At 38.9% G+C, this 119,630-nt stretch overlaps 3 protein-coding genes across 23 annotated transcripts; 1 reads left to right on the forward strand and 2 right to left on the reverse strand.

Annotated features, from left to right (window-relative positions):
• Window positions 1-20,994: 20,994 nt before the first annotated feature.
• ZNF45 (zinc finger protein 45) lies at window positions 20,995-43,257 on the reverse strand. 11 transcript variants are annotated; one of them, XM_057493334.1, is made up of 9 exons: window positions 43,149-43,257; window positions 42,395-42,556; window positions 40,785-40,866; window positions 38,069-38,203; window positions 32,242-32,314; window positions 30,733-30,776; window positions 28,456-28,582; window positions 27,047-27,142; window positions 20,995-24,343 (listed from the first exon to the last, which is right to left on the reverse strand). In XM_057493334.1, exons 6-9 carry the CDS (start codon window positions 30,745-30,747, stop codon window positions 22,515-22,517), a joined length of 2,067 nt encoding a protein of 688 aa, XP_057349317.1. In that variant the 5' UTR covers window positions 30,748-30,776; window positions 32,242-32,314; window positions 38,069-38,203; window positions 40,785-40,866; window positions 42,395-42,556; window positions 43,149-43,257; the 3' UTR covers window positions 20,995-22,514. The 11 variants fall into 11 exon arrangements, with proteins under 11 accessions (XP_057349317.1, XP_036774128.2, XP_036774133.2 ...); XM_036918233.2 differs by having other exon boundaries at window positions 38,069-38,248; XM_036918238.2 differs by having other exon boundaries at window positions 32,188-32,314; window positions 38,069-38,248.
• Window positions 43,258-43,323: 66 nt separating this feature from the next.
• On the forward strand, window positions 43,324-79,629 carry ZNF404 (zinc finger protein 404). Of its 8 annotated transcripts, none has more exons than XM_057493341.1 (6): window positions 43,324-43,512; window positions 51,541-51,618; window positions 54,605-54,865; window positions 65,505-65,580; window positions 69,784-69,910; window positions 76,661-79,629. In XM_057493341.1, the coding sequence occupies exons 4-6, from the start codon at window positions 65,569-65,571 to the stop codon at window positions 78,184-78,186; spliced, it is 1,665 nt and encodes a 554-aa protein (XP_057349324.1). In that variant the 5' UTR covers window positions 43,324-43,512; window positions 51,541-51,618; window positions 54,605-54,865; window positions 65,505-65,568; the 3' UTR covers window positions 78,187-79,629. The 8 variants fall into 8 exon arrangements, with proteins under 8 accessions (XP_057349324.1, XP_057349326.1, XP_057349328.1 ...); XM_057493343.1 differs by having other exon boundaries at window positions 51,545-51,618; XM_057493345.1 differs by lacking the exon at window positions 69,784-69,910.
• Window positions 79,630-91,855: 12,226 nt separating this feature from the next.
• On the reverse strand, window positions 91,856-114,047 carry ZNF283 (zinc finger protein 283). 4 transcript variants are annotated; one of them, XM_057493339.1, is made up of 5 exons: window positions 113,814-114,041; window positions 109,913-109,984; window positions 105,927-106,014; window positions 104,031-104,157; window positions 91,856-96,916 (listed from the first exon to the last, which is right to left on the reverse strand). In XM_057493339.1, exons 2-5 carry the CDS (start codon window positions 109,924-109,926, stop codon window positions 95,295-95,297), a joined length of 1,851 nt encoding a protein of 616 aa, XP_057349322.1. In that variant the 5' UTR covers window positions 109,927-109,984; window positions 113,814-114,041; the 3' UTR covers window positions 91,856-95,294. The 4 variants fall into 4 exon arrangements, with proteins under 4 accessions (XP_057349322.1, XP_057349321.1, XP_057349323.1 ...); XM_057493338.1 differs by having other exon boundaries at window positions 113,707-114,041; XM_057493340.1 differs by lacking the exon at window positions 109,913-109,984 and having other exon boundaries at window positions 113,917-114,047.
• Window positions 114,048-119,630: the final 5,583 nt, after the last annotated feature.

Below are 119,630 nucleotides of genomic sequence, written 5' to 3' on the forward strand. Positions count from 1 at the left end.
TACCTCAACATAATAAAGGCCATCTATGATAAACCCACAGCCAACATTATATTGAACAGCGAGAAGCTGAAAGCATTTCCTCTGAGATCGGGAACTAGACAGGGATGCCCACTCTCTCCACTGTTATTTAACATAGTACTGGAGGTCCTAGCCACGGCGATCAGACAAAACAAAGAAATACAAGGAATCCAGATTGGTAAAGAAGAAGTTAAACTGTCACTATTTGCAGATGACATGATACTGTACATAAAAAACCCTAAAGACTCCACCCCAAAACTGCTAGAACTGATATCGGAATACAGCAAAGTTGCAGGATACAAAATCAACACACAGAAATCTGTGGCTTTCCTGTATACTAACAATGAACCAACAGAAAGAGAAATCAGGAAAACAACTCCATTCACAATTGCATCAAAAAAAATAAAATACCTAGGAATAAACCTAACCAAAGAAGTGAAAGACTTATACTCTGAAAACTACAAGTCACTCTTAAGAGAAATTAAAGGGGACACTAACAGATGGAAACTCATCCCATGCTCGTGGCTAGGAAGAATTAATATCGTCAAAATGGCCATCCTGCCCAAAGCAATATACAGATTTGATGCAATCCCTATGAAACTACCAGCAACACTCTTCAATGAACTGGAACAAATAATTCAAAAATTCATTTGGAAACAAAAAAGACCCCGAATAGCCAAAGCAATCCTGAGAAAGAAGAATAAAGTAGGGGGGATCTCACTCCCCAACTTCAAGCTTTACTATAAAGCCATAGTAATCAAGACAATTTGGTACTGGCACAAGAGCAGAGCTACAGACCAATGGAACAGACTAGACAATCCAGACATTAACCCAGACATATATGGTCAATTAATATTTGATAAAGGAGCCATGGACATACAATGGCAAAATGACAGTCTCTTCAACAGGTGGTGCTGGCAAAATTGGACAGCTACATGTAGGAGAATGAAACTGGACCATTGTCTAACCCCATATACAAAAGTAAACTCAAAATGGATCAGAGACCTAAATGTAAGTCATGAAACCATTAAACTCCTGGAAAAAAACATAGGCAAAAACCTCTTAGACATAAACATGAGTGACCTCTTCTTGAACATATCTCCCCGGGCAAGGAAAACAACAGCAAAAATGAGTAAGTGGGACAATATTAAGCTGAAAAGCTTCTGTACAGCAAAAGACACCATCAATAGAACAAGAAGGATCCCTACAGTATGGGAGAATATATTTGAAAATGACACATCTGATAAAGGCTTGACGTCCAGAATATATAAGGAGCTCACACGCCTCAACAAACAAAAAACAAATAACCCAATTAAAAAATGGGCAGAGGAACTGAACAGACAGTTCTCCAAAAAAGAAATACAGATGGCCAACAGACACATGAAATATGCTCCACATCGCTAATTATCAGAGGAATGCAAATTAAGACTACAATGAGGTATCACCTCACACCAGTAAGGATGGCTGCCATCCAAAAGACAAACAACAACAAATGTTGGCGAGGCTGTGGAGAAAGGGGAACCCTCCTACACTGCTGGTGGGAATGTAAGTTAGTTCAACCATTGTGGAAAGCAGTATGGAGGTACATCAAAATGCTCAAAACAGACTTACCATTTGACCCAGGAATTCCACGCCTAGGAATTTACCCTAAGAACGCAGCAATCAAGTTTGAGAAAGACAGATGCACCCCTATGTTTATTGCAGCTCTATTTACAATAGCCAAGAATTGGAAGCAATATAAATGTCCATCAATAGATGAATGGATAAAGAAGAAGTGGTACATATACACAATGGAATACTACTCAGCCATGAGAAAAGGGCAAATCCAATCATTTGCAGCAACATGGATGGAGCTGGAGGGTATTATGCTCAGTGAAACAAGCCAAGCGGAGAAAGAGAAATACCAAATGATTTCACTTATCTGTGGAATATGAGAACAAAGGAAAAACTGAAGGAATAAAACAGCAGCAGAATCACAGAACTCAAGAATGGACTAACAGGTACCAAAGGGAAAGGGACTGGGGAGGATGGGTGGGTAGGGAGGGATAAGGGGGGGAGAAATAGGGGGGTATTAAGATTAACATGCATGGGGGGGTAGGAGAAAAGGGAGGGCTGTACAACACAGAGAAGGCAAGTATTGATTCTACAACATTTTGCTATGCTGATGGACAGTGACTGTAAAGGGGTTTATAGGGGAGACCTGGTATAGGGGAGAGCCTAGTAAACATAATATTTGTCATGTAAGTGTAGATTAGTGATACCAAAAACAAAGGAAAAAAAAAAAAGGGCAGTTCCTGTGTGGTAACCTCCAACGAGTTCTACACAAGGGTATAAAGGGCATATAAAAGTGTAGGCAAAGGGTCTGTTTGTGTTTATACAGAGGATCAAAGCCTAATTGGGCTACCCCGAAAATGAACTAAGATACGATATGAAAAAGAACTTCCAATATCAGCACTCTCTGGAAGACTCATGCCAGAAGATGATCATCAAAAAATCCCAACAAAGATCCACGCACTGCTACAGGTGTAGATGCACTCATCCCACCAGTTCCTGGACTTGCCATGGGGATGAGGAAGGAGATATCTAAGCTGGCCTGTCCATACAGTAAAACAACAAATTGGACTGGATCTATACTGCTGGAACTCAACCAAGAATTTGGAGAAGTGCAAATTGTAGCACTCCAAAGTCTTACAACTACAGACTATTTACTGTTAAAAGAACATATGGCATGTGAACAGTCCCCAGGAATGGGTTGTTTTAATTTGTCTGATTTCTCTCAGACTGTTCAAGTCCAGTTGGACAATATCCACCATGTCATAGATAAGTTTTCACAAATGCCTAAGGTGCCTAACTGGTTTTCTTAGTTTCACTGGAGATGGCTGGTAATTACAGATATGCTTTGGTTATGTAACTATACTCCTATTATGTTAATGTGTGTGCGCAATTTAAGTAGTAGCTTAAAACCTATTCATGCTGAAGTACTCTACAAGAAGATATGCCAAAGAAATAATCAATCTTCCCATGTTCTCTTCCGCCTACTACTTCTATAGCTTTTCTTCTTCCTTCCTAATTACAACCCTTAAATAGAATTCGTGCCTCGTATCAAATTTACCGAGTATCATAATTCTTCCAAGTGGTAAAGATACCTCAAGACAAATGCTGGGCATTGTAGCCACAGGGCATAAATATGCAAAGAAGTAAAAAGCTAACCTTTTCAAACAATAAGGCTTCCCTCTCACTTACCAACTTCACATTTCCCTGTATGGCCCCAGAAGATGACTGGTTAGCCAGAGACGGGTAAGATTCCTCAAGGGAGGAACAACCTAAGACAGGCACAGTCGCAGGGGGGCCATCAGGTGAGAAATTGGGGATCAACAGAGGTGAGGCTTAGAACCTCACCCCCCCTGTTCTGAGAGAAATCTTCTGCATACGTGGATGTTTTATTGCCCATGTCTAGGTTGGATTAACACATAGTCTACAGGCACACACCTGATCATCTACATTTGCTCTCTTACAACACTAAACTATGTTTTCTACCTTTATCTTGTATCTACCTACCACTTCAGCATTTTATTAAAAATAATAATAATAAAGAGAGAAATGTGGTATCCACATATAAATCAAGTATAAAAACCAAATGAGTATTCATATTTGAACTGACTGTTTAGAGTTCATAATGCATGAGCAAAACCGAAAGTTTCTGTGATGACTGCCCTTGTACTGTTCACTATGTAACTTATTCATTATGTAAGAATTTGTTCTCCATGTAAGAACTTGTTTGTTATGCCTCAGAAGATTGGAGACTGACGAAAATTAGGCTTGGGGTGGATTAATGATTGTGCATTTAGCATTGACTCCCCTATACAGAATTTTATTGTCGTTAACAACCATTTGATCAATAAATATGAGAGATAAAAAAAAATACATCAAAAGGATCATTCACCATGACCAAGTGGGATTCATCCCAGGGATGCAAGGATGGTACAACATTCGAAAATCCATCAACATCATCCACATCAACAAAAAGAAGGACGAAAACCACATGATCATCTCCACAGATGCTGAAAAAGCATTCAACAAAATTCAACATCCATTCATGATAAAAACTCTCAATAAAATGGGCATAGGAGAAATGGACAACTTCCTCAACATAATAAAGACCATATATGATAAACCCACAGCCAACATCATACTGAACAGTGAGAGGCTGAAACCTCTTCCTCTGAGATCAGGAACAAGACAGGGATGCCCACTCTCCCCACTTTATTCAACACAGTACTGGAGGTCCTAGCCACAGCAATCAGACAAAACAAAGAAATGCAAGGAATCCAGATTGGTAAAGAAGAAGTCAAACTGTCACTATTTGCAGATGACATGATATTGTACATAAAAAACCCTAAAGACTCCACTGCAAAACTACTAGAACTAATATCTGAATTCAGCGAAGTTGCAGGATACAAAATTAACACGCAGAAATCTGTGGCTTTCCTATACACTAACAATGAATTAATAGAAAAACAAATCAGGAAAACAATTCCATTTACAACTGCATCAAAAAGAATAAAATACCTAGGGATAAACCTAAGCAAGGAAGTGAAAGACCTATATCCTGAAAACTACAAGACACTCTTAAGAGAAATTAAAGAGGTCACTAACAAATGGGAACTCATCCCATGCTCGTGGCTAGGAAGAATTAATATCGTCAAAATGGCCATCCCACCCAAAGCAATATACAGATTCGATGCAATCCCTATCAAATTACCAACAGCATTCTTCAATGAACTGGAACAAATAGTTCAAATATTCATATGGAAACACCAAAGACCCCTAATAGCCAAAGCAATCCTGAGAAGGAAGAATAAAGTGGGGGGGATCTTGCTCCCCAACTTCAAGTTCTACTACAAAGCCACAGTAATCAAGACAATTTGGTACTGGCACAAGAATAGAGCCACAGACCAGTGGAGCAGAATAGAGACTCCAGACATTAACCCAAACATATATGGCCAATTAATATACGATAAAGGAGCCATGGACATATAATGGGGAAATGACAGTCTCTTCAACAGATGGTGCTGGCAAAACTGGACAGCTACATGTAAGAGAATGAAACTGGATCACTGTCTAACCCCATACACAAAAGTAAATTTGAAATGGATCAAAGACCTGAATGTAAGTAATGAAACCATAAAACTCTTTGAAAAAAACATAGGCAACAATCTCATGGACATAAACATCAGTGACTTCTTCATGAACATATCTCCCTGGGCAAGGGAAACAAAGGCAAAAATGAACAAGTGGGACTATATCAAGCTAAAAAGCTTCTGTACAGCAAAGGACACCATCAATAGAACAAAAAGGTATCCTACAGTATGGGAGAATATATTCATAAATGACAGATCCAATAAAGGACTGACATCCAAAATATATAAAGAGCTCACATGCCTCAACAAAGAAAAAACAAATAATCCAATTAAAAAATGGGCAGAGCTGAATAAACAGTTCTCTAAAGAAGAAATCCAGATGGCCAACAGGCACATGAAAAGATGCTCCACATCGCTAATCATCAGAGAAATGCAAATTAAAACCACAATGCGATATCACCTCACACCAGTAAGGATCGCCATCATCGAAAAGACAAACAACAAATGTTGGCGAGGTTGTGGAGAAAGGGGAATCCTCCTATACTGCCGGTGCGAATGTAAATTAGTTCAACCATTGTGGAAAGCAGTATGGAGGTTCCTCAGAATGCTCAAAATAGAAATACCATTTGACCCAGGAATTCCACTTCTAGGAGTTAATCCTAAGAATGCAGCACTCCAGTTTGAAAAAGACAGATGCACCCCTATGTTTATCATAGCACTATTTACAATAGCCAAGAAATGGAAGCAACCTAAATGTCCATCAGTAGATGAATGGATAAAGAAGATGTGGTACATATACACAATGGAATATTATTCAGCCATAAGAAAAAACAGATCCTACCATTTGCAACAACATGGATGGAGCTAGAGGGTATTATGCTCAGTGAAATAAGCCAGGTGGAGAGAGACAAGTACCACATGATTTCACTCATATGTGGAATGTAAGAACAAAGGAAAACTGAAGGAACAAAACAGCAGCAGAATCACAGAAACCAAGAATGGACTAACAGTTACCAAAGGGAAAGGGACTGGGGAGGACGGGTGGGAAGGGAGGGATAAGGGCAGGAAGAAAAGAAAGGGGGCGTTACAATTAGCATGTATAGTGGGGGGGGGCACGGGGAGGGCTGTGCAACACAGAGAAGACAAGTAGAGATTTTACAGCATCTTACTACGCAGATGGACAGTGACTGTGAAGGGGTTTGTGGGGGGGGGGACTTGGTGAAGCGGGGAGCCTAGTAAACATAATGTTATTCATGTAATTGTAGATTAATGATACCGAATAATTTTTTAAAAGCCTAGAAAAAAAGAATTATGGAATTCATTGTATGTTTGGATTGCCACCTCAGGGTCATATTTGTACCTAAGATTCTGGTACCCGGTGTGACTTGCCTCTGTGTAGGTATAGAAGCAAAGAGGTGTGTCAGGGTTTGGTCCTGAGGAGAATTAGCAATGTCTTTCAAGGTATGTGTCTCAGAAGAGGCCATTACACATTCTCCAGGCATGGAAGGGTCAACTCCTTCAGGCAGGAGTGCAAGAAGGGCTGCTACTCATGTTAAGACTTCACAATTTTCAGGGGTTTGATAACCCCAACTTCCCGTGGGATGTGCCCATACATTCCTATACCATCTTTCAGGATTGTATTCCTTCCCAATAGAAACCCTCACTTCAACAGAAGACAATTTGTGAGGTTGGGGATTCAATTCGCATTGTAATTTCACTACTCACAGGGTTTATTTTCAGTAATGTTACCTTGCTGCTATAGGAGGAAGGGTTTCTTTCAGGGCAGTGTCAGAAAGTTTCAGATTATTCTTGAACTGGGAATTTCAGCCCCTCAGATTAGATATCCCGCCCCCACCCTATCTCAAAAAGTTGGAGCAATCTGAAAACTCCATTATGCTTGTTAGTTTGACTGTGTTTTAAGTTGGCAAATACATGGTTCACCTAGAAGTATTTGATTAGGTGTATACAACTGTACTATTTTATGTACCTCTACTGTAACATAATCCCATGGACTACCTGTACCGTATTATGAAACTGTATTTATGGAAGTCCACAGTGGCTTTAAATATAAGAAGTTAGACATCCAATTCCAGAAAACTCAGAACCAATTAGAAAATTCATCCTTAAGATTCTGCCCCTCTAGAAACACTCTTTGTACCAAAATCCATTATCAGTTGAGATTCAACCATAGAACTAGAACTGGTGGGATATATACGTAAGGGATTTATTGTAGTTTTTTTCAAGGAGGATATCAGCCAGAGGGCAGAACAGGAGTTTTCTACTGTAATCTCTCCACCCACCTCCCCAGAACATAAATTCTGACAATCAGTCCTGGATGAGAGTACATCTGTAGTTCAGGATTCTGACAGAGAAGTTCCAGTGTACTGATGGAGAGTGAATCTGAGAATAGACACAGTGAAGATGGCAAGAACAGTTCCACTTAACCCGTGTCACCCCTCCTCCAAGAAGCAGAGCTCTCTGCCAGGAGAGCCCACTAGCCTGCCTTATTTTACACTGTACACAAAAATCAACTCAGAATGGATTAAAGACAAATCTAGCAGTCCGTGGTGCTCTGAGCAACTGCTGGAAATACATCCTGATATACTTCATTGGTGGTATGTTAGTCCCCATAAAATGCTCAATTTTATTAAAAATTTTATTGATACATGATACCAAGCCACCTTGGTGCCTGATGACCCTTAGATATTTAACAAGGGAAAACTGTCCAGTCTTGTAAATGCCACTGGCCACGAAGTCCATGGAATCCAAATACCTCTCATCATTGGCACTAAAAATCTGTTGTGGTCCCAGTGAAAACGCCCTGTTTCCACCTTAGGTTAGATGCTGTAACTAATGGACATTTATATTAGTTTACGTCCTGTGATACTGTGAGATAAATACATATTTGTTCTTCATCCCCAGGTCCTGGCAGAGTTCCTATATCCCGTGGGATTTCCTGTAAATAGGAATATTTTTTATTTTAATGAGGCAACTCTCAAGAGTTGGGCCCCTAAATAGCTTCAGGATGGGGGCTGATCACCAGGAAGGCCAAGGTCTGATTAGAGCTTTGGAACTTCAGTCCCATACCCACCAACCGTTGGGTAGAGGTTGAATTCAATCACTGATGACTAATGATTTAATCACTCAACTAATTAATTTAACCATACAATGAAACTTGCATAAAACCCCCTAAACATGGGGTTTGGAGAGCCCCGAGTTGGTGAACACATCTAAGAGCTGGCAGGGTGGCATGCCTGGGGAAGGCACAGAAGCTCTAAGCCCTTCACCCACACCTTGCTTTATGCATCGCTTCCATTTGGTTGTTCCTGAGCTGTATCCTTTACATCATATAATACTAAGTAAACTGTTTTTCTTGAGTTCTGAGTTGTTCTAGCAAATTATTCCAAGAGGTTGTGAGAATCCCCAATTTATACCTAGCCTGTTAGAAGTATAGGAGTCCCCGGGCTTGAAATAGGAGTCTGAAGGGGGGCAGTCTTGTGGGACCGAGCCTTTATCCAGTGGGGTTGGAAGCTAACTCTGGGTAGTTAGTGTCAGAATTGATTTATATCACTGGACATCCAGGTGGTTTCAGAGTTAAAGTGGTATGGAAAACCCCACACGTGGTGTCAGACATGTTGTGAGTAAAAACTGTTCAGAAGTCCAATCCAGGATCTTACAATTGGCCATTATAAATGGACCTCTGGGAATCTGCCATTCCCTATTACACTTGTAAACATCCCCACAATGTCTCGTTAAAGATTTTAAGCAATCGTTTTTAATTTTAAGGAATTTTAAGACCTATATTTTAATAACTGGTGGCAAAAGAAATCCTCATTCCCATGTCTCCCTTCAACAGCACTATTTGGCCCATCCTTAAACCCAATGAAAATGAATGACACTTTAGGCAGACTACCACAATTTCAATACAGTGCTACATCCAATTAAGGCCCTACACCAAATATTACTGAAATTACTTTACAGCTATTGGTCTAGCTAGGATGTTTTATTCTGTTCCCATTTCTTCAGTATCACAGGCACAATTTGCATTTACCTTTGAAGGATCCCAATATACATTCACCCATTTACCTACAGGCAATTTTCAGTATTTACTCACTAATAACTGGAGGCAAAAAGGGCAGAAGACAAGATGTGTATGTAGACAGATAATGCTCTTAGGACTAGGTAAATTCTATATGTGTTGCATATGCGGTCACCTAACATATAGCCAAATGTGCCCCCCAAAGCATCTCTTGGCCTTCAGTCACTTTTGCAATAATTTTTCAAACATAGCACTCTGCCTTGAGGTTTTGGAGTTAGCCCAGGATTCATATTAGGAGTCTCCATAATCTACTACACAAAGGTCCTTACACTAGTCAACCACAGATGACAGCACAGATAACAACCATCAGCTCAGGGATGAGTATCTCACTCCAGGAGACCAAAGCATCCCAAATGATTATTTCAGCACAACTGACAGTTCCAGTCTTGGTGGTGACACCTTAAATTATTCTATCACAATTTAATGCCAGAGCCCATCAAATAGAGATTCTGATGCCTTCTCTGCTCCAAGCCCACCATACAGCTCTTCTGACAAAGTTTCAATCTATGCAGCCTTGCTTACACTTTTTTCCCAACCTAGCCAATGCCAAAGATTACTGTAGACTACGTAACTGAAGCTCCCACTTTGTCTGCTTGTCTCTGCAACCTCCATTCTCCTCTCTTACATCGTGTAAGCACTCTCTACAAGAACCTGAAGTTCACTGGCAGGACCTTACTTACCTAAAACATGCCCAGTCCTTGCATGAGGATCTACCATTGTCTATTATCTACTCCAATGCACCAAAGAACACCCAGGAAGATTATTTAGTTTTGTGCTTGATGCATTCTATTCCTTCTTCATGTGTTGCCCTTTTGGTGCAAGCTAGTTACCATGCAAATTAGCCAATTTATATGCACTGGTGCCCCACCACTGAATTTCACCTTTGGGTGAAATTATCCCCACACAAAGGTCTAAAATTCCACCTCCTTCCACGCTTAAGAGTTTGGATCTGGACATGGCAAACCACTCCCACACCGCTTTCCACTATGACCCCCACAGCCACATCCCCTCCAATCCCTTTGTCCAACAATTCATGCTTCACTTGCCACTATTCCCTCATCACACCACTTCCTACTTGCCTCCACTGGCTGGACACTACTTATAAAACAGTAATAAAACATGCTATCCAAAAGATAACACTCCCAATAATGCTGGGCACCAGGCACCCCAGTCTGGGTTACCGCTTACCCAACTAAATCCCACACCCTTGGGGGTCTGCTCTCCATATTAACTACTCACCATTCCCATTGGCTACCCTCTACCTCCTTTACTTCCCCAGATACCTTCTAATCTCACCAGGTTCTTCCTCAGTAACTATACCTTAGCAAATTCCATGCCTTTCCTGGCCTCTACCAACAATCAATACTATATACAGCTACTGAAATTATATGGTCCCCACATGTATACACTGATGTATGCCCTTCCCACAAAATGGTATACACAGGCCATTTATCTTAACCTATTACAAATTGAGCCTTGTCACAATCTTTGGTATAATAGGTACAAGTCTAGGTCTTTTCAGTTCTGTAGCCAAGCTTAGCACTTAGAGGCCAGCCAAACAATGTCACAATTCCTGGTAAACCACATATGCCAAATAGCTCAAGATTTAGAAACCCTCTATGAAAGAGAAAGTTTTGTAGCTGCTATGGGAGTTAGTAATCTTGCATTAGACTATGTGTTGGCATCTCAAGGTGGACCTTTGAAATAAACCTCTGGTTACATTTAGGTCAATAATGCAGGAAAGGTCTCTAGCTCAACAGATAAAACAATAAAAGTCAATGATTTTACTAAATTCCTAAAATGCTCCACAATTTATTGGGCTCCCATTGACTTTACCTCTTGACTCTTTCCTATATTAACATTATCTGGTCCCGCATTATCTTTCAGGGAGTTATAATAAGTATGGGCCTAATTATTTTGAGTCAACTTTGCAAATGTTGCCTCTCAAGCAAAAGTTTATTTACACAAATACTTGGGAGGTTGCCAAGCTAGCCCAGATGTCAGGAGCAAATTGTGAAGACCACAGGAATGAAATTTTAACGTTGTGTTTAGTGTCAGCCATTTATAAGCCTTATCTCATGCCTATGTCCACTTCCTCTTCACATTTCTGACAAGTTTCACCCACCACTTCCAAAGTGAACGCACCCTCTCATCACGTCTTTTATACCTTGTGCAGGCAGGACTTCCCCTCTATAAAATGACTGAATATTGACTGTTCTCTCTCTCTGTTCTGGACCTTCTCCTTGGACAGCCATCCCCTCTACCTTTGGTCATACCAATGGAATACTGTCATGAGTTTTGAGATCCAAATTTAACCTTGAGGGTGGAGGTGGGGGGGTAGAGTGTTTTCATATTTGAGAAGAGTTGCTATAACATGCATATTAATTGGCAGGGAAAAATAAACTTTTTGCAGATGATATGATTGTCTACACGGAAAATCCCAAGGAACTTACAGAACTACCTTAATTAATGTGCAAGTTTGGCAAGATAGTAGGATACAAGGTTAACATAAAACAATCAACTCTATTTCTACATGCTATCAATGAACTGGAAACTGAAATTTGAAAAACAGTACCATTTACTTTACCACCAAAAAACAGAGTACTTAGGTATAAAACTAATAAAATATATGTACAATCTATATGCTTAAAATTATAGATTACTGATTAAAGAAATCAAGAGTCCTAAACAAATAGGCAGATATACCATTTCTATGGTTTAGAATATTCAATATTGCTAAGATGTCCCAAGACGAATTTCCCAAATTCAACTATAGTCAGTGCAATCCCAGTAAAATTCCCAGCAAGAGTTTATTTTTAAAAATCACAAAGGTGATTCTAAAAATTATAGAAAAGCAATCAAGTTAGAATAACCAAAATATTTTGGAAAAGAAGAATAGAGTTGGAAGACTCAGACTGACTTCACGATGTACTATATAAAGCTACGTATTGGCAAAATAACGCATAGATTAATGGAACCAGAGGCCAGAAAAAGACCCAGATATATATGATTAATAGATTTTTTCACATAGGTGCAAGAGCAATCTGATGTTGAAAGAATTAGATGATCAAATGCAAAAAAACAGACCTTGACCTCACACTTTATAAAGATTAGCATGGACCATAAACCTAAATGTAATAGTTGAAATTATAAAACTTCTGGATTAAAAATAAAAGGAAAAAATTATTTGTGACCTTGGATTAGACAGTATTTATATCTGAAACCAAAAGCACAATCTATGGAAGACAAAACTGAACTTCATCAAAAATGAAATTTCTTTGTGAAAAATGTTAATAAAAACATAAACCGAGGGGCGGAAGATGGCGGCGTGAGTAGAGCAGCGGAAATCTCCTCCCAAAACCCCATATATCTATGAAAATATAACAAAGACAACCCTTCCTAGAATAAAGACCAGAGGACACAGGACAATATCCAGACCACATCCGCACCTGAGAGAACCCAGCGCCTCGCGAAGGGAATAAGATACAAGCCCCGGCCCCGCGGGAGCCGAGCGCCCCTCCCCCCAGCTCCCGGCGGGAGAAGAGCAGGCAGAGCGGGAGGGAGACGGAGCACAGGACTGCCGAGCACCCAGCCCCAGCCATTCGGGCCAGAGTGCAGGGCGATCGATACTAGGAAAACAGGGCAGCAAGAACAGTGAGCGGGCACTGGAGGCTGGGCGACGGAGGACATAAGAAAAGTGCGCGACCATTTTATTTTTTTGGTTTTTTGCTGTTTTGTTTTGGCGAGCGCTTTTTGGAAGTCTTAAAAGGATAGTGACCCCAATACTAGGGAAACAGGGCAGAAAGACCTGTGAGCAGAGGCCTGAGGCTGGCACCAGAGAATAAAGAAAAACGAACGACCACCTTTTTTTTTTTTTTTAATTAAAAACTTTTTTTTTTTTTTTAATTTAAAAAATTTTTTTTCTTTTTTTTTTTTGATGGTCGTTGTTTTGTTTTGGCAGGTGCTTTTTGGAAGTCTTAAAGGGGCAGGGCAGGTCACTTAATCCAGAGGTAGGGAATCCGGGATCTCTGGGCACCCTAACCCCTGGGCTGCAGGGAGCAGGGAGGCCCCTTACGGAGATAAATAGCCTCCCAGCAGCTCCTGCTCCAACGCGACTCCACCATTTTGGAGTAGCTGCCCGAGCTAGGCCACGCCCAGAGCAACAGCGGAGATTAACTCCATAGCAGCCGGGCAGGAAGCAGAAATCCTGTCTGCGCGCAGCTGCGCAGCACAAGCCACTAGAGGTCGCTGTTCTCCCAGGAGAGGAGGGCCACAAACCAACAATAAAGGAAGTCCTTCCAGCCATCACTCGTCCCAGTTCTGCAGACTATTCCTATCACCATGAAAAGGCAAAGCTACAGGCAGACAAAGATCACAGAGACAACACCAGAGAAGGAGACAGACCTAACCAGTCTCCCTGAAAAAGAATTCAAAATAAGAATCATAAACATGCTGACAGAGATGCAGAGAAATACGCAAGAGAAATGGGATGAAGTCCGGAAGGAGATCACAGATGCCAGAAAGGAGATCGCAGAAATGAAACAAACTCTGGAAGGGTTTATAAGCAGAATGGATAGAATGCAAGAGGCCATTGATGGAATTGAAATCAGAGAACAGGAACGCATAGAAGCTGACATAGAGAGAGACAAAAGGATCTCCAGGAATGAAACAATATTAAGAGAACTGTGTGACCAATCCAAAAGGAACAATATCCGTATTATAGGGGTCCCAGAAGAAGAAGAGAGAGGAAAAGAGATGGAAATTATCTTAGAAGAAATAATTGCTGAAAACTTCCCCACACTGGGGGAGGAAGTAATCGAACAGACCACGGAAATACACAGAAACCCCAACAGAAAGGATCCAAGAAGGGCAACACCAAGACACATAATAATTAAAATGGCAAAGATCAAGGACAAGGAAAGATTGTTAAAGGCAGCTAGAGAGAAAAAGGTCACCTATAAAGGGAAACCCATCAGGCTAATGTCAGATTTCTCAACAGAAACCCTACAGGCCAGAAGAGAATGGCATGATATATTTAATACAATGAAACAGAAGGGCCTTGAACCAAGAATACTGTATCCAGCACGACTATCATTCAAATATGACAGTGGGATTAAACAATTCCCAGACAAACAAAAGCTGAGGGAATTTGCTTTCCACAAACCACCTCTACAGAACATCTTACAGGGACTGCTCTAGATGGGAGCACTCCTAGAAAGAGCACAAAACACCCAACATATGAAGAATCGAGGAGGAACAAGAAGGGAGAGAAGAAAAGAATCTCCAGACAGTGTATATAACAGCTCAATAAGCGAGCTAAGTTAGGCAGTAAGATACTAAAGAGGCTAACCTTGAACCTTTGGTAACCACGAATTTAAAGCCTGCAATGGCAATAAGTACATATCTTTCAATAGTCACCCTAAATGTTAATGGGTTGAATGCACCAATCAAAAGACACAGAGTAACAGAATGGATAAAAAAGCAAGACCCATCTATACGCTGCTTACAAGAAACTCACCTCAAACCCAAAGACATGTACAGACTAAAAGTCAAGGGATGGAAAAACATATTTCAAGCAAACAACAGTGAGAAGAAAGCAGGGGTTGCAGTACTAATATCAGACAAAATAGACTTCAAAACAAAGAAAGTAACAAGAGATAAAGAAGGACACTACATAATGATAAAGGGCTCAGTCAAACAAGAAGATATAACCAATCTAAATATATATGCACCCAACACAGGAGCACCAGCATATGTGAAACAAATACTAACAGAACTAAAGGGGGATATAGACTGCAATGCATTCATTCTAGGAGACTTCAACACACCACTCACCCCAAAGGATAGATCCACTGGGCAGAAAATAAGTAAGGACACGGAAGCACTGAACAACACAGTAGAGCAGATGGACCTAATAGACATCTATAGAACTCTACATCCAAAAGCAGCGGGATATACATTCTTCTCAAGTGCACATGGAACATTCTCCAGAATAGACCACATACTAGGCCACAAAAAGAGCCTCAGAAAATTCCAAAAGATTGAAATCCTACCAACCAACTTTTCAGACCACAAAGGCATAAAACTAGAAATAAACTGTACAAAGAGAGCAAAGAGGCTCACAAACACATGGAGGCTTAACAACACGCTCCTAAATAATCAATGGATCAATGACCAAATCAAAATGGAGATCCAGCAATATATGGAAACAAATGACAACAACAACACTAAGACCCAACTTCTGTGGGACACAGCAAAAGCAGTCTTAAGAGGAAAGTATATAGCAATCCAAGCATATTTAAAAAAGGAAGAGCAATCCCAAATGAATGGTCTAATGTCACAATTATCGAAATTGGAAAAAGAAGAACAGATGAGGCCTAAGGTCAGCAGAAGGAGGGACATAATAAAGATCAGAGAAGAAATAAATAAAATTGAGAATAAAACAATAGCAAAAATCAATGAAACCAAGAGCTGGTTCTTTGAGAAAATAAACAAAATAGATAAGCCTCTAGCCAGACTTATTAAGAAGAAAAGAGAGTCAACACAAATCAACAGTATCAGAAACGAGAAAGGAAAAATCACGACGGACCCCACGGAAATGCAAAGAATTATTGGAGAATACTATGAAAACCTATATGCTAACAAGCTGGGAAACCTAGGAGAAATGGACAACTTCCTAGAAAAATATAACCTTCCAAGATTGACCCAGGAAGAAACAGAAAATCTAAACAGACCAATTACCAGCAACGAAATTGAAGCGGTAATCAAAAAACTACCAAAGAACAAAACCCCCGGGCCAGATGGATTTACCTCGGAATTTTATCAGACATACAGGGAAGACATAATACCCATTCTCCTTAGAGTTTTCTAAAAAATAGAGGAGGAGGGGATACTCCCAAACTCATTCTATGAAGCTAACATCACCCTAATACCAAAACCAGGCAAAGACCCCACCAAAAAAGAAAACTACAGACCAATATCCCTGATGAACGTAGATGCAAAAATACTCAACAAAATATTAGCAAACCGAATTCAAAAATACATCAAAAGGATCATACACCATGACCAAGTGGGATTCATCCCAGGGATGCAAGGATGGTACAACATTCGAAAGTCCATCAACATCATCCACCACATTAACAAAAAGAAAGACAAAAACCACATGATCATCTCCATAGATACTGAAAAAGCATTTGACAAAGGTCAACATCCATTCATGTTAAAAACTCTCAGCAAAATGGGAATAGAGGGCAAGTACCTCAACATAATAAAGGCCATCTATGATAAACCCACAGCCAACATTATATTGAACAGCGAGAAGCTGAAAGCATTTCCTCTGAGATCGGGAACTAGACAGGGATGCCCACTCTCTCCACTGTTATTTAACATAGTACTGGAGGTCCTAGCCACGGCGATCAGACAAAACAAAGAAATACAAGGAATCCAGATTGGTAAAGAAGAAGTTAAACTGTCACTATTTGCAGATGACATGATACTGTACATAAAAAACCCTAAAGACTCCACCCCAAAACTGCTAGAACTGATATCGGAATACAGCAAAGTTGCAGGATACAAAATCAACACACAGAAATCTGTGGCTTTCCTGTATACTAACAATGAACCAACAGAAAGAGAAATCAGGAAAACAACTCCATTCACAATTGCATCAAAAAAAATAAAATACCTAGGAATAAACCTAACCAAAGAAGTGAAAGACTTATACTCTGAAAACTACAAGTCACTCTTAAGAGAAATTAAAGGGGACACTAACAGATGGAAACTCATCCCATGCTCGTGGCTAGGAAGAATTAATATCGTTAAAATGGCCATCCTGCCCAAAGCAATATAAAGATTTGATGCAATCCCTATGAAACTACCAGCAACATTCTTCAATGAACTGGAACAAATAATTCAAAAATTCATATGGAAACACCAAAGACCCCGAATAGCCAAAGCAATCCTGAGAAAGAAGAATAAAGTAGGGGGGATCTCACTCCCCAACTTCAAGCTCTACTATAAAGCCATAGTAATCAAGACAATTTGGTACTGGCACAAGAGCAGAGCCACAGACCAATGGAACAGACTAGAGAATCCAGACATTAACCCAGACATATATGGTCAATTAATATTTGATAAAGGAGCCATGGACATACAATGGCGAAATGACAGTCTCTTCAACAGGTGGTGCTGGCAAAACTGGACAGCTACATGTAGGAGAATGAAACTGGACCATTGTCTAACCCCATATACAAAAGTAAACTCAAAATGGATCAAAGACCTGAATGTAAGTCATGAAACCATTAAACGCTTGGAAGAAAACATAGGCAAAAACCTCTTAGACATAAACATGAGTGACCTCTTCTTGAACATATCTCCCCGGGCAAGGAAAACAACAGCAAAAATGAGTAAGTGGGACTATATTAAGCTGAAAAGCTTCTGTACAGCAAAAGACACCATCAATAGAACAAGAAGGATCCCTACAGTATGGGAGAATATATTTGAAAATGACACATCCGATAAAGGCTTGACGTCCAGAATATATAAGGAGCTCACACGCCTCAACAAACAAAAAACAAATAACCCAATTAAAAAATGGGCAGAGGAACTGAACAGAGTTCTCCAAAAAAGAAATACAGATGGCCAACAGACACATGAAAAGATGCTCCACATCGCTAATTATCAGAGAAATGCAAATTAAAACTACAATGAGGTATCACCTCACACCAGTAAGGATGGCTGCCATCCAAAAGACAAACAACAACAAATGTTGGCGAGGCTGTGGAGAAAGGGGAACCCTCCTACACTGCTGGTGGGAATGTAAGTTAGTTCAACCATTGTGGAAAGCAGTATGGAGGTACATCAAAATGCTCAAAACAGACTTACCATTTGACCCAGGAATTCCACTTCTAGGAATTTACCCTAAGAACGCAGCAATCAAGTTTGAGAAAGACAGATGCACCCCTATGTTTATTGCAGCACTATTTACAATAGCCAAGAATTGGAAGCAACCTAAATGTCCATCAATAGATGAATGGATAAAGAAGATGTGGTACATATACACAATGGAATACTACTCAGCCATAAGAAAAGGGCAAATCCAATCATTTGCAGCAACATGGATGGAGCTGGAGGGTATTATGCTCAGTGAAACAAGCCAAGCGGAGAAAGAGAAATACCAAATGATTTCACTTATCTGTGGAATATAAGAACAAAGGAAAAACTGAAGGAACAAAACAGCAGCAGAATCACAGAACTCAAGAATGGACTAACAGGTACCAAAGGGAAAGGGACTGGGGAGGATGGGTGGGTAGGGAGGGATAAGCGGGGGGCAGAAGTAGGGGGGTATTTAGATTAACATGCATGGGGGGGTAGGAGAAAAGGGAGGGCTGTACAACACAGAGAAGGCAAGAAGTGATTCTACAACATTTTGCTATGCTGATGGACAGTGACTGTAAAGGGGTTTATAGGGGAGACCTGGTATAGGGGAGAGCCTAGTAAACATAATATTCGTAATGTAAGTGTAGATTAGTGATACCAAAAACAAAGCAAAAAAAAAAAAAAGGGCAGTTCCTGTGTGGTAACCTCCAATGAGTTCTACACAAGGGTATAAAGGGCATATAAAAGTGTAGGCAAAGGGTCTGTTTGCGTCTATACAGAAGATCAAAGCCTAATTGGGCTATCCCGAAAATGAACTAAGATATGATATGAAAGAGAACTTCCAACATCTGCACTCTCTGGAAGACTCATGCCAGAAGATGACCATCAAAAAACCCCAACAAAGATCCACGCACTGCTACAGCTGTAGATGCACTCATCCCACCAGCTCCTGGACTTGCCATGGGAATGAGGAAGGAGATATCTAAGCTGGCCTGTGCATACAGTAAAACAACAAATTTGACTGGATCTATACTGTTGGAACTCAACCAAGAATTTGGAGAAGTGCAAATTGTAGCGCTCCAAAGTCTTACAACTACAGACTATTTACTGTTAAAAGAACATATGGCATGTGAACAGTCCCCAGGAATGGGTTGTTTTAATTTGTCTGATTTCTCTCAGACTGTTCAAGTCCAGTTGGACAATATCCACCATGTCATAGATAAGTTTTCACAAATGCCTAAGGTGCCTAACTGGTTTTCTTGGTTTCACTGGAGATGGCTGGTAATTACAGATATGCTTTGGTTATGTAACTATACTATTATGTTAATGTGTGTGCGCAATTTAAGTAGTAGCTTAAAACCTGTACATGCTGAAGTTACTCTACAAGAAGATATGTCAAAGAAATAATCAATCTTCCCATGTTTTCTTCCGCCTGCTACTTCTATAGCTTTTCTTCTTCCTTCCTAAATCAAATTTACTGAGTATCATAATTCTTCCAAGTGGTAAAGATACCTCAAGACAAATGCTGGGCATAGAAGCCACAGGGCATAAATATGCAAAGAAGTAAAAAGCTAACCTTTTCAAACAATAAGGCTTCCCTCTCACTTACCAACTTCACATTTCCCTGTATGGCTCCGGAAGATGACTGGTTAGCCAGAGACGGGTAAGATTCCTCAAGGGAGGAACAACCTAAGACAGGCACAGTTGCAGGGGGGCCATCAGGTGAGAAATTGGGGATCAACAGAGGTGAGGCTTAGAACCTCACCCCCCCTGTTCTGAGAGAAATCTTCTGCATACGTGGATGTTTTATTGCCCTGGTCTAGCTTGGATTAACACATAGTCTACAGGCACACACCTGATCATCTACATTTGCTCTCTTACAACACTAAACTATGTTTTCTACCTTTATCTTGTATCTACCTACCACTTCAGCATTTTATTAAAAATCATAATAATAAAGAGAAATGTGGTATCCACATATAAATCAAGTATAAAAACCAAATGAGTATTCATATTTGAACCGACTATTCAGAGTTCATAATGCATGAGCAAAACCGAAAGTTTCTGTGATGACTGCCCTTGTACTGTTCACTATGTAACTTATTCATTATGTAAGAATTTGTTCTCCATGTAAGAACTTGTTTGTTATGCCTCAGAAGATTGGAGACTGACGAAAATTAGGCTTGGGGTGGATTAATGATTGTGCATTGAGCATTGACTCCCCTATACAGAATTTTATTGTCGTTAACAACCATTTGATCAATAAATATGAGAGATGCCCTCACAAAAAAAAAAAAAAAAAAAAAGGACAGACTTCCAATGGTAAAATAAATAAGTAACCGGGATGTAATGTATAGCATAAGGAATATAGTCAAGATATTGTAACAGCTTGGTAGGGTGATAGCTGGAACCTAGAATTATGTATATAAATGTTCTACCATTGTGTTGTACACTTGAAACTAATGTAATGTAATACTGTGCGTCAACTACCCTTCAATAAAAAATAATTATTTAAAAAAAAAAAAAACATAAACCACCCATAGGGATAAAATATCTGCAAAACACATAACTAAGGACATTCATCCAGAACATATAAACTCTCAAAAGCCAAAAACAAGAAAACAGTTCACTAAAGAAAATATATATGGATAGCAAGCATTCCTATATAAGGATGCTCCCACAATCATTAGGGAAACGTAAATTAAAACCAAAGCGAGATACCACTAAAAACCTACTGAAATGCCAAAATAATAATAATAAAACCTGATGTGCATTGACAGTCAGAATGCAAAATAGCATACCCAATTTAGAAACATTTTTCAGCTTTTCACAAAGTTAAGCATATTTTTACTATACAACGCAGCAATCCCACTCATATTTATTAAAATTTGTGTTGACACACAAACTTGTATGGAAATATTTATAGCTGCTTTCTCCATATTCATGAAAAACTGGGAGCCCAAATATCCTTCAAGTCATAAAAGGATAAATAACATGGCCCATCCATACAATCAGCAACAAATGGAACAACTACCGATACACATATCATTTGATGAATCTCAGAGCATTAATTTAAGTGAAAGAAATTAATTTTAGAGGCATTAAGTGAAAGAAGCTGGACCCTAAAGTTTACATTATTGTATGATTCCATTTATAGGACATTCCGAAAAAGGTAAACTGTACAGACAGAAAACAGGTCAGTGGTTGTCAGAGGTGAGGGGTGATAGGGAGAAGGGCTGACTACAGAGTACCAAGGAAATTCAGGGCAAGGGGTGCTGGATTCCGAAATGCTTTCATTGTGATGGTGCTAATATAATAGTGAGCATTTGCCACAACACTGACACACTAGAGTCGATTTTACTGTATGTAAATTCCTTAATAATAATATAAGAATGTTAGAATTGTAGAATTTCCATAGACCTTTTATTTCACTGAGAAATTATCATGAATGGATATTGAATTCTGTCAAGTGCCCTCTGAATCTACTCATGATCACATATTTGATCCAAAGGATCCAGACATGAGTACATACTGAACCCATACAAGGCTCAAGAACAAACCTCTGATATGTGGTATAGACATCTAATACTTTTTGCCCCTGGAGGTGGGAATGACTGGAAATGTACACAAGGAAACATTCTGGTTTAACAGAAATACTGTATACATTCATCTTGCTGATAATTACACAAGCGTATACATTTGTCAAAATTCATGAAGCTGTAAACTTGATCTTTAGCCATGTTATTGCATATAAATTATACCTCAATAAAGTATTGTTAGCATACAACAGTTTATGGGAGTGCTGGTCACAACCCACTGAATTGATTTCTGGACCCACTAAGGGTTGATAAGTAGTAGTTCACAGGACCTTCAGGGTTGGGAAAATGAGCTCGTGTGTCTAATTTAAATGTCCTCTGAGCCTGGCAGAATTCCTCTTCTAAATACATTTTATAGAAATTTGAGATAAACTGAATACAAATATCAAATGATCTTCTCCCATTTACTCATTTACCATTACTGAACACCTACAAGGTGTTAGGCACCGAACGGAGTAGATTTGGCAGTCAGCAAAATCCCTACCCTCTTGGAGCTTATCTTCTAATGGAACAGATTCTGACATTTCCATCTTAGTATTTCTGGTTAACTCCAGATCGCACCCGTCCTTCCTAAGCCTCTCTTCTGTGTGTCTGCTAAACATCAAGGTTCTGAATCAAATCCTTATGTGTCCACTCACAAGGTTTCTCTGCTGTGTGGCCACCCAACCATGTCAAATGCCAAGCTTTCACTTACTCTTTTATGAAACAAGTATTTTGTCTTCTATAACAGGTCCGATAATTGGACTATTTCAGCACCCATTTTAAGTATTAGAACATAAAATTTTATAGAGCTTCTTTCCTATATGAATTCTCTGAGGAGGGAAAGTCCTTATCACCCTCATCATCAGCATGGACTCGCTGATGAATTACAAGACTTGAGCTCCAACTGAAGCCCTTCCCACACTCCTCACATTTGTATGGCTTTTCTCCAGTGTGGACTCTCTGATGAGCTTGAAGGTATGAGCTCCAACTGAAGACCTTACCACATTCCTCACATTTATATGGTTTCTCTCCAGTGTGGACCCTCTGGTGGGCTTGAAGGTACGATCTCTGTCTGAAGCGCTTACCACACACATCACATCGGTATGGTTTCTCGCCTGTGTGGACTCCTCGATGAGCCAGAAAATTTGAGGCCCGACAGAATCCCTTTCCACACTCCTCACATTGGTAAGGTTTCTCCCCAGTGTGGCACCTCTGATGGGCTTGAAGTTGTGAACCCACACTGAAGCCCTTCCCACACTCCACACACTGATATGGTTTCTCTCCAGTGTGGACTCTTTGATGGACTTGAAGGCTTGAAAACTGGCTGAAGGCCTTACCACACTTCTCACATTTATAGGGTTTCTCTCCGGTGTGGATTCTACAATGAACATTAAGATCTGAACTCCGGCTGAAGCCCTTCCCACAAGTACTGCATTTGTATGGCTTTTCCCCAGTGTGGCCTCTCTGATGGGCCAGAAGATTTGAGGCCTGACTGAAGCCCTTCCCACACTCCTCACATTTATAGGGCTTCTCTCCTGTATGGACTCTGAAATGAATGTTAAAATCTGAGCTACGACTGAAGCCTTTCCCACATGCATCACACTGATATGGTTTCTCACCAGTATGACCTCTCTGATGGTCCAGAAGATTTGAGGCCCTGCAGAAGCCCTTCCCGCACTCCTCACATTTGTATGGTTTCTCTCCAGTGTGGCTTATCTGATGGGCTTGAAGGTGTGAGCCCACACTGAAGCCTTTCCCACACTCCTCACATTTATAAGGTTTTTCTCCTGTGTGGATTCTACAATGAATGTTAAGGTGTGAGCTATAACTAAAGCCCTTGCCACATGCATCACATTTGTATGGTTTCTCTCCAGTGTGGATTCGCTGATGAGCCTGTAGTCGTGAACGCCAACTGAAGCCCTTCCCACACTCTTCACATTTGTAACGTTTCTTTCCCATGTGGACTCTCTGATGGACTTGAAGATATGCGCTCTGACTGAAGCTCAGTCCACACTCCCCACATTTATACGGTTTCTCTAATGTGTGGACTATCAGAGGAGCTTGACAATGTGAGCTTTTCCCAATATTCCTTCCACACTCCTCATATCTGTGTGGATTCTCTCCAGTGGGGAGTCTCTGAGGATGATGAAGAAATGACCTTTGATTGAAACCTTTACATGATGTAGTATATTTGTGAGATTTCTCTCTACTGTGGATTCTCTGATGGGCTTGAAGACTTGAAAGCCGACGGAAGGTGTTTTTACATTTTTCACATTTATAGGGCTTCTCTCCTACATGGGCTGTCTGCTTAATTTGAAGATGAAAGCCCCGAATGAAAACTTTCTCATAATCTTCCCCTTTGTAGGGTTTTTCTCCACTGTGGTTTCTGTGGTGAACTTGAAGATGTGAACTCTGGTTAAAGCCTTTATCAAACTCCTCATCTTTATAGAAGGCATCACCTTGTTTTTCCCACTGAGATCCAGTCCCTTGAGTATTTACCATGGAATCTTGACACCTGGTTAACTCCTTTGTAACCTGTTGCCAGATTTGTGAGCAGAAAAGCTCTTCATGTGGCAGGTACCTTAATGGAACTTCTTGAAGAGTCTCCATGTCATTTAGATTCTTGTCTCCTAAAAAGATAAAGAGAATTTAGAGAAGGAGTATGTGGACACTTTATTCAGAGATGTCAGTTACAAACTTAGGCCCACACCCTAAGACTTTATTGAACAAGGAGAAGGTTCTATTTTTATCATCATGTATCATGTACTCTGATTTATATGTCTACAGAAACCAGGCAGTGGTCCACCAGGCTCCCATTAACTACTTGTTAACAAGATCCATTTAAGTTTCATAAGTGAGACACAAGTTAGAAATCTGGTGGCAGCAGAGCAAGAAAAATAATTCCTAGGAAATGTTTACAAAGCTGCACCTTACTAAAAGCCTTGTCTTCTTTGCTGCAACTGGTGTCTGATAAATAGCTGCCACATAATTCTGCCTACTGCATGTACATCAGATCAAAATACTCAAAATGTCTTATGGACAGATTATCAAAGATGTTCCCAGGCAATGTTGAAAACCTTTGTTTTATTTTACTGGAAGTTTACTCCCTGTTTGGAGCCTTTGAGGCACTGGATTGATTGTAAGACACATTTGGGAGGAAATATCTTATCATCTAAGTGCTTGAAGTTTAGACTATAAGCATAGAGTGGTCCTTCACCTCCTGCTGGGAAATATCCTTCAGGGGGAAGGAGGCTTACAGCCCTAACATACACTATTCTAGAACCTCATAGCAATAAAGTTTCTGTAACCCTAGGGGAAAGAAGAATGAAAAAATTAGAGGCTGGTCTTTCACAACAGAGCAAGAACTTGTGAGGAGGAAATAAACAGGGCACAGTACAGATTCTCAAAGTCAATGTTGTATAGGAAGAGTTAGGTCCTTCTAGAACTCTGTTCCACCAATTAGCCATATAGCTTCTACTCACTTCTTTTCAGGTCTCTAAAACCTTATCGGTAAGGCCTTTTTTACTGTTCAATTTCAAACAGTAAATTCTCCCCATCCACTCTACATTCCTGAAAACTCCACCCTCCCTACTCCGTTTTGTTTTTGCACAGCACATATTACTGACATACCGTATATGTCCTGTATCTTTTTTGTTTGATATCTTCTCCCACTTGAATGCAAGATCCGTGAGCATGAGCATTTTATATTGTTATTTCACCACTCCCAAAGCACTGTCTGATACAGTGTTCAATAAATATATGTTGAATGGATAAATAAATCCCAGTTTGAGTTCTCTTGTGAGAGTTTGAGCCATGCTATAAGGGTAAAAGATTCAAGTTAAGTTACACATAATAGGAAAGGGATTAGTAACAGCATTTGCTGGGAAGTTTAAAGGCTTCACCAGAGCAGGGCTAAATTATGTGGATGTCGCTGATGGGAAAATCATGCTGATCACAAAATCACGGCATGAATCACTTGACAAGGATAAAAAAGCTTAATGTAGAAAAATGGTCATGGGACCTACAGATCGATTGCTTCTAAAGTTTTTGCACTCTCTTCCTATGTGTGTAAAATTCTTCCTTTCCCAAGTGGGAGTCAATATTTAGAGCCTCAGGAATAATGTCTCTGACTGATGTGATCAGAGTTTCTATATCTGTATCTGTATGTGGATACAAATATTTTCCTCTATGAACCACATCATTGTTTTTTAGCTTAAGGCTAAAGACTCAGTGAGTCTGAAGTAAATTTAGAAGCCTATGACAAGCTTTAACAGAAAAGAAAAATAGTGGTGCTTTGTACACAAAGGTTTCTCTGTATAAAATGCTTGTTAAAACTACACACACACTCACATATACACATACAGAAACACATACATGCATAACTTAAAAAACAGGTAACATGCTTTTCTATACACTGAAGATGAGGCTATAAAGAAAATAGAATTTCTCCTAACCTGAAGATTGTATTCCAGAGGGAATAAAGATTAAAATGTGTGTTAATATGGTAAGTGGTAATCAATGCTTAGACATAGCAGAAGACAAGACAAGGGCAAGGAGAGTGGAGGAGGAAGGTCTTAGGGACAGTGGGTACAGGAAGCCTTTCTGATGATGCTATGGTTTGAGGAGAGGCTTATGTGAAGTAAGGAAGGGGCCAGGGGGGTGACAGAGTGCAAGGGCACTTATGAGAAAGAACAGAGGAGGGTGACAAGGCAGGGGTGTGCTTGGCATAGCTGAGAGGCTAAATTGGATGGAACAGACCAACATGGGGAGGGTGACAGGTTACGTTTACAGAGGGATGGGGGAAGAGGAAAAGATGGTGGGACTTGATAAGCCATTTTAAGTACTTGCATTTTACAGAATATGGGGTAATACTGCGATATTTCCAGAACCTCTTGCCTGGCCTTAGTGCCTTTACATATCAATAGGTGTTTCTTTCCAAAGCCTCTGGGGACAAGGGGTGGAGAGAGGCTGTTCTCTCCTCCCCTCTGTTGCATAATTGGTCTGGTGCCTGTCAGTCACCAGAGATCTGTCAACAGAGTTCCTCCCAGAAGAGGCGGGCAAGGAGTTGAGCATGCACAGGGACAGGAGAGACGGTGAGGGAGGGTGGTGGCCAGGGGGGAAGAACGGAGCTGGGCCTCATCATGAGCAATAAATAGGCTTCTCCCAATCTCGCCTTTCCTTAGACAAACTTCGGTCACACTTTTATTCGCCCTGGGCCAGGAACACCACTTTCCCCAGGAGCTACATGGAATCTGAAGTAAATTTAGAAGCTTCTCGTCAGAGCTGCTGAGGTAACAGGAAGCAGCACAGACTCAGAGGCACACCACTCTCACCTGAGAACCTACGGCTCCGGGTTGCTGTCTTTATCATCCTAAGCTTTTCTTCTCTCTCCAGCTGGGGTATGACATCCAGTGTGAAGGACTGCTGCCCTGTGAAAAAGCAAGGACCAGCATTTAAAATAAATACATCAGAGGCCAGCATTACTGAAAACCGTGGTTCTCACTGTATCATCTTCAGGACATCAAAATTTGTGTTTTCAAAACTTTCTGTTATGACACATTGAAAGAAATACATTTTATGCAAAAACTCAGGGTATGAAGCTGTGTATAATGAGTCATAAGAAATATATATTTGGTCAATCATATGATGAGATATATTATTTCCCAGGTATATTTGATCTTCACCCACTGTTCCCAAAAACACTGCAGTCTTAAAGGTAAAACTGTCATGTTAATGAGACTTTTGGACCTCCACCCAAGGGTGGGGGCTGGAGGCTGAATCAGCCAATCGCCAATAGTTTAATCAAGCATGACTGCAATGAAGCCCTCACAAAAACCCCAGAGAAGAGCTCCTACACTTGGGGAACCAGAACACCTCCACGTGTCACCAAGCCAGGCCCCAAGCTCCATGACAACAGAAGTTCCTTTACGTGGGACCTTGCCCTATGTCTCTCTTCATCTGGCTGTGAACTTACATCCCTTATGGTATCTTTTATTAAACTGGTAAATGTGTTTTCCTGAGTTCTGTGAGCCGCCCTAGCAAATTAATTGAACCAAAGAGGGTGGTTGTTAGACCCCCAATCTGCAGCTGGTAGGTCAGAAGCACAGGTAACTGCCTGGGGCTTGCAGTCTTGTAGGACGGGGCCCTTAACCTGGGGAATCTGGTGCTGTCTCCGGGCAGATAGCATCAGAATTGAGTTCTCAGACACCCTGCTGGTGTTCCCGAATTGCTTGGTGATGTGTGTGGGGCAAGAGCCTCCCCTGCCACCCCCAAACACTGGGAACCTGAAAGGAGTTAAGCACAGCCATTGCAGTAGACATAAGTATAAATTACTGGGAAAAAAGGTCTATTTTCATCACACCCTCTCCACCTCTCCAACATTTCTCACTCTATTCTTGGCCACAGGCCTTAGTTTTTCCTACAATGTGCAGTTATTACCAAAGTCACTGATATTTTCTACCTTATTTCATTTCATTAAAAAATGCTGGTACAAGTTCCTAAAGTGTGTCATGACCCACTAATTGGAGACAACCAATTTGAGAAAGACCAAAAATGTAGAGCATCATGCTCTACATTTACATAACACACACTTTAGCTGGGGGAGAAAGACCAGAAACATGCCATCTCTGTGTCTTATGCTGATGAGAAAATGGGAAGCCAGTACAAGAATTCTGAAAGCCCATACATCCAGGGACATACAAACACCACAGAAGGCTCAGTCAGAGATGGTGCCTGTCCTCACCCACAGAGACCACGTTCCTGAAGTTCTCCAGCATCACGTCTCGGTATAGCTGCCTCTGGGCGGAGCCCAGCAGCCCCAGCTCCTCCTCGCTGAAGACCACAGCCACGTCCTTGAACGTCACTGCCTCCTGTTAACACCAAACACACTCCACCGAAATCTTGCAACAAAGGTTCATTGGAAGAAAGATAGCAGAGAAAACTAGAAAGGATGTGTAGGAAGTGGTTCCAGACTCTAAGAGACCACAGTTAAACTTACTATAATACAGTTAGATATTCCAAATAATATTTAATGTATTTGGGAACTCTAAGTTGAAGAGGCACATTTGATATACAGTACCTCAGATATCATGTTTTAGATTTTTTATTTTCAGAATAAATGCCAAACAGAACTTTTTACATGACATTAGCCTCCATCTAATTATTTTCTTAGGATAAGTGAAAATTGCAATGTCAAGGAATATGCAATTTCAAGATTATTATGTACAACTGGCAGGTTTTCTTTTTCACCTTCTCCTATTTGTCCTTCCCCCACAAGAAGGGCAGTATTCCCGGATTCTCCACACCATACACGACATGAATATGACTGATGTTTTTAAATCTGAGGCAATCTGATCAGTCAAAAAAACAACTTATTTTGGTTTTTGTACTTCTTTAGTAATGAGTGAGCTGTCCTAATTTCATATATTTGCTGGCTATCTTTATTCTCAATTTGGTGTCTTACCTGTTAATGCTCTTTGTTCACACTCAGTTGAGGTTTTTATCTTATAACTTTAAATTTTTTAAGCACTTTTTTAAGCATACATATTACAAATATTTTCACCCACATTTTGCTCTGTTCTTGCACAGCTTTGTGAACAGCTATGCACAGTTCGACACTACTGAAATTTTAAGCCAGATGACTGCTTGTCATGCGGGGAGGGGGCGCTGTCTTGTGCATTAGAAGACGTTTAGCAGCTTCCTTGGCTTCCACGCCCTAGACACCAGTAACATCCTTCAAGCTGTGATGCCAAAACGTGTTCCAGATGTTGCCTGGGGGCAAAATAGCCCATGACTGAGAATCACTGTTGTACGGCACGGTCTTAACTTTACAATGAAGGCTGTTTATCACAGCCTATTTACAGCAGTATTACCTGCGGTGTCTTCCACCCACCAGGACAAGGCACCTCGCAGAAGGGCCCACGCCCTGACTGGAGAATTCTTTTCCCTTGCCTCTCTCTCTCTTTATCCGAGTAAAAATCCTGGGACTATCTTTGGGTCAGCTGGACCTCTGGTTTCCTGTGTGAGCTTAGGCAGCTTTCTAAAATTCTATAATCCCGTTTCTTTGTACTTAAAATGCTGATGAGACCAAGTACTTCCTCATAATGTTGATCTGAGACTAAATGCAGTAAGAAAAGCACCTGACAAGTCCTCTTGGACTTTAAAATTAAGTACATTATTACTATGATAAAATAAATTAATATATAAATAAAAATACAAATCAGTAAATAAAATATGCACATCATATGGCTCAGATACAGGTAAGAAAGAATCCAGCTTATTTATGTGAAAATAGCTGATAATATTGTCTCGGTGTGAAGCGTCAGTTATATCCTGTTACACTGTGCCATATTTGAAAATTCTACATGCAAAATACCTGAGGTACTGCATATCAAATATGCCTTTTCAATTTAGAGTTCCTAAAACATTAAAAAGAAACTGTCAAACTCTTCCAAATTCCTTTTTGAGGAAATGGTTATATTAGGAAAACAGCTTCCATTGTTCTTTAAAATAGTAAAAATCCTCAACTACCTAACTGTCCATGAATGGAGAAAAGTTATGAGAGAGACAGACACACACACACACACAGTACTCAATTCAAGGGAATATGATGTAGCCATTAAAAATGTAGGGAGGTATACAATATTAATTAGAAAAGGCATAATTTGAGAATTTTAACTATACAATGATAACAACTACACAGTCATGAATGCATATGAGGCAAAGTTCATGGGAAAACAAAAACTGCTGTTTTGTAAGGAAAACAGGAAAACAGCAGTTTCTTTTTTTAACTGCTATTGACTTTTCTGCTCTATTCTTAATCATGAAACTATAAAAGGTGATGAAATAAAATGACGAAAACTAAACTCCACTAAAACGCAGTGATCCTCTGGTTCATATGACTCTTTTAAATGCCTCCTGTTCTCTTTAATCCTTTTGAAGAAAGAAAAACAGGATGTGTCTGAATAATGCTGATATATAAAATTACGATTTAAAATCTAGAAAGGCAAGCCTGACTCACCTTGAACTTGGTCATTTTGTCCTCCTTCTAGGGAAGAGCCACGTCTTGGGAAGGCAAAAAGGAAGGAGAAAAGCCATCAAATTCAGGCCAAGGCTGTCGCTAACCCATATTCTGCTTTACATGAAATAGCAAGAGTACCCCGTCCTCGGGGTGCTTTGATGAGCAAGGCGTGCGCGGGACTCCAGATACAATTCACCAGTGCAGCTGCACAGTGAGCAACCGACCCAACCACACACCGCGGCCTGAGGACAAGTTCTCCTTGTAGCTCTCAGGATTACGACTCTGATTCTAGGAAGGGTGGAAACTGAGTGAAATACCCAGGTTAAGAGTGACTTCTGGCACCAAATGTCTAGGTTCATAACACTGCTATTTGTTGGCTGTGAAATCTTGGACAAATTATTCATCTCTCTGTGCCTCAATTCTGCCATCTGTAAAACGGAGGGGTTACCAACGCCTATCTCATAGGATTGTTGTAAGAATTCAATGAGAAGGCAGAAAGCACATAAAACACCTTCAGGGTACCTTATTAGTAGCTGCAGAAAAGCAGGCAATATGCAGTAACATAAAGCCTATCCTCATAAATAGTTTCTATCAATGGAGCCTTTACAGGCTGTTGTTCTGCCTTGCCAAAATCACCTTTAACCTCTGAAATATCTGTTGCTCTTTCTTCATTTGTCATAGTTAATATGATGTCTTTGCAATATTTAAGACTACATGGACTTTTTTTCTGTAATATACATAATATTTACCATTTAAAAATTTTAAGTGTACAGTTCCTTAAGAGCATTCATACTGTTGTACAACCATCCCCACCATCCACCTCCAGAGCTTTCCCACCATCCCAAACTGCAACTCTGTACTCTTAAACAGTAACTCCTGTTACCCCTCCCTTCAGGCCTTGGTAACCACTGATCTGCTTTTCTCTCTCTATGAATTTGACTACATGGATGAGTTTTTTTTTTAAAAGATGTAAGGACTTATGATGCGTGATCAAAACCGAAAGTTTCTGTGATATGACTGCCCTTGCACTGTTCACCATGTAAGAACTTATTCACTATGTAAGGACTTGCTCACCATGTAAGAACTTGTTCGTTATGCTTCAGAAGATTGGAGACTGTTGAGAATTAGGCTTGGGGTGGATTAATGATTGTGCATTGAGTCCCCTATACAGCATTTTATTGTTGTTAACAACCATTTGATCAATAAATATGAGAGATGCCCTCACACACACACACACAAAAAGATGTTAGGACTTGCCAGATTTACTTTGTTACCAGTAGGGGCTTAAAAGATTCTAACATGAAGATGAAGAAAAATTAGTAAAATTTTGTGATTCTGCAAGTCACAAGATTTAACTGTAAGCAAATATTACTTGAATTAACAAGCTATAGTAATGACAGTAACGATCAAGACAACAAAAATGGCAATGTTTAGCATTAACTAAGGTCTAAGTACCCGTTAGGGACCGTGCCAAGGGCTTGGCACGCATTGTTTCATTCCTCCACGTACCTGTGAAGAAGCTGCTGCTGTCCTGGTCGTGTGACTCTGGTCCAGGCACCTACACCTCTGTGCCTGTCTTCAACTGCAATGAGGACATAAGAACAGAATGCTACTCACTGAATTACTGTGGAGCATAAATGAGCTAATTTATTCCTGCCCTTGGCACTGTAACCTGGCATTTTAGGACTCTCTCAATAAATGACAATGTTAACTGTTGCCCCCATTTAACAGATGAGGAAGCCGAGGCTTGGTGAGGTTAAGAGGCAGGGGTAGAACCGGAAGCCAGGTCTCCCACCATAGCCAGTATTCTAGATCTCGTCTCTCTGTTGCTTCCAAAGACAAAAATAAGCAGAAGGGAATTTCAGGTCTCACAGAAAGAGAAATGAGAGCTGGAGAGCTAGGGGTAAGACACAGAAACAGGGAGAGGACTCTGAAGCCAAAGGATCTAGTTGTGGGAGAAAAGAACAGAGTTGTAAAGGGTGTAGGCTCTGGAATGAGGATTTCACAGGATTTGAATGCTGCCATCTCCAACTTGTAAATACTTTGTGTCTCAATGTCTAATCTATAAATTGGGACTAATAATAATAATACCAACTCATAGGTAGTCAGTCTAAGTGACTATACATAAAACATTTGGAACAGCATCTGGCAGCTTAAACATTCAAGGGATGTTACCCATGTTGGCATGAAATAGTCAAGGAACCCTTTCTTTAGGTGGCTATAGCTGCACACAGCTGGATGAGCAGAGCGTGGGCTGGATTCCAGACACCACTCCCCGCTTCAGCCGAGAGCCCCTGCACAGTGAACAACCTGCCCAACCGCACCCACAGCCTGAATGCAAGTTCCCCTTGTAGTTCCCAGGGTATGGTTCAGATTCTGGGGAGGGTGGAAATTAAGAGTAAAATGCCCAGATTAAGAGACAATTATTCATTAATTACTGGCTAATTTCTTACTTATTAGTTAATTATTATTAGTTATTCCTCCTACTTCAGATAGACGAACCCTAGTGTGGAACAGGGTAATGTACAACTTTCCAGCCTTGGAAGAAATACCCTTTTAGAATTTGTAATTCATTTTGTTCAGACTCTTTATTTGCCCAAGGATGACTTCTCAGGAAGAGTGTTTTGCAAGGAGATCTTTCCATCACTTCTGGGGCACAGTGCATAATTGGTAAACCAATCTTGTGATGAATACCCGCTCAGCTTTGTATGTCAAGCACCTGAAACAATGCCTACAACAGAAAAATTGCTCAGGAGACACTCTGCAGTGAGTGTCAGTGTCCTGATGAATGACCATCCCACAGGTGACAGGCCCAGGCACATGGAAAGACCAGCCTAGTTGGTCTCAGGTCTGAGTTGTGAAATTCTAAAGCTGAGTTGAGCCCAGTTGAATTTGGAGACTGGGGGTTTTATTTCTAAGCTTTTCCTCTAGGTCTTTCATGGTATTTTCAAGATCAAGGTCAGCTTTGGAAGGAAAAGAGCCTCTGGATTAAAAAACAAAAAACATCTCAGAGAGGTGCTTTCTGCTGTTCAAAGACCGTGCCTGCCTACAGGGACTCCTGTTAACAAAATCCACAGCATGTGTCCATCAAAATATTTAGAACAACTATCTCGTTGCCTACATAATTAGCAATGGGCAGGCTTTTGTTAATTCTTCACTAAATAAATGATTTCATTAATTCAATAAACACTCATGGAAACCTTACTATAAAAGAGTTACAATTACCCAGCCTCCACTTGTTCACAGTCTAGTGATTAGGAAACCAGCACTTACACTGCACATTGCTAAGTGACCAAGCAGGGAACAGGGTCCTCTGGAAGCACAAGGTATGGTCCCCGAGGCCCAGACTCGATTGGAGAGGGTTCTACATAAACGTGGCTTATCTGAGTCCTGCAGGATGACTGAGTTAGCCAAAGAGAAGCAGAATCCCTGAAAAACCACAGGTATGGTCCCCGAGGCCCAGACTCGATTGGAGAGGGTTCTACATAAACGTGGCTTATCTGAGTCCTGCAGGATGACTGAGTTAGCCAAAGAGAAGCAGAATCCCTGAAAAACCACAAGAGAACAAATGTCATGATATGAGTGGATACAAACAAGAGGCAGTAAAAGATGGGCAGAAGGCAGGATTCAAACCACGATGATGTGAGTCCCAGTTTTACCTGCCAGTCAGCAGAGAAGCAGCCAAGGACTTGAGGAAGGGAGAATATAAGGAGATTCTTTTTGTGGTGGAAACAGATTACTCTCCCAGCTAATAGGAGGAGAGGAGAAAGGCTGGGGCCAGAGAGACTGTTCATGGGGGGCTACGCCAAGAATCACTTCTTTCTTTATTCGTGTCCCTCCTTAGTTCGTCCCTGGGCAGGAGAGAATTTCTATCTGCCAATCACACACCAACACTTCTTATTCCCAATCCCTGCTTGATTCTTTTCTCTTTAGCATGAATCACTCTCTAACATTCTGCTTGGTATTTTGCCTATTTATATTCATCACATCTGTCCTGCACGGACTTTTGTTTCCTGCTGCGTCCCCAACACCTGGTATGTTGTGACAAGCACCCAGGGGTGGGGTGAACTCAACAAAGATCTGCAGAATCAACAGCATCATACAGGTCAGGGCCCCATTGTTTATCACCTGCATCATTGATTCAACATAAAATTACTGAGGGCCTATGCTGTGCCGGCCAAGGGTCCTAGATGTGAAAGACACAGCGGTGAACGAAGCAGGCAAAGACCTTGATGTCACAGAGCTAATGGGGTCATGAGGGCAATAACCAATAGTATAGTGAGAGATACTTTCTAAAAATAAGCAGAGTAAACAGGATAAGAAGAGATGGAAGGAGGGGCTGTTACAGATTGCTATATAGGCGTCTCTTACATTAGAGCAGAGACGTAAACCACAGGAGAGACAGCCATCCAGATAGCTAATATCTGAAGGATGTGTAACTTAGCCGGGAAAAGAAAATATTTTTTGTTAAAAAACCACCATAAGCCAGAGACGGGTAAGATTCCTCAAGGGAGGAACAACCTAAGACAGGCACAGTCGCAGGGGGGCCATCAGGTGAGAAATTGGGGATCAACAGAGGTGAGGCTTAGAACCTCACCCCCCCTGTTCTGAGAGAAATCTTCTGCATACGTGGATGTTTTATTGCCCTGGTCTAGCTTGGATTAACACATAGTCTACAGGCACACACCTGATCATCTACATTTGCTCTCTTACAACACTAAACTATGTTTTCTACCTTTATCTTGTATCTACCTACCACTTCAGCATTTTATTAAAAATAATAATAATAAAGAGAGAAATGTGGTATCCACATATAAATCAAGTATAAAAACCAAATGAGTATTCATATTTGAACCGACTGTTCAGAGTTCATAATGCATGAGCAAAACTGAAAGTTTCTGTGATGGCTGCCCTTGTACTGTTCACTATGTAACTTATTCATTATGTAAGAATTTGTTCTACATGTAAGAACTTGTTTGTTATGCCTCAGAAGATGGGAGACTGACGAAAATTAGGCTTGGGGTGGATTAATGATTGTGCATTGAGCATTGACTCCCCTATAAGAATTTTATTGTCGTTAACAACCATTTGATCAATAAATATGAGAGATGCCCTCACAAAAAAAAAAAAAAAAAAAAAGGACAGACTTCCAATAGTAAAATAAATAAGTAACCGGGATGTAATGTATAGCATAAGGAATATAGTCAAGATATTGTAACAGCTTGGTAGGGTGATAGCTGGAACCTAGAATTATGTATATAAATGTTCTACCACTGTGTTGTACACTTGAAACTAATGTAATGTAATACTGTGCGTCAACTACCCTTCAATAAAAAATAATAATTAAAAAAAAAAAAAAAAAAAAACCACCATAAGTCTGTTCTCTCCACCAGTGCTTCTCAAATTTTAATGTTCCACGAAGCAACTAAGGGGCGCTGTGAAGGTGCAAGTGCTTACGTCTCACTCACAGACATTCTCTATCAGAAGAACAATTATGGGGACTAAGAATCTACGTTTCTAACAATATCCCAGGGGATGCTGAGGATGTTGGTCCCTGGATCACAATTTGAGTAGCATCAATCAAAAACAGCCCTCTGGATATTTTCAGACTAAGGACTTGAGTTCTTCACCTTCAGCTTTTCTACTAATCCCAAACTTATGTACACTTATGGCCTAAGGGCAAAAAAATTAAGGATGGTTATCACAAATTGCAAGCTTCTCTCTGATCCTAATGAATAGGATTAGAATCAAAGTTAGGATCTGAAGGTATACCAAGATCAACTTTAAACAGCCAATTTTACCCACAAGGGAAACCTGGGCTATTCGTAAAATACTCCCAATAATCATCACGGTAGCTGACATAGCAGCTGGCTTACCACCTACTAACGCAGCATTTACAGGAACGCTTTACATGCAGCAGCTCACTTGATTGTCCTAACAACTCTAGAGATTGAGATAATAATTATCCCCATTTTACAAATGAGGACAATTGAGGCACAGAGAAGTAATTTGGTTCATGATTAACCAGTGGCCAGTAAGAGTCAAGATTTTCACCCAGAGCCTTATCTACTAGGACAGTGGTTCTTAACTCTAGCAGAACATTATCAATTCACAGGGAAACTTAAAAAAAAAGAAAGGTCAGGCCTTATCCATAACTAATCAAATCAGGTCGGTGGAGGTGGGTTGTTAAACATCTTCATTTTTGCATCCCTACCACCATGCCACGCTATGATTTCATTGCCCAGTCAGGTCACTTCAACAGATAGTACGAACCCTCCTATTACTATAAAGCTCACCTACCACAGCCCCTGCTGGTTCATTCTATTCCAAGTGCAATCCCTTATGGACCTGCATGGTGTGTAGCATCCTCCTGCCCCAGGCCGTTAGTATGTAACTAATAAACTGCTGCCCATCTCACCGGCCCGGTTATCAGGTGTCATGGTTTGAGCCATCTCATACTATTTAAGGCAGGGACTTCTTCCTAAACATGGTGAATAGATGACCAGGACAGGATCAGAATCACCCAGAAGCTAATAAAGAACACAGAAGCCTAGACCCATTGATACAGTAAGAGTCCTGGGTCTTTATGGCCTTTATATTTTTTACCAAGTTCCCCAGGTCATTCTGAGATGACCAAAGTTTCAGAACCACTATGTTATACCATTATGCCTCTCAAGGGGTTAACTGAACTGCCCAAGGACACCCATGAAGCCAAGGGCAGGGCCAGGCCTGGCACTCAGGCCTCTTGATTGCCAACTCCCTGCTTCTCTCCATTGTAAGGTGTCCTTGGAGGTCTAAAAAGCAAGAATAACTTGTAAATGCCTCTGAAGACAAATTCTCAGAGCGAAAAGGGAGGCTTCCATTTAGACCAGTGCTGTCCAACAGAAACATAATGCAAGCTACATGTGTAATTTGAATGTTTCTAGTAGCCACATCAAACAATGTAAAAAGGAACAAGTGAGCTTAATATTGTGGATAAAATGAGAGTTCCTGTGGCCAGGATTCTCACCTGGCCCTGGGTGGCTAGCTCACTATACACATGTGGGCAATGTGTCGTTACTGACTCTATATAGGGAGCCCTGCCCAGTGCTCTGGGCAACACGGTGGCATGGCTGCAAGGCTGCAGAACAGAGGCTGGAGTGGTGGTGGTGCCAAGAAAAGAGGCCCAGAGGAAGGCTGTGTGGGTAGAGAGGCCCAGAGGCAGAAACCAGCTTGCTGCATGCAGGATTTTAGTAATTGACCTGCCACCATGGAAATAAAGTTGGGTATAACCCTTTCACCCCAAGAACATTCTACTGTCATTTCTTTGATCACGCTGAATCCATAGTGAACTTACCTGGGGCTGAAATCCATTGGCAAGACAATTGGCGTAGTTGGCAGGATTCACTGGTGACCAGAGAACAGGCTGCCATCATGGAAGGAGTGTTTCAGCAGGCTGCATCCATGGATGGGGAGACATTCGAGGGTCCCCCTGTGGACATGTGGTACTGTGAAGGGGTGGAGGACTGGGGTCCACCTCAAGAGAAAGAAAATTTGTTGCTGACTGAAATGGCGTCACTACAAAGTGCTATGGAAATAGTAAAGGATGTCAAGGTAGACCAAGTGGAAACAGCACGAGAAGGAGCAGCGGCCCAAGAAGGAGCAGTCCAAGAAAAAGCAGTGTGGGAGTGCAGGCTGCCAGGTGCTGTGGGGCAGGGGCAGGAAGAGGCCCGAGAAGGAACACACGAGAAGCAGCAGCACACAGGCTGCCAGGTGCCACGGGGCAAGAGAAGGATGTAGTGGAGCCGTCAGTCCCAGAAATGGAGGGGCGGCGGTTTGACGAACAGGTGGGGGTGGAGGCCCTGCCTGTGTCAGAGGCATCAGCTCCTCCTCGGTTAAGACCACCCCTGGTTGAAAGCTAGTGGAAAGCCAGAGGGGACTTGGCAACCACAGGTTCTTCCAGGAGAGGTGCACCCCCTCCTCAGGTTGTGGAGCGCTCCATGCTCTGCTTCTATCCTCAGGCTCAAGCACAAAAGGACATACACTCTGCTTATTGAAGGAAAAGGCAGAAGCAGACAGAAGGAAATTGGACGACTGAAGCTGTGGCAACAATTGAGACAGGAGCAGCAGCTCTGGCTGCTGAGGACAAAGCAGAAGGCAGAGATAAAGCAACAAGATCGGCCTGTGTGTCTGCAAGACTTTTAGCTGGAGAGGCTGAAGGTGGGTATTGTAGGGCCCACCCATGGTCCTTTTGGTTAACTCATTTGAGTAGAACTGGTTTGAATACAGCCAGGATGACCACTTGGTGGCAATGGATCTCCGCAGGCTCGAGAGTAATTATTGTAATTTTTGTTATTTGTATATTGTCATAGCCTCTGTTGTTGTTATGGAATTTGGTTATAATGTTCCAGCTTTCTGGCACAGGGACCACTGCAGAGGATTGAAGGCACACAGACTGAGAGGAGAGAATCCTGGAGGAGTGGAGTGTGGACAAAATGAACATTCCTGTGGGCAGATTCTCACCTGGCCCTGGTTGGCTAGCTCACTACACACGTGGGGGCAATGCATCGTTACTGACTCTATATAGAGAGCCCTGCCCAGTGCTCTGGGCTACAGGGCGGCACGGCTGCAAGGCTGCAGGAGAGCAGAGCAGAGGCTGGAGTGGTGGCAGCGCCAAGGACAGAGGCCCAGAGGATGGCTGTGAGGACAGAGGGGCCCAGAGGAGGGCTGTGCAGGTAGAGAGGCCCAGAGGCAGAGACCGGCTTGCTACACGCAGACTCGCTCTGAGTAAACGGGATTTTAGTGATTGACCTGCCACCGTGGAAATAAAGTTGGGTGTAATCCTTTCACCCCAAGAACATTTTACTTGTCATTTCTTTGGTCACACTGAATCCATAGTGAACTTATCCAGGGCTGAAATCCACTGGCAAGACAATATTAATATATTTTACTTAACCCATATATCCAAATTCCTTCAATTTGCAAGCGAAATTAAAATTATTGAGCTATTTTACATTTTTTTAATACTATGTCTTTAAAATCCATTGTGTGTCTTAAACTTATGGCACATCTCAATTAGCATTACCCACATTTCGAGTGCTCAACAGTCACACTGGGTAATGGCTACCACATCGGATAGTGCAAACTTAGACCTTTTTAAAGCAAAAGACCATATCATAATCTCCCCCTCCCTGCACTCCCCCACCCCGCATGAACTCTTTAGGGTCAAAAGACAGCAAATTAGTGTTATACGTTTAAACAATGGTTATTATAGGAACTAGTCATTTTTGTCCAACTGTATGACGGAATTGAAGTATCAAAAGCAGAAGGTAGGGACGAAAAGAGTATCTTAAAATAGCCTTTTGCCCTTTTAATAATTTGTTGCACTTTCATGTTGCATATGCATCTGTAACAGACAAAGACAACTCTAGTCTGTAATAGACAAGAGGATTTATTATGTGCCTGGCACTATTTCAAGCACTTTACATATCCTGTCTCTTTTAACTGTCACAAAAGCTTCTGGAAGTAGATATTGATACTGCCTCTACTAGACGGGTAAGATATTGGGGCACGAGAAGTTAAAGAGCTTGCCCAAGGTTATCCAGTCACAGGGTGCTAGAGCTAGGTTTCACAACTAGCTGCTGAGGTTTGATCCTGGCTCTGCCCCTTACTGTCATTTATTCAATTGTCTGTGCCTGTTTCTTCATTTTTAAGTAACAATAATAGCATCGTAGTGACGAATAAATGAGTTAGTACATGTAAAGCACTGGTAGTTCTCGGAGTCATTAGAAGTGCCCAGTGTAAGCTATTCTCATCCCCTTTACGAATCCCATGCAATAAACAAAAAATTGAACATTCACGATTGATTTGTTTCTAAGGAAATTTGTTATAGATCATGACAATATTATGCATAATTGTACATCAACTTCTGCATACTCTGAAAAAGTTGGTGTATTCCACGGCCCACCAAAAGTAAGGGAAGAGAGGAGGAATATGGACTATCTTTCTATTTTGTTCTCTAGTTCCAGGCTGTAGCACCCTTTTGAACAGCTACATGAATCATACATACTCACTGAATTACTCCTCTCTGCTGACCTTGTGCTGGGCACTCTGAGAAGAATATGACAAGGTCCATGAAACAGAGGTCCGTGCGGCCTTAGAGGAGAGAAGAAACCAAGAATTATACGCCGGTGGCAAGAGCGACTCCAAAGGAGCAAAGAAAATCCAACATTATCTTTCTCTAACTGCAACTCCTCCTAACTTTCTCATGTAAGTAACATCTCCTAATTGCCAAGAGTGAAAACCTTAGCGTATCTGTCAATATTTCCATTATGGGCTGAACTGTATGTAACCCACTAAAACTCACATGTTGAAGTCCTAAACCCCAGGACCTCAGAACGTGATTGTATTCAGAGATATGGAATTTAGAGAGGTGACTAGCTTACAATGAAGATATTAGGGGGGACCCTTAAATCAATCTGACTGGTGTCCTTGTTGGAAGTATTTGGGACACACAAAGGGACAGCAGAAGCATGCACACAGAGGAAGATGACTGAGAACACAGCCATCTGTAAGACAAATAGGGCTCAGAAGACACCAAACGTGCCAACACCTAGATCTCAGGAGCTCCAGCTCCAGAACTGTGGGAAAATAAATGTCTGTGGTGTAAGCCACCCAGTGTGTGGTATTTTGTTATGGTAGTCCTAGCAAACTTACAATCTCCCCTCCATTGGTCTTCACATATAAACAATGTGTGATAATTTTTAAGTCCTACTGATGCAACATTTGGGTTCGCTTTAAAATACTCAAGGAGAAAAAAACGTGTGCAGCGGGAGAGGAGAAGCCACAAAATTGTAGCAAGGATTGAAGTAGAGTGATTGTTACATAGAAGTTCATTATATTGCACTTTGGCGATGTGTGGAAATTTCTACACTAAAGCATTAAGGGGTAACTGAATAGTGCAATGATTTTGTAAAACATAGATCGATACACATTTTAAAACTGCTAAACAGAAATGCATTAAAATGTTAAAAACTGTTTCTACTCTAGTATCATGGGTAATTCCAAATGTTTTCCTTTATATATTTCCTGAATGCTCTACAAAGTGTGTACATTTTTTCTATAATCAGAATATGAACTACTCATAGTTTGAAAAAATTGAGAATGCATCCAAAATTTTTTAAGTAAGTCCAAACTCACTAACCCTGCTTTCAAAATCCTCTATAAAACTTAATCCTAAATGACTCCTCTGCATCCAGTTTCCTACGGTTGAACATTTATATACATTATTTTTGTATTTTGTTTCCTAAATTGCAATTTCAGGATTTTTAAATTGTGGGACCAAGGATATCCAAAATTATAAGGAACATGAGGCCTGGACTTAAATACCACTGCTCCTACTAGAAGTATGATGTAAAATAAGTAACATATGCTCTTTCTGTCTCCACCGTCTCATCTGTACAATGGAGATAATAGCACTATTCTTTTCATAAGGCCTTGTGAAGATTAGATGTAATTTTTACAAAGCCCTTAAAATGACACTAAGCACTCAATGTTTAACTGTTATCACCAGTACTCACACCCTGTATAGGTTCTACACAATTATTTAAACAAGTTCCCAATTATTTAACAATAACTGGACATCTTTGTAGCAGAAACATTTGCTAACGAATAAAATACCTACTACCACTTGAAGCAGAAAAGGTAGACGAATGCTAAGTCCGGTCAGGGTGGGGCTCTGCTGCCAGGAGGCCCGGACTGCGGCCACCGTTCCGCAGCCCTCTTTCAGAAGTCAGGGCAAGGGAAGCAGAGGAGGCTGGGAGATACCACGGTCTTGTCTGTGGTCCTAGAAACAAAACACAAAAAACAAAAAAAAAAACAACACGGTATCTGCGGGTGATGCACTCCTTTAAAAACGGATCAAAAGCAGTCGCAGAGCCTCTTTCCTGCAGGGATCAGAAAAAACCGGTGGCACTTCGAGGAGCTTCCAGAGTACGGGGGATTTACTATAGCAGCATTAACATTACAGTTAATACCTTGCCGCACGCCTGAAGACTTCTCAAAACAAATGTATCAGTACTCGTAATATTCCTTTACAGAAAAGGAAACTGGGGCACAGAAAGATTTAAGTTCTCACCCAGTGTTTTGCCGCCAGAAAGTGACAGAGAGTGTAGAAGGTGTGGGGGTAAGGCGGGCTGGGCTGCGGAGAGCACGGACCCTCCAGCCGTGGATACCGCTCTGCCTCCAAGCCTGCGACTCGCGAACCGCCCGAGGCAGAGGCTCCTGCGGGGGGAAAGCAAGCGGCCGCCCCCGCCCCTCAACCCCGCCCTCGGCGGCTGACCGAGGCTTTTCTTCCCTGCGACAGAGGGCCGGGCCTGCTACGCCCACGCCCAGGTCAAAAAGTTAAAAGAGGTCGCGGGATTCCGGGGAACACTCACCTTCCAGAGCTAAACGAAGGCCGCGATCTTAACCTCTTGCAGCGGAAGAGCCTCCGACAGCCCGCAGCTCCGACTACATTTCCCAGCATCCCCGAGGGGAACAGGAGCCGCTGCCCCGCCCCAGCACCGACGGCCTGGACCGAATTTCCCAGAATCCCTGCAAGGGGCGGTCTTCTTCTTGCCCTCCCGCAGCGAAAATGCATCCAACACTGGATCATACTCTCCTAGTTCTCCAGCGAGGCAACTAACACGACAGTGCTTTCCCGGAGCCGAAAGCGCCTCTACTACACGTTCCAGAATCCTCCTAGGCCTGAGATTCCTGCCTGCCTGTAATTTTTCTTTTGAATTAGCAGACGGAGTCCAGGTAAGCCATGGTGTCGCTGTACAATTCGGCTTGCGTTTTCTTTTTCTCACTGTTTCCTTTTACACACAACAGAAGTTGGAAACATTAAAAATAAATGGAAAATAATCTCTCACATAATCATGTGTGAAATAACATCCTTTTATGGATTATAAAAGGGACTGGCTGAGCGGTGCTGAACAAGCCGCCTTTATTACATGGGCCTGGATTCACGTATGACCAAGGTCCCATGAAAAGGAGATGGCAGCCATCTAGCAGGACATGAAACAGAAGCAGAAAAGGTAGACGCTTTAGTTAGTTCCTTCGCTTTAGTTTCTGTTAGGAAAGAGCATAAAACCTAAATGTGATTTATTCCCACCAGGATGTTTAAACATTTTAACAAGTATTAACAAAGGGCCACATGGTGGAAGATACTCAGGCTGGGGGTGCGGGTGGGGGTGGAGGAACTGGTAAGGGCCTGGCTATACCTGTTTGATTGAAGTTTTTTAAACCTACCAATAAAATTAAGACAAATGTAAGGTAAAGATATAACTGGCTTAGGTGACGTCCGGGAAAGAATGTGAACCCTGCAGTACTCAGCCAGTGAGGAACCAGGGAAGGGACTCGCGCACTAGGAGATAAATTACTGGCGCCAGTCTCCCCATGTGTACCTGCTCACCTGACACCCGATCTTGCAAACCCGTCATTACAGCCTCGCTCCACTGTTCTCTTTGTCTCCATGTCCACTTATTGAATTTGGACCAGTGAGTGTGTTTCTCACAGTTTCTTGCAGTGGCAGGGAATTGAAGAAAATATTACGGCATAGAATAGATCCACCCTGTAAAAACTCTTTGAGTTCAAATTAAGGACCAATGCGTAATTCTTGACCTTTTTAGTTGAAATATAATTGACATATAGTGTTGTGTAAGTTTAAGGTGTACTCACCACCTTAGCTTTAGCTAACACTTCTATCACCTTGTCTAATTTTCATTTCTTTTTCATGGTGGGAACAATTAAGATCTAGTACCTTAGTGTAAGTCCGGGGAGAGGAAATCCTGGAGCAAAATACCTCTAAAAACTGAAATTAGTCAAAGGGAGAAATAAAGTTTAAAACCCGTTTATTGCTTAAAATACTGCAGTCCAGCCCATCTCTCGCTCCTGCTCCAGCAGAAGCAAAACTGGCCCTCCCGCTCACCTCTCAGGTACAGATAAGCCCTCCTTGCCCAGGTAATCACCCATTGATATGGAGATGAACTTCTCTCCACCCCTGAGGAATGATGCAAATGCACTAAAGCTATACTTCTTTCCACCTCTGAACACCTGTTGATATGCAAATATACTAAAGCCAGGTGAGATAATCTGGAAATGTTACAGTTTTACCCACAGGCCACCCCTCCAGAAATCTCGCCTTACAATTTACTCATTCCCCCTCTTCCAACCTATCTAATAACATACAATAGCAACAGCAATAAAATCTTGATAATCCTCAAGCCAGAGGATTCAGCTATGCAGATTCAGTAAATGTACTTTACAGCAAAATCTCTCACTAAGCACAAAATATATTTCTACACTTGTTTAGTCATTCCTAACAACTATGCTAGATTGCTCACAAAACTTTTACCAAACATTAGACAAAGTCAAGCTTCTCTTTAAGTACTTTTTTCTTGACAATAGCAACACAATCATGATAATTCTCAAGCAGAGGATTCAGCTAGGTTCAAAGTCCCATGCAGATTAAATGCAAAGCTCATCCATTCCAGCCATCAGGTGGCAGCTACAGCCAGGGGGCTCATCCAGGACACAAGGACTGTGGAAGCAAATAACTGTGATTGTGGGGGGCCACTTTGCTGTTATTCTGGGAATACAGAGGAAGCCAGCTTCCAGGCCTTTTTCCCAAGTGCCAGAAGAGCCAGCCATCGCCGGTCCATGTGTTGAAATGTCCAAGGTCACATCCATTTTACTCCTAATTGCTGCACCCATCCTTGCAACACATGTCCGATAAAGTGGCTGCCTTGATCACTCTCAATCACCAACAGCCAGCCATAGGCACAAAGAAACTCTCAAGTTCCCTATTGGTGGTTTGCTGATCTGCACAACGTGCAGGGCACTCCTTCCAGGATTGGCTGACTTCTTAAAAAGTCAATGGCAAGCCTCACCGACGGGCTACAGCCCACATTGTCTTTTGCCCCATGTTCAACAAACACTTGTGTAGCTATTGGGCCACATCAGAGGCAGACTTTCCTTCTAGTCAGCACACCTGGGCCAATGCATCGGCTTCATTATTCCCTGGGGATGCCAAAGGCAAATGGCCAGTCACATGATACACAATAGGTGTCTGTGCCACAGCACTCCATGGCCTTTGGGTCTAGTCTCACCCACCCCATGATGGGATAGTATTACCTTGGTTGGAGCTGTTCTGGCGGTGGGCTCTGTAGCCAGCAAGGTGTGGTACACAGCAGCCAGTTGCATCTCTATCAGGGTGACCCGGACCTCTGCTCCTTTCCATAGTTGTGACCAGGCTCCGGCCGACAGCAGGAGCAGCAGCAGTAGTCTTAGGCTTGTGCCCCAGGCTGGGGTTGGCACGGCCAGCAGCGGTGGTGGTGCCTCCATGACCACATGATGGTAGACATGTGTCCTTTGGCGCAAGCGCCAGTTCTCCCCATCATTTCTAGGGGCGGCCCGCTGAAAGGTCGCACCCATTATAACAGATTTTTGGTTCAGAGGACTCTTGCTCGCTGTGCCAGATGTAAGTCTGGGGAGAGGAAATCCTGGGGCAAAGTATCTGTAAAAACTGAAATCAGTCAAAGGGAGAAATAAAGTTTAAAATCCATTTATTGCTTACAAAACTGCAGTCTGGCCCCTCTCTCTCTCCTGCTCCAGCAGCAGTGAAACCGGCCCTCCCCTCACCTCTCAGGTACAGATAAGCAGCCCTCCTTGCCCAGGTAATTACCCATTGATATGGAGATGAACTCTCTATCCGTGAGGAATGATGCAAATGCACTAAAGCCATACTTCTTTCCACCTCTGAACGCCTACTGATATGCAGATATACTAAAGCTAGGTAAGATATTCTGGAAATGTTACAGTTTTACCCACACTTAGCAACTTTGAAGTTTAATATAGTATTGCTGACTATAATCACTATGCTGTGCATTTGCTCTCCAGGACTTACTTCTGGTTTCTAATTTGTAACCTTAACATATGCCCAACTCCCCTACTACCAGCTTCTGGTAACCATCATTTTACTCTTTTTTGCTAGTTCAACTTTTTAGATTCCACATGTAAGTGATACCATACAAGATTTGTCTTTCTCTGACTTCTCACTTAGCATAATGCCCTCAAGATCCATCCATTATTGTCACAAATGGCAGCATTTCCTTCTTTCTCATGGCTGAATAATATTCCATTGTCTATATGCCACAACTTCTTTATCCGTTCATCCACTGACAGGCACTTAGGTTGTTTCTATATCTTGGCTATTGTGAACAGTATTGCAGTAAACATGGGAATGCACATATCTTCAAACTGCTCTTTTCGGTTCCTTTGGATATATACTCAGAAGTAGAGTTGTTATATACCATGTTCTATTTTTAATTTTTTTTGAGGAAACTCTGTAGTAAGCCAATTTACATTCCCACCAGCAGTGTGCAAGTGTTCCCTTATCTTAACATCTTCACCAATGTGTGTCTTTTTGATGATAGCCATTCTCACAGGTGTGAAGTGGCATCTCATTGTGGTTTTCATTTGCATTTCCCTGATGATTACTGATATGGAGCATCTTTTCATGTACATGTTGGCTATTTGCATGTCTTTGGAAATATGTCTACTTCCTCTGCCCATTTTTAAAAATTGAACTCTTGTTATTGAGTTTTATGAGATCTTAATTTTTTTGGATATTAACCCTTTATCTAATACATGGTTTGTGAATATTTTCTCCCATTCCATAGGTTGTCTTTTCATTATTAAAAAAATTATTTCCTTTACAGTGTAGGAGCTTTTTAGTTTGATGTAGTCTCACTTATTTTTTGCTTTTGCTGCTTGTACTTTTGGTGTCATATCCAAAAACTCATTGCCCAGTTCAGGGTCAAGGAGTTTCTTCCCTATGTTTTCTTGTAGGATTTTTAGGGTATCAAGTTTTATGTTTAAGTCTTTAATCCATTTTGAGTTAATTTTTGTGAGTGGTGTAAGTAGAGGTCCAATTTCACTTTTCTGCATGTGGTTATCCAGTTTTCCCAACACCATTTTTTGAAGAGACCATCCTTTCCCTATTGAGTGTCCTTGACCCAACTGTCATATATTAATTGATCATATATGATCTTAGCTCTTGATTCTGTTCCATTGGTCTGTGTGTCTAATTTTATGTCAGTGCCATACTATTTTAATTACTATGGCTTTGAATTTAATTACTATAGCTTGAAATTAGACAATGTGATGCCTCTGGCTTGTTCTTTCTCCTGCCTGCCTTAGCTATTAGGGGTCTTCTGTGGTTCCATACAACTTCTAAGGATCATTTTTTTCTATTTCTGAGGAAAAGAAATACTCCATTGGGATTTCAATAGGGATTGCATTGAATCTATAGATGGCTTTGGGTAGTAGGAACATTTTAACAATATTAATTATTCTTATCCATGCACACAGGATATCTTCCCATTTACTTGTGTCTACTTCAATTTCTTTCACCAAAGTATTATAGTTTTCAGTATACAAGTCTTGCCTCATTTAAATTTACTGTTATTGATGCTCTAATGAATGGAACTTTTTTTGTTTTTTAGATATTTTGTTAATGTATAGAAATGCAACTGATTTCTGTATGTTGATTTTGTACAGTGCAAGTTTACTGAATTCATTAATTAGTTCTAACAGTTTTTTTGTGGAGTCTAGGATTTCCTATATATGAGATCATAGCATTTGCCAACAAAAACAATGTTTCTTCTTCCTCTATAATTCTGATGCTTTATTTCTTTATATTGCCTGATTGCTCTGCTAGAGGACTCCCAGTATTATGTTGAATAGTAGTGGTCAGAGTTGGCTCTTGTTTTATTCCTGATCTTATAGGAAAAGCTTTCAACCTTTTACTGTTGAGTATTATGTTAGCTATAGGTTTGGTGCACATGGCCTCTACTGTGTTGAGGTATGTTCCATCTATAACCAGATTTGTTGAGAGGTTTTAATTATGATAGGATGTTGTATTTTGTCAAATGCATTTTGACTATCTATTGAGATGATCATATGATTTCTATCTTTCATTCTATTAATGTAGTTTATCACATTTATTGATTTGCAAGTGTTGAACCATTCCAGAGATAAATCCTACTTGCTCATGGTGTATGATCCTTTTAATTCAGTTTAATTCAGCTGTTGAACTCAGTTTGCTAATATTTTGTTGATAATTTTTCCATCTACATTCAGCAGGGATATTGATCTGCCATTTTCTTTTTCTTGTAATGTCTTTTTCTGACTTTACTATTAGGGTAATGCTAGTGCCATAAAATGGGGTTTTGGAGTGATCCCTCCTTTTCAGTTTTTGGAAGAGTTTGAGGATTGGTATTAATTCTTCATTAAAGGTTTAGTAGAATTCACTGGTGAATCCTGGTCCTGACCTTTCTGTGTTTGGAGATTTTTGATTACTGATTCAATCTCATTATTATTGTTCTGTTCAGGTTTCTACTCTTTCTGATTGAGTCCTGGTAGGTTGTGTGCTTTAGAAATTTATCCTTTACTTTTAGGCTGTCCAACTTGTTGGCATATAATTGTTCATACTAGTCACTTATGATTCTGTGTATTTTTGTGGAGCCATTTGTAGTGTCTCCTCTTTCATTTCTGATTTTATTTATGTAAGTAGGACTTGTCAAGTTTCTCCACTGTAAGGTTTCTCTTTTTCCCCTCTTTCCATATTTTGTTCTTTGAGAGCAAGTCACTGTGTGTAGCCCACACCGAGGAAATGGGGACTTGTAGCTACATAAATTATTTAGGATTAGTTCATAATTTTAATGGTAGTATAAGTAGCATTTTTACTTTTAATTTCTCATTGCATATTTCTCTCTCAATTTTGATCAGTTTTTGATTCATGTATATTGGAGCTCTGTTAGGAGCTTACACATTTAGGATTGTATGTCTTCTTAGTAAATTGAACCCCTATAATGGTGTAATATGCCACTTTATCCCTAGTAATTTTCTTTTTTCTAAAGCCTAGATTGTCTGACATTAACATAACCACATCAGTTGTATTTCTTCTTATTGTGATAAAAACATACATAACAACTTTTACCATTTATCCATTTTAAGTGTACAATTCAGTAGTGATAAGTATATTCATAGTTGTGCAAACACCACCATTATCCATCTCCAGCCCATTCATTATTCCATACTGAAACTCTGTACCCATTAAACAATAACTTTACATTTTTCTTCCTCCAAGCCCTTGGTAACTGCTGTTCTACATTCCATATCCATGTATTTGACTACTCTAAGTACCTCATGTAAGTGGCACCACACAATATTTGTCCTTTTGTGTCTGGCTTATTTCATTTAGCATGTCTTAAAAGTTGATCCATGTTGTAGCATATGTCAGAATTTCATTCTTTTTTAAGGCTGAATAATATTCCATTGTATATATTTACCACAATTTGTTTATTCATTCATGCACTGATGGACATATCTCAACCTTTTGGCTACTGTGAATAATGCTACTATGAACATTGGTATACAAATATCTGGGTCCCTGCTTTCAATTCTTTTGTTTATATATCCATTAACTGGAATTGATTAATCAAATGGTAATTCTAATTTTTTGAGGAATTAGCATACTCTTTCCAAAAGCGGTAGTACCATTTTAAACAGCTCCTTGTTAGTATAGTGGTTAGTATCCCCGCCTGTCAGTGCTTTATTTTTATTACTATTTTATTATCATTTGTTTTTATTACTAAATAATATTCCATTTATGGATATACCACATTTTATTTATTCATCAGTTGATGGACATTTTGAGTTGGTTCTACTTCTTAGATGTCTCGAATAATGCTGCTGTAAACATTTGCGTACAAGCTTCTGTAGAGACATAGGTTTTCATTTCTCTTACGTATATACTTAGGAGTGGAATTGCTAGGTTGTATGGTAACTCTGATGAGGAATTGTCATATTGTTTTCCAAAACGTCTGCACAATTTTATATTCCCACAAGCTGTGCATGAGGTGGCGGGAATTTCTCCACATTCTTACCAACACCTGTTATTGTTTTTTTTATTATAGCCATTCTAGTTGGCATGACATGAGCCTTGCGGTTTCGATTTGGCTTTTGATACCGAGCATCTGGTCATGTGCTTATTGGCATTTGTGTATCTTCTTTAGAGAAATGCCTATTCCAATTCTTTGCCCACTTTTTGAGTTAAACATTTGTAACCTAATTTTATTCCTGACATTATATTTTGAACTTTTTCGTTCCCTTAACAGTTTCTCAAACTTAGCATTTAAGGACTGCTTAATATTTCATTAGATGGATGTTCTGTTACCCATTTAACCAGTCAGCTGTTCGTGAGCTCGTGATGCTGACCAAGCCTGCTTCTATGTGCTGTCCTACTTCCATATCTTGATCAACTTGATTTCTTCCAACTTCTCAGGACCAAATGGAACCTGTGGTCTTTGTAATTTCAGAGGTAGTGACATTTAGGAATGGGGCAATGACCTCTCTTGGGTGCACTACTGATGACTATACCATCTCTGAAAAACTCATATGCAGATGTGATACTGAAAAATCACAGGGGCAGAGCCTTTATCATCAAACCATCATATTCAAAATATGACCCCTGGAGCTGTTTGATTCCCATAATGTGCCCCTCTTGGGAGTGTTTGAATTTGTGAGGAATTTGAGATCCATTGATTGTTCTACTCTGTTTTCCTTACAATGTCCTCCTTGCCCCTTGATTGGCTTTCTTTTGTCTCTACGTTGGCTGGACCTCTCTGCTTCTGTAACCACAGGACTGTATCTGAATTTGTTGATAGTCACAGCATGCCATAAGTTCCATTTCTTTTATACGCCTTTTTTTTCCTTTCCAAGCCAGGTATAGTTCCTGAATTGGAACCAGGGGTCCAGGCCTACTCGATGGAGAGTATAGTGATGAGAGGATTTGACCAGGTGAGTTGGGAGACCAGTAAAGGAAAATCTATTGTGTAGCAAAGCTCATTACGCAAGACTCAGAACCTTGATATTCTAATTTGAGACAATGATTTCAAAAACTTGAAGCCTTTGGAGAAAATAAAGCCAAACCATCATACCCCAAATATCACCATATTCATATCTCCTTTTATTTCACCTTCTAATTTCAAAGAGGATGATTACCTCTAGTACAGTTTTATTATGAATGTGATACATACTTATGCAGTAATTAAGAAAATACAGAGGAGCCTGTTGTAAAGAGTCAAACACTATAAACATTTTACTGTAAATCTTTTCTTTCACTCTGAAGGCACATGGATCTATTCATGTATGTTAGTTTACCTGCCGTAACAGGATCACATCTTTGTAATATAATGTTTTTATCCATTATCATCAAATAAAGGCCTGCATCATTGTTTTTTCATTGAAATATATACTACATAAAATAAAGTACACATACCTTGGCTGTGTATATACCTCAATGCATTTTTACATTTGAAAACACCACCCAGATCAAGACAAAGCATTTCTGTCCCCCTTGGAGGAGTGTCTTATGTCCTGTCCCTTAGAACTACATCTCTCCGACAGGAAGTAAACACTAATCTGACTTCTGTCACTCAAGATAAGATTTGCGTATTCTTGAACTTCATATAAATAGAATCCCTTGTACCGTCTGTCTTTTGTCCAAAATTATACTTTGGAGATTCATTCATGTTATTTGTGGATTGGTAGGTTTTCTACCTGAGCTGTTGTGTAGTGGTCCATTGCATGACCATCCCACATGTTGTTTATTCATTTTCATGATGCATTTTCACTATCATGCATAAACCTTCCATGAACATTCTTGTACAGGTCTTTTTGTGGACATGTTTTTGTTTTTCCTGGGTATATACCTGGGGTAGAAGTGGATGACCTAATTTACACTCCTACAGCAAGAAGTGGTATCTAGTTACTTCTCAAACTGGCTAACACTTGATATTGTCAGTCATTTGAATTTTAGTCATTCTGATGCATGTGTAATAAGTAGCACCTTACTGTGATTTTAATTTGCATTTTCCTGATAAATAATGATGGGAGCATCTTTTCATATGATATTACACATTTTGATATACTTTTATGAAGTGTCTACTCAAATCTTTTATCCATTTATTTTTTGTCGTTTTCCTGTTGATCTGTAGGAATTTTGTATGTCTTGAATATACATCTGTGTGTGTACATAAACATAAATGTGTGCATGTGTGTGTGTGTGTGTAGAGCAGGAGACAGAGAAAAATAATATCTTTTGTTAGCCTCTAGCTTCTTATTACTTTCTTTGTGAGGTCTTACAATGAAAAAGCAGCCTTAATTTTAACAGAGCTAATTTATCAATCTTTTTCTGTTATGGTTATAGCATTTTTATTCTGTTCAAAATATCTTTTCCTGGGGAAGAAGGGACAGCTCTTCCTTACAGTAGAATTCCAGTTTAAATGTAGAAGGAAAGAGGAATACAGAAAATGGCCATTAGGCAAACGAACACCATGGTAATAGTTATTTCAGACAAGATCCTGATAGTTGATAAAATGAGTGGGTTGAAAAGTTAAGGAGTAAAAGTATTTGCATGATGCCAAAGTATTTCCCACTACTGAGATACTTATTAACCACAAAAGGGAAGGTTAGTAACTTTCTGGTGGGGAAACCCACCAGAAAGCAATTTAACCAAGTGATCAAGGTTAACATTACCAGTAATGAAGCACTGGCATCATGAGCTCTTTCAGATGTTGAATGAGGACACAGCATCGCTGTGGTACTCCCCAAAAATGAATAACCTCACTCCAATTACAAAAATATCAAGCAAACTAAGTGGAGGAACATTTGCCAAAGGAAATGATTGGTACTCTTCCAAAGTGGAAAGGTCATGAAGATAGATGTGTTGGACAGACTTTAGGGAGACCCCATAAATCCTGCCTGCTGGTGTCTGTGCCAGTGTGTGATTCCCTCCCCTGGAGTCCACGTGGGACCTGTGACCTGCTTCCAAACAACAGAAAACAGCAAAGGTGAGGGTTTGTCACTCCTGTGACTAGGTTGCTTTATATAGCAAAATAATAGGATGTCACTACTGTGATTATGTTATGTCATATAAGACTCCACCATAGCAGACTGAACTTAAAGACTCTGCATCTGGGTTGATGAAGTAAGTGGCAATTGGACAAGCCCATATTGTAAAAAAACTGCAGGTGGCCTAAGGGACCTGAGAGCGTCCTCCAGTTGACATTAAACAAAAATTGGGGCCTCAGTCATAAAGCCACAGGAAATGGATTCTGCCAACAATCTGAATTAACTTGAAAGCAGATTCTTCCCCAGTTGAGCCCATGAATGACAACACAGCCAGCGCAGCTGACACCTTGTTTGAAGCTTTATGAGACCAGCCTGAGAAGAGCACCCAGCCAGACCGTGGACTCTGGGTCCACAGAAACTGAGATAATAAATGTGTTTCATCTTAAGCTAAATTTGTGATCTTGTGTTATGGCAGCATTTGAACACCATTACTATATGAAAGTCTGTGGAGATTGGAAGAGACTAAGGAGAAATAATAGCTAAGGGCAATATGGGGTCATGTCCTGGAAAAGAAAAAGTACATTAGTGAAGAAAAACTGGTGATACTTGAATAAGATACACTATTTTGTAGTATTGTACCAATGTTAATTTCCTAGTTTTGATAATTATCCTATGTAAAATGTTAACACTGGAGTGAGAGGTGTACAGAAGCTCTCTGTATTATTCTTGTAGGTTTTTTCAAGTCTAAAATAAATGGAAATTAAACCAGAAAGAAAAAGAAAATTGCCTACCCAAGATCTTGAAGATATTTTCCTGTTTCTTCTTCCAAAAGTTTTCTTGTTTTAGTTTTCACCTTTAGGCCTGTGATCCATCTTGAATTTCTATCTGTATATACAGTGGAATCAAATCAAAATCATTTTTTTCCATACAGATACCTAGTGGCTTGGGCACCACTTGTTGAAAAGACTATCTTTTCTACTTTAAGTTGCCATCAGGCTTATTGTGAAAAATGTGACTATAGAGGCAGAGCCAAGATGGAGGTGTGAGTAGAGCAGTGGAAATCTCCTCCCAAAACCATATATATTTTTGAAAATACAACAAATACAACTCTTCTTAAAAGAGAGACCAGAAGACACAGGACAACAGCCAGACTACATCCACACCTGCGAGAACCCAGCGCCTCATGAAGGGGGTAAGATACAAGCTGCAGCCTGGCGGGACCCGAGCGCCCCACACCCCAGCTCCGGGCGGGAGAAGAGGAGTCAGAGTGGGGAGGGAGACAGAGCCCAGGACCACTAAACACCCAGCCCTAGCCATCCACACCAGAGTGCAGACACAGTGCGTGCGTGGGGTGCTGGAAACTAGGGAAACAGGACAATAAGACCTGTGAGCAAGTCCCCGCAGTCAGCGCCCCTGGGACAAAGAAAAGTGAGTGCTTTTTGAAAGTCTTCAAGGGACAGTGACCCCACAGCTGGACGGAAGTGTACTGGGACACTTAGTCCAGCAGCTGGGAATCCAGGGGAACTCCGGGCACCCTAACCCCCTGGGCAGCAGTGTAGCTCAGAGGCCTCTCATGGAGATAAATAGCCTTCTGGCCATTTCACCTCCAAAGTGGCTCTGCCGTGTTGGAGCAGTAGCCTGAGGCAGGCCATGCCCACAGCAACTGCGGATCTAAACTCCACAGTGGCCAGCAAGAATCAGAGCCCCATCTGCGCGCGGCTGCCCAGCACAAGCTGCTAGAGGTTGCTGTTCTCCCAGGAGAGGAGGGCCACAAACCAGCAAGAAGGGACGTTCTCCCAGCCATCACATGCGCCAGCTCTGCACAACTATCTCTATCACCATGAAAAAGCAGAAGAATTTGATACAGACCAAAATCACAGAGTTAACCCCTGAGGAGATAGACCTAACCAATCTTCCTGAAAAAGAATTCAAAATAAAGCTCATAACCATGCTGATGGAGCTGCAGAGAAATATGCAAGAGCTAAGGGATGACGTCTGGAGAGAGATTACAGAAGTGAAACAATCTCTGGAAGGATTTATAAGCAGAATGGATAAGATGCACGAGGCCATTCATGGAATAGAAACCAGAGAACAGGAACACACAGAAGCTGATGCAGAGAGAGATAAAAGGATCTCAAGGAATGAAACAATATTAAGAGTGTGACCAATCCAAAAGGAACAATATCTGTATTATAGGGGTACCAGAAGAATAAGAGAGAAAAAGGGATAGAAAGTGTCTTTGAAGAAATAATTGCTGAAAACTTCCCCAAACCGGGGGAGAAAATAATCGATCAGACCACAGAAGTACACAGAACTCCCAACAGAAGGGACCCAAGGAGGACAACACTGACACATAATAATTAAAATGGCAAAGATCAAGGACAAGGAGAGAGTTTTAAAGGCAGCTATAGAGAAGAAAAAGGTCACCTACAAAGGAAAACCCATCAGGCTATCATCAGACTTCTCAACAGAAACCTTACAGGCCAGAAGAGAATGGCATGATATATTTAACACAATGAAACAGAAGGGCCTTGAACCAAGAATACTGTATCCAGCACGATTATCATTTAAATATGAAGGAGGGATTAAACAATTCCCAGACAAGCAAAAGTTGAGGGAATTTGCCTCCCACAAACTGGCTCTAGAGGGTATTTTAGAGGGACTGCTCTAGATGGGAGCACTCATAAGACTAAATAGATGTCACCAGAGAAAATAAAATCACAGCAAAGAAAGCAGACCAAATACTAACTAAAGGCAAAAACTAAAATCAACTACCCACAAAAGCAGTTAAAGGAAACACAGAAGAGCACAGAGTAAATCAACCGACATATAAAGAATGGAGGAGGAGGAATAAGAAGGGAGGGAAATAAAGAATCACCAGACAGTGTTTATAACAGCTCAATAAGCGAGTTAAGTTAGACAGTAAGATACTAAAGAAGCTAACCTTGAACCTTTGGTAACCATAAATCTAAAGCCTGCAATGGCAATAAGTACATATCTTTCAGTAGTCATCCTAAATGTAAATGGACTGAATGCACTAATGAAAAGACACAGCGTAATAGAATGGATAAAAAAGCAAGACCCATCTATATGCTGCTTACAAGAAACTCACCTCAAACCCAAAGACATGCACAGACTAAAAGTCAAGGGATGGAAAAAGATATTTCATGCAAACAACAGGGAGAAAAAAGCAGGTGTTGCAGTACTAGTATCAGACAAAATAGACTTCAAAACAAAGAAAGTAACAAGAGATAAACAAGGACATTACATAATGACAAAGGGGTCAGTCCAACAAGAGGATATAACCATTCTAAATATATATGCACCCAACACAGGAGCACCACCATATGTGAAACAAATACTAACAGAACTAAAGGAGGAAATAGAATGCAATGCATTCATTTTAGGAGAATTCAACATGCCACTCACTCCAAAGGATAGATCCACCGGACAGAAAATAAGTAAGGACACAGAGGCACTGAACAACACACTAGAACAGATGGACCTAATAGACATCTATAGAACGCTACATCCAAAAGCAACAGGATACACATTCTTCTCAAGTGTACATGGAACATTCTCCAGAAAAGACCACATACTAGGCCACAAAAAGAGCCTCAGTAAATTCCAAAAGATTGAAATCCTACCAACCAACTTTTCAGACCACAAAGGTATTAAACTAGAAATAAATTGTACAAAGAAAGCTAAAAGGCTCACAAACACATGGAGGCTTAACAGCATGCTCCTAAATAATCAATGGATCAACGACCAAATTAAAGTGGAGATCCAGCAATATATGGAAACAAATGACAACAACAACACAAAGCCCCAACTTCTGTGGGACGCAGCAAAAGCAGTCTTAAGAGGAAAGTATATAGCAATCTAGGCATACCTAAAGAAGGAACAACAATTCCAAATGAATATTCTAACATCACAATTATCGAAACTGGAAAAAGAAGAACAAATGAGGCCTAAAGTTAGCAGTAGAAGGGACATAATAAAGATCAGAGAAGATATAAACAAAATTGAGAAGAATAAAACAATAGAAAAAAATCAATGAAAGCAAGAGCTGGTTCTTTGAGAAAACAAACAAAATAGATAAACCTCTAGCCAAACTTATTAAGAGAAAAAGAGAATCAACACACATCAACAGAATCAGAAACGAGAATGGAAAAATCACAACAGACTCCACAGAAATGCAAAGAATTATTAAAGACTACTATGAAAACCCATATGCTAACAAGCTAGAAAACCTAGAAGAAATGGACAACTTCCTAGAAAAATACAACCTTCCAAGACTGACCAAGGAAGAAACACAAAAGTTAAACAAACCAATTACAAGCAAAGAAATTGAAGCGGTAATCAAAAAACTACCCAAGAACAAAACCCCCGGGCCAGATGGATTTACCTTGGAATTTTATCAGACATACAGAGAAGACATAATACCCATTCTCCTTAAAGTTTTCCAAAAAATAGAAGAGGAGGGAATACTCCCAAACTCATTCTATGAAGCCAACATCACCCTAATACCAAAACCAGGCAAAGACCCCACCAAAAAAGAAAATTACAGACCAATATCCCTGATGAACGTAGATGCAAAAATACTCAATAAAATATTAGCAAGCTGCATTCAAAAATATATCAAGAGGATCATACACCACGACCAAGTGGGATTCATCCCAGGGATGCAAGGATGGTACGACATTCGAAAATCCATCAACATCATCCACCACATCAACAAAAAGAAGGACAAAAACCACATGATCATCTCCATAGATGCTGAAAAAGCATTTGACAAAATTCAACGTCCATTCATGATTAAAACTCAGCAAAATGAGTATAGCGGGCAAGTACCTCAACATAATAAAGGCCATATATGATAAACCCACAGCTAACATCATACTGAACAGCGAGAAGCTGAAAGATTTTCCTCTGAGATCAGGATCAAGACAGGGATGCCCACTCTCCCACCGTTATTTCACATAGTACTGGAGGTCCTAGCCACAACAGTTAAACAAAACAAACAAATACAAGGATTCCAGATTGGTAAAGAAGTCAAACTGTCACTATTTGCAGATTACATGATATTGTACATAAAACACCCTGAAGACTCCACTCCAAAACTACTAGAACTGATATTGGAATACAGCAAAGTTGCAGGATAGAAAATTAACTCACAGAAATCTGTGGCTTTCCTATACACTAAAAATGAACCAATAGAAAGGGAAATCAGGAGAACAATTCCATTCACAATTGCATCAAAAAGAATAAAATACCTAGGAATAAACCTAACCAAGGAAGTGAAAGACCTATACGCTGAAAACTATAAGACACTCTTAAGAGAAATTAAAGAGGACACTAACAAATGGAAACTCATCCCATGCTCTTGGCTAGGAAGAATTAATATTGTCAAAATGGCCATCCTGCCCAAAGCAATATACAGATTTGATGCAATCCCTGTCAAATTACCAACAACATTCTTTAGCGAACTGGAACAAATAGTTCAAAAATTCATATGGAATCACCAAAGACCCCAAATAGCCAAAGCAATCCTGAGAAAGAAGAATAAAGTGGGGGGTATCTCACTCCCCAATTTCAAGCTCTACTACAAAGCCACAGTAATCAAGACAATTTGGTACTGGCACAAGAACAGACCCATAGGCCAATGGAACAGATTAGACACTCAAGACATTAACCCAAACATATATGGTCAATTAATATATGATAAAGGAACCATGGACGTACAATGGGGAAATGACAGTCTCTTCAACAGATGGTGCTGGCAAAACTGGACAGCTACATGTAAGAGAATGAAACAGGATCACTGTCTAACTGAATACACAAAAGTAAATTCGAAATGGATCAAAGACCTGAATGCAAGTCATGAAACCACAAAACTCTTAGAAAAAAACAGGCAAAAATCTCTTGGACATAAACATTAGCGGCTTCTTCATGAACATATCTCCCCAGGCAAGGAAAACAAAAGCAAAAATGGACAAGTGGGACTACATTAAGCTGAAAAGCTTCTGTACAGCAAAGGACACCATCAGTAGAACAAAAAGGCATCCTACAGTATGGGAGAATGTATTTGTAAATGACAGATCCGATAAAGGCTTGACATCCAAAATATATAAAGAGCTCACACACCTCAACAAACAAACAGCAAATAATCCAATTAATAAATGGGCAGAGGAGCTGAACAGACAGTTCTCCAAAGAAGAAATTCAGATGGCCAACAGACACATGAAAAGATGCTCCACATCGCTTGTCATCAGAGAAATGCAAATTAAAACCACAATGAGATATCACCTCACACCGGTAAGGATGGCCACCATCCAAAAGACAAACAACAACAAATGTTGGCGAGGATGCGGAGAAAGGGGAACCCTCCTACACTGCTGGTGGGAATGCAAATTAATTCAACCATTGTGGAAAGCAGTATGGAGGTTCCTCAAAATGCTCAAAATAGACTTACCATTTGACCCAGGAATTCCACTTCTAGGAATTTACCCTAAGAATGCACCAGCCCAGTTTGAAAAAGACAGATGCATCCCTATGTTTATCACAGCACTATTTACAATAGCCAAGAAATGGAAGCAACCTAAGTGTCCATCAGTAGATGAATGGATAAAGAAGATGTCGTACATATACACAATGGAATATGATTCAGCCATAAGAAGAAAGCAAATCCTACCATTTGCAACAACATGGATGGAGCTAGAGGGTATTATGCTCAGTGAAATAAGCCAGGTGGAGAAAGACAAATACGAAATGATTTCACTCATATGTGGAGTATAAGAACAAAGAAAAACTGAAGGAACAAAAGAGCAGCAGAATCACAGAACCCAAGAATGGACTAAGAGTTACCAAAGGAGAAGAGACTGGGGAGAATGGGAGGGTAGGGAGAGATTAGGGTGGGGAAGAAAAAAGGGGCCTTATGATTAGCATGTATAATGTGGGGGGTGGGGGGGCACGGTGAGGGCTGTGCAACACAGAGAAGACAAGTAGTGATTCTACAACATCTTACTACCCGGATGGACAGTGACTTAAATGGGGTTTGTTGGGGGAACTTGGTGAAGGGGAGAGCCTTGTAAACATAATATTCTTCATGTAATTGTAGATTAATGATAACAAAACTTAAAAAAATGTGGCTATGTGTGCAGATCTCTTTCTGGGCTCTATTCTGTTGGTCTGTCAATTCTTATGTCAGTACCACTGTTTTAATAACAGTAGCTTTATTTTACCTCTTGATAGTTTGTTATATGAGTCTGACAACTTTGTTTGGAATTGCCCTGACTATTCTGGGTTCTTCGCATTTCCATATATCTGTAGAACAAGTTTATTAATTTTCTCAAAAATAAAAAGCTTCTGATATTGCTGGAGAAGCACTGAATTAATAGATTGATTTAGAGAGAACTGATAATCTTAAAATGAGTCTTCCAATTCATGAACATGGGATATGTTTCCATTTATTTAATCCTTCTTTAATTTCTTTCCTTAATGTTTTGTTGTTTTGAGTCTACAAGTCTTGCATCTCTTCTGTTAGATTTATTCCAAAGTGTTCTATATTTTTCATGTTTATCATAAACTTTTGGAATTTAAAATTTTTTCACTTTTCAGTGGGTTTTCTTTCATGCAGTTGTGCTTTATAAATTGACCTTTTATTCAATAATCTTGCTAAATAAATTCATTTATTCCAGTAGTTTGTAGAATTGACACTATTTTTCTACGTACAAAATCATTTCATCTGCAAATAAAGATGGCTTTACTTCTTTCATTCCAATCTTCATACCTTTCATTTCACTTTTTTCTTTATAAAAGTGAGTAAGCCTTCCAAGACAAAGTTTAATAGAAATGGCAAGAATGGACAGCCTTGCCTTATTCCTGAACTCAAAATAACAAGGGTCCCTGTTTCACCTTTCATATAATGGTAATTGTAGTTTTATTCTGTAGATCCCCTTTATCAAACTACAGAAGTTCCCTTCCTTTCCTAGTTTGCTGAGAATTTTTATCATAAACTGATACTGAATATTATATGGTTTCTGAATCTAATGAAATAATTGGTTTTCTTATTTAAAGTTGGGAGGTTGTGTTGATTTTTTTGAAAATTAAATGACCTTTGCATTTCCAGAATAGCTCTCCTTTGGTTGTTTATATCATAGTTTCTCCTCGCTAATATTTGGCTTAATATGCTTGCATGTATGTTCATGAGAGAGATTCCCTGTAGTTTTCCTTTCTTGCAATTATTGTCCTTGTCAGGTTTTCATGCCACAGTTATGCCTCATGACATGGTCCATTTTTTTTCTGTTTTCTAGAAGAGCCTGAGTTTCATTGGTATTTTTAATTCCTTAAATGTTTGGGAGAATTCACCACCAAAGCCTTTGGGCCTGGTATTTTGGGGGAAGGTCCTTAATACAGATTTAATTTCTTGAGTAAAGTAACAATATTCAGAATTCCATTTCTTATGTAAGTTTAACTTGTGGTTTCAAGGAATTTTAAATCCACCTACATTTTTCAAGCTTGTCATAATGTTGTTCATAAAATTGTTTTCAATTTAATTTGTGTAATGATATCTTATTTTATGTTCCTGATACTAGCAGTTTTTTTCTTGATCTCTTAGCATTGCTAGAGACTTATCAGTCTGTCTTCTCCAATGAAATATCTTTTGGCTTTATTGATTTTTCTGTATTGCGTGTCTGGGTATTTTGTCATTGGCTTCTTTTAGTACAGTCTACTTCTTTAGGCTTAATTTGCTTTTCCTTTTCCAGCTCCCAAATATAGGTCATTGCTTGTTAACTTTTCCATCTTTACAAAATATTTCTGTTTGGATGAAAGGGGTCAAAACATAAAAAGAAAGAAAAAAAGTGGGCAATCATTACAAATCATTACAAATGCACATACTGCTCATTCGGGGAAAATAAATTCTGGATTTATTTGGCATTGAAGTAATTTGACAAAGGATTTCCATAATAATTTCACTGGTAATTTGCTATATGTCTTTGTACACCTAGTAACTATCAATGGCGATTAAACAATAAATGGCATTTATCTGTATTTGTAAAAAAAAAAAAACACACTTAAAGCTAATAATGTCTTTGTAAGCAGTGATTTGGCTGCATCTCACAAGCTTTGTTATATCATACTTTCATTATCATTGATCTCAAAATATTCTCTAGTTTCCATTACAATCTATTCTTTGACCTCTACTCATTAAGAAGTAAATTTCTTATATTTGGAAACATTTGAGAAATACTGGTTTTTGAGTTCCAGGTTAATCCCAAAGGGTTCAGAAAATAAACTTTATTTGATATTAATCATTTGAAATTTATAAATACTTGTCTTATGGTCCAGAATATTCTGATAAATATGCCATGAGCATTTGAAAAGAATGTGTAGACTGTAGTTTGGGAGTATAATGTTCAGTTGGGTCAGTTTGGTTAATCCCATTCAAACTTCTATGACCTTATTGATTCTTCTCTTCTTTCTGTTATCAGTTACCAATGGAGGGTATTAAAAATTCTAACTTAATTATAAATTTGTCTGTCCTTTAATTCTGCTAACTTTTTCTTTATATATTTTGAAGCTCTTAGGTATGTAAGAAATGTAGGACTATTGTTATATTGTTCAATTGTAGAACATGTCTCTATTACTTATACATCTTGCATTAAAGTATGTTATATCATCTTATAAATAACTATAAAGAAGTATATGTAAATAAATGTAAATTGTAAAACTGTAAATTATAAATATATAAGTACTTCTATTTCTTATTAGTATACTTACACCTGCCAGCAGTCTTCTAGTTACCATCTAATATATTTTTCCACTCTTACTTTTAACATGTCTGTGTCTTTGTATTTCAAGTATGTTTCTTATAAGCAACATAATTGATTCTGTTTTTCTTTTCAATCTAACTTGTTTTAGTTTTTAATTGCAAGGTTTAATCCACTTGTAATTTTCTCCAATTATTGATATAGTTTCATTTAAGTCTGTCATCTTACTGTATATTTTCTATTTGTCCGATTCATTCTTTATTTTTTTAGTCCTCCTTTTCCTGCTGTCTTTTGCATTAATCAGGTATTTTTCATTATTCCATTTTATCTTCTCTATTAGCTTTTTTGGTTGTACATTCTCTTAGTAGTTACTTGAGATATTATAGGATGTATCTTTGATACAGTCTCCTTTAAATTAGGGCTTTTGTCACATACCAAGTAAGAATATTAAAAAATTTTAACTCCATTTCGTCAGTATTTTAACTATTATTGTCATTCCTTCTTTTTAGGGCCCCAAAGCATTTTTTGTTACTTTAAGCTATCCCTTTGTTCAGTCATATTAGTCACATATTTACTATTTCTACAGTTCTTCATTGCTTTTTCACACATCCATGCTTCCATCTGGGATTATTTTCCTTTAGCCCTACTGTTGTCCTTTAGTATTTCTTATACTCTGGGTCTGTTGTAAGAAATTCTCTCAGCCTTTGTTTGAAAAAAATCATTACTTCATCTTCAGTTCTGAAAAAGATTTTCTCTGGGTATAAAATTCAGAGTTGTCAGTTTTTTCCTTCAGCACTTAAAGGTGTAATCCATTCTTTAGGTTGCTACAATTTTTGTTGAGCAATGAACTATTTCTTTTTATTGTTTTCTTTTAACTATCTTTTTAAAATTTCATACTTTTAAGATAAGTTTTTCAACGATTTGTCTATGAAGTGCCTAGGTATGGTTTTCCTTATTTTATCTGGTTAGATGTGCTGAGCTTTTTGATTGTGTATCAAGGTATTTCATGAGATTTGGAATTTCACTGTCCATTATTTCTTTGAATAAATTTTCCATCCTATTTTGTTTTAGGTGTTAAATTTCACAATTGACTGGTTCCTGTATTTATGTTTGGTCTGTTCTTTCCTTTTTTCTCTCTGCATAAGATTATTATTAATTTGACTATGTAGACTAATACTACTTCTGCTGTTAAAACCATCCAATGCATTCCTCAACTTTGATACTTCTATAATTATAAAATGTTTATATTATTCTATTTTTTAAGATTATATTCCTCTATTGATATCCATTTTGCCTATCTTACCTCTTTTTGCTTTAGTATATTAATCATAATATTTTCAAGTACTTTCTACTAGCTCCACTATGTTGATCATCTCTGGGTCATTTTTTTACTATATTACATAAATTCATCCATTTATTGTCTGTTCATCTTCAAATGGTGGCACTTCTACTGGTCTTTCAATTCCTTCAGTCTTCTGATGGCTGACTTCACTGTGACAGCAGAAGTGGTGTTATAAGTCCAGGCACCACCGGCTGCTGTTTGCGTTCAGGAACCACAGGGCCAGATCCCCACAGCTCATCTCTTCACTTTGGTTTGGCCACAACGGGATCAAGTGTATTTGGTGTGCTGGCTTATTTCTGTTTTCTTCACCATTTTCCTGAGGAAGGCACCATAACAGGCCCTGTATTTACCCGTGATTCTGACCTTAGTGTGTGATCTGCTTACATCTCAATTACACTAGGTTTTCACAAGTCTACAGGACACCATGAGAATGCTCTTTAGAATTCTCCTTTCCCTGAGACCTTACTAATACTTGGTGCATCACCTACCTTTACACCCTTTATAATTTGATTGTTGAATACCTGTAAAATGATAGTGTCTTATTACTTAAAAGCATCTCTTATGTCTTTTGATAGGTGATATCTTAACTACCCTGCTTGGGTTTTATACAGTGGAATCTTTATCAAGAATAAAGAAGAAAAAAGAAAAGGCTATCTTAAATATTTTTCAAGTTCTGAAATACACTGGGTCTAAAGGTCTCTTTTTCTTCCCCCCAGTTCTGTGTTCTCTGGACTTGGCTTCTCTACTAGAGAAAACCTGAGGGAGATTGGCTATTCTAAAATGATGGCCCAGGTAAGTGGATGTCTCTTTCTCCCTAATGAAATATTATGATTTCTAATTTATGTAATACTTTCATCCTTTTTCCCTGAAACCTCCTATCTAGGAAAGCTGTATCTCTGACCCTATTTCATGGTTTCTTCCCTTACAGAGAAGGATGGTGTCCTCCTCATTTTCTCCATTTTTTTGAACTGATTTTCACATGTTCATGAAATAATTCATTCATCTTCTAAGTGTTCAGTCTTCTCTCAAGAGCAGTGTTGGAGCACTGAAAGAGTGAAGTACCTTGAAGGAAATATTTGAGCTTCTTTTATAAGGTTCATGGTTTCGTGGTATAGAAGTGATGGTCCTGTTTGACCGTAGGAGTGAAAACTTTCTCCAGGTAGATACAGGAGAGTTGGATTATGAGTCATCTCAGTCTCAGTCTGAGATGAGACCTCAGCTTTGAAAAGCTCTTAGGTTTGGGTAGAAATGATGTGCCTGTCTACAGAGAGATCAGGGATCTGGTTAAGGAATCACTGAGAAATGAATAAGGTTCCAAGACCCATTTTGTATTGGAAGAGAAATTGCTGGTTTTAAGTGAATTGGATGTTGTTTTTAATTATCCTACAGTAGTGTGTTCTAACGTAGGAACAGGAGTTCAGAAAGGGATTGTAGAATGGAAGATCATCTAGAACTACATGTGGTAGATGATATTAAACTGTGGGGAAGAGGTTAGGATTGGTGTCCAACCTAAATGTGATAATAGTATAATACTTTATATTTTAATATTATTGTTATTAATACCTTAACACTTTTTTTTGGTATCATTAATCTACAATTACATGAGGAACATTTTGTTTCCTAGACTCCCCCCTTCATCAAGTCCCCCCCACAAACCCCATTACAGTCACTGTCCATCAGCGTAGTAAGGTGCTATAGAACCACTACTTGTCTTCTCTCTGTGTTGCACAGCCCTCCCCATGCCCCCACACACATTATACATGCTAATCATAATGACCCCTTTCTTTCCCCCCCTTATCCCTCCCTTCCCACCCATCCTGCGCAGTCCCTTTCCCTTTGGTAACTGTTAGTCCATTCTTGGGTTCTGTGATTCTGCTGCTCTTTTGTTCCTTCAGTTTTTCTTTGTTCTTATACTCCACATATTAGTGAAATCATTTGGTACTTGTCTTTCTCTGCCTGGCTTATTTCACTGAGCATAATACCCTCTAGCTCCATCCATGTTGTTGCAAATGGTAGGATTTGTCTTCCTCTTATGGCTGAATAATATTCCATTGTGTATATGTACCACATCTTCTTTATCCATTCATCTACTGATGGACACTTAGGTTGCTTCCATTTCTTGGCTATTGTAGATAGTGCTGCAGTAATCATAGGGTGCATCTGTCTTTTTCAAACTGGGCTGCTGCATTCTTAGGATTAACTCCTAGAAGTGGAATTCCTGGGTCAAATGGTATTTCTATTTTGAGCTTTTTGAGGAACCTCCATACTGCTTTCAACAATGGTTGAACTAATTTACATTCCCACCAGCAGTGTACAAGGGTTCCCTTTTCTCCACAACCTCACCAACATTTGTTGTTGTTTGTCTTTTGGATGGTGGCGATCCTTACTGGTGTGAACTGATATCTCATTGTGGTTTGAATTTGCATTTTTCTGATGACAAGCGATGTGGAGCATCTTTTCATGCGTCTGTTGGCCATCTGAATTTCTTCTTCGAAGAACTGTCTGTTCAGCTCCTCTGCCCATTTTTTAATTGGATTATTTGCTTTTTGATTGTTGAGGTGTGTGAGCTCTTTATATATTTTGGATGTCAACCCTTTATCTAATCTGTCACTTATGAATATATTCTCCCATACTGTAGGATGCCTTTTTGTTCTATTGATGGTTTCCTTTGCTGTACAGAAGCTTTTCAGCTTGATATGGTCCCACTTGTTTGTTTTTGCTTTTGTTTCCCTTGCCTGGGGAGATATGTTCATGAAGAAGTTGATCATGTTTATGTCCAAGAGATTTTTTTCCTATGCTTTTTTCTAAGAGTTTTATGGTTTCATGACTTGCATTCAGGTCTTTGATCCATTTTGAATTTACTTTTGTGTATGGGGTTAGACAATGATCTAGTTTTATTCTCTTAGATGTAGCTGTCCAGTTTTGCCAACACCAACTGTTGAAGAGGCTGTCATTTCCCCATTGTATGTCCATGGCTCCTTTATCATAGATTAATTGACCATATATGTTTGGATTAATGTCTGGAGTCTCTATTCTGTTCCACTGGTCTGTGGCTCTGTTCTTGTGCTAGTACCAAATTGTCTTGATTACTATGGCTTTGTAGTAGAGCTTGAAGTTGAGAAGCGAGATCCCCCCCACTTTATTCTTCCTTCTCACGATTGCTTTGGCTATTCAGGGTCTTTGGTAGTTCCATATGAATTTTTGAACTATTTGTTCCAGTTTGTTGAAGAATGCTGTTGGTAATTTGAAAGGGATTGCATTAAATGTAGATTGCTTTGGGCAGGATGGCCATTTTGACAATATTAATTCTTCCTAGCCAAGAGCATGGGATGAGTTTCCATTTATTAGTGTCCTCTTTATAATTTCTCTTAAGAGTGTCTTATAGTTTTCAGGGTATAGGTCTTTCACTTCCTTGGTTAGGTTTATTCCTAGGTATTTTATTCTTTTTGATGCAATTGTGAATGGAATTGTTTTCCCTTAACACTTAAGAAAGATTATATCTAACACCTGTAAGAGAGACTCAATGAAAACATTAATTTGTAAGAATAAAGGAAATGCTTATGATATAATCTGACATAATAAACTTGTGTCTTGATAAAATTACCTAATTTTTATATGAACTTTATTTCCTAAGATAGAACTTTATCAGTTTTCTTTGAAATATAATTGACATATAATGTATGAATTTTTTCTTTTTAAAGTAGCTGTGTGAAATTGACAATAAATTGATACTTAAAGTGTAGAATTAAAAAGTTTTTACATATATATACATCTGCAAAATTATCATCACAGTGAAGATAAAAAACATATCCGTCACTCCAAAATTTTTTTCATACTCCTTTGTAATTGCCCCTTTCAGGGCCTCTCCACCCTCTGCTTTATGCCCAGGCAACTGTTGTCCTACTTTCTGTCACTGTAGGTTACTTTGTATTTTCTAGAAATGGAATGGTACATTACATACTTTTAAAAAATCTGTCTTATTTCACTTACCGTATTTATTTTGAAATTCATCCATGTTGCATATATTAATAATGTATTACATTTCATTGCTGACTGGTATTATATTCTCAGAATATAGCACAACTTGTTTGTACATTCTTATGTGATGGACATTTGGGTTCTTTCCACTTTTTGGTTGTTACAAATAACGCTGCTATGAACCTTCATGCACAGATCTTTGTGTTGTCGACATACGTTTTCATTTCTCTTGGGTAAATACTAGGAGTGGGAAGCCTGTGTCATATGGATGTTAAACTTTTTAAGACCAGTAAACTATTTTTCAAAGTGATTGTACCATTTTACATTCCTATCAGAGTGTATTAGAGTTCCATCTTTTCCACAACCTGAAAAATGGTCAGTCTTTTAAATTGTAGCCAGTCTAATAGTTGTATAGTAGTGCTCCCCCCGGCGGTGAGCTAGGGCAACTGTAGAGCTCACTCCATTTGTAACTTGCCTCTCAGGGATCACATGTTTTCGTTACCCAGTGTTTTCTGTCTTGAAACCATTGTTTCAAAGATTTTGTCCAGGTTTTTGGTTATTTCATGTAGAAGGGAAATCCCGTCCCTGTTATTCCATTTTGGCTGGAAGAGATTTATAATTCATTTTCTAGAAAAAAGAGATCAATTCTTTTTACATATTCCTTGAAAAGAAAAGATGTGAGAACTTGCATTAACTAATAGTCTGTGATTTAGGTACATAGTAGATAATATGCTCATATATGCTATTTCACTTAATTATGAAAGTGTAGATTATTCATTTTCTTACATTAATATTTAACTTTTCTATATTTTTAAGAAATTTTGTGTACTTTAATAGAATTCTTCAAGATTATGTAGACAGTCTACTTCAGATGCTAATTTATTCATTCTCGTCTCATCATGTCATGCTCTTGTAACGTCAGCGTACCTGTTTTTATATATTGCCCCTTGCTACAATTCAGTATTTCATTTTGAAAGTTTTTTCCTTTACAAATAATACATGGGTTTCTCATTTCAGGTGCCATTGACATTCAGTGATATTGCCATAGATTTCTCTCAGGAGGAGTGGGAATGCCTAAATTCAGACCAGAGGGATTTGTACAGAGATGTGATGTTGGAGAATTATATTAACTTGGTCTCACTAGGTAAGGACATCTGCCTGAAATAATGGAGAATTTTCAGTGTGGAATACCCACTTTCTCCACTGTCTATTTGATGCTGTATGCCCAAAAAAATCACCCCATAAATTTCTGCTCCATATTCTCAAAGGACTAGTTTGCCCTTTGTTACATGGAAATGGGCTCCTGCATTCAGCACCTGAATCTTCCATTTACCTTCCTGCCTCCCTTTGCCTCATCCTTCAATTGCTTCTTTTCTAAATGACTAAAGGTTTGAATTCTGGGACTTTCTCTGTATAACCACTAGTAAACAAAACAGATTTCATATTATGTATATATTAGAATATCTATAAATATTCTATTTTAATTGTAAATACACCTACATGAACAGGAAACATAGGGTTCTGGTGCTCTCTTTACACAAAAGGGCCTTGGTAATTTTTACAGTGATAGAATGAATCAGTCAAGAACATTATGTTTTTATTTTATTTATTTATTTTTAGTTTGGTATCATTAATCTACAATTACATGAAAAACATTATGTTTACTAGACTCTCCCCATCACCAAGACCCCCCCCCACATACCCCATTACAGCCAGTGTCCATCAGCGTAGTAAGATGCTGTAGAATCACTACTTGTCTTCTCTGTGTTGCACAGCCCTCCCCATGTCCCCCACCCCACATTATACATGCTAATTGTAATGCCCCCTTTTTCCCCGCCCTTATCCCTCCCTTCCCACCCATCCTCCCCAGTCCCTTTCCCTTTGGTAACTGTTAATCCATTCTCAGGTTCTGTGGGTCTGCTGCTGTTTTGCTCCTTCAGTTTTTTCTTTGTTCTTATACTCCACATATGAGTGAAATCATTTGATACTTGTCTTTCTCTGCCTGGCTTATTTCACTGAGCATAATACCCTCTAACTCCATCCATGTTGTTGCAAATGGTAGGATTTGTTTTCTTCTTATGGCTGAATCATATTCCATTATGTATATGTACCACATCTTCTTTATCCATTCATCTACTGATGGACACTTAGGTTGCTTCCATTCTTGGCTATTGTAATAAGTCCTGCGATAAACATAGGGGTGCATATGTCTTTTTCAAACTGGGCTCCTGCATTCTTGGGGTAAATTCCTAGAAGTGGAATTCCTGGGTCAAATGGTATTTCTATTTTGAGTTTTTTGAGGAACCTCCATACTGCTTTCCACAATGGTTGAACTAATTGACATTCCCACCATCAGTGTAGGAGGGTTCCCTTTCTCCACAACCTCGCCAGCATTTGTTGTTCCTTCTCTTTTGGATGTTGGCCATCCTAAATGGTGTGAGGTGATATCTCTTCATGGTTTTAATTTGCATTTCCCTGATAATTAGTTAGGTGGAGCTTCTTTTCATGTGTCTGTTGGCCATCTGAATTTCTTCTTTGGAGACTTGTCTCTTCAGATCCTCTGCCCATTTTTTAATAAGGATATTTGCTTTTTGAGTGTTGAGACATGTGAGTTCTTTATATATGTTGGATTTTAACCCCTTGTCGGATATGTCATTTACAAATATATTCTCCCATACTGTAGGATGCCTTTTTGTTCTACCAATGGTGTCCTTTGCTGTGCAGAAGGTTTTGAGCTTGATGTAGTACCATTTGTTCATTTTTGCTTTTGTTTCCCTTGCCTGAGGAGATGTGTTCAGAAAAAAGTTGCTCATGTTTATATTGAAGAGATTTTTGCCTATGTTCTTAGAGTTTTATGATTTCATGACTCACATCCAAGCCTTTGATCCATTTCGAGTTTACTTTTGTGTATGGGGTTAGACAATAATCCAGTTTCATTCTCTTCCATGTAGCTGTCCAGTATTGCCAACACCACTTGTTGAAGAGGCTGTGGTTTCCCCATTGTATGTCCATAGCTCCTCTATCGTATATTAATTGACCATATATGCTTGGCATTATATCTGGGCTCTCTTGTCTGTCCCATTGGTCTGTGGGTCTGTTCTTGTGCCAGCACCAAGTTGTCTTGATTGCTGTTGCTTTGTGGTAGAGATTGAAGTCGGGGAGGGTAATCCCCCCAGCTTTATTCTTCCTTCTCAGGATTGCTTTGGCTATTCGGGGTCTTTTCTGGTTCCATATGAATTTTAGAACTATTTTCTGTAATTCGTTGAAGAATGGTGTTGGTATTTTGATAGCAATTGCATTGAATCCTTAGATTGCTTTAGGCAGGGTGACCATTTTGACAATATTAATTCTTCCTATCCATGAGCATGGGATGTGTTTCCATTTACTGGCATCTTCTTTAATTTCTCTCATGAGTGTCTTGTAGTTTTCAGAGTATAGGTCTTTCATTTCCTTGGTTAGGTTTATTCCTAGGTATTTTATTCTTTTTCATTCAACTGTGAATGGAATTGTTTTCCTGATTTCTCTTTCTGCTAGTTCATCATTAATATATAGGTATAGGAATGCAACAGATTTCTGTGTATTAATTTTGTATCCTGTAATTTTGCTGAACTCAGATATTAGATCTAGTAGTATTGGAGTGGATTCTTTGGGGCTTTTTATGTACAATATCATGTCATCTGCAAATAGTGACAGTTTGACTTCTTCCTTGCCAATCTGGATGCCTTTTATTTCTTTGTGTTGTCTGATTGCCGTGGCTAGGACCTCCAGTACTGTGTTGAATAAAAGTGGGAAGAGTGGGCATCCTTGTCTTGTTCTCAATCTCAGGGGAAAAGCTTTCAGCTTCTTGCTGTTCAGTATGATATTGGCTGTGGGTTTGTCATATATGGCCTTTATTATGTTGAGGTACTTGCCCTCTATACCCATTTTGTTGAGAGTTTTTATCATGAATGGGTGTTGAATTTTGTCGAATGCTTTTTCAGCATCTATGGAGATCATCATGTGGTTTTTATCCTTTTTGTTGATGTGGTGGATGATGTTCATGGATTTTCAAATGTTGTACCATCCTTGCATCCCTGGAATAAATCCTACTTGATCATGATGGATGATCTTTTTTATGTATTTTTGAATTCAGTTTACTAATATTTTGTTGAGTATTTTTGCATCTATGTTCATTAGGGTTACTGGTCTGTAATTTTCTTTTTTTGTGGTGTCTTTGCCTGATTTTGGTATTAGGGTGATGCTGGCTTTGTAGAGTGAGTTTGGAAGTATTCCCTCCTCTTCTATTTTTTGGAGAACTTTAAGGAGAATGAGTATTAGGTCTTCACTAAATGTTTGATAAAATTCAACAGTGAAGCCATCCGGACCAGTTGTTTTGTTCTTAGGTATTTTGTTGATTACCAATTCAATTTCATTGTAGTAATTGGTCTGTTCAGATTTTCTGTTTCTTTCTGGGTCAGCCTTGGAAGGTTTAGAAAGTTGTCTATTTCTTCTAGGTTATCCAGTTTGTTAGCATATAATTTTTCATAGTATTCTCTAATAATTCTTTGTATTTCTGTGGTGTCTGGCATGATTTTTCCCTTCTCATTTCTGATTCTGTTTATGTGTGTAGACTCTCTTTTTTTCTTGATAAGTCTGGCTAGGGTTTATTTTTTTGTTTGTTTATTTTTTTTGAAGAATCAGCTCCTGCTTTCATTGATTCTTTCTATTGTTTTATTCTTCTCAATTTTACTTATTTCTGCTCTAATCTTTATTATGTCCCTCCTTCTACTGACTTTGCTCCTCATTTGTTCTTTTTCTAGTGTCGTTAATTGTGAGTTTAGATTGTTCATATGGGATTGTTCTTCTTTCCTGAGGCAGGCCTGTTTTGCAATATACTTCCCTCTTAGCATGGCCTTTGCTGTGTCCCACAGATTTTTGCAGTGTTAAATTATTGTTGTCATTTGTCTTCATATATTGCTTGATCTCTGTTTTATTTTGGTCATTGATAAATTGGTTATTTAGGAGCATGTTGTTAAGCCTCCATGTGTTTGTGGGCTTTTTTGTTTTCTTTGCATAGTTTATTTCTAGTTTCACACCTTTGTGGTCTGAGAAGCTGGTTGGGACAATTTCAGTCTTTTTGAATTTACTGAGGATTTTTTGGTGGCCTAGTATGTGATCTATTCTTGAAGATGTTCCATGCGCACTTGAGAAGAATGTGTATCCTGCTGCTATTGGGTGTAGAGTTCTGTAGATGTCTATTAGGTCCATCTGTTCTAATGTGTTGTTCAGTGCGTCTGTCTTCTTACTTATTTTCTGTCTGGTTGATCTGTCCTTTGGAGTGAGTGGTGTGTTGATGTCTCCTAGAATGAATGCATTGCATTCTATTTCCCCTTTTAATTCTGTTAGTATTTGTTTCACATATGTAGGTGCTCCTGTGTTGGGTTCATAGATGTTTATAATGGTTATATCCTCTTGTTGGATTGACCCCTTTATTGTTATGTAATGTCCTTCTTTGTCTCTTGTGACTTTCTTTATTTTGAAATCTATTTTGTCTGATACAAGTACTGCCACACCTTTTTTCTCCCTATTAGTTGCATGAAATATCTTTTCACATCCCTTCACTTTTAGTCTGTGTATGTCTTTGGGTTTGAAATGAGTCTCTTGTAGGCAGCATATAGTTGGGTCCTGTTTTTTATTCCATTTAGTGACTAATTCTTTTGATTAGTGCATTCAGACCATTTACATTTAGGGCAATTATCAATAGGTATGTAGTTACTGCCATTGCAGGCTTTAGATTCATGATTACTAAAGGTTTAAGGGTAACTTCCTTACTATCTAACAGTCTAACTTAACTCGCTTAGTATGCTATTACAAACACAATCTAAAGGTTCTTTTTATTTTTTTCTGTCCTTTCCTTCTGCCTCCATTCATTTTATATTAGGTATCATATTCTCTACTCTTTGTCTGTCCCTTTTTATTACTTCTGGAATGTTAGGAACACTTCCATCTGTAGCAGTCCCTCCAAAATTCACTGTAGACATGGTTAGTGGGAGGTAAATTCTCTTTAGCTTTTGCTTATCTGGAAATTGTTTAATCCCTCCTTCAAATGTAAATGATAATCTTGTTGGATAAAGTAATCTTGGTTCAAGGCCCTTCTGCTTCATTGCATTAAATATATCATGCCACTCCCTTCTGGCGTATACAGTTTCTGCTGAGAAGTCTGGTGATAGCAATGGGTTTTTCTTTGTATGTGATCTTATTTTTCTCGCTGGCTGCTTTTAAAGTCTATCCTTATTCTTCATCTTTGCCATTTTGATTATTATATGTCTTGCTGTTTTCCTCCTTGATTCCTTTGTGTTTGGAGATCTGTGCACCTCCGTGGCCTTAGAGACTGTCTCCTTCCCAAGATTGGGGAAGTTTTCAGCAATTACTTCCTCAAAGACACTTTCTATCCCTTTTTCTCTCTCTTCTTCTCCTCATACCCCTATAATACAAATATTGCTCCATTTAGATTGGTCACACTGTTCTCTCAATATTCTTTTCATTCCTAGAGATCCTTTTTTCTCTCTGTGCTTCAGCTTCTTTGTATTCCTCTTCCCTGATTTCTATTTCATTTATCGTCTCCTCCACTGTATCTAATATGCTTTTAATAGCCTCTGTTGTGTTCTTCAACAATTGAATCTCTGTCCTAAATTTGTTCTTGAATATTTTTCTGTACCTACAGGAGCATGTTTATGATTTTTATTTTGAACTCTCTTTCAGGAATACTGGTGAGTTGTTTCACTTGGGCCTTTTTCTGGTGTTTGTGAGATTTTGCCTTGAACCAGGTTCCTTTGACATTTCATATTTGTATCTGGTGCCCTGTAGTGCCCAGAAACTGTAGTCTGTGGAGGTGCTCAGTCCTTGGAGTGATGTCAGGGGTTGCAGGGGAGTGGCGCTAGTGCCTGGAGGAGAGGAAAGAGCTGTTTCCTGCTTCCCAGCTGCAGTGCCTGTGTCCACTGTCAGAACCAGTGGGCCGAGCACATAGGTGTCAGCCTCTGTGCTTTGCATTTGTAGCTGCTGTAGGCGGGGCCTCCCTTTGGCTGGCCTGATGCCAGGGCAGTGACTGCTAGTTTGCGAACCTGTGCTGGCAGGCCAGGAGGAAAGCACAGTAGGGTGCATATCACTGTGGGGTGTCTCTGAGCTGAGTAGCCACCCAGGGGGATGCAGCACCTGAAGTTTCTGAAAATTCCCAACCTGCTGGGCAGAGCATACCCAGACAACCTTGTCCACCTTTTCCTTTTCCTGAGCACCAAGCTCCATGCAATCCCTGCCCTTCAGCAGCCCTCTTGCTGCTAGGAAGCTTCTCAGACCGCCTGCCTTTCCTTTGTCCCAGAGTGGCTGGATGTGAATCCCTGTCCTCCACAAACAGCTGGAATCTCAGTCTCTCTAACCTAAGCATTCAGCCTGTCTTAGCTTTCCAACCCCACTAATCTCCAGAGCACCATGCAATTTAGGTTTGTGCTCCAAGAGCAGATCTCCAGGGCTGACTGTTCAGCAGTCCTAGGCCTCCACCCCCTCCCTGCTCCGTTTCTCTCCCTCCTGCTGGTGAGCTGGGGGTGGGGCTTGGGTCCCGCTGGATCAAGGCTTTGGTACGTTACCCTGTTTTTGCTTTGTTCTCCAGATGTATATTGTCTTGTGCAGCCTTCTTTCCTGTTGCTCTTTTAGGATTAGTTGTATTAACTATGCTTTCTTACTATATGTGGTTTTGGGAGAAGTTCTCTGTATCACCTCTCATGCCGCCATCTTTAATCCCTCTCGACCCTTTTACTTCTGTGAATATACTTTTCAGTTTATCACTATTTTTACTATAGAAGGCCTTCCTCACCCCCAGTACAGGAAAATAGCATTTGTTTCTTTTCTCATTTTCTTTCAGACTTTGATTTTACAACTGAGACCAACAAGTTATCTTCAGAAAAAATCAGTCAAGAAGTAAATTCACACCATTGGGAGAGAATGAAAAGAAGTAAAACTTTCAACTTATTGGGATTTATTTTAAGGAATAACCCACACTGCAACATTGAATTTGGAAGACAACAGGAACCTAAAGTGGATTGTTTTAGTCAAATGACATTCACAAAGTACATATCCCTCCTCCCTTTACATCAGAGGATTCACACTACAGAGAAATCCTATGAATGTAAAGAATATAGAAAGAGCTATAGAAAATATACACATCTTACTAAACATCTAAGAGACCATATTGGTGTGAGACCCTATGAATGTAAGGAATGTGGGAAGGCCTTTAAAGTTCTCCAGCATTTTATTAGACATAAAAAAACTCACACTGCTCTGAAGTCCTATGAATGTAATGGATGTAAGAAGGCCTTTAGGTTTTATTCACACCTTTTACAACATCAGATAATTCATACTAGTATAAAACCCTATAAATGTAACCAATGTGGGAAAGCTTTTAAACGTCCTTCTCATCTAACTGTACATCAGAAAATTCATATTGGTTTGAAACCCTATGAATGTAAAGAATGTGGGGAAACTTTTAGATTGTACCGACATATGTGTCTACATCAGAAAATTCATCGTGGTGTAAAACCCTACATATGTAAGGAATGTGGAAAGGCCTTTGGTCATCGTGCAAGTCTTTATCAACATAAGAAAATCCATTCGGGTGAGAAACCATATAAATGTAACCAATGTGGAAAGGCCTTTGTTCACAGATATTTACTTATTGAACATCAGAGAAGTCATACTGGTGAGAAGCCTCATGAATGTAAGGAATGTGGTAAGGCCTTTAGTAGGATTTCAAGCCTTCTTCAACATAAGAGAAGTCATAGTAGTGAGAAACTCTACGATTGTAAGGAATGTGGGAAGGCCTTCTGTAGAGGCTCTCAGCTTATACAACATCAGAGAATTCATACTGGTGAGAAGCCACATGAATGCAAAAAGTGTGGAAAGACTTTCAAGCTTCATTCATACCTTATTCAACATCAGATAATTCATACTGATTTGAAACCATATGAATGTAAACAATGTGGGAAAGCCTTCAGTCGTGTTGGAGGTCTTAAAACACATCAGTCAATTCATGCTGGAAAGAAACCTTATGAATGTAAGGAATGTGGAAAAACCTTTAGACTTAATTCTCAACTAATTTATCACCAGACAATTCATACTGATTTGAAACCATATATATGTAAAGAATGTAAGAGGGCATTTCGTTCTGTCTCAGCTCTTTCTCGACATAAGAGAATACATACTGGTGAAAAACCCTATGAATGTAAAGAATGCGGTAAGGCCTTTAGTCGTAGTGATCGACTTACTGAACATCAGAGAATTCATACTGGTGTGAAGCCACACAAATGTAAAGAATGCGGGAAGACGTTTGCTCATTGCTGTCAACCTACTCAACATCAAAGGCTTCACACTTATAAGAGACTATTAATGTGATATGGTTGGAAAGTCATCAGCCATAGTTCATCCTTTACCATTATCACCATTCTGCCACCTGAAGATGTTACAGTAAAGATTAACATAAAAAATAAATGTTTGGAAGGCATCTGACACATAGTATTTGTTTACTGGATGTTATTTTTATGATAATCACTAGTATGACTATAAATTAATATAGAAGGAAGACTCTATGACCATATTTTTTTAATCACTCAATTCATATTTTACTTAAGATCGTTTATTCTGGTCAAAAATCTCATAGAAAATATTTTAAAAGAAACTTTTACTCAAAGCTCAACTCCATGAAGATAATAGGAAGAAACCTTGTGCCTTTTTTGAGTATTGACAGTATAGCTGTTGCAAATTGAAGTGATTTGAAGTTTTCTCACAACAAATTCTATAACACAGATAACATACAATCAACATTCCCCATAATGCAAAGAGATTGGAAGTTAGGGTAGCCAAAAGACAGATGTTGACTTAGGAAAGTATTCCTAATGTTTTTGGAAGTTTTCATTTTTATATAAAGGGTATAACAAAAGTTGTACAATGAAGGTTTGTTTGCCCTGCACCCGGTTTCAACATCTTTCTCATATGTATGAAATGTGTATGTGTGTGTGTGTGTATAAAATATATAGAGGTGCACATATCATTATTACATGTTGACTACATATTTTGCTGTGCTTTTGAGTGAATGTTTTAGATATCCCTTCACCCCTAAAAAATCCATATACAGCTCTGAAAATTAAAGATAGTCTTTTACATGACCACAAAGCTTTTTGTCAACTAAAAACATTAACAGTAACCCTATAACATTCTACAATATTTAGTCCATTTACAAATTTCTCCAGTTGTTTATAAAGAATGGCTTCTGAAAGTGCTGGGTCTTTTTTAAATCCAAAAATTAAATTAAGCTTACATGTTTTATATGACTATAGCTTTTGAGTCTCCTTTGGTCAAGAACTTACTCTCCACCTCTTTTGTAACTTAGTTTTTTTTGGAAAGTCACAGTGACAGTCACTTAGATATTTAAGCAGTCTTACGAATTTCAAAGAAATTAAGGCCAACCCCCCATCCCATCTTTTATGTTTATCCATGTATTTACCATTTCCCATGCCCTTCATTCCTTCCCAATGATCTGAATTTCCATCTGGTATCATTTCCCTGCAGCTTGAAGAATTTAATTTAGCATTTCTTGGAGTGCATATCTGCTGGTGATGAATTTCTATTGTTTGTTTTACATAAATGCCTTTGTTCTGGAAGGATTTTTTCTTGCCATAGAATTCTGGGTTTTGTTTTGTATTTTTAAAAAAGATAAAGTATCACTGGCTTCTGGCCAATGGTGATAAGTCATTTAAATTGTTTTTCCTCTGTATGTAAAGCGTATTTTCTCTACATGATGTCGATTTTCTTATTACGTTTGGTTTTCAGCTGTTTGAATATGTTGTGCCTATGCGTAGTTTTCTTTGTGTTAGTCCTCTATGATTCTCTGAGCCTTTGAAATTTACACTTACACCTTTTTCCAAATTTGGAAACATTATATTTTCAAATATTTTTCTCTACCCTTCTCCTTCTGGAATTCCAAGTAGTCAAATGTTATTTATTTATTTATTATTATTATTATTATTTTTCATTGCCACACAGGTCACTGGCTCTGTTATTTATCTTCAACCTTTTTTCTGTTTTTCAGATTGGATTGCTCTGTTTTCATGTTTGCTGATTCTTTTCTGTTACCTCAATTCTGCTGTTATGTTTACCAGATGTTTAATTTGAGATATTACATTTGTCAATTCTAGAATTTTCATTGAGTACTTTTTCATAGTTTCTATTTCCTATTTTTTCATTGCATTTTCATACTGCTTTTGATGTTTTAATTCTCCTGTATATTGATTCATGCTAGAAAGACAGATAAAATTATCAATGTATGAAAAGTTTCAGTTTCAACAAATATTCCACCATTAGGCTACAAAAAAAGCTTTTCCTTTCTGTGTAATTTCAGATTTTATTTGTTCATATGCAGTGTTTGATGCTGGTGGGAAGACAAACCACACTGTCATTTTTGGGGAGGAAGAGTTATGAAATATTTGGCAAGGTTTTCTTTTTTTAAGAATATCTTGTAGTTCAAAGTATAAAAAAGCCTTTGAAAACTTCCACCATTCAACCAATGAGCATTGATAAAGAACATAGTTTTTGTTTCAACACTTCCATAAAGTGATGATGATTAATTCATAATATTTACATGTATATTCTATAACATGATACTTATACTGTGGAGCAAAGCAATTAGGGAGACATTATCTCTTGCCTTGAAATATCAAGGAGTCCACATTTTAACCTAACATAGTTGGTGTACCAGCTATTGAAATAGAGATGAATTTTTTTTAAACCTAGCAGAAATCCTCTTTTGACATTTGCAAAAGATTAAAAAATAGCTATGCTATGACTTTGATTTTGTAGGCTGCAAATTGACAACACTTCATTTTGGTTTGGAAGTCTTTTAAGGCAAAACGAACCCAGAGTATTTGCTTCTCATGAGGAAATTTCTCATCAAATTTACTATGGATTTACTGAGAATGTCCCACAATGTTGTCCACTTTAAACTTCTTTACATTATCAAAGAAACAGAGTTATTATTTGGGCAGTATCTTATATTGTACAACTTATATAATGCTAAAGAAGAGTATGTGTAGCTTTTCTAATTTTGAGTTATTTGATCTTTGATATTGTTAGATATTCTGTGGGCAGTTGTTCGGTGGCTTAATGGAGTTATCTTTATAAACTATAATTTTTAGTCTTTTCTCATACTATCCTAACAAAACTTCAATAATTAGTAATTTACCTCTCCACCTAAAATATATTTTGTGGAAGACTCGAAGCCATCTTATAGCTAGACAAAGTTATAAACTCAGATTATGCTTTAAAATTAAAATTTCTGCTTACATACTTAATTCTGATTTCAGTCAACTAATTTCATCTATCCCTGTTTGCTTCTCATGAGGAAATTTCTCATCAAATTTACTATGGATTTGCTGAGAATGTCCCACAACGTTGTCCACTTTAAACTTCTTTACATTATCAAACAGCTTTTTAAATTTTGCTCTATCACAGCAAATTGCAACTGGTATTGTGAAATCCACAGTATATCTTTCTCCAGTTTCCTTTTTCTTTTTCTTTTTCTTTTTTTTCACTACTCTAGTCATAGTACTGATCTCCACTTAATTCTGCATCATTAGTATGCTTTCATTTTAAGTTTTTAAAATGTGTACACTTCTTTTTTAACCTAGGATAAATTATAATTAAAGGAATAAGTAACTTAATTACTAATTATTTCCTTCATATTACTCTAACTCATGTCTTCATAAAATAGTTACATAAACACATCAATTTCATGACATCAATTAGTGATGTTTATGCATAATACTAGAAACAACATATACACACAACATATGCAGTATAATACAAAAATAGTGTCCATGCAGTGCAACGTTAAGAGTAAAATGTCCTATCAAAACAATAAAGTCAGTAATGGGGAAATAATTTTCACTGCTTCAGTTTTTAATTTAAATTAAAATTAGATAAAAAAGCCAATTCTTCAGTCACAGTCTTCTGTCTTAGTTCAATCTGGTGGCCATATAGAATGTATTAGACATGCGGTGGGAATGAGAGGGGCATCAGAAAAAAATGAATGAGGTGGGGATTCTCAAGATGGTGGCGTGAGTAGGGCAGTGGAAGTCTCCCAAAACCATATATATTTTGAAAATAGAGCAAAGACAACTATTCCTAAAAGAGAAACCAGAAGATACAGTACAACAGCAAGGCTACATCTACATCTGCAAGAACTCGGCATCTCACGAAAAGGGTAAGATACAAAGCCGTGACTCAGTGGGACCCGAGGACTCCCCCAACCCCAGCTCACTGGTGGGATGAAAAGAATCAGAGTGGGGAGGGAGGGGAAGTACAGGACTGCTAAATAACCAGCCCTAGTAATCCGCACCAGAATCACAGACACACGTTGCATGGGGTGCTGGATATTAGAGAAGCAGTAAAGTAAAATCCAAGATTAAGACTGTGAACAGGTCCCCACAGCCGGCTTCCCTGGGACAAAAGAAAAGAGGGTGCCTTAAAAGTCTTAAAGGGACAAGGGTTTAACAGGTAGACAAAATTGTTCTGGCACACTCAGCCCAACAGGCTGGGAACTCTTAAGGAACTTCAGGTGTCCTAACCCCCTGGGTAGCAATGCAGCTCCAAAGCCCCTCACAGCAATAAGCAGCCTGCCATTCATTCCCCCATGCCAGCACTGCAAGCAAACCAGCTGATCCCCCATTGCTTTGGACCAGCTGGGGAGCAGCCCTGCCCACAGCAACCACACAGAGTCTTCTCCCAGTGCACAGCTAACCAAGCCAAACCCAGAGGCTGCTCCCTACATACAGATGCCTGGCACAGTGGAGAGATGGCACAGAGCCTGGAAGGCACAAAGGGGCTTTATTCTCAGGGTGAACACACGCTGCTCACCTCCAACTCCTGCCAGTGTCCTGGGCAATCCCAAGGCCTCCCCCCACCCACAGCAGCTCAGGGGATCAACCCAGAGGCAGCCCCCTGCACCTGGTTGACCGGCACAGGCAGAAGAAGCTGGCACAGAGTCCAGAAGGCACATAGGGGCTCTGCTCTCACAGTGAACATGCACTGATCACCTGCAACCCCTGCCAGTGCCCTAGGCCATCCGAGGGCCACCCTGCCATGGCAGCTCAGTGTATTAACCCAGAGGCTTCCCCTGCACTCGGTTGACTGGCACAGGTGGAGGAAGCCGGTGCAAGGTCCAGAAAACACAAAGGGGCACTGTTCTAGTAGTACAACACACACCACTTGCCTGCAACCCCCACCAGTACCCTAGGCCATCTCGAGGGCCACCCTGCCCACAACAGCTCGAGATTAACCCAGAGACTGCTCCCTGTGTGCAGTTAACTGGCAAAGGCAGCAGAGACAGGTAAGGTGACCAGCAAGGAGGAAGGGACTTTGTTATCCCAGCTGACACACGCACCACTCACGGGTGATCACTTCCATCACCATGAAAAGGCAGAAGAACCTTGTCCAGTCCAAAATCACTCAAACACCAGAGAGAGGGCCTGGTGAGAATGAAATAACCAATTTTCCTGAAAAATAATTCAAAATAAAAGTTATAAGTATGCTGATGGAGCTTAACAGAAATATGCAAGAGCTAAGGGATGAATTCCAGAGGGAGATAACAGAAATGAAACAATAGAAGGATTTAAGAGCAGACTGGATGAAGTGGAAGAGACTGTTAATGGAATAGAAATCAGAGAACAGGAATACAGAGAAGCTGAGCCAGAGAGAGAGAGAGATAAAAGGATCTGTAGGAATGAAAGAATATTAAGAGAACTGTGTGACCAGTCCAAATGGAACAATGTTTGCATTATAGGGGTACCAGAAGAAAGAGAGAGAAAAAGGGATAGAAATTGTCTTTGAAGAAATAATTGTTGAAAACTTCCTGCATCTGGGGAAGGAAATAGTCTTTCAGAACATGGAAGTCCACAGATCTCCCAACACAAGGGACCCAAGGAGGACACCACCAAGACATAATAACTAAAATGGCAAATAGCAAAGACAAGGACAGGGTATTAAAAGCAGCCAGAGAGAAAAAAGGTCACCTATAAAGGAAAACCCATCAGGCTATCATCAGACTTCTCAACGGAAACCTTACAGGCCAGAAGAGAATGGCATGATATATTTAATACAATGAAACAGAACCAAGAATACTGTAGCCAGCAAGATTATCATTTAAATTTGAAGGAGGGCTTAAACAATTTCCAGATAAGCAGAAGTTGAGGGAATTTACCTCCCACAAACCACCTCTACAGTGTATTTTAAAGGGACAGCTCTAGATGGATGTACTCGTAAGGCTAAATAGATGTCACCAGAGAAAATACAATCACAGCAAAGAAAGCAGACCACCCAAGTACTAACTAAAGTCAAAATAAAATTAGCTATCCACAAAATCAGTCAAGAGAAAAACAGAACAGTACAAAACAAAACAGCTAACATATAAAGAGTGGATGAGGAAGAAAAGGGGGAGAAATAAACCATCAGACTGCGTTTATAATAGTGTAATGAGTGAGTTCAAGTTAGACGGTTAGATAGTTAAGAAGCAACCTTTGAATCTTTCATAACCATGAATCCAAAGCCTGCAATGGCAATAAGTACACATCTTTCAATAATCACCCTAAATGTAAATTGACTGAATGCACCAATCAAAAGACACAGAGTAACAGAATGGATAAAAAAGAAAGACCCATTTATATGCTGCTTACAAGAGACTCACCTCAAACCCAAAGACATACACAGACCAAAAGTGAAGGGATGGAAAAAGATACTTTATGCAAACAATAGGGAGAAAAAAGCAGGTGTTGCAGTACTTGTATCAGACAAAATAGACTACAAAACAAAGAAAGTAACAAGACATAAAGAACATTACATTACATAATGATAAAGGGGTCAGTACAACAAGAGGATATAACCATTCTAAATATATATGCACCCAACACAGGAGCACCACCATATGTGAAACAAATACTAACAGAACTAAAGGAGGAAATAGAATGCAATGCATTCATTTTAGGAGACTTCAACACACCACTCACTCCCAAAGGACAGATCAACCAGACGGAAAATAAGGAAGGACACAGAGGCATTGAACAACACATTAGAACAGACATCTACAGAACTGTACACTCAAAAGCAGGAGGATACACATTCTTTTCAGGTGCTCATGGAACATTTTCCAGAATAGACCACATACTAGGCCACAGAAAGAGCTTCAGTAAATTAAAAAAGATTGAAATTCTACCAACCAACTTCTCAGATCACAAAGGTATAAAACTAGAAATAAATTGTACCAAGAAAACAAAAAGGCTCACAAACACATGCATGCTCCTAAATAATCAATGGATCAATGCCCAAATTAAAACAGAGATCAAGCAATATATGGAGACAAATGAAAACAACAGCACAATGCCCCAACTTTTGTGGGACACAGCGAAGGCAGTTCTAAGAGGGAAGTTTATAGCAATCCAGGCCTACTTAAAGAAGGAAGAACAATCCCAACTGAATAGTCTAGATTCACAGTTATTGAAACTGGAGAAAGAACAAATGAGGCCCAAAGTCAGCAGAAGGAGGGACATAATAAAGATCAGAGAAGAAATGAACTCGAGAGAACAAAACAATAGAAAAAAATCAATGAAACCAAGAGCTAGTTCTTTGAGAAAATAAAAATAGATAATCCCCTAGCCAGACTTACTAAGAGAAAAGAGAATCTACACACATAAACAGAATCAGAAATGAGAAAGGAAAAATCACGATGGACACCACAGAAATACAAAGAATTAATAGAGAATACTATGAAAATCTATATGCTAATGAACTGGATAACCTAGAAGAAATGGACAACTTTCTAGAAAAATACAACCTTCCAAGACTGACCAAGAAAGAAACAGGAAATCTAAACAGACCAATTACCAGCAATGAAATTGAATCAGTAATCAAAAAACTACCCAAGAACAAAATTCCTGGGCTAAATGGATTCACCGCTGAATTTTATCAGACATTTAGAGAAGACCTAATACCCATTCTCCTTAAAGTTTTCCAAAAAATAGAAGAGGAGGGAATACTTCCAAACTCATTCTACGAAGTCATCATCACTCTAATACCAAAACCAGGCAAAGACCCCACAAAAAAAGAAAATTAAGGAACAATATCCCTGATGAATATAGATGCAAAAATACTCAACAAAATTATAGCAAACCGAATTCAAAAATACATCAAGAGGATCATACACCATGACCAAGTGGGATTCATCTCAGGGATGCAAGGAAGATACAACATTCAAAAATCCATAAACATCATTCAGCACATCAACAAAAAGGATAAAAACCACATGATCATCTCCATAGATGCTGAAAAAGCACTTGACAAAATTTAACATCCATTCATGATAAAAACTCTCAACAAAATGGGTATAGAGGGCAAGTACCTCAACATAATAAAGGCCATATATGATAAACCCACAGCCAACATCATACTGAACAGCGAGAAGCTGAAAGCTTTTCCCCTAAGATGGGAAACAAGACAAGGATGCCCACTCTACACACTTTTATTCAACATAGTACTGGAGGTCCTAACCACAGCAGTCAGACAACACAAAGAAATAAAAGGCATCCAGATTGGTAAGGAAGAATTCAAACTGTCACTATTTGCAGAATACATGATATTGTACATAAAAAAACCCTAAAGAATCCATTCCAATACTACTAGAACTAATATCTGAATTTAGCAAAGTTGTGGGACACAAAATCAATACACAGAAATCTGTAGCATTCCTATGCACTAACAATGAACTAGCAGAAAGAGAAATCAGGAAAACAATTTCATTCACAATTGCATCAAGAAAATAAAACACCTAGGAATAAACATAACCAAGGAAGTGAAATACCTATACCCTGAAAACTACAAGACACTCTTAAGAGAAATTAAAGAGGACACTAACAAACGGAAATTCATCCCATGCTCTTGGCTAGGAAGAATTAATATTGTCAAATGGCCATCCTGCCTAAAGCAATCTACAGATTCAATGCAATCCCTATCAAAATACCAACAGCATTCTTCCACAAACTACAGAAAATAGTTCTAAAATACATATGGAACCACAAAAGACCCGAATAGCCAAAGCAGTCCTGAGAAGCAAAAATAAAGCAGGGGGGATCTCGCTTCCCAACTTCAAGCTCTACTACAAAGCCACAGTAATCAAGACAATTTGGTAGTGGCACAAGAGCAGACCCATAGACCAGTGGAACAGAATAGAGAGCCAAGATATTAACCCAAACATATATGGTCAATTAATATACAAGAAAGGAGCCATGGATATACAATGGGGAAATGACAGCCTCTTCAACAGCTGGTGTTGGCAAAACTGGACAGCTACATGTAAGAGAATGAAACTGGATCATTGTCTAACCCCATACACAAAAGGAAACTTGAAATGCATTAAAGACCTGAATGTAAGTCATGAAACCATAAAACTCTTAGAAAAAAACAGGCAAAAATCTCTCGGACATAAACATGATCAACTTCTTCATAAACATATCTCCCCGGGCAAGGGAAACAAAAGCAAAAATGAGCAAGTGGGACTATATCAAGCTAAAAAGCTTCTGTACAGCAAAGAATACCATCAATAGAACAAAAAGGCATCCTACAGTATGGGAGAATATATTCATAAATGACATATCCAATAAAGGATTGACATCCAAAATATATAAAGAGCGCATGCAACTCAATAAAGAAAAAGCAAATAATACAATTAAAAAGTGTGCAGAGGAGCTGAAAAGACAGTTCTCCAAAGAAGAAATTCAGATGGCCAACAGACACATGAAAAGATGCTCCACATAGCTAGTCATCAGAGAAATGCAAATTAAAACCACAATGAGATATCACCTCACATCAGTTAGGACGGCCACCATCCAAAAGACAAGCAGCTACAAATGTCAGTGAGGATGTGGAGACAGGGGAACCCTCCTACACTGCTGGTGGGAATGTAAACTAGTTCAACCATTGTGGAAAGCAGTATGGAGGTTCCTCAAAAAGCTCAAAATAGACATACCATTTGACCCAGGAATTCCACTCCTAGGAATTTACCCTAAGAATGCAGAGGCCCAGTTTGAAAAAGACATATGCACCCCTATGTTTATCACAGCACTATTTACAACAGCCAAGAAATGGAATCAACCTAAGTGTCCATCAGTAGATGAATGGATAAAGAAGATGTGGTACATATACACAATGGAATGTTATTCGGCCATAAGAAGAAAACAAATCCTACCATTTGCAACCACATGGATGGAGCTAGAGGGTATTATGCTAGTGAAATAAGCCAGGTGGAGAAAGACAATTATCAAGTGATTTCACTCATCTGTGGAGTAGAAGAACAAAGCAGAAACTGAAGGAACAAAACAGCAGCAGACTCACAAAACCTAAGAATGGACTAAGAGTTACCAAAGGGAAAGGGACTGGGGAGGATGGGTGGGAAGGGAGGGAGAAGGGGGAACACGGGGCATTACGATTAGCACACATAATGTAGCAGTTGGGGACATGGGAAAGGCAGTATATACAGAGAAGACTTACTACACTGATGGACAGTGACTGTAATGGGGTATGTGGGGGGGACTTGATTATAGGGGAGTCTAGCAACCATAATGTTGTTCAAGTACTGGTACATTAATGATATCAAAATACAAAAATCAAAATAAATAAAATAAATAAAAAATATCTCCCATTCAAAACAAAACCCAAGTCATACAGTTTAACTAGGTAATTGCAATGCAAAAACACAAATATATTAAAACTATTACACAGTCTCACTCATGAGATATACAAATTCTAAATAAAATAGTAGGAAATAAAATCAAGCAGTGAAGAAAAAAGAGAAAGAAAGAAAGAAAGGGGAAGGGAACAGAAGGTAAAGAGAAGGGAAAGGGAAGGAAGGAAGGAAGGGTAGAATATCCAATAAAGTATTCAGAAACAAGAGGATGCCCACTCCCTCCATTTTTATTCAACATAATTCAGGAGGTCCTCGCCACAGCAATCAGACAACAAAGAAAAAAAAAGGCATCCAGATTCGTAAAGAAGAAGTTAAACTATCACTGTTTGCAGATGACATATTGTACATAAAAACCCCTAAAGAATCCACTCCAAAACTACTGGATCTAATATCTGAATTCAGCAACGTAGCAGGATACAAAATTAATACACAGAAATCTGTTGCATTCCTATACACTAATGATGAACTAGCAGAAAGAGAAATCAGGAAAACAATTCCATTCACAATTGCATCAAAAAGAATAAAATACCTAGGAATAAACCTAACCAAGGAAATGAAAGACCTATACCCTGAAAACTACAAGGCACTCTTAAGAGAAATTAAAGAGGACACTAACAAATGAAAATTCTTTCCATGCTCTTGGCTAGGAAGAATTAATATTATCAAAGTGGCCATTCTGCCTAAAGCAATCTACAGATTCAATGCAATCCCTATCAAAATACCAGCAGCATTCTTCAGTGACCTGGAACAAATAGTTCTAAAATCCATATGGAACCACAAAAGACCCCGAATAGCCAAAGCAATCCTGAGAAGGAAGAATAAAGCAGGGGGGGGATTAAGCTCCCTGACTTCAAGCTCTACTACAAAGCCACAGTAATCCAGACAATTTGGTACTGGCACAAGAAGAGATCCACAGACCGATGAAATGGACAAGAGCACCCAGATATAAACCCAAGCATATATGGTCAATTAATATACGATAAAGGAGCCATGGATATACAATCAGGAAATGACAGCCTCTTCAACAACTGTTCGCAAAACTGGACAGCTACATGTTAAGAGAATGAAACTGGATTATTGTGTAACCCCATACACAAAAGTAAACTAAAAATGGATCAAAGACCTGAATGTAAGTCATGATACCATAAAACTCTTAGAAGAAAACATAGGCAAAAATCTCTTGAATATAAACATGAGCAAATTTTTCCTGAATGCATCTCCTTGGGCAAGGGAACAAAATAAAAAGTGAACAAATGGGACTCCATCAAGCACAAAAGCTTCTGTACAGCAAAGGACACCATCAGCAGAACAAAAAGGCATCCTACAGTATGAGAGAATATATTTATAAATGACATATCCGACAAGGGGTTAACATCCAAAATATATAAAGAACTCACACGCCTCAACACCCAAAAAGCAAGTAACCCAATTAACAAATGGGCAGAGGATATGAACAGACACTTCTCCAAAGAGAAAATTCAGATGATCAACAGGCAAATGAAACAGATGTTCCACATCGCTAGTTATCAGGGAAATGCAAATTAAAACCACAATGAGATAGCACCTCACATCAGTTAGAATGGCCAACATAGAAAAGGCTAGGAACAACAAATGCTGGTGAGGACGTGGAGAAAGGGGAACCCTGCTACACTGCTGGTGGGAATGTAAACTAGTTCAACCATTGTGGAAAGCAATATGGAGGTTGCTCAAAAAACTCAAAATAGAAATACCATTTGACCCAGGAATTCCACTCTTAGGAATTTACCCATGGAATATAACTTCTCAGACTCAAAAAGACATATGCACACCCCTCTTTTTATTGCAGCACTGTTTTCAATAACAAAGATATGGAAGGAACCTTAGTGTTCATCAGTAGTTGAATGGATACAGAAGAGGTGGTACATATATACAATGGAATACTATTCAGCCATAAGAAACAAATCCTACCACTTGCAACAACATGGATGGAGCTAGAGGGTATTATGCTCAGTGAAATAAGCCAGGCGGAGAAAGACAAGTGCCAAATGATTTCCCTCATTTGTGGAGTATAACAACGAAGCAAAACTGAAGGAACAAAACAGCAACAGACTCACAGACTCCAAGAAGGGACTAGCAGTTACAGAAGGGGAGGGGTAGGGAGGGCAGGTGGGGAGGGAGAGAGAAGGGGATTGAGGGGTATTATGATTGGCACACGTGGTGTGAGGGGTCATGGGGAAGACAGTGCAGCACAGAAGGCAAATAGTGACTCTGTGGCATCTTACTACACTGATGGACAGTGACTGCAATGGGGTGTGGGGGAACATGATAATATGGGTGAATGTAGTAACCACATTTATTTTTTCATGTGAAATCTTCATAAGAGTGTATATCAATAATACCTTAATAAGAAAAAAAAAAGAAGGAAGGAAGGCAAGAAAGGAAAAACAAAGGAAGAGAAAAAGGGAGGAAGGGTGGGAGAGAGGAAGGAAGAAAAAGAAAGAAGAAATACATATCAATGACTTACCTGGGTATATCCAAGAATGGGAAGTTAAGAAAAATCTGCCAATATAAATTTTCATATCAACAAATTAAATACTATACAACTGCAGGAAGAGATGATAAAATGACATTTCATAAAACTCAGAAGCCATTCCTACTTAGATACAAGGAAGTTTTGCGCACAAATAAAAGAAAAAAATTAGAAGGCAACTATTTGACAGCATTATGCTAACTGCCATTCCCTTATAGTTAACAACCAGATTTGGTGACTGAAATTTCCAATTTTAGAGTCTCATTTAGTTATGGAAGCATTTCCCAATGAAGTTTCACATTCCTCAGGTGGTTAACAGGTAATGGAAATCAGTATTTCCTTGGTAAAGTTTGAGATACACCAGTTTAAATGATGAACAGTTTTCACTAGAACACTCCTTTTTTGTTTTGTTTCCCTCTTTTTTTTTGTATCATTAATATACAATTACATGAGCAACATTGTGGTTACTAGACTTCCTCCATCACCAAGTCCCCCCCACATACCCCATTACAGTCACTGTCCATCGGCGTAGTAAGATGCTATAGAGTCACTACTTGTCTTCTCTGTGTACTCCTTTGTTTTTGATAAGCTGGTAAGGTGCTTTTGCTTTTTCCTTACATGCGAATTTAGTAGATGCTACTTCCTAAGATTATTTAACCAGAATACTTCCCTTGTTTTCCAAATACTACCAAGTACTGGTGATTCTCGAGACATAGCTTCAGAAATGCTGGGATAAGGCCACTCACACATGCAAATGATACCCAGAAGTGAAATACTGATTAGCAATGGTTTATTCTATAAAAACAAAGTATTCTGCTTTGTGTCACATTTTATTAAATTTGCAATTGTATGGAACAAAGCTGTCAATCAACAACAGATGGTGAATGACTGAACAGTAATACAGTTGATGGCCTATGTATACAAAATGTACATAGAGGTAAGGTACAGATTAAAAATGAGCAAAATGAATCACAGACATCTGTCAATGCATTATTTTGATGGAACTTACATTTTTGGAAATGAATAATTTTTAAAGGGTTGACTTCTAACTTGGTGAGTATATAAACATACACTTATTTCATCCTAACTAATATGCTTTGATGCTAGTACTGTCATGACAGTGACCTGGTTAAGTAATTGAGAAGCCACCAATTTTAAGATGTGTTCTGCTTTCCAAATATTTTTAGAATTGATTAAATCATGAGTGATTCATACTTTAAAGTGATATAAATCTAAGATTAACTTATGAGTTATAGTCATGCTGATACTTTTTTTGGTCAGCCTATATTTATATCTAAACTAGAGAAGTTTGGGCGCAGATATTCCATACAAATTTTTCTTTTTTACACAACTCATACAACTTAACCTTTGAATTCTGTTTGCTGATATTATAGATTTTTGCACTTATTTAATTCATCCAACTTTTGCTTTTAGAAGCAATTTCTACTCAGTTTTGCGGCTAGATTTACATTATCCAGGTAAGGGGAGCTAGTACAATTTTTAGTTTTTGTTTTCACCTTTGAGTTTTTACATAAGGAGTTAACAGTTTCCTAATGTTGTTTCTAAAAGGGGGACTGTGGACCGAAGTTTTGTTTTCCATTTTTTAGTGGCCCAAATAGGTTTAAATATATTCTATTACCTTAAAATTTAAAACTTTCTGTATTTATTTATGTCTCCTTTCTTATTAATGTGCATGTTGCCATCTTTCTTGACTTTTCCTTGTTCAGGTTTGCCAAAGTCTAGTTGAAGTTAATGGACTTTTCGGAGAAAAATACTGAAGACTACTGTTTTCCTAATCAATAATCTCAATTTTAGTTGTATCAACTGCTTCTCTGTATTGGCTTAGGGTTTATTTTTCTAGCTTCTTAGCTCCATGTGACAAGGACCATGTAGATACTGGGAGAAACGTTCCAGCCCTCCATCTGGGCCAGATGCATCTTGGTTTCTTCCAAGACACATTAAAGGATATTACTTTTTCACTGAGATGTACTTTAGGCACATCCTATGAGTTCCGATACACATTTTATCATCATTCTTTTCTGAAAAATCCATAGTTGTTTCAATTTCCTCTTTTAATTCAGAGCCTACATGTACATAGGATTATACCCTTCCAAAAGCAGTTGCCCAGGGCGCACTGATCCTAGTAGTTGTGTAATGGATATTTGTCATGGAGAACTCTTAGTCACCATCTTAATCAGGTGATCGAACTTAGTATTGATGACAACTAGAAAGTGGGCATTATGTGCTTCTGAAGTGTTGGATATAAAGTATATCGCCTATAAAGTGTTCTGGTCAAAAATAAAGCTGCTGGCTCTAATTTGATTTTATGAGAGATACAAAGGATACAGGCACAAATTTCACCATGAAGAAACAAATCTAGAATGTATGATATTCTATAAAACAGCTTTCCTGAACTCTTCAAAAAGTCTACTCAACTAAAATCTATAGACACATGACAGCCAAATGCCATGCATGAATATAGAAAGATACTTATTAGAAATTAAATAGCAATAGGATAAATTCTTGAGAACACTGGGAAATATGAAGTGAATATAAAAGTATTACAGAATCACTGATAATTTTCTCATGTGACCATAACATTAAAGAATAAGACTGTTCTTAGTCTTAGAAGATACATGCTAATATGTTCAGAAATTAAGTATCATGATTTCTACATAACTCAAATGGTAGATGAATATACATATAAATTGAAAGAGAAAGCAAATATGGCCAAATGTTAACAGTTGATTCTATACAGAAAGTATATGATATTCATGATACTATTCTCTAAACTTTTCTTAATATCTGAAAATAGTCCTAATACAGATTTGAGAAAGAATTTCTAAATGAGTGTTTCTTTTTGTGTTCTATCTTTAATTTCTATTATATCATGAAATGTGAATGAAGAATTTTAATTACTGGCTACCTGTGTGTTGGAATTCATTATAGACCAATTGCTTCCCCCTCCCTGATTCTTCAAGATTTTATCTAGAAATATCTGGATTCAAATGGTTAAGTGGTTATGGGAAGCTATTCTAAATCCATTATACTAAGGGCGTTCATCTCCTAAGAATTCACCAATGGTAATACTAATGCTGAGGATAAGAAGAGCTAGTATGGATCAAACACAGGCTACACACGAGATACTCTTCCAAGGATCTGAGGCATTCTAAGCCCATCCAGTCATTATAACGGCACAGACAGTTTCTCATCACCAGCATTTTAAAGATGATACTCAGAAGGGACATTTTGCCCAATACTTCACAGGTAGTAAGGGGGTGGGTGGGGTGGTGATGACATTAGTTTGTGCCATGGATAAGGGGTTTCCTACATTTGTTACATTAACAGGGTTATTCTTTAGGATGACTTTGCTTAAGTGTAAAAGATTGGATAGTGTTGTAAGGCTTCTCTGCATTTACTAAATGAATGTATTTGGCATAAATTCTTTTATGTTTTTATGGGCATTAAGGAAGCTCTGATTCCCACATTAGCCAAATCTTCCTATAGTATGAATATCCTGACATTCTAATCAGAGACGTGACAGTGAGGGATTTCTTTTAATTAAATCGTATTGTTACTTGTCTCATATATTTTAAAAAATGGGAATGTTGTCTCTCAAAGTATTTCTGGGGAAGGGCAAACTTTTTGTTATTAATTTCCAAGCATTCATGAACTGATACTTTTGTAAAATACAAGGGTAATGTTATGGCAATATCAAACTGCTATAAAATACTTCAAACATCTTTCATGTTCTGCATTCATCTCATGATGGACAGGTAACAATTCTGTGGACTAGCTCTAGTCTCCTAAGTCTTAATAGCACTTGTCTGAAGACCTGCTTACATTCTAATTCCAAGATTTTTCATTTGGATGTATTCTATGATGTACTCTAAGATGTTTATCACGTCTATAAGCCCACATTCCTTACAGTCAGAGGATGTCACAGCAGTATGAATTCTCTGATGTGCAGAGCAAGAACTGAATTGTTTAAGTTCTTCCCACCTTCCCTAGTGTTTTTAATGAGTATGAATCCTCCAAAATTATCAGACTTTGTGCCATGAATAAAGAACTTCATATATTCCTTACATTAAAAGTTTCACATCAGTATAAATTGATGTTCTTTCACACATTTCCTACATTCATTCGGTTTCTCAACGGATTTCTACTCATGTTCAGTAAGTTGTCCATACACAAAAGAATGTTGATGTCTCTTCAATGTAAAGTTTCACCAGGATCAATAGTCTCATTTGAGTAAGTTGTCCATATAAAGGCTTCCCCACATTCTTTATATTTGTAGGATTTGTCATGATTATGAGTTCTCCCATGTTGAAAAAGGCTTGAGCCCTGAGTAAAGGCTTTCCCATACTCCTTACATTGATACGGTTTCTCACCGGTATGCAATCTCTGATGAACACTAAGTTGATAGCCACTACGAAAGAACTTCCCACATTCTTTACATTCAAAGGATTTCTCACCAGTATGGACTCTCTCATGTTTAACAAGGTTTGAACCCCGGATAAAGGCCTTCCCACATTCCTTACATTTAAAAGGTTTCTCACCAGTATGAATTTTCTGATGTTGAGTTAGGTTATAGCCACGACTGAAAGCCTTCCCACATTCTTTACATTCATAGGGTTTGTCACCAGTATGGATTCTCTTGTGTTGAACAAGATTTGAGCCACAATTAAAGGCCTTCCCACATTCCTTACATTTGTAGGGTTTCTCATCAGTGTGAAATATTTGATGTCGAGTAAGTTGGTACCTACTGCCAAAGGCCTTCCCACATTCTTTACATTCATGGGATTTCTCACCAGTATGAACTCTTTCATGTTGAACAAGGGTTGAACTCCAACTGAAGGCCTTCCCACATTCTTTACATTCAAAACGTTTCTCACCAGTATGGATTTTCTGATGTTGAGAAAGGTAATAGCCACGACTAAAAGCCTTCCCACATTCTTTACACTCATAGGGCTTCTCACCAGTATGGATTCTCTCATGCTGAACAAGACCTGAGCCACAATTAAAGGTCTTTCCACATTCCTTACATGTGTAGGGTTTCTCACCAGTATGAATTATCTGATGTCGAGTAAGCTGATAACCCCAACAAAAAGTCTTTCCACACACTTTACATTCATAGGGTTTCTTACCAGTATGGATTTTCTGATGCTGAGTAAGTTGATAGCCACGACTGAAGGCCTTCCCACATTCTTTACAGTTATAGGGTTTCTCACCTGTATGAATTACCTTATGTTTGGCAAGGCTTGAGCCTCCAAAAAAGGCTTTCCCACATTCTTTACATTCATAAGACTTTACACCAATATGAATTTTCTGATGTTGAGTAAGTTGATAGCCACGACTAAAGACCTTCCCACATTCTTTACACTCATAGGGTTTCTCACCAGTATGGATTCTCTGATGCACAGTGAGTTGATAGGCACTAGAAAAGTCCTTCCCACATTCTTTACATTCAAAGTGTTTTTCAGCTGTATGAGTTCTCTCATGTTGAATGAGTTTTGAGCCATGACTACAAACCTTCCCACATTTCTTACAAACATAGGTTTTCTCTCTATTATAAATTCTTTGATGTGCAGTAAGAGATTTGCTTTTTCTATAAGTGGGCATTTTTTCATAGCTGATTATCATTTGACTAAAGTATCTCTCTTGATGTCCCTGTAGTCCCTCGAATTTGCTTTTGCACTTAGAATTATTTTTGAAAATGGATGCCTCAAGGCCAAAAGGTTTACTTCTTTCCTTTATCTCCCAGTGGGAAAAATTTATTTCAAAAATGTCCTTTTCTGAAAAGGTATTGTTGGTCTCTGATGTTGACTCCATATCTGAAAAAAATAAAAGAAAAACCACATATTTTATTTCCTTTACCAGAAAAAGAAAACTTCTTTATAGTAGAAATAAAAGATAAATTGGAAATAATACCCATAAGTGAATTAGATTAGGAGATTTATTGAGCTCACTCCTAACCATCAAGTCTCTCCCCTGTCAAACAACAAACTCAGCTTTGACTTTTCAGCCCTTGTGGTATGGATGTTCTGATCTGACTGTTTTCTGGAGGATTCCACAATGATCACCTTAACAAGTCCCTCATCTTCCCATGTAGATGGTCCCTTAAATAAAAATGTGCCATTCCATCAATCACGCCTTATGTGCCCAAGTGTGGTTCAGCTGAACTTTTAATGACTATGTAGGCTGGCAAAATGAACTGGAATCTGGAAAATCCCCAAACTCATAAACAAAATCATTAAGCTAGATAATTCTCCATCACAGAAATTTTTCTGAACGACTGGTGTTGGGCTAGAAAGCAGACAAAATCCTGCAATCTAGGCAATTTTTAAGTTCCAAGGCTCTACTATAGTTCAAAGAAGTGAGACAAAACTAACCCAAACTGTAGTATCACCTCCAATCAGCTCAAATCCTGATACAATCAAAGAGATGAATCCATCAGTGGTCATATGTGAAGCTTAGGGCAAAAATTTTTTAATCTAATTTGAAACCAGAAATGACCTGAAACTAAGGAGAGCCATGACCAAGCCCCAGTGCAGCTCCATGCTTGGTGGGATCTCAGCTATCAGCCCCTCACCCTAAGTAACTAAGGGAGGGGCATATTCATTCAGAGGCAGGGAGAAGAATTACCCATCCTTGACTGTTCATTTATTTAAAATGTCTGGCACACAATAAAAAAATTGATAGGCGAGGAACAGAAAAAACATGACCTATAAACACAAAAAAAAACACAATCAAAAGAGACAGAGAACAGATGATACAAATATTAAAATCAGCAGACAAGTCCATTAAACAACTATATTTTACAGATTCTGGAAAAAAAAATGGACAGTGAATAGATGGGAAATTTCAGCAGAGAAATGGAAACTCTAAAATTGAACTAAATGGAAATTCTACAACTAAAAAATCTAAAGAGATGAGAGACTAGGAAAAAAGAAAGAACAGTGTCAGATCTGTGCAACAATATAAAAAAATCCAACTTCAGGCAATGGAGTTTCAGAAAGAGGATAGAGCCAAAGAAATACTTGAAGATACTGTTGAAATTTTCCCAGAATGTATGAAAGACATCAATCTATTTTTAGCAAACTGCAAGGAGGATAAGACAGATAAAGGCAACAACTGGAAACCTCATAATCAGTTGAAAACCAAAGATAAAGAAAAAACAGTGAAAGCAGCCAGAGTGGAAGAAAATATACATATTAAAGACAGAGGAACAACTATAAGAATGATGGCTGACTTCACATTTGCAACAATGGAAACTACAAGACAACATAATGTTATTTTTAATAGCTGAAAGAAGAAAGCTTTCAATTTATAATTCTTTATATAGCAAAAAATATTCTACAAACTGAAGATGAGAAATTTCCAGCCCCAGCCATGATGAAAAATCTGTTATTGTATTTATTCTCACACTACAAACAATTATAAAACTATGATACAAGACACAGGGTTGAAAAAAATCTCAAGATAAACATTATCAGGAGAACTTCATATTTATCCTTTCTGCCTGGCTGCATCCTCCAAAACAAGGCACAGGAAGACGAAGTCCCAACCGAGAGCAATGGTCACACTTGGGGAAGGATAGTGGGACCTGAGGTCAGGGCTGCTAAGACAACTAGAATTTATAGTTCAAGGCTTAGTAGAGGAAGGAGTCAAGCAAAAGAGCCCCAGAAATCTAAGGAGAGGTTCCCCATTGAATCTGTAGACAAATATTAATTTCTGCATCCACAGGGTGACTGTCCACAAGGTGGTTGGAGCACATGAGTGGAAAGACCTCAGTGAATACCTCACCTCCAAGCTTTCATCTGAGGCCTCACAGAGGCCATGTATTCAAAGTATGAACTACATCCTGGAGCAGTACTTCTCACACTTTTTGGTCTCAGAATCTCCTATACTTTAAAAAATTATTGGTGAATCCTTTGCTTGCTCATGCATAAGTCTATCTGCAATACAAAATACACAGATTTAGTATTTTTTACTTAATGGTGACTGTATAACATTCTGGTTGAGCTATTAAATAGTGGGTGAATACTGTGGATATGTTTGTGGGAAGTAATTCAATCATGTACAATTGGTCACAGGCCTAAACTTCAGTAACTATTGTTGTTTAACGATGTCTTATTGCTTTGTATACATTAACATTTGGGTATAAAGATTGTGTGTATCTCCAAAAGGAAGCCACAATATTTAAATTGACCAAATTACTACTACAATTACATTGAGCTGGCCAAATGTAAACTAAAAGTAGGGCAGTTTTGTAAAACTTAGCATGAATAAATAAATAAGTAGATAAATAAATCTGAATTGAATTTAGTTCAACTAATTTGAATTGTCATGCAAGAGCTTCTATTATCATTACTTGGTAGGTAAGGCTTAACAGTGTTAGTAAGTGAGTATAGGTTTAACTTCTTTTTTAATGTTAAAACATCACTGGAGACTCAAAAGAGCTTCTGTTTACATGAGCTATATTTTTTTATATTTACCGTATTAGAAGTTAAAACAGAAATATAAAGACATTAATTCATTATAAAATAATAAATCATTAAGTGTTAGCATAAATATATCTTATGAAAAATAATTATATTTTCCAAAACAAAAAATTAATGATTATTTTAATTTTTTGCAAAACTCTTTAATATCTGGTTTAATAGAAGACAACTGGAATCTCTCTGCACCTGCAGTCAGTCTGTGGCAATATGCTATTTTGGTTGAAGTATATGAAGAAAATCCAGCCCTACAGATATGCAATTAGTCTTTGATACTACAGATTTGTTATTCTTTGATACTAAAGTAAAACCTGAGAAGTGGTAGTTTCTTAAAAGTTAGCTTCAACGTAGAATATGCAACCAGACCTGTTAACTTTTCACATTATGTGACACTAAAATCCATTGCACTTTGGATGATCTTTTATCCACACATAATTTTGTAACATCATGCACTTTAAAAAATAGTGATTTTCAAATAGGTCATTTGAAAAATAGTGGTTCAATGAGTTATGCAGATCTCTGAAATACTGACATATTTCATTACAAAATATTTGTTAATCACATGTTAATATTACCATTTATCTCAACTGTAAAGCTCAAAATGATGAATGTTTCATACAACTTTCATTTTTACTTGAAAGTCTGAATTCTATCATTAACAACAAATACTGTTAGGTTGTCTTAGATGTGACAGGCGCTCACTTGCAAGAAAATTTTTTCCAACTACCTAAGTCTGAATAATCAGGCATTCTTTCAAGAAAAAAGTGGAGTTCTATGAAGAAATCAGCCTGTTTAGCATACAATTCAAATAACACAGTTGGTATTCCTGAAGGCAACCATCACACTTTGCTATATAGAAGAAGAGCTTAATGAATACTTCCCAATTCATTGCACAGGTAATTTTTAAAGTGCACATTCTATGGTAAAGATTTAATAAAACAAAGCCCAGGGCAGGGTACTGAAGATCAACCAACATGAGGAGAGTATCAGTACAAAAGAGTTGTCCCATGCGGGGAGTCAGAATGCACACAGGGTAAGGACAAGCGTCTGTAAGTAAGTGACCTAGCATCGGTTGTCACAGCCCAAAAGGGATGAGAAGGGCAATCACACTATCAAGGTGGTGGTGGTGCCAATGTAAGATGGTGAAATAGAGTTTGATCAGATAAATAAATACATAAGGATAATGGGAACCAAGTTTTTCACTATCAGCAGAGTTAGAAATATGGGAAAAGTAGATAAGCTGAAATAAAACCTGTAGTGTTGAATTGGAATTGGAGATATCTGCGTGAACTCATAGTTTTCAATATATGGATGTGAGTGGGCATGTGTGGAGTGCGTGTGTATGTGTGTTCATATATAAATATATTTCTCAGCTCTGTCTACTTAGAAGGCCTAGGAGCAGATATCTCCTAGCAGTAATAAACACAGCCAGTACCTAGATTTTGGCTTCTAAATATCATTCTCAACTAAAAGGAATCAGGATACCTTGAAGAAATGGCTGACTTTATGGTTGGAGCAGGAAAAGTACAAGATGAGCCTGACACAACATTTGTTGTGCCAGAAAATAAGGAGGTACTCAAAGAGTGATGGAGACGTGCCAAAGGACACAAGTTCCATGAGAGGGTTCCCGTGGATTAAATCTGGAACAAACTCAAATATTTTAACCTTCAAAACAAATAATGGGAAGAACAGATTATAACACAGACTAGAAATCTAATATATGAATACATAGAAAGTTTGATGAGGAATATAGTATTTAACTGTCTCAAAGTTCCTCCTCACAAAATACTCATTAAAGAAAAAATTATTAATTTTACTGGGAGGACACCAGTAGGAACACTACTCTAATCAAATGCTCAAAGTAAGCATCATTAGTAATGACAACTCATTTGCACTGTTGTCAGAATGCAAGGAGAACACAGCATCAGTTCTGTGATGTTCCTGCCAAAGACAAATAATCTAAATTTGGTCACAAGGAATGAGTAGTAGACAAACCCAAACTGAGAAACACTGCACAAAATAACTGGCTTGTAATGTTCAAAAGCAGCTAGGAATGCAAGTCAGAGAAAGACGTATGAACTGTTTTAGACTGAAACAGACCATAAATAACCCAAATAACTAAAAGAACAAAACTATAGCATCTGGCCCAGGCTTATGTCTCTGACCTAACTTCTTATTACACATTCCTTTACTAACTCTGCCCTGGCCTTCTTACCATTCCTCCAGCGAAGTTCCTTGCCAACCACAGGGTCTTTGCCTTTGCTATACACTGACATACTCCTCCCCCAGATGCTCGGATCCCAGTCTATGTTTCTATTCAGGAAAGCCTCCCCTGACCATCTTATCTAAATTAACCCGGTCAATTCCTATCATTTTGTATTCCCTTTTGCTGTTAACCTTTCCTGACCAACCTATCTTATTACATGACATTATTTATCTATCTATCTATCTATTGATATATTTACTTATTTTGTTTTTCCCTGGTTACATAAACTGCATGAGATTGGGCAAGTTATCAATCTTGTTAAGCACGACTGTGTTGACTGACAATGCCCAGCACAATGCCTGGCTAAGAGCAGGTACTCAAAATGCTTGCATAATTTATGAATGAATGCATACACATACACACAGAAATGCAAAAGAGCTGGAAAGCTGCTGAATCCAACATATAAGTAAAATAGTTGCACTGGAAACAAAAAGGAACCCAATCCTCACTGAAGTGGGAGGGAAATAGGAGAAGAAAAACAGGAAGGCCGGGAAAGGCGATCAAGATGAAGTTCCTTTGGCGGCCCAAAGTGAGATCTGTTTCCTCCCAGGTGTCAGGCCTTCACTCTACAGGCTGTGGTCCTTCATAGGGAACTTTCCAAGCACCATCGCAGCTGCTCCTCCTCCTGTGACCTGTGAGGCTGTTCCCTCCTGCCTGGCAATGATGGTTCCCTCCTGCCTTTGCCTTCCTGGGTTCCAACCTCGTGGCCCTCCCCTCACAACCACCCAGGGTTCTTCTCCTTGCTCCAATAATGCTGTCACATCTGATTTAGAAATTAAGTGTCTGCTGGCTGGAAGAGAAATACCAAATGCTATATATATATATATATTTTTATTATAAGTTCAAAACATTTGGTTAAATTTGCAATAAAGTAAAGGTAAAAATAATATTGATGAAGACTTTAGAAAACAGAAGGACGATGGGAATGAAGAACATGAGATCACACGAGCAGGAAAATGAACTTGTTTCAGGTTCACCCAGGCTCCATCTCTTTAGAACAAACAGAGCACAGTGGTTGGGACTCTGGGACAGGCTTCCTGGGTTCAACTGCTGCCACTGCCTCCCACCAGCTGTGTGACCTTGCGAAGTCACGTAAACTGTATGCGCCTCGGTATTCTCGTCTATAAAAAGGGGATAAAAATAGTACCTACCTCATGGGGACACTGTGGAAGTTATAATATACTTGCTCTGCTTAGAACAGAGTCTAATTTATAGTAAGCAGTGTTACCTATTGATATTATTATCATTACTGTTTTTATTTTGCTAAGGGGAAACTAAATTTCATGAGACAATTTTAGGGTTTAACTCAATGTAGGATATAACTTTGTAAAATGCGAACTTCGAATGTGTTGAAAGTAAAGGAACATGTTAACTTAGTATGAAATAAATTTTGTTCCCATCCACTATGTAAGGTGGAGAGGCTCTTTTGAAAGTCAGAGGATATGAGACGCTGTGCCCTAGCTGTACGCCCTGCACGTGGCTCAGAAAATAACAATGAGCAGTGCTTTTTTGGTGTGCGTAGAAATCACCTGGGGATCTTGCGTAAATACAGGCTCTGTGCTGCCGGATCTGGAAGCCGCATTTCTAACAAGCCCCAGAAGATGGCAGTGTTAGGTATTTGTGTAATACTTGACAATAAAAAAGTTAAAACCCCACATAAACCAAATCATGGCCTCCAACTACTGAAAGAACAAGCCACATTCCTCCCTAACCCAGCGAACCTGCCTTCTCTTGGGCCCTGCCCATCTCCCTCTCTAGCTTCTCGGAAGTCTCTCCTTCACCAACTTGGCTCTGGCCTTCCCATGGCTCCTCAGACAAAAGAACCACACTTTGAGTAGCAAGGACACATATCATCTCTAGAGAGGTTAAGGTTAAACACAGTATGAAACCTGCTTTCTTTGACAATGGTTATGAAATAAATGCCCATAATGCAAATCCAGCTTCTTGGACATTAAAGAAGAGAGGCCATGGCAGGAAGGGCCAGAGGAAAATAGGAAGCTCACTGAGGGATGAGAAGATCAAGGAACTCAATGAACCTATTTCTAACCCAATAAATATCAAACCTTTCCTTTGAGAGCAGTGAGAAAAAATTCACCTGGCTGCTTCAAAGACAGCCCTGTAACTCCCAGTAGAGAAAGCTGATAAGGAGATTCTAAATTTATTTCAGACAGATGGCCTTACCCAGTGAGACCAAGTGACTGTAGTTCTCCAACATCACATCCATGTACAGGTCCCTCTGGGCAGGGTCCAGGCACTCCCACTCCTCCTGGGAGAAGTCGACGGCCACGTCCCCGAAGGTCACCAACCCCTAAAACCAAAAACCCGCACATTACTTGTGAAGTTAAAGAATTTAAGAAAATATTTCCAAGAGGGGAAAAGAGGCCTGTGAAAGATAAACTACAAGAAGAGGAAAATATAACAATCAAGTAGGCTAGAAGCCTAGAATATATATGGGTAGGGAAAAGTTGGGAGATCAGTAAGACTAAAGCAGAGTATGCTAGAAAAATTCTGTTACAGCAGAAAAAACTTCTTGGATACTGTAGATAACTCAGGTACCCAGACCTATATGGTAATACAGAAAATAATCCCAGTTTCTCTTCTACTAAATAAAAATAGTGTGTGTTTGGGCGGGGGGTGTTATATGGGTGTGTATATATACATTCAACCTGTTACGTGCCTGCTCATAAATTCTTTATAAATGTGTACTGCCACACCATCTTTTCCCTTCGAGGAATACAAAAAACAAACATGAAAACCTTCTTCCCAAATGCACTATAAAATCTCTATTTTAGAAAAATGATTTTCATTAAATTAAGGCCTCAAGGAAATCATTCTGCTAGATTATATCATAAACATTTTTCTTATTACCATGAATGCACAAAGTGTTTTTATTAGTTGTAATTCAGTTCATCATATGCACGTATGAGATTAATAACTATTTACACATTTAGGTTCAACGACACTAAAAGATTTTCTTAATTCTAGGAATCTATTATCCTCCAGTCCTTAAGAATCTGGGTCTTCTCACTTGTCACCGCCAACCACCCCTTGTTCCCAAGTGGGAGGACATTGATAGAGGATATCATGCTTAACACTGCTGCTACCCGAGACCTGCGCATCCTGGTCGATAATAAAATGGACTTTGACACTGGTGTTCATTGATTGGGGAACCACTTTCACTGGAAAGAACCACTCACTGCTCCCTCTAATCCTAAAAGCCTCGCAAAGCCTCACACAAACTGAAGGTGAGACCAAGAAATCCCAAGTTCCATTTTCCCTCTCTAGAAAACCGGGTTGTGAAGAAGTTCCGAGTTTTCCTGTGGCGCCCAGTGAGATCCTCATCACTCACTCATCACACCACAGACTTGATATGGGAATGAGAAATTCTGATAAGGGAAATGGTGCAGCCCTGACTGAATGAAGACTGAGGTGGTATCAAAGCACCACCCAAGACCACCTGGCATGGATATACCCCAGGTGAACACCAAAGCTCCGGCAGAGAATGCACAAAAATTTAAATTGTGCTCTTGGGTGACCATTCAGCTGTTTAAGGACAGAGCATCCTGGCTGGCTTCTTTCCTAGCTGCCTGCCAATCAGCATCTTAGCCTAAAAAAGGAAAACTGTTATTTGTTTTCAAAATGCCTACAGTCTTTCACTCTCTCCTATTTCCTCCCTCTCTTATATAAATCCTGTTTGTGCTTTGATACCAATCTACTTTTGGTTTACCTTCTAGTCAAGTAAAAGTGTGATAAATGTTAGTATTTCTTTGAGTTACTCTTTGACAGAAACTCAAATATTTCCCTTTAAAAGACTCAATTCCTTCACTGCTTTGATTGAAGACTGAACACCCAGGAGATAATGAATAACGTGCTCAATGAATATGACGACACTGATTGGAAAAGGGACACAGGGAGGAAGGACATTGGGCTATTTAGCACCATTTTTTATAGGAATAGAAGGAACTGAGAAGTGAGTTCAAGGATGGGGTTCTGTTAAATAGCTTTAGGATAATTAAGGGAAAGATTCATATAACCTAAAAATCACAATATTTCAAGGAGAGAGAAATACCAACTTACATCAGTCATGGTTCTAGAACTGCAAGAACTAATTAATGCTCCACGAGGTTCCTCTATTGGTGAAGCACAGAATTCAGAGAAGCCAGAGCTGAGGAAGGAAAAAAAAGCTTTAGACCAGGTGTGCTTAAGTGATCCCGTCCTGACTTAAGTGAACATAAGCTTTTACCTCCTCCATCCCTGTTCCTGTTTCACACCCTTCCACAAACCCCAAGGTCCTTCAGCAGGAAGGGTTCTGTTAGTGCCCAATTCTGGGAGTGCCGATGTGGGCCTGAGACTGGAGTACCGAGTCCTGCCCAGAACGTAGCCTCCTGCCTCCATTCCCGCCTCTCAGGGCTGAGAAAGGACCACACGGTCCAGGCTAGCACATCCTGCACGGGCTCAAGGCTCAAGGAAGTTGGTCAGGATGTAGAAGTAGGCAGGATGCACAACTGCCTGAACCCAACTAGCTGACTTCTTAATGCATTCAGAATATCCACGCAATGAAATACTATGTATGAAACTACATTAAGTTGAGGGAAATAATCAAGATAAACTGTCAATAGAAAAAATAGGTTACAGGCTGTATGGTATGATTATATTTATAAACTATTTGTATATATCAAAATAGAAAGACTGTCCATCAGACAGCAATAGATTTAAAATGTTTAGAAAGTTATGTACCTATATATAATAATGTTTCTTTTTATTGCAGCCTTAATTTTCTTTTTGTTTAGGTATCCTGCATAACTGTTGTAACCATGGCCATGCATTATACTAACTATATGATTTCCACATATGCTCAGATCCTACCTAGAAAAAGATGGCTGAAATTCCCCAAGAAATGTCATGGATACAATGATAAGATTTCAATCCTGCTTCTTTTCATGTCTTCTGACAGATGCATTTATTTTGTATCTGAACCTTTTTAGACACGATACTCTCCAGATAACTGCTGAATCACCTGATCTTATTAGTCTCACTTTGCAGCTAACATTAGTTAGAATAAAACTAAGTCATAAAACTCACAAGATAAATTCCATTTGCCTCTGCAAAGTTGGTCGTGACCCAACAGTTTACTTATAATTACCCTCCTATGAGTTCCTAAGACAGGTCATCTGAATGGCCTGCAGGCCTTGGTTGCTGGCTGCCTCACACTTATTCCTGTGTGTATTTTTCCTTCCTTGTCTTAAAGATAACAACTATGTCTTTTGTTTACTTTATTACTCCAAATACTATTATCTCAGGGTCTTACATTTGCTGCAAATTCTTACTCAAAATTCCACTTATAGAAATGTATCCTTAAATAGCTAGAGAAGTACACAAGATGTATCACAAGATTATTCAACCAAAAATCACTTATGATAACCAAGAATTAGAAACTATGTAACAGTAGGCAAAAGGCTTAGTAAATTATGGCCCACTATACCCTCATTAGTTATGATGGTATTGGGCCATGTGACTTAATGAAGAAGAATATGCACAATTGATTTATTTAGTGATGCAGGCAGGTTTGTGAGGGATACATAATGAATGTATCTGAAATTAAGATAAAGGCTGTAGTGTAAAGCTTTCGGGATGTGAATCTGAGCTTGATTGTAACCAATTTCTCAACACATTTTGTCAATAAAAGGGATAAAAATAATGTCTACCACAGATTGTTGCATTGAAAGTTAAGTAAGAAAATCCATGTAAAATACTGAATGGTGAAACTAATTACCTAATGTAAGTTCTAGCCATTATCATTGAAAATGAAGTTCACTGTCCCTTATCGCATTATAAGGAAAGCTTATGCCTCTCTATTTTTCTCATAATATAATCCATGCTTGTCAGGCCTGTTTTCCTATAATACTAATAATGCTTCCCAACCCAGCCTTGAGCCTGCTATTCCTCCTAAATAACAACATAGGCAAAACAGATTCTCAGAAGACATAGAGGAAATATTCTCCCCCTCCCAGAAGCCGCTGATGGAAAGACAGGATTCAGCATCATAAAGCTGACTCAGAAAATATGACCTGTTTAGGTGTTGGGCTGAGAATCTGAACCAGAGGCCAATCTTGTTCTGTGCAAATCGGTGGTTAATTTGAGTATTTTTAACTGTATCTTTTTTATTCCACCTTCTGGTATTAATATCTGTCCTTAGAAATATTATTTGTAAAATAGATTTTAATACAGAATATATATGTTGGAGATTATTGCTACTCTCTATGGAAGTAACCTTTAAAATAATCTAATTCTGAAAGTCTGTTTTTCTTGCCCTCATTATTTTTGAGGGCATCAATTCTTTTTGAGGCAATTATCACATAATCAATTTTCAAATATACTTTTATTGAAGTATAGTTGATATATAACATTATACTGATTTCAAGTATACAACATAGTGATTCAACTATTATATACCTTATTAAATCCTCACCACAACTAGTGTAGTTACTGTCAACATAGAAAGATGTTATAGAACTATTGACTATGTTCTCTATGTTGTACTTTCATTCCCATGACCAACTTATGACTGAGATTTTGTGCCTCTTTAGCCCCTCACCTATTTCACCCACCTACCCCAACCCCTCTCCCATGATAACCACCACTCACTTCTTAGTGTCTAAGAGTATAACTGCTGTTTTATTCATTTTGTTTTGTTTTATTTTTAGATTCCACATATAAGTGAAATCATACGGTACTTGTCTTTTCTCCTCATGCAATATAATGAGTTATAAGAAATACATATTTGGTCATTCAGATGACCAAATATGTATTTCCCAGGTCTATTTGGTCTTGATCCATAGTTCCTGAAAACACTGCAGAGTCTTAAAGGTGAAAGGGGTGTCTTGCCATGTTAATGAGAGACTTCTGGACCCCATCCAAGGGCAGGGGCTGGAAGTGGAATCGGCCAATGACCAACAATTTAGTCGATCATGACTATGCAACAAAGCCCTCATGAAAAACTCTGAGAAGGGCTTATCACTCTCTTGGGATGCTGCTTCTGTTGGAGACAGCATCCACACTTGGGGAACCAAAACACTTCCACGTGCCACCGAGCCAGGCCCCAAGCTCCACGAGGATAGAAGCTCCTTTATTTTAGATCTTACCCTGTATACCTCTTCATCTGGCTATTAACTTGTATCCTTTACAGTTTCCTTTATTAAACTGGTAAGCGTGTTTTCCTGAGTTCTGTGAGCCAGTAGCAAATTAATCGAACCCAAAGGGATGGTTGTTGGAACCTCCAAACTGTAGCTGGTAGATCAGAAACACAAAGTGCCTGGGCCTTGCTAACCAGTGTCTGGAGTGAGGACAGTCGTGTAGCATGGAGCCCTGAGCATGGAGAATCTCGACACCCTGCTGATGTTCAAGAATTGCTTGGTGTTGTGTGTGGGGGGACGACTCCTCTCCCCAACACATGTTGGAATCGGGTGCGGGAACCCAAAAGGAGGTACACTACTATTACTGCTGTGTGTAATACTATTACTGCAGTATAATATATAATTATTGTTGTTGTATATAGAAAAATATCCTACACCTCATAATTTTAAATGTCATTTCTACTTTCCTAAAAATTGTAAATACTTGAAGGTTTTCAAATGAGAAATCCCTGACACTTCCTCTCTTTCTATATATTCAAGACTGAAATAAAACCCTCATCTAAGTTGGATTTCTTTTTCAACTAGGACTTAGAGTCTTCAACTCAATTAGATCACCAATTACCATGATTTTATACTTCAGAAACCAAACCAGACACACAGGCTCACAGGGAAAAAAAAAACCTGAATAAAAATACACCAAAATATTAATGACTAACTCTAGAGGATGTGATTTTAACTTTCTTCTCTACACACTTCCTTGATAGCTGAATTTTTTGCAACAAACCTGCATTAATTCTACAATCAGAAATATAAAGATATTTCCAAATGTAAAAACTTGAGTGATAGGGAAGAGGTATATTTCAGCCATTAAGAAGAGTGAAAATAGTACGAACACCGAAAATCATTGGGCCTGAAATGAACTACACCTACCAGCTCTTGACCATTCTGTAGCTGAGCTGTAGCTCATTACTGCAGTGAGTCACCTTCACTGTCAAGTTTCTCCTGTGAATAAACACAAGTTATGTTAAGTCACCTTCAATATCTGAAGAAGAAAACACATGGCATAAACAAAACAATATTTGGTAAAAAGTTGCTCGTCAACTGTGGCCATATCTCTACACTTCACTGAATAGTCAATTAAAAGAACACTTGGATACAATCCTTGAAAAATGTCTTCCAAAACTCTGTCTTGTTGAATGGGATTCATATGTAACTCATAATATTCTTGAATACTTTGGCTTAAAATTATAACTATTGCTTAATACTTCATCATTTATATTTTTCCTTCCTTTGATTCTTTATAAACATAATTTTTAGTAGGTACACATTATGCCATCACAGGATATACTGCAATTTAGTTAAATGAACACTAATTTTGTTAAAGCTCTTTCCCAGGCATTTTATCTTTATTCCAGGCCAATGGAGGTACATTCTTTCTGGGTCATGTACACCTGACAATCTCATGAGATTATAGACATTTTGCCCAAATATCTTTAAATGAATTTACAAATATTTACAAAAATTCTGTCTCAATTTCAAGGGATTTGTGTCTCCTGGAAATCATAAATGGAACAAGAAGATCTCAGGTTAAGACACTGTTTTAAATTTACAAGCACCTATTACAATCATCTTCATATTTCTCTTAAAATTTTTATATAAAAAGTTGATGAATCACCATATAACATATAATACCATATAACAACAAATCTTAATATTTACTAAGCCTGTATCATGGGGCAGACACTGTTTTATAGAGCTTTACACATATTAACTTATCTTACATTATAATCCTATTAAGTAGGTATTATTTTGTCCCAATTTTGTACATGTGGCACAGACAGCCCGAATCACTTGTCCAAGTTCACACAGCTAGTAACAGGCAATGTCAAAATGTGAATCCAGATGCCCCAGATCCAGAGCCTTACTCTTACCTATGACACAGTACTGCCTCTCAAAACCCACAGAGTTGGACCTGAACTACCCATGCTCAGTAGTGTTACAGATTTCCACCTAAAGACTATCTGCAAGTCTCTGCCCTTATTGGTGCAAATGGCTATGCTCAAAGCCTAATCACATTCCCACCTCTAAAAGCTTCACAACATTGTCATTTATTTATTAACTGAAATGATCCCCCTTCTACTTTGCCTTGCTTTAAAAATGGGGAGAAGATAATAAATTGTCTGTACACAATACCACTTAAATGTTAATCTCAAACAACCATAGTCTAAAAATAAAGCAGTAAATTAATCTCCAGGAGGTCTATTTGTATACCAACAGAATGCTTAGAAAGGGAGAGTGCACAGGATTTGAACAATTTGCCAGATGTACATATGGCTATTGAGGAGAAGGACAATAGGGGGCCACTGGGAAAAGGGATGCATCAGCAGGGTGGGTCATTCGCCATAAGAAAGAACCAGGAGAGACACTACTAGTGAAGATACTTCAGGCCAAGGAAAGCCAATATTCTCATCTAAAAACTGTTGCAGTCGGGGACCGCGAAAATGAGAGACCAAGTCAGAATGAGGTTTAATGCAGAGGGCTTAGACTTCCTTGGAGACTAAGCAATGAGCTAGAGTGCCCCTGTAATATCACTTACAGAAAATTCCCACAGCTTTACGGGGTCTGATAGCTTGGAAAGGCCATAATTGGAATGGTAGCATTACAAAAAGTAGTCGATTGAGTTTTACAAAAAATGAGAGTCATTATATTACAGCCTGTGTCAGATTACCTTTTTAAATTATGATTGGTCACACAGCGTGGAATTCGTCTGGATATTCCTTCTCCTGTGCAAATTGTTCATTCTATACTTGTATTAATAACTCTGGTACTTTTTCCACAAAAGATAGCCTTTATATTCTTAAGGCTAGAACAGGTCTTTGGCTTCCAGTTCAACTACACCGAAAGTGGCAAGATTCTCCAAGCATGATGCTTCTCCAAAATACTATTGATACTTTTCTGAAGAGAACTAAATGAATGATTGGATTAATCATTGCAGCTGTCCTGGGGATCATAGCCGTAACTGCAACTGCTACAACCGCTGGGGTCGCGCTTCAACAAAGCATTCAGACTGTTGACTTTGTTAATACTTGGCATTCTGATTCGTCAAAATTGTGGACCACCCGAAGACGGATAGTGAAATTAATGCACAATTGACAGATTTGCAAGAAGCAGTTATGCTGGGAGATCAAATTGTTAGTTTGAAACGTCAAATTTCTATGAAATGTGATTGGAATACAACTGGATTTTGTGTTACTCCTATGCCTTATAATCATACTTATTTTCTCTGGGATAATGTTAAAAAACATTTGTTAAATCATGGTAATATGACTCAAGAAATATTAGAACTTCAACAGCACATTACTGATAATTTCCAGAAACAATTACAAGTATTAAGTGGTTCTAATCTATTGGAAAGCATTGCAAATGGAATAAGTAATCTAGACCCGATAAAACACTTTAAAGTTTTTAGTAGTACCACGTGCTACACTTACAATAATTGTATTATGTTTGTTATTTGTGTTTTGTATAGGCTGGAGAAGAGCTACCGGAAAACGTCAAGGTGCTCAACAGCAATCAGCACTCTGCTCATTAATGTTACAAAACATGCAAGCTAAACAAAAAGGGGGAAATGCAGACACCCCAGCAGTTAACTTTGCTGTAGTTTAGTTTCTGCTTAAGCTTGATTTATAGCCAAAACTAATCTAAGGGAAAAGAGCAATATGTTTATTGCTTAAGTTTTATTAGTAGCCGAAACCAACCTAATAAATAGAAAGAACAAAGTGTTAATTCCTGGAATCTGGTGTGAGTTATGAACAGTGTGGAACGGGAGCTGCAAACGGTTCCTGTGATTCTTTCTGAGGCAAACCCAGGCAAGGAACATACTGTGAAATTCACTAACCGGATAACTTAACACAATAGGAATATAAAAAAAACATATCTAGTTCGCGGTTGGTTGAATCGTTGAGAAAGTACATTCAATAATTATTAACCAATGATTGTTTCACTGCTTGCTGTAATTAAAGACGCGGGGGCACTCTAGCTCGTTGCTTGGTCTCCAAGGAAGTCTAAGTCCTCTGCATTCAACTTCATTCTGAACTTGATCTCTCATTTTCGCGGTCCCCGACCACAACAAAAAACAAAAGTGATGGTATGAACAAAAAAGAAACACAAACCCGCCTGAACTTTGATTTCTAAATATGCAACAATTCTTTCTTCCTCAAAGTCCTTTTTAGAAGCTCGGCCAGCATTTCTTGGAGCACAGACAGACTTAACTAAAAAAGAAGAAAACAGAAAGTCCTCTAGGGCCACATCTGCCTTCATCCACACATAACAAAATGGAATTGAAAGGGAGGCTGGAATCTTTCTCTGAGTTGACAGAGATGCTTGGGGACAGAGGTCTGGTTGCAGTGGCTCTGCAACTTGTAGCCGACCCCGAGAGGCGCCCCTTCTAGGAATACGTCTCTTTGGACCGTTCCACCACGTCTTCCCAGGAGCCAGTCGGGAGACACTTCTAGAAGTAAAATTCTCATCCCCAGACTAGACCCACGCCTTCTTACTTAAACGCTCACTGCAAGAGTGCGAGGCTGCTTTCCTTGCAGCTGTTTAACTTAGGTCCAAAGAGAATCTAGAGAGAACCCGGACCCACGGCCAAAGAAAAGCCACACGGCCACGCACCCATCACCCCGTCACCCGTCCCAGCTCCACGCAGCACCACGGAAACACACCCGGTGCTGTCACGCCGTCTGTCACACGCCGTCCTTGGCCGCTCGCGCACACACAGGCTTGAGGCTCGGGACACGACACGCTCAGTCCGCGACCGGGGCCTCCTCACCTCGAGCGCCTCCCGAGGACACCCCCACGCTCACTGCCAGTTCGGCGCCGACTCCGGTGACACCGCCGAGCCCTCCCACCAGCGCCCGGCGCGACCAGTTCACCGCGCAGAGTCTTATAACCTTGAGGACACCGGAAAGGGACCCAGAACCCGAGGTTAGTTTGAACCCAGGGGCTTGTGGGAAATAACAACCGGAAAATCCTCTCAGGCTGGGAGCCCGGCCGTCAAACAGCTGCCTCTCCCTAAAAAAAAAAAAAAACACACACACACACACACAAAAAAAAAACCTGTGCCCGGAGACTTCTGGGAAATGTAGTCCACAGCCGGGGGACGCCTCGGAAGCTGGGAAACGGGACCTTCAGAATGCTCGCAGCGTGCAACGTGGCTCCGCCTGTCAAAAGCGCGAATTCCGGGACCCACCCGCAGCGCTGCACTTTGCGGTGGAAGTAGCTCCCGGCTTGGACGACCCTACCGACTCCGTGTCTGCGGCATGGCTGTGGGAGAATTAAGTGTTTTAGCAAAAGCCGAGAAACGCATTACGGAGTCCAGAATGGGTGGAGCTGGGAAGGAGGTTGGGGGTACGTGGTGACTAGTGACTTAGGTCTTAGCGAGCGCGGCGCACTTAACGTCCGTGGGATTAACCCGGAGCGAGGCCAGGCGCTCGCCTGGGTCCCAGAGACCGGAACAGGTCTAGTAGTTGGACAGATGGGTGTGTCTTGCTCCACGTGCGTTTGCGGGTCCGATTCAGTGTCTGGGACCCTTTGTAGAGTTTCTGCCAGTGTGAATTTTGTTTCCTTAGGTTGTAAAGAGGCTCCTGTTAGAGATTATATGACACTCTTGGAAAGCAACAATAACTGGTCGTGAATGGATATTGTGATCATGAGGACTTGTGCAAAGGACTCTGTGGGACTGAGAGACATGAGGAGGTTCTGTAACATTGTATGTTTGTTAATATCAGGACAGAAGATGACAATATTTGTGAGATTTTTAAAATAGGCTTTTGTATGTATATCATGGTGATTCTGAAAGTGGATCACTCACTGTCTAGCTAGGACTGAAAAACAGTGCTGTGTTGTGTAACTTGGTGTGTGTTAGCTTGGTTATCTGACTACCAACCACTGTACTGTGCCTGAGGAATTGTGACTGTTATCATGGTGAATGACAATACATATACACCGTTCTGTTATCTATAAAATAGAGTAGTATTATTACATCTTGGAGCATCATATTTAAGATGCAGAAAAAGATTTGCAATCTGTCTGCCAAATGATTTAGATATTATATAATGAATCATGATGTTTTGGGGGAAAGAATGCATATCAGCATAACTTCTAAAAAAAAATGAAGAAATCCAACAACCAGTCATGGACTGGCTGAGGTAGGTTTCCAATCTTCTGTGAAGTTAAAGGGACTTAAGCAGATAACTTGGAGAGCTCTAGACTAAGGAAATAATTTCCCACTTATGAAAGAAGGTAGATTACAGCATAACCCTGAATTAGGGAATCAGATGACCTAGCTTACAGGTCAGGCATGGTAAGGAACCTGTTTGAAACTACATAATTAGTCCATCAGGACACTAATTGTCTTATTTCAAAAAATGATAATTACATTTTGTTGTATTCTAAATATGCAAAACCAGGTTTCCATTCCTAGGCAGGGCCTGATTTCTCTATTGCAGTTGGCAATTTTGAACCTAAATATTTGTAGTTTCTTCTGGCATTTCTGACACTTTTTCTTCTGATCTGAAATAGTAGATAAAAATTGAATAATTGATGGATGCAGTATTAGTAATGGATGTAGTATTAGGGGAGAAGATAAAATTTCCTTTTCTATTACAATTTCAGAACAAACCCCTAAATGTTTCTGTAAAAAAAAATTTTCTTTCTGTCATTTTGCTCTTGTTTCCCCTTCAGAAGTCTCTCTTTTACTTCACCCTAACTGGCTTCATTAGCTAAAATTCCTTAAAACACTTTGTCATCAAACACAATAGCATTGCTTTCACTAATATCATTGCAGGAACAAATCTGGAAATGAAATATGCCCATCAAAAGTAGGATGGACAATGAAGTGCAGTACCTAGACAATGAAATAATACACAGCAGTGGAAATTACTGAATCTAACAACTATGATGATCAAAGAGTCATAGGAATATGCAGGTCTCATTCATAAAAGTTTCAAAAGAAGCAAAATTATGTTTTGTGCATAAGTGGTACCTAATGAAAAACAAGGATATAGTAAAATTCAGGAATTTGGTAACTTCAGGGAGTTGGAAAATTTGCAAGTTATTTCATGTATGCTTAAGCTGGATTGTATTTACACAATTGTATACTGTTATTTTTTTACTCATTTATAAATATTTGAAATAAAAATTTAAAAAAATTTTTTGATACATGAATTGAAGGCAACTCTGTTTATTTGACATGAAGAAGGATGTGGGATATGTACACCAGATTTTTAACATTGTTCAACACAAGGGGACTGTGGGAACTTGTGAAGGCATGTTACTGAGGAAAAACTGATAGGTAACCAATGTAAAAAAATGACTGTTAAAAGCATAAAATATGTACATTTCTGTTATTTACATGTGTATGTGTTAAAATATTAATAAAATACTAAAAATTATTATCATGAAGTAGTAGGCTATCAGGTGTTTTCCCTTTATATTTTCATGTCCAGCTTGAATTTTTTAGTCTGTTTTGTCTAATAGAAGAATGACCTCCCATGCTTTCTTTTGGTTACCATTTGTGTAGGATATTTTTGTCCATACTGTATTTTCAGCTTATGTGTGTCCTTAAATCTATAGCAAATCTCTTGTAGACAGCATATAGTTGGATTTTGTTTATTCATTCAGTCACTCTGTCTTTTGATTGGGAGGTCTAGAACATTTACATCAAAATAATTACTGATAAGGAAGGATTTACTATTGTCATTTTGTTGTTTTCTGTTTGTGGCCTATTTCTCCCTATTTTCCTCTTATAAAACATAATCTATATTAAGCTGATAACTTAATTTAAATCACATATACTCAACACTTTTACTTCTCTCCCCTCACATATTTTGTTATTGGTGTCACAAATTATGTCTTTTTATATTGTGCATCCAATAACATTTTAATAATTGCAGCGTTTTTTAATACTTCCATCTTTTAACTTCTATACAAAGATTTGAAAGTGATTTGTCTATGTATTTACCTTCCCAGTGAACTTTATTCTTTCATATGTTTTTATGTTGCAATTTAGTATCCTTTCATTTCAACTTGAAGGACTCCCTCTAGTATTTCTTATAAGGCAGGTCTAGTGGTGGTTAATTCCCTCAGCTTTTGTTTTTCATGGAAAATATTTCTCCTTTATTTTTTTGAAGGATAGTTTTGTTAGATGTATTATTCTTGATTGGCAATTTTTTTTCTTTCAGTGTGTTAAATATATCATCCCACTCCTTTCTAACCTGCAAGGCATCTTTTGAGAGTCTTACAGGTGTTCCCTTGTACATGATGAGTTGCTTTTCTTTTGCTGCTTTCAAAATTCTCTTAGTCTTTGATTTTTGGTAACTTTATTATGATGTCTCTCAGTGTATATTTCTTTGGACTTATCCTAGTTGAAGTCTATAGGGCTTCTTGAATCTGATATCCATTTCCTTCCCCAGATTTGGGAAGTTTTTAGCCATTATTTCTTTAAGTAAGGTTTTTGACCCCTCCTCTCTCCTCCTCTGGGACTCCCATAATGTATATATTACTCCCCTTTATGTTATGCTATAAGACTCTTTGGAAAACTTTTTTTCTTTTTCTTTCTTTTTTTTTTTTTTTTTTGTTCCTGTGGGTAATTTCTGTCTCTATTGATAGTCTCATTTTATTTATGCATCACTTTTTTTTGAGCATGCAGAGCATCTTTACGATGGTTATTTTGAATTATTTTTCAGGTAATTCATATACCTTCATTTCTTCAGGATTAATTTTTGGAGCTTTATTTTGTTCCTGTGTTTGGGCCATGCTTGTTTCTTCATGTGTATCATAACTTTGTGTTAAGATCCACGCATTTGAAAAAACAACCACTTTTCCCAATCCTTAAGGACCAGCTTCATACAGGAGAAAACCCTCACAAATAAGCCTGACTAAAGATTCTGGAGGCTTCTGAAACCATTTTCTGGAGGGGTCTGATTTCCTTGGACCTCTATGTGCACGTTCTCAATTAGGCTTGCCAGTTTCTTTCATCAGAGTTTGTAATGTCTCACTCCCTCTGGTATATGTTAGTAGTCCTGTGAGTTCTCTGGTTCTCCAGCAGCAACCACACTCCCCAGCAATGCTCAGAGTCAGGGAAGACAGATACTAGTTCCTTGGACAGCCTTCTGATAAGCCAGAATGCTGGAGACATGCTCCACTTCTCTCTCTCCCTTGCAAGAGGAAAGCCTCAGGTTAGGCTCCTCTTTATCAAACCAAACTTTACTGGCTGCAGCAAGGTGCTCCCACCCCATCTTCTTTGTTCTCAGCAGCCCCCAGGTATTAAAACTATGCTGGTTCTGCAAATGCTATGAATGAAGCCAGACAGAAACCAGTCCTTCAGGCAGCCCTTTAAAGAGCCAGCACACAGCATGTTCCATTCTCCCTCCCAAGGAAGAAGCCTCAAATTGTACACCTGATCACACTGAGCTGTGTCAGCAACAGCAAGCTCCTCCATGATATTTGTTCTCAGTGGTCCACAAGTACCAAATTATGCCAGTTCCATCAGCACTATGAATGAGATGAGACAGAAACCAGTACCTCAATCAACCCTCCAAAAAGCTAGAATTTTGGATGCATGCTCCACTCTTCTCTCTCCCCTCTAGGGAGAAGTTGTGAGCCAGGGTGTTCTCTCTTAGGTGCTGAGCTTGACAGCTTGAGATAGGGGCTGACATTGGTAAAGTGAAGTTGCTCTTCCTCCTCTTTTTTTTTTTTTTTTTGCAGCTGTTTTATGCTTTGTGCTTTCCGGGATGCTGCAACTTCTTAACTGGATTCTGGAGTTCTCAGTAAAAGTGTTTTGGTCAAAATATCGTTGTTAAATGAAATTGGAGGTTTTGGCATGAATCCACAATTTCCAGTATATAAATATATACATATAAGTATGTGTATAATATGTGGGGGGGGGGGTCTGCATGCGTGTATGTATATCTATTTCTCAAATGAACTAGTGACACCATCCCCCACCCATAACAATCAGCAAATCTAGTGCTCAAATCTTAGCTTTTCAGTACTGTTCTCTGCTAATGGAGAAATGGCTCTTTCCAGAACTAGATCATGGGAAGCGCAAGATGAACCTGGAACATCTCGTGTCAGCAAACAAGGAGGTGCTCAGAGTATTGGGTATATTCCAAGAGAAGCCAGCTTGAAGGTACTGGCACTGAGCACACCTGGGGTGATTTGTCATAATGACAACAATGGATTACAGTACGCTGAACAAAATAAGAACCCATGAGCCCATATTAATGTAAATAAATAAGTGGTAACACTTTTATTTATAGCCATATTCCAAACTAATAGATGTAGAAAGAATGAGAAATTTCCAAAAATCACAATTTGGCAATCATTGTGGTAATAATTGTTTCAGGCAAGAATCATCAATGGATACCAAAACACTGGATGCAAGTTTAATGAAGAGTATGATATTTACATAGTCTCAAATTATCTCACCATAAAATATTCATTAATTACAAATGAAAACGAGTAAAGTGGAGAAACCTGGTAAGCAACCACCCTGAGTGATCCAAGATAACATCACATGATACATCAAAATGTATATTTACTACCAAATTAAATTTACTTACTACCAAAGGAATTCAATTTACCA

This window comes from Manis pentadactyla, chromosome 15, assembly GCF_030020395.1.
Source record: "Manis pentadactyla isolate mManPen7 chromosome 15, mManPen7.hap1, whole genome shotgun sequence".
Lineage (NCBI taxonomy): Eukaryota > Metazoa > Chordata > Mammalia > Pholidota > Manidae > Manis > Manis pentadactyla.

Coding starts and splice junctions, on each gene's coding strand:
- ZNF45 (XM_036918231.2), bottom strand. Junction 27,143..28,455: donor CAGGAACGTGGTCTCTGTGG/GTGAGGACAGGC, acceptor GCTTTTTCACAG/GGCAGCAGTCCTTCACACTG. Junction 24,344..27,046: donor CCGGAGCCGTAGGTTCTCAG/GTGAGAGTGGTG, acceptor TTATCTTTTTAG/GAGACAAGAATCTAAATGAC.
- ZNF404 (XM_057493341.1), top strand. Junction 69,911..76,660: donor TATTAACTTGGTCTCACTAG/GTAAGGACATCT, acceptor ATTTTCTTTCAG/ACTTTGATTTTACAACTGAG.
- ZNF283 (XM_057493339.1), bottom strand. Junction 104,158..105,926: donor GTTCTAGAACCATGACTGAT/GTAAGTTGGTAT, acceptor TTTTGGTTTTAG/GGGTTGGTGACCTTCGGGGA. Junction 96,917..104,030: donor CAGTCACTTGGTCTCACTGG/GTAAGGCCATCT, acceptor TATTTTTTTCAG/ATATGGAGTCAACATCAGAG.